This window comes from Bombina bombina, chromosome 7, assembly GCF_027579735.1.
Source record: "Bombina bombina isolate aBomBom1 chromosome 7, aBomBom1.pri, whole genome shotgun sequence".
NCBI classification, from domain to species: Eukaryota; Metazoa; Chordata; class Amphibia; order Anura; family Bombinatoridae; genus Bombina; species Bombina bombina.
Window position 1 is genome coordinate 497,762,212 of NC_069505.1, and position 144,179 is coordinate 497,906,390.

At 39.2% G+C, this 144,179-nt stretch overlaps 2 protein-coding genes across 2 annotated transcripts; one reads left to right on the forward strand and one right to left on the reverse strand.

The window, feature by feature from the left end:
- Positions 1-274: 274 nt before the first annotated feature.
- Positions 275-65,689, reverse strand: LOC128666862 (cytochrome P450 2A4). Its single transcript, XM_053721663.1, has 10 exons — positions 65,636-65,689; positions 26,639-26,958; positions 25,140-25,302; positions 24,274-24,423; positions 15,505-15,665; positions 8,295-8,471; positions 8,034-8,175; positions 7,341-7,528; positions 4,546-4,687; positions 275-1,174 (listed from the first exon to the last, which is right to left on the reverse strand). The coding sequence occupies exons 2-10, from the start codon at positions 26,816-26,818 to the stop codon at positions 993-995; spliced, it is 1,485 nt and encodes a 494-aa protein (XP_053577638.1). The 5' UTR covers positions 26,819-26,958; positions 65,636-65,689; the 3' UTR covers positions 275-992.
- A 27,327-nt stretch (positions 65,690-93,016) lies between these two features.
- Positions 93,017-136,858, forward strand: LOC128666861 (cytochrome P450 2A4). The gene is made up of 10 exons (XM_053721662.1): positions 93,017-93,054; positions 103,702-104,017; positions 105,353-105,515; positions 106,232-106,381; positions 115,066-115,226; positions 131,376-131,552; positions 131,672-131,813; positions 132,317-132,504; positions 135,380-135,521; positions 136,340-136,858. The coding sequence occupies exons 2-10, from the start codon at positions 103,838-103,840 to the stop codon at positions 136,519-136,521; spliced, it is 1,485 nt and encodes a 494-aa protein (XP_053577637.1). The 5' UTR covers positions 93,017-93,054; positions 103,702-103,837; the 3' UTR covers positions 136,522-136,858.
- The last annotated feature ends 7,321 nt before the right edge of the window (positions 136,859-144,179 follow it).

Below are 144,179 nucleotides of genomic sequence, written 5' to 3' on the forward strand. Positions count from 1 at the left end.
TCCAACAGGGATAGTTCAAGGCTCTTAGGATAGAGCCTTGTATAATTATATAGTTATCTCACCACACATATGTAAATATGCCATTAAAAAAAATTAATCCTGATTAGTGTAAGTGGAATTACTTAATGGCAGATAACTGGTATTTAAGGAAAAGCCTGACAAAGGTATAATCACCGACCTGGTATATAAGGGGCTGTTTCACATTCTTTGACAATAATACTAATATTTGTAACTGAGCTGACAATCCTGGATTAAATAGACACTCTATAATGCATTTAGGATACAAACACCCAAAAGGGGGTATTTTAATATTAATTTATTCTACTTACCATAATAAAAGTGGAACATGATTGGAATGATTATTTAAAGGTAGGTTAACAATGCAGTAATACAACAGGAAAAAGCAGCTGGATACATGGATGTATAGTAGCATATATCAGTGGCAGTAAGTGTGGTACTTATGTCATGGTATAGATCACGTCAGTTTGTCACCAAGAATATTGTGCATAGTCCCACAGACACCATGACCAAGTGGATTTACATAAAAACTGTACACAGGAGGCTTAGAAAATGGTGCATGGTCTAAACACAACAAAATAAAAGTAAACCAATATCAATATACAGACAACATTTTGGTTAATTTTACTTTTGTTTAATAAATTCAATTTACTAATTGTACAAGAAATGTTCTAACATTTTATTGTTCTTGTGGATTTTTTTTATAGATAAGAAGTCATATTCTATTTTAAGTGTTAAGCTATTTTTGTTAGCTAGAGAAATAAATGATTTCATCTTTCAAATATTAAAAAATAATGTTATATACTTGAGCTAAACTATATGTAGATATTGGTAGTAAAAAAACAATAGATAAAAACCCTAAGCACTTATATGTACATTATAATTATAGGTTGTATCAATTAATTTGTTTTCTGGGTAACATTATTAGTCCATCCATAATCCTAATGTAACGGACTACCAAATATGGTTGGACATCAACGAGGAACAACGTACATTGTGTAGTCACGAGGTCTTGTTGCGTTAGTATTAGGTTCTGGGGTGATTTCAATGTCTTCTACATTCATTGTGGTTTTCAGTGTGAACTTCTGCAAAATAGTTGTAAGGAAGAGAAAGATCTCCATACGTGCCAGGGCTTCCCCAGCACAAGCACGTTTTCCTGGAGTGAGAATGAAGCCACATCAAAACAATTTAAAATAAACATTTAGCCAATAAGAACATCCTTTTTTTCAGTGATAGTACAACATTTTTATGATATGTGTTTAAAGTCTACAGCCATCTCACCTCCCAAAACTGCTTCTTAAAGTCTATCTTTCCACCATTGCAGATGGTTGGTGCTAGACTGCATGTCCAGCCCCCCACCAGCAAGACCTTTTTAATTGATGGGTGGTAGCCATTCAATTGTAGTACTGCTCACCCCATAGGTTTAGATATAAATATCAAAGGCACATGAAAGCCAAAATTAAACTTTCATGATTCAGATAGAACATATATATATATACTATGCAAAAAAGGCAGCACTCACTGGTCATTTATAAGTAAAATTTAGCTTTTAATAATACAAAAAGTTAAAATCTTGGGAAAAACATGACGTTTCGATGCCTAACTGGCATCTTTTTCAAATGTCCCAAAAGGTAAATCCAAAGTGGTCACACCAGCTATGTGGTGTTCCCCATGAGAGCATAAAACTACTGGCTGAATGTGTTATATTTATACAAGTCATAGCTGACATTGAGGCTGTGTTCAGCTGTGGATAATCACTTGCAAATCTGATCAGCTGGTTCCGTTCCCACCCACAAGCTTTATACTTCATTGTGCTGTTAGTTGAGCAACTGCATGGCTAACTTGCATATGTGGGAGTGATCTGCACCAGAGTAGTGTACAATGATCTTGCGATGTTTTCAGGTGTCATTATACACGCCCACTTGTCTCTGCTGTGAGTGAAACTTCACCAAACAAAGGGATATTAGGTGAAGTTTCACTCACAGCAGAGACAAGTGGGCGTGTATAATGACACCTGAAAACATCGCAAGATCATTGGACACTACTCCGGTGCAGATCACTCCCACATATGCAAATTAGCCATGCAGTTGCTCAACTAACAGCACAATGAAGTATAAAGCTTGTGGGTGGGAACGGAACCAGCTGATCAGATTTGCAAGTGATTATCCACAGCTGAACACAGCCTCAATGTCAGCTATGACTTGTATAAATATAACACATTCAGCCAGTAGTTTTATGCTCTCATGGGGAACACCACATAGCTGGTGTGACCACTTTGGATTTACCTTTTGGGACATTTGAAAAAGATGCCAGTTAGGCATCGAAACATCATGTTTTTCCCAAGATTTTAACTTTTTGTATTATTAAAAGCTAAATTTTACTTATAAATGACCAGTGAGTGCTGCCTTTTTTGCATAGTACATACTGTTTTGACATTGCACCCTGGCAGCTGCTACTAAATATATGGTGTGCATTCCTACACAGGACTTTGCTTTATGTATATATATATATATATATATATATATATACAGGGAGTGCAGAATTATTAGGCAAGTTGTATTTTTGAGGATTAATTTTATTATTGAACAACAACCATGTTCTCAATGAACCCAAAAAACTCATTAATATCAAAGCTGAATAATTTTTGGAAGTAGTTTTTAGTTTGTTTTTAGTTTTAGCTATTTTAGGGGGATATCTGTGTGTGCAGGTGACTATTACTGTGCATAATTATTAGGCAACTTAACAAAAAACAAATAATTACCCATTTCAATTATTTATTTTTACCAGTGAAACCAATATAACATCTCAACATTCACAAATATACATTTCTGACATTTGAAAACAAAACAAAAACAAATCAGTGACCAATATAGCCACCTTTCTTTGCAAGGACACTCAAAAGCCTGCCATCCATGGATTCTGTCAGTGTTTTGATCTGTTCACCATCAACATTGCGTGCAGCAGCAACCACAGCCTCCCAGACACTGTTCAGAGAGGTGTACTGTTTTCCCTCCTTGTAAATCTCACATTTGATGATGGACCACAGGTTCTCAATGGGGTTCAGATCAGGTGAACAAGGAGGCCATGTCATTAGATTTTCTTCTTTTATACCCTTTCTTGCCAGCCACGCTGTGGAGTACTTGGACGCGTGTGATGGAGCATTGTCCTGCATGAAAATCATGTTTTTCTTGAAGGATGCAGACTTCTTCCTGTACCACTGCTTGAAGAAGGTGTCTTCCAGAAACTGGCAGTAGGACTGGGAGTTGAGCTTGACTCCATCCTCAACCCGAAAAGGCCCCACAAGCTCATCTTTGATGATACCAGCCCAAACCAGTACTCCACCTCCACCTTGCTGGTGTCTGAGTCGGACTGGAGCTCTCTGCCCTTTACCAATCCAGCCACGGGCCCATCCATCTGGCCCATCAAGACTCACTCTCATTTCATCAGTCCATAAAACCTTAGAAAAATCAGTCTTGAGATATTTCTTGGCCCAGTCTTGACGTTTCAGCTTGTGTGTCTTGTTCAGTGGTGGTCGTCTTTCAGCCTTTCTTACCTTGGCCATGTCTCTGAGTATTGCACACCTTGTGCTTTTGGGCACTCCAGTGATGTTGCAGCTCTGAAATATGGCCAAACTGGTGGCAAGTGACATCTTGGCAGCTGCACGCTTGACTTTTCTCAGTTCATGGGCAGTTATTTTGCACCTTGGTTTTTCCACACGCTTCTTGCGACCCTGTTGACTATTTTGAATGAAACGCTTGATTGTTTGATGATAACGCTTCAGAAGCTTTGCAATTTTAAGAGTGCTGCATCCCTCTGCAAGATATCTCACTATTTTTGACTTTTCTGAGCCTGTCAAGTCCTTCTTTTGACCCATTTTGCCAAAGGAAAGGAAGTTGCCTAATAATTATGCACACCTGATATAGGGTGTTGATGTCATTAGACCACACCCCTTCTCATTACAGAGATGCACATCACCTAATATGCTTAATTGGTAGTAGGCTTTCGAGCCTATACAGCTTGGAGTAAGACAACATGCATAAAGAGGATGATGTGGTCAAAATACTCATTTGCCTAATAATTCTGCACTCCCTGTATACACACAGTATATAACAATCTCATTTTCTGTTATCAAATCAACATCTTTGTCCTTCAAACATTTGTTTCTTTCCATGAGAGCATACTAAGATAGGCTCAGGAGCGTCCATTTGTCTAGAGCATTATATGTGCAACATTGTTATAAACATTGTTGCAAATAAATTCCTCTCCTTAAGAAAGAGCTACATTTCAACAAAGGATCACGAAGATAAAGAGGTCAGATTGATGATAAAAATAAATTGTAAAGTTTATGTCCATCATGTTCCAAATCTAACCAGATAAAACACCCACCAATGGAATTTTAACCCATATTTCTAGGGAGCACCTATAATCTTATTGTAGCTGCCTACAATTCTGTGACCAGTGTTCTATGACCATTTCTCAGAAAACAACAGCTACCAATCATCTGTGAATTTAACATAGGGTCGTTACCTAGAGAGAATGGAATGAAGGCGTCATATTTCTTAAAGCAGCCATGTTCATCAAGAAAGTGCCCAGGATCAAACTGATGAGGATTCTTGAAGTATTTGGGATCTTTCAAGACAGAGGTCAAAACAGGAAGCACAAGAGTACCCTAAAGAAAGAAAGGATTACTATACATCTTCAATTTGCTCTGCACTTCCATTGATGACTTATTTATGTGCTCAGTCCCTGCTAGGGTCAAAGTGCACTAATGACAGTGACATGTTTATGTGCTCAGTCCCTGCTAGGGTCAAAGTGCACTAATGACAGTGACATGTTTATGTGCTCAGTCCCTGCTAGGACTAAAGTGCACTAATGACAGTGACATGTTTATGTGCTCAGTCCCTGCTAGGACTAAAGCGTACTAATGACAGTGACATGTTTATGTGCTCAGTGCCTGCTAGGGCTAAAGTGCACTAATGACAGTGACATGTTTTTGTGCTCAGTCCCTGCTAGGGTCAAAGTGCACTAATGAGAATGACATGTTTATGTGCTCAGTCCCTGCTAGGACTAAAGTGTACTAATGACAGTGACATGTTTATGTGCTCCGTCTCTGCTAGGACTAAAGTGTACTAATGACAGTGACATGTTTATGGGCTCAGTCCCTGCTAGGACCACAGTGCACTAATGACACTGACATGTTTATGTGCTCAGTCTCTGCTAGGACCAAAGTGTACTAATGGCAGTGACATGTTTATGTGCTCAGTCTCTGCTAGGACCAAAGTGTACTAATGGCAGTGACATGTTTATGTGCTCAGTCCCTGCTAGGACTAAAGTGTACTAATGACAGTGACATGTTTATGGGCTCAGTCCCTGCTAGAACTAAAGTGTACTAATGACAGTGACATGTTTATGGGCTCAGTCCCTGCTAGGACTAAAGAGTACTAATGACAGTGACATGTTTATGGGCTCAGTCCCTGCTAGGACGAAAGTGTACTAATGACAGTGACATGTTTATGGGCTCAGTCCCTGCTAGGACTAAAGTGTACTAATGACAGTGACATGTCTATGTGCTCAGTGCCTGCTAGGACTAAAGTGTACTAATGACAGTGACATGTTTATGTGCTCAGTCTCTGCTAGGACTAAAGTGTATTAATGACAGTGACATGTTTATGTGCTCAGTCTCTGCTAGGACTAAAGTGTACTAATGACAGTGACATGTTTATGTGCTCAGTGTACTAATGACAGTGACATGTTTATGTGCTCAGTCTCTGCTAGGACTAAAGTGTACTAATGACAGTGACATGTTTATGTGCTCAGTGTACTAATGACAGTGACATGTTTATGTGCTCAGTCTCTGCTAGGACTAATGTGTACTAATGACAGTGACATGTTTATATGCTCAGTCTCTGCTAGGACTAAAGTGTACTAATGACAGTGACATGTTTATGTGCTCAGTCTCTGCTAGGACCAAAGTGTAATAATGACAGTGACATGTTTATGGGCTGAGTCCCTATTAGGACCACAATGTACTAATGATAGTGACATGTTTATGGGCTCAGTCCCTGCTAGGGTCAAAGTCTAATAATGATAGTTACATGTTTATGGGCTCAGTCCCTGCTAGGGTCAAAGTGTACTAATGACAGTGACATGTTTATGTGCTCAGTCTCTGCTAGGACTAAAGTGCACTAATGACAGTGACATGTTTATGTGCTCAGTCTCTGCTAGGACTAAAGTGTACTAATGACAGTGACATGTTTATGGGCTCTGTCCCTGCTAGGGTCAAAGTGTACTAATGACAGTTACATGTTTATGGGCTCAGTCCCTGCTAGGACTAAAGTGTACTAATGACAGTGACATGCTTATGGGCTCAGTCCCTGCTAGGACTAAAGTGTACTAATGACAGTGACAGGTTTATGGGCTCAGTTCCTGCTAGGACTAAAGTGCACTAATCACAGTGACATGTTTATGTGCTCAGTCTCTGCTAGGCCTAAAGTGTACTAATGACAGTGACATGTTTATGTGCTCAGTCCCTGCTAGGACTAAAGTGTACTAATTACAGTAACATGTTTATATGATCAGTCCCTGCTAGGACTAACGTGTATTAATGACAGTGACATGTTTATGGGTTTCAGTCCCTGCTAGGACTAAAGTGTATTAATGACAGTGACATGTTTATGGGCTCAGTCCCTGCTAGGACTAAAGTGTACTAATGACAGTGACATGTTTATAGGCTCAGTCCCTGCTAGGACTAAAATGCACTAATCACAGTGACATGTTTATGTGCTCAGTCCCTGATAGGACTAAAGTGTACTAATGACAGTGACATGTTTATGTGCTCAGTCCCTGCTAGGACTAAAGTGTACTAATGACAGTGACATGTTTATGGGCTCAGTCTCTGCTAGAATTAAAGTGTACTAATGACAGTGAAATGTTTATAGGCTCAGTCCCTGCTAGGACCACAGTTAACTTATGACAGTGACATGTTTTAAGGGTCAGTCCCTGCTAGGAACAAAGTGCAATAATGAAAGTGACATGTTTTGGACCAAAGTGCACTAATGACATTGAGATTTTTATGGGCTTAGTCCCTGTTAGGACTAAAGTCTAATAATGACAGTTACATGTTTATGGGCTCAATTTTTCCCTAGGAGCAAAGTGTTCTAATGACAGTTGCATTTTTATAGGCTCTGCTAGAATAAACATATTTGCCAATTTAAAGAACAACTTTGTAGTAACAGCCATTTCTTTTTCTAGTAAGACATCTCTAGGTGACGATTGTTCTCTAGACTAAACAAGGTAGCAGGTAACATGTTACTTATTCTGACCTTGGGAATATGATACCCTCTGAAGGTTGTGTCCTTGCTGGCTCCCCGAGGAAGCCCCAATGGGACAATATCAGCAAATCTCTGAAGCTCATGAGTCACAGCATCTGTGTAAGGCATTTTATTGCGATCCTCCATTGATGGGCACCGTTCCTGTCCTATAACACAATCTATCTCTTTGTGCATCTTCTCTGTTAGATAAATTAGAAAAAACAACAGCATGGTTACAATTCAAAACAAAACAAAGGGAATTAATCTAAATCAGTACTGTTTATACAATCTATTCTCATTGTGGTTAAAGGGACATGAAACCCAACAATTTTCTTTCATGATTCAGATAGAGCATTTAGTTTTAAACAACTTTCCAATTTACTTCTAATATCCCTTTTGCTTCATTTTCTTGGTGTCCTTTATTGAAGAAGCAGAAATGCACTACTGGGAGGTAGCTAAACTCATTGGTAAGCCAATAAGGCATGACATATATGTACAGCCACCAATCAGCAACTCCTTAGCCTAATTAGGTATTCTTTTCAACAAAGGATACAAAGAAAATGAAAGAATACAAGTACATTGAAAAGCTGTTTGAAATTGTATGCTCTAACTGAACAATGATAAAAAAAATGGAGTTCATGTCCCTTTAGGAAAGTCTATAATTAGACAATCACAACAGGAAAACCTTTATATGATAACGGTTACCTTGTATATCCGGGTACTTAAGCATGATCAAGAAGCCATATTTTAATGTTATACTTGAGGTCTCTGTCCCAGCAAAAAACAGATCATGAATGGTTCCAACTAGATTCTTGTTATGAAATTCTGTGTTGGGATTATTCTTCTCCTGTTAAATGTATAGAAATAGAATACAAAGATACAAACTTCCTTTCAGCCAAGTGAGCTCAATATAAAAGACCATGACAATTCTAAACACAAGAAGATCCACCTATATATTAAAATCACCTCATCCATCTTCAAGAGAAAACAGTCAATTAAGTCCCTGGGGCAGTTCTCATCCAGTGTTTCTCTATGATCTTTCACTGAATCCAACAAAAAATCCTTTATCTTTTGAAAACACTTGTAGATTTTCTGGTGAGGACCCGGCAGATACTGAGATAAACGTGGAAAGAAGTTGACAATCTGTAATCAGAGAGAGAGATAAAAAATGACCATAGAGTAACATAAAAAATTGTTGAAAGAAGTCCATCAAATTCAACCTTTACTTTTTTAGTTGCATATGTTTTGCTACTGTTTTATGAAGCTCTATTTTCCTAAGATATTGCTTGTCCCATAGCTTTCTTTGTAAGAAATCCACGTGACGAAAATGTAGTTTTGCTATCTGAAATTGTGCTGCTAGTGATGGAGTGTAGTGTAAGTAACAATGACCAATTAGATTGGTAAGAAACTATTTGGGTTTCATTTCCACATCAGTTAGCTGGCGAGCTTCAACTAGGAGCCAGGTCTCTCCTTTCATAGCTGTCTTCTGAGAGATCAGCGCCATGCGCACAATAAGATAAAGTCCGTGATAATCTGTGGGATCTTGTTCTGTCAGTGGGAAGCGGCAGGGAGTGACAAGGGAGCGTTCTGAGACCTGACCACAAACAACGGCGTGATCTAGAGGTAGCACCAGTCCATGAGTTTGTGTTTGTCTTATGTCTCTCTGTGTTTTAACCCATGGGTGTTTTCAGTGGTGGTTCTTGGTCATTAAACCACAACTGGGTGTTTTACTTGGCCGTCCAGGACACAAGGGTTGTGACCCTAACTGTCTGGATGCCCGCTGACTGATCTCTCCCAATAAGCAATGGCAAAAAGGTGATTAGGGCTAATCGTTCATGATAGGCAGGGACATTAAAGTAATCGTTAGGATTGGCTAGGGATAAGGAAAATAAGGTACCTCTTTTAAACATGGGTTTAGTACATAATAAGATACTTCCTTCCTGAGAGGATGTATTACTACACAGAGGATCTGAAGATAGCGGTGAAGCAGTTTTTGTCCACCAGGAATTTAAAATCCTCCAGGAGAGAGCTGACACTCATTCCAAACGGTAGGAGCAAAGCCGCGAGTTTGGTAAGGCTCAAGGAGGTATTCCAGCATTGGAAACATTTTAAGCAAAGTACTGTTTGTTATTTTGTTGTATTATAAACACAGACTTAATCCATTCATTGAACTCTTAGACACTACTAGCGATACTGATTTGGGATACTAGGCCTAGCCAATACAGTTTGACTTTGGACTTTTTAATTCTATATCAGTCATTATTCGAATTTTAACAGATTTATTTATACAAGGGAGACGTCCCTGTATAAATGTTTTAATATTGTCCTAGTAAATTTCATTTAACCAATTTGTGTGAAGTGTTTTTGAGATAAATTATCACTGTGTATATACTGACACTAGAGATCTATTGAAGGCTTTTGTAAAATTTTGAGATTAATCGTTTAAAGGTACACCTAACATCTATAGAGCTGTTTTTCTTATACATTTGCACTCTTCCAGCTCCACTTTGAAGCGTCTCCTTTTCTTTTGTCTTTGTGTAAACATTTAAATATCCTAACTTGGAGGTGTTAGGACTTTTTAAGGAAGGCTAGGAAGTTTTATTAATGGCGCTATCCCTTTAATAACCCCATGGTTTGTGTACTTGTACATACATAGTAAGAAACCCCTCTTAAATGAGTTTACACTAATTGGTTATATTTTATACTATTACAGTTATTGTTTTATTATTATTATTTGCTGAAAAGTTCTGTATTTTTTTCTGTCAGCCTGTTACATATTTATTTATTTATTGTACACAGAGAAGCTTTCTCATAGTTAATGGGACAGTCTAAACTTAGACATCTTAAAGTCTTATCTTAGATTAAGCTGCAAATATCCTCCTTTCTATATCATACAGCAGAACGGTAAAAAAGTAATTTTAAAATGAATATTGTTTCTGGCCTCTTTGAAATGGCTGTCAAGCTCCGCCCACTGATGACAAACCGTAACTGTTAGCTTGGATCACTGGGACTTAAAGGGACACTGAACCCAAATGTTTTCTTTTGTGGTTCAGATAGAGCATGCAATTTTAAGCAACTTTCTAATTTACTCCTATTAGCAAATATTCTTCATTCTCTTGGTATCTTTATTTGAAAAGCAAGAATGTAAGTTTAGATGCCGGACCATTTTTGGTGAACAACCTGGGTTGTTCTTGCTGATTGGTGTATAAATTCATCCACCAATAAACAAGTGCTGTCCAGGGTACTGGACTTTCTTTTTCAAATAAAGATAGCAAAAGAGCAAAGAAAAATTGATAATAGGGGTAAATTAGAAAGTTGCTTAAAATTGCATGCTCTATCTGAATCACGAAAGAAATAATGTGGGTTCAGTATCCCTTTAACAATGTTTTAAACTAATTTAATCTGCTCTTTTTTAGAGCTCCAGATTTGTGCCTCCTAGGATATTGTAAGCTTTTTTTCCCCCTACATGAGTGAAAGGCGGTAAGCTTCATGTGTGATTCAAGCTGAAAATATTCTGCTTAATAAAAAAAACCCACACATTTCTCTAATGAGAGACTGACCAGACAATCGAGAGCCACATTATGGCTGTTTTATGGTCTCCCTCTTATGACTTGTCTGACGTACCACTTGACAACTTAGACATGACTTTATATATTGATGGTAGCTTAAAAGTTATAAATGGCAGCAGAAAATCAGGATATGCATTGCTAGCTCCCTTTAAGATACTTTGAGGCTAGCACATTATCAGCTAATTACAATGCCCAGCTGTGGAATTGGTGGCCCTAATTTGTGCAAGAGGTCAAACTGTTAACATGTATCAAGACAGTAAATATGCAATTTGCGTAGTTCACTTAATAGGACAGAGGATTTCTTTTTAACTTGACCAGGCACTCAAATTGCAAGGAATTGCAAGCTTTCATTCTATTGGTTGATTTGAATTAGAACATGCTAATCAGCCAATAGGAATGCAAGGGTACCCTTATATAAAAGGCAGTGTTGGATCAGGTCCGCAAGACCTTTCTTAAATAGGGGCCCTTGTATTTATACCAATATTTGTAGCTGTATTTTCTTCTTTTTTAGAAAAACTTATCACTATAGATGTGTTATTTCATTTTAAACTACAAGTCTATATTCTTGTATTATTGTTATTATTATAGCGGTTTATTTTTGAATAATTGATACATATTTTTAACATTGCAATACGTTTTTTTTCACTAAAGTTGCAAGCGCAGTCCAATCTTTTGTCATATACTTTTGTCAATCGATTTGGATATATTTTGGGTGCTGGTGAAAGTGGGGATTAAAATAAGTCCAATCATGCCTGGGTATGGATAAGTGCTAAGAGGCTACCTGAAAAATGACAGCCACTTTAACTAAGGTATGGGGTGTTCAGTGTCTATTGATTGTTAATTCCGTCATGAAAAATAATATGACATAATTTTACATGTAGCAGGCACAATGGGCACTTGGTCTGTGTCCTTAGGACTAATATCATAAATTCAAGAGACATAACCTGTTCAGCCTGAGATAGTGTAAGCTCAACAGGGTTGTGTAAAAAATAGTATGCGATTGTAACACAATCAGACTTCATAATACTTACATCAAGAAATACACCAACTGAAAAGGATTATGGGAAATCTTCACAATATTTAATTTTAAATGGTCTGTTGTTTAATTACCCTTTTTTATATATATACCATCTACTTTTTATGTATTTCTTTGTCATTGTTTTTGCACTGTGACCCTTTTTGTCAGATAAAACTATAAGTTTAATCATATCTGTCTTTGCGCTCTAGAAACTGAATTCATGGCTTCCGTGGGCTTGGGATTAACGTTACTGAAGTGTTATTTTTATATATTTGTTTTTATTTAAGTGTTAATGCAATTGAAATTGAGTGCCAGTCCCAAAAAGCACTAAATAATAAACTTTTGGGTGGTGGCAGACACTAGAAGTTCCTGTTTGGGGAAGGTTAGGTTGTATTTGGTGGTTAATTGAGATGACTCGTAGGCCCTAAAGGAATTGGGAAATCCTGTGAGGTTAACCCTTTAGTGCCACACTCTCCCTGTTGTCACAGCTAGGCAAGTAGCATTGCTTGTGTCAAGAGATAAATATTTGTGAACTTAGAGGAATTAGGATACAGTAGCTGTAGGCCCTGTGTTGTTAACTGTTTATGCCTGCACTCTCCAGAATGCCATACTTGACAAATAGTTCTGTGTGTGACAAAATGGAGGCCGGTGCTGGCGTTTAGCCCTGAAAAGAATTGGATAGGGAAAGGGGCGCTGAATCAGCAATCTGGTTTAGGAAATCAGAACGATGTAAAATGCCAAATGGATAAAACAAATCGGAGGATGTTAAAAGATCTTATCTGTATAAATCACAATAGAAAAAACCTTAGAAGTGAAAGTTAAAAAATAGATAAAAATAAAAATTAAAAGGTGTAAAATTAAAAATGACAATATTTAACTGAAAGCTAATATGTAAATATTGTCATTTTTAATTTTACACCTTTTAATTTTTATTTTTATCTATTTTTTAACTTTCACTTCTAAGGTTTTTTCTATTGTGATTTATACAGATAAGATCTTTTAACATCCTCCGATTTGTTTTATCCATTTGGCATTTTACATCGTTCTGATTTCCTAAACCAGATTGCCCCTTTCCCTATCCAATTCTTTTCTTTTCTGAACCTTGGTGTGGTCAGTTGTGAGAAGACCACACTAGTGAAAGGAGGCTATATCTGGAGTGAGGTCAACTGTTCTATACTCCTTTTTCATTCTGGCGTTTAGTCCTGTCTGGAGTACATAGATTAGGTTTTGTTAACCTTGTGTTGTACACTAGTGCTACTGGGTAGAGGTGGTAATGGTTTTGAGGGTGACCACCCTTCTCTGTAACACTCCTGTTAACTCCCAACAGACTAAACCGACCCCAGGACTATTCTGTATATTTGGCCATAAACTTGTCTTTAATACCCCATAACATGACTGCTATTTGTTTGTAGTGCTAGGCATTTGGATCACTAATGCACCCCCAGGTGCTCTCTGTAATAAGTGGGAGGTGGATCCTACACCCGTTACCAAAATAGCATCACAATATCATGGGGATTAGTGGAAGGTATATTTCTGAGACAGGTTTAAAGCTAGAGCCTTGGACCCAACATCTGTAGGTCATCATCTTTCCCTTTGTTCTTCGCTTTAACCCCATTGGCTTTACTATGGTCCTGAGCTATCTTAAGGGGACGGGTTACAGACATCCCCTATCTTGATGGCCCATAATTCCTTTAATCGCTTTCCTTCCCTATTTCTCTAGTAACCAATAAATCACCTTCAATGGGGGGAATGTTATCTATTTTTTGTTATTAGTCTCTTGCTACTGTTTTATGAAACTCCTATTTCCTATGGTATGCTTGTCACGTAGCTTTATTTGTAGGAACCCCACTTGACATGAAATGTAGCCAAAAATGTAGTTTTGCTAGAGAGATTATTATTACTATTGTTTTTTGTTCTGCTATCTGTAATTTTGCCACCTCAGATAGTGATGCAGTGTGGTGTAACAATGACCAATTACATACATATCTCTTATCGAAAAATGTTTCTGGTATATAATTTGTGTCCTGCAGCAAGTGTGCACTTCTGTCTGTCTGTAAGGGAAATCCTGCTTGCAGTAATAAAAAAATATTTAAACACATGCAGATACAGCACTTTACCACCTTACTTTCTCATGTTCAAGCTGGGACATTGTAGCTTCAAATACCCCACAAAGCTTCAATCCAGAAACAAAACTCTCATAGCACAATTACGTTTTCAAAGTTTTATTGGAACATCCAGGTCCAAGGCATCACAGTTGATACAAATATATCCATACATCTGACATTGTGTTTAAAACACACCCAAATACCAACAAAAACAAACCATTCTCAAACCATATATTACCTAGGATATCACTATTGCATTCTTATAGCGCCACCTAGTGGCTAAACATAACAACAATTGAATAATTGAACTATTAAAAACAGAAGGATATAACTTTATTCATCAGTTTGTATCAACATTGTATCAATTAGATGAGTTGTAAAGTTGTTAGTAATTGTTTTTTTAATTAATTTACACAATTGCTATTGAGAAAAAAAACTGCCATATCTTTCTCACCGTTTAAACCTTTAGAAATCATTGTGTCTAGTTTGCATATCCAAAACACCTCTTAAACTCTTTAGTTTATTTCCACAATCTATAACCTGCCAGCAAAGCTGGCTTATTGCATGTCCAGCTTCTAGAAAGTGTGAAGAAACAGGGGGTCTCCTTATTTTTACATCTAATATTGGACCGATATTCGGTAATCCTATCACGTACCCTTCTAGTCATTTCCCCTATGTACATTTTTCAACAGGGGCATTTAATCAAATAGATGACATAGGTAGAATTACATGTATAATAATCATTTATTTGATATTTGTGACCTCTTCTTGGATGCAAAAACGCTTTACCTCTAATCACAGAGTTACAATTGCCACAGTTCAAACATGGATAACAACCATAGTCGTTAGATAAAATATAACTCTGGCTTAATTGTTTGCAACTACCTATGTAGGTGTTTAATAATCTATCTCTCAAATTTGGTACGCTTTTGTATGCCATCTTTGGAAATTCCTGGTAATCATTCTAGCGTAAATCGTGATTGCCCTCAAGCCATCACGTTTACTTTCAACTTGAAACACCAGCGTAATTTAACCTGCACATAATCTCAAAAACCTGATATCGCTTGTGTGCAAACTCCCCTAGTAATCTAACCCTATGTTAGATGTGTATTTCTACGGCATGCGTAAGGATGATCAGACCTGAAACGTCGCCTGTGTTTGCTTGGACCTGCATGTTCCAATAAAACTTTGAAAACATCATGTTTTAAGAGTTGTGTTTCCAGTAATAAAAGATCAGCCTATAAAACAGGTTTCCCATTTGTTTGCATATTTTGGTCTGGTCTCCATTATTTTCTTCACCTCTTAAGAATCTATTTGGGCTAAATTTCCGCATCATTGCTATAAATTAAATCTCCTTTTCTCGCATTTTAGCGCGCAAACAATGATAAATATTGAAAATTGATGGTTGAATGATTTACAGTAGTGTGAAAGGAAAATCACTATGTTTTCCCCCCTTCTATACATTTATCACCTTCAAGACTGACCTGTCCAGAGTTAGAGTTGAGGATTTTTGATACTTCTCTCAAGTTGAACAGAAGAGAGGTAAACTTCTTGTCTTTGTAGTCAAATCGCTCACCAAAGACAATGGAGCAGATAATGTTAGAGACAGACAACCCCAGCTGGTGAGTTGGATCAAATGAGGTATCTGTCAATAGATTCACAAAGTTAGTCCTACGAAAAACAAACGTCTGTTTAAAGAAATATGAAACCCATTTTTTTCCCCTCTTCATGAATCAAAACAAGCATAACATTTTAAACAGCTTTCCAATTTACTTTCATGATCAAATTTGCTTAATTCTCTCTGTATTCTTTGTTGACAGATCAACAATCTACAACTGGGAGCTAGCTGATCAAAAAGGGTTAGCTAATGACGAGAAATATATGTGCAGTCACCATCTAGCTCCCAGTAGTGCATTGAGAATCTAACCAACCTAGTTGTGCTTTTCAACAAAGGATACCAAGAGAACAAAGATAGATCGATAACACAAATAATTTGGAAAGTTGTTTACAATTGCATCCTTTATCTGCATCCTGAAAGAAATGTCACTTTAGTTTTAAACACTATTGTAAGTCATATTTTAGTGAGTGACAGATTCTGAATATACCATTATTATATTTCTGTTTCATTGCATGTGAGTAGGCTGCTAAGCATGTTAAAAATATCTACTTTTATCAGGATTAAGTAAACAACATTGAAAATAGCCAGGTGACCACTTTTTCTACTGTAATCACTTTATTAAATTGATATCAAAGGTATCCACATTTGAAAGAGGGTCCCATACATGCTTTTTAGGTTGTAATAGAAAAAAAAAACAAAATTTATGCTTACCTGATAAATTTATTTCTCTTGTGGTGTATCCAGTCCACGGGTTCATCCATTACTTGTGGGATATTCTCCTTCCCAACAGGAAGTTGCAAGAGGACATCCACAGCAGAGCTGTCTATATAGCTCCTCCCCTAACTGCCACCCCCAGTCATTCGACCGAAGACAAGCAAGAAAAAAGGAGAAACTATAGAGTGCAGTGGTGACTGTAGTTTAAAATTAAAAAACACCTGCCTTAAAATGACAGGGCGGGCCGTGGACTGGATACACCACAAGAGAAATAAATTTATCAGGTAAACATAAATTTTGTTTTCTCTTGTAAAGGTGTATCCAGTCCACGGGTTCATCCATTACTTGTGGGATACCAATACCAAAGCTTTAGGACACGGATGAAGGGAGGGACAAGGCAAGCACTTAAACAGAGGGCACCACTGCCTGTAAGACCTTTCTCTCAAAAATAGCCTCCGAAGAAGCAAAAGTATCGAATTTGTAGAATTTAGAAAAAGTATGAAGCGAAGACCAAGTCGCCGCCTTACAAATCTGTTCAACAGAGGCCTCATTTTTAAAAGCCCATGTGGAAGCCACCGCTCTAGTGGAATGAGCTGTAATTCTTTCAGGAGGCTGCTGGCCAGCAGTCTCATAAGCTAAGCGGATTATGCTTCTTAGCCAAAAAGAAAGAGAAGTTGCCGAAGCCTTTTGGCCTCTCCTCTGTCCAGAGTAGACAACAAACAAAGCAGATGTTTGACGAAAATCCTTAGTAGCTTGTAAATAAAACTTTAAAGCACGAACCACATCAAGATTGTGTAAAAGACGTTCCTTCTTTGAGGAAGGATTAGGACATAATGAAGGAACAACAATCTCCTGATTGATATTCTTATTAGATACTACCTTAGGAAGAAACCCAGGTTTGGTACGCAAAACTACCTTATCTGCATGGAAAATCAGATAAGGGGAATTACACTGTAAAGCAGATAACTCCGAAACTCTTCGAGCCGAGGAGATAGCTACTAAAAACAGAACTTTCCAAGATAAAAGTTTAATATCTATGGAATGCAAAGGTTCAAATGGAACCCCTTGAAGAACTTTAAGAACTAAATTTAAACTCCATGGCGGAGCAACAGGTTTAAACACAGGCCTGATTCTAACTAAAGCCTGACAAAACGCCTGAACGTCTGGAACCTCAGCCAGACGTTTGTGCAAAAGAATAGACAGAGCAGAAATCTGTCCCTTTAAGGAACTAGCAGATATCCTTTCTCCAAGAGGGATTGGAGAAAGGATTAAGATTCTAGGAATCCTGACTTTACTCCATGAGTAACCCTTGGATTCACACCAGTGAAGATATTTACACCATATCTTATGATAGATTTCCCTGGTGACAGGCTTTCGAGCCTGAATTAAGGTATCAATGATCGATTCGGAAAAACCACGCTTCGATAGAATCAAGCGTTCAATCTCCAAGCAGTCAGACGCAGAGAAAATAGATTTGGATGTTTGAAAGGATCTTGAAGTAGAAGGTCCTGCCTTAGCGGCAGAGTCCATGTTGGAAAGGATGACATTTACACCAGATCTGCATACCAAGTCCTGCGTGGCCACGCAGGAGCTATCAAAATCACTGAAGCTCTCTCCTGCTTGATCTTGGCAATCAGCCAAGGGAGCAGAGGAAACGGTGGAAACACATAAGCCAGGCTGAAGGACCAGGGCGCTGCTAGAGCATCTATCAGCGCTGCCTTGGGGTCCCTGGACCTGGACCCGTAACGAGGAAGCTTGGCGTTCTGATAAGACGCCCTGAGATCCAGTTCTGGTTTGCCCCATAGTTGAATCAACTGGGCAAATACCTCCGGATGGAGCTCCCACTCCCCCGGATGAAAAGTCTGCCGACTTAAAAAATCCGCCTGCCAGTTCTCTACTCCTGGGATATGGATAGCTGAAAGATGGCAAGAGTGAACCTCTGCCCATAGAATTATCTTTGAAACCTCCAACATTGCCAGGGGGCTTCTTGTTCCCCCCTGATGGTTGATATAGGCCACAGTCGTGATATTGTCCGACTGAAATCTGATGAACCTGACCTCCGCTAGCTGAGGCCAAGCCTGAAGAGCATTGAATATCGCTCTTAATTCCAGAATGTTTATCGGAAGGAGGGCTTCCTCATGAGACCACGAGCCCTGAGCCTTCAGGGAGTTCCAGACTGCGCCCCAGCCCAGAAGGCTGGCATCTGTCGTCACTATAGTCCATTCTGGCCTGCGGAAGCTCATTCCCCTGGACAGATGGACCCGAGATAGCCACCAGAGAAGAGAATCCCTGGTATCCTGATCCAGATTTAGCAGTGGGGACAAATCTGTGTAATCCCCATTCCACTGACTGAGCATGCAAAGTTGCAGCGTTCTGAGAAGTAGGCGGGCACACGGAACTATGTCCATTGCCGCTACCATTAAGCCGATTACTTCCATACACTGAGCCACTGACGGCTGAGAAGTAGAATAAAGAGCACGGCAGGAAGTTAGAAGCTTTGACAACCTGACTTCTGTCAGAAAAATCTTCATTTCTACTGAATCTATCAGAGTTCCTAGGAAGGAAACTCTTGTGAGAGGGGAGAGAGAACTCTTTTCTTCGTTCACCTTCCACCCGTGAGACCTCAGGAATGCCAGAACAATATACGTATGGGACTTGGCGATTTGAAAAGTCGACGCCTGTATCAGAATGTCGTCTAGGTAAGGAGCCACCGCTATGCCTCATGGCCTTAGAACTGCCAGTAGGGACCCTAGAACCTTCGTAAAGATTCTTGGTGCCGTGGCTAACCGGAAGGGAAGAGCCACAAACTGGTAATGCCTGTCTAGGAAGGCAAACCTGAGAAACCGATGATGATCTCTGTGTATCGGAATGTGGAGATAAGCATCCTTTAGATCCACGGTAGTCATATATTGACCCTCCTGGATCATAGGTAGGATGGTTCGAATAGTCTCCATCTTGAAGGATGGGACCCTGAGAAATTTGTTTAGGATCTTGAGATCCAAGATTGGTCTGAAAGTTCCCTCTTGTTTGGGAACTAAGAACAGATTTGAATAGAATCCCTGCCCCTGCTCCTCCCTTGGAACTGGGTGGATCACTCCCATGACCAGAAGGTCTTGAACACAACGTAAGAATGCCTCTCTCTTTATCTGGTTTGCAGATAATTGTGAGAGATGAAATCTCCCCTTTGGAGACGAGGCTTTGAAATCCAGAAGATATCCCTGGGAAACAATCTCCAGAGCCCAGGGATCCTGGACGTCTCTTGCCCAAGCCTGGGCGAAGAGAGAAAGTCTGCCTCCAACTAGATCCGGTCCCGGATCGGGGGCTACTCCTTCATGCTGTCTTAGAGGCAGCAGCAGGTTTTTTGGCCTGATTTCCCTTGTTCCAAGCCTGATCAGGTCTCCAGACTGGCTTGGACTGGGCAAAATTTCCTTCTTGTTTTGCAGCAGAGGAAGTTGAAGCTGCGCCACTCTTGAAGTTTCGAAAGGAACGAAAATTGGTCTGTTTGGTCCTTGATTTGTTGGACCTATCATGGGGAAGGGCGTGGCCTTTTCCTCCAGTAGTATCAGAAATGATCTCCTTCAATCCAGGCCCGAATAGCGTCTGCCCTTTGAAGGGGATGTTCAGAAGCTTAGACTTTGAAGTAACGTCAGCTGACCATGATTTAAGCCATAGCGCCCTACGCGCCTGAATGGCAAAACCTGAATTCTTAGCCGTTAGCTTTGTTAAATGAAAAACGGCGTCAGAAATAAATGAATTGGCTAACTTAAGAGTTTTAAGCCTGTCTAGGACATCATCCAACAGGGTCTCCACCTGTAGAGCCTCTTCAAGAGACTCGAACCAGAAAGCCGCTGCAGCAGTGACTGGGGCAATGCATGCAAGAGGCTGGAGAATAAAACCCTGTTGTATAAAGATTTTCTTAAGGAAACCCTCTAGTTTTTTATCCATTGGATCTAGAAAAGCACAACTGTCCTCGACGGGAATAGTTGTACGTTTAGCTAGGGTAGAGACTGCTCCCTCCACCTTAGGGACCGTCTGCCACAAGTCCCGTGTAGCGGCATCTATGGGAAACATCTTTTTAAAGGCAGGAGGGGGAGAGAACGGTACACCTGGTCTATCCCATTCCTTCGTAATAATTTCTGAAAACCTCTTAGGGATTGGAAAAACATCAGTGTAAACAAGCACAGCAAAGTATTTGTCCATTTTACACAACTTCTCTGGGACTACAATGGTGTCACAGTCATCCAGAGTCGCTAAAACCTCCCTGAGCAACACGCGGAGGTGTTCAAGTTTAAATTTAAATGCTGTCATTTCAGAGTCAGCCTGAAGTAACACCTTCCCTGAATCAGAAATGTCACCCACAGATAGAAGCTCTCCTGCTTCGGCTTCTGTACATTGTGAGGGTATATCAGACATAGCTACTAAAGCGTCAGAGAGCTCTGTATTTATTCTAGCCCCAGAGCTGTCTCGCTTTCCTTGTAACCCTGGCAGTTTGGACAATACCTCTGTGAGAGTATGATTCATAACTGCCGCCATGTCCTGTAAAGTAAACGCAGTGGACGCGCCAGATGTACTTGGCGTACTTGGCGTCACTTGAGCGGGAGTTATAGGTTCTGACACATGGGGAGAGTAAGATGGCATAATCTCCCTTTTGTCAGTCTGAGAAACCTCTGGTGATAAATCTTTAAAAGCCATAATATGGTCTTTATAACTTATAGAAAGGTCAATGCATTTGGTACACATTCTAATAGGGGGTTCCACAATGGCTTCTAAACATAATGAACAAAGAGTTTCTTCTATGTCAGACATATTTAACAGACTAGTAATGAGACCAGCAAGCTTGGAAAACACTTTAATAAATGTGAAAAGCAATTAAACAAAAACGGTAAGCTCTACAAAATTTTTACAGTGTGTACAAGAGACTAAAGCAGCATTGCACCCACTTGCAAATGGATGATTACCCCCTTAGGCCCGAAAACGGATTAGAAAAACGGTAACACCGTTAAAAAACAGTCAAACACACTGCCACAGCTCTACTGTGGCTCCTACCTTCCCTTAAACGCGATTTTTGCAGGAAAGAACCCCTCCATAGTGGTCCTAGATGCCAGAGGACTCCTTTAGAGAAGCTGGATGTCTCAGTCTGTATAACAACTGCGCATAAAGTGCGTGAAAATAGGCCCCTCCCACCATGCACTCACAGTCAGAGGGCCATAAAAAACTACTCGTAGGAGTAAAATAACAGCCATGTGGAAAACTAGGCCCCAAAATAAAGATTTATCACCCTCAGAGAAAAAACGCTTTTTTCTGTTAAGTAATGCAAACGTTTTAACACTAAGTACTATGAGGGTTAACATAAAAATTACCCTTATGTTGTAAGCATGATCCCAGTCGCTGTTAAATCACTGTATCAGGCTTACCTCAAATATATCAGGCACTGTCAGCATTTTCTAGACCTTATCTCTCTAGAAAAAAATATACTGAACATACCTCAAATCAGGTGATTTGCCAACCGTCCCCCCAACTGAAGTTTTCTTTCCATACTCTTCAGTTATGTGTGAGAACAGGAATGGATCTTAGTTACAAACCGCTAAGATCATCAACCTCCAGGCAGATTCTTCTTCCAATTTCTGCCTGAGAGTGAAACAGTACAACGCCGGTACCATTTAAAAATAACAAACTTTTGATTGAAGGTAAAACTACACTAAGTCACCACATATCTCTTGATACTTCCTTTCTTGTCGAGAGCTTGCAAGAGAATGACTGGGGGTGGCAGTTAGGGGAGGAGCTATATAGACAGCTCTGCTGTGGGTGTCCTCTTGCAACTTCCTGTTGGGAAGGAGAATATCCCACAAGTAATGGATGAACTCGTGGACTGGATACACCTTTACAAGAGAAATCTAGAGGGGCCCCTTTGTGCCAGAATAGAAATAAAAGCTCTTTTATATAGACAAAGGGCTAGATTACAAGTGGAGCGCTAAATTATTGTGCACCCGCAAACTGGCAAATTTGTCCACTTTGTGGGAGCGTGAGAATTAATCAGTCATTACAAGTGGCTGGTTATTACTACTGCGAGCTCGTGGTAGCTATTAGTGCTCCGAAAATTAGCCATTATAGATCTCTGGCTAATTTTCTAAAAGTGCTAAGCAGTTTTGGGGATTTAAAGTTGGTGGGAGTGGGGTTGCACTGAAAGTGCCTTTACATTGTCGTCTATGGGAACTGTGAGTTCCCAGTAAATATATATGTATATCCTTATATACATATATATTTATGTGTTAATATGTCTATATACACATAGTAACACATAAATATATATGTATATCAGCATATACATATATATTTAAAAATACTGCCCATTGCTGCACTGCTTATCCCCTCCGCTGCGCGATGTCATCTGTGGCAGCATCAGAACAAGGCTCCTATGGGAGTGCGCTCTTCTCAGGTTCGCATTGCAATGTACTTGTAATACCAGCGCACATTATCATGCGCTTGTATTACAAAGTGGATCGCTAATGCGGACTAAATCCCAGATTGTCTCTTCCAAATAAAGCGAATGGTGAGTGGAGTTTTGCATTGCTACTCCCGAGCCTACCTAAAAAGTTAAATAGAAGTAATTTGGAAAGTTGTTTAAAATTGCATCCTCTATCTGAATCCCGAAGGTTTTTTTTTTTTTTTTTTAACTTTACTGTCCCTTTAAAATGTAAGTCATTTAGTGAGTGACATACAGATATTATATTGTGGGGTGTTTTTTAAGCAGATTCAGAATATACAATTATTATATTTATATTTCACTGCATGTGAGAAGGCTGCAAAAATGTTGAAATATACTGTATATATACTTTTGTTAGGATTTAGTAAATAAAATAGAAAATCTTCAGGTGACCATTGCTGCTACTGTGATCACTTTACTAAGTTGATTTTTTGCCGTGTGATCACTTTACTAAGTTGATTTTTTGCTGTGTGATCACTGTCACCACAGTGATTTTTTGTAGTTGTAGTTGCTAAGGTAGTTGAGATTTGAGCGGTTTGAATAACCTCCCCAATTCAGCTACACTGGCACCGCCTCTTTGTGACGTCACCACACATTTGTAGTGACATCAGCAGCACTGAATCCTTAGGGGTGCTACCAACTAGACCTCAAGTGCCCTCCGGCTTGTAGTGTGAGAGTATTGTTGAAAACGTCTTCAATTCACTGATCCCCCTTGGTGACAAACACCAGTTATCCTACCCACACAGCCCTCAATATGCATGATGACTAGGGGACATAATATTCATCAAAGCAGTTCCCCTTCACCTCAGGATTTTTCAACCCAGTAATGTGTTCAAATATGGCAGTCCATCTTACCTAGTTCCTGTCCATAATATCACTTTCATTTATCTCATTTTAATGCTATGTTTGCTTGTAACCCATCATCTTTACTTAAAGGGACATGATACCCAAATGTTGAAGCACTTGAAAGTGATGTAGCATATCTGTAAAAAGCTGACTATAAAGTATCACCTGAACATCTCTATGTAAAAAAGGAAGATATTTTACCACAAATTCCCTAAGTATTAACACCCCACTGTAAAGAGACTTTAAGCAGCCAGTCAGGATGCTTGTCCCAGGACTTGCTAGGGAGTGTGCATCTGTCATGTGCAGGCACCGTCATGTTATTTTCCTATTCAGTTTAAGCATTACTTCAGCACTGCTATAGTTTTTTTTTCTTTCAACTTGCAGCTGGACAGCAGCTGAAGTATACCTGTTTACACAGCACTTACTCTGGTGAGCTGAAGAAATTTTGAAGTAAAATACCTTTTTACATAGAGATGCTCAGGTGATATTTTCATGTCAGCTTTTTGCAGTTATGCTGCATCACTTTCAAGTGATTTAGAATTTGAGTATTATGTCTCTTTAAAGAAGCCGATAATGACTTTATCTACCTACCTTGGGTCTTCCTAAACTCTTCTGCAAGGTACATGGCTTCTTCCTGGATTCTTTCTTCAATCCCTTTCTTTCCCATTCCAAAATTTCTTAAAGTCGTAATGGAGAATCTACGCATGGTCTTCCAAGATTCACCATTGCTAAAGATGATACCTGAAGATAACATACAAGAAATAGTGTTGATTTGGTTACTGGGGAGGATCTAACAGTTGGCTTGGTGTCAACTATGCAACAAACATGTAAATATGAAATTAGATAATCATTTGTTAATATTTTGCTTACAGTGTATGACCTAACTTAATTCTCATTAAAAAGAAAGGAAACAAAGAATGTGATGGAAAGGGAAGACAAGACATAAAGGACACTATCAAGATATAAAGGAACATGTCAAGACAAAGAAGTATACACAAATATGGAACCTTTTAAATATTTCACCCTAGAAAAACATCTTGCTGGTATAAGAGATATTTGAATATTTGGATTGTTTGTTTTTGATAGCACATACAACAACCCTAATCAAAAAGGATGACCTTCCTGGAGTCATTATGACGTAAATTGATGACTCCAGACTAGTCATTAGAAGCCATCCTGAAGTATGCCCGCAGGCCGAAATATTTAAATGAGATGACTCTGAAGTCATTCACTGGCTGTTCATGCTTGTGATGTAATCAATAAGGTAATCTGCTAATCATTCTGAAGTCATCACCCAGAGGTTTTTACCTTAGCTGATGACTTTACAAGCCTGATGATGTCTAATGACTTCTAAAGTAGTTTGCTGAACATCAAATGACTCCAGGATTATCTCTAAAGTTATACTGTTTGTCTTGGGAAGATAAAGCAGAACCTTACACTATATTTGATTTTCTTACCGTAATCTTTAAAGAATATATCTCCCATTTCCATCATTCCTCTATCACTAAACGAATCACTGTTGTCAATCAAAGCCTCCTTAACGGCTTCATAACCGATCAGCATCACTGTACGTATATTAAATATATAAAAGGTATAAACGGATCCATAGGTCTTGCTCAGCTAGAGAGTAATACATAAAGGTAGACTATATGAAACACTGATTTGGAGGAATTATATATTGATTAAAAATACAAAAAAAATAAAAGTTAGGATAAGTTAAACTAATTATTCCACTGTCTAAAAACTGATATTTCTGTCTTTTATCTTAACTTAATTTATTTATTTGACTTGTTCTTCCATTCTTGTTTTTGGAACTTAATAAAATGTTCACGTAAGCAAAAGAACGATAAACAAAAACAAACTACTGTCATGAAAATCATTATTTAAAGGGACATGAAACCCAAACCTGTCCTATGACCTCCCTAACAGGCCAGATTTTGAGGACATTTGAACTAGAGCAGAGGTGAAATAATCAGCTAATTAGTAAACATGGTTATTCTACCTGCTCTCACCCAAGGTAATCCTGAAAATGTGGCCCGTTAGGTAGGCCTGAGAACAGGTTTGAAAAACAGTGAGATAGAGCATGTAATGTTTAACAACTTTCCAATTTACTTCTTTTGTCTCATTTGTTCTCTTAGTATCCTTTGTTGAAAAGCATACATAGATAGGCTCAGGAGCAGAAATGCATTACTGGGAACTAATTGCTGGTGGGCTCATCTGATTTGTTCAGCTAGTTCATAGTAGTGCACTGCTGATCCTTCAACAAAGGATACCTAAGGATTGAAGCAAAATTAGATAATAGAAGTAAACTTGAAAGTTATTTAAAATTGCATTAATTGTATACTCTGAATCATGAAATATTTTTTTTTAATTTTTTTTATATTCAGGAAGCTTTAAACACTTGAATGGTATATTAATGTATTGCAAGTTGACAGAACAATCAATACATTATACACTAGATTTTTCTCTGCATAAATGTTTTGTAGATGATCCATTTATATAGCCCATACAGGGTTGTCATTTTTTGTAAAAATGTATAGTTTTACTTATTTTTAAAGAACATTGTGCTGATTATCAGACTCCTAACCAAGCCCTAAAGTTTTAGAAGTATACTATTGTCTACCTACTCCAGCTTGCTCCTGTTTGTGTAAAGGGTCTTTTTTTGTTTTCCAGCCCATTTCAGTGGGTATCCCAGCCTAACCTTTTCAACAGTGCTAAATTGGGAGCTTCTAAATACATTTTTAAAAGGTTTTATACTGGATTTTTAGATCAGCATCTGTGCATATTATTCTTTGTAGTAGTGTCTATTACATGCAGTTATATGCAAATTGGTGTATACTGTCCCTTTAAGGACACAAGGTTGCATATATTAGATGTGTGACAACTGTGCATAAGTGATCAAGGGAAGAATTACCTGTTTGTCAGTCTCTATTGATCTAAACTTTTAGTCCCTTACCTTCATAACGGACTGGGGAAATTCTCCAAAGTTAACGTGAAGAAAGTTTCCCAAGAGCGGCAAGGGGGCAGGTCCAGGGGGCAGGTTTTGTCTTCTTATCTTTCGCCACCATGAGACCAGATATAGGATGAAGGTGACAGCAGTGACCAACAGAAGTGTCCCAAATACTCCAAGACCCATTGTGACAGTGACAATCCAACAAACTCACTCTCACAAATGATTGTTTCGCTGTCACTTTTTCTTCAGAATTTTTTCCAGTTTAAAACCCCATATCCTTTAATAAGATGACACAAAGCAGAATTCCAGACCCAAGAATTAAGCTGCAATGAATATACAGTAATTATTTATTATACATAATATTTTTCACATTTATATGTAGAAATGACAAGGGGGGGATTACAGGACTATTCAAATACCAGAAATAAAGAAAGAAATGCTAAAGTGTGACACTAGAAAATATATTTTTATTATGTTGGAAAGATAAAAATATACGCACTTTCAAGATACTTTAAAATACAATGTAGAAAACACTTGAATAACAATTACATATAATTAAAACCCCACTTAAAGGTAGGAGTAGAAAGTTATCTAAAGTACTTAATGCAGAAGGTACGCTCCAGATTAGACATGTGCACATCATAAAAATTTGTTTCGGTTTGTTTTGGACCAATTCGGATTTTTTCGAATTTCGGTTCGAATTCGGATACATTCTAATGGATTTGAATGCATTCAGATGTATTTGTTTCGGATTGATTCGTAAATTCGGAAGTTCGGTATGTGTTATGTTGATTCAGATGGTTCCAAGTTACACAAACGGAATTATTTTACTGTTCTATCTCACTAATTCTCACTAAATTAAATTTTTATACTGAATTGGGATTAGTCCATGGCCATTCGAATGCATTCGAATACATCCAAACTAATTCAGATTTATTAGTTACAAATGCATTCAGATTAGTTTAGTTGCTAGGGTAATTTGGAAATTTGAATCGATTCGAATCTCCGAATTTTGTGAATTTGTCCGAATTTAGATTCGGAACGAAATGAATGGCACATGTCTACTCCAGATTACAAGAGACATCCTATAAATTGCAACACATAGTTCTTATATCTACTCTCTGAGCCCTTAATGCAGCCAGCCTGCTCAAAAATAGAGATTCTGCAAGCCTATGTTATGTGAAGGGGAGCAAGCAACCATCCACTTTCAGCAACTGATAAATTTACCGCACTTCCCTTGAGGGGCGCATTATTTGTTTCTGTGCTGTATAGGAATGCTCTGTGCCACACTAGGCAGGGCCAAAAGCTTCCTTCTTATTGCTGCAGAAGATTAATTTCCACTTGGGAAAGCCTCTTCATAATGCGGACTGGTTGACGGTAGCCAGGTTAAGTTCCACATCTCTCACACGGAGTGTCACACTACCAATTACCTACCAGGGCAGTAGGTTGAACGTGCTAGGATGATGACGCATTTCACCCCTCCTACACACGGCTGGCTTGGGACTTCGTCTGGCATATATATGTCAAAGCTTTTGCCAAAGCTAGATACGAAACGCACGTCAGCTGTTTCTGGTTCAATCTTTTCTCTGGGCTTAGGCTATATAATTGTATTTGTAATGTGGTAAATTTGGTATTGATTTTGATTGTTGGTTAAGAGACTAGTACGGAAACACGCAGCTTTTTTAAATAATTGAGAGCCCACCGGGAAATCTCCTGGTAGGCCAATCCGGCCCTTACTACGTGTCCTATTAGTGCAGCCGGGGCTCTGTGAAGAAGAGGACGGTTTAGCGCTGTTCTCCACGGCACTAAAGATAATTATAAAACTGCAAGTGAACTTTTCACCTGTAGCTTTGGAACATTTACATTTGTTCAACGTAAGCAAATATAAACGTTCTAAGAATGTTCAGTATTCATTTAATTTAAAATGAAACGAATACTGAATAGTGCAGCCAAAGAATATTCTGGGAATCTAATTTCCCCGAATATTTGTTCCAGAACATTTTGCCAAACCTAATTTTTCATGGCTGCACATGTCTAGTTCGAAGGTAATATACCTCACTGTTGGAGATGAGGCTTCCCTGCCAGTGGGGCGGAATGTTAAATGTAGCACTGACATGTGCAGAAAGGGTTACCGAAAGTCCTATGCAGATACCTGAAATACGCATTACATAACCTAAAGCATTGTTAGATCTGTAAGGTGATTGTCATTATGAACGAAACTGACAAACAAGATGGACACTTTTCACCATTGAAGCTTATAAATCAGTTGTTTGGTTTAAAATTTATAAGACAGTTGAAAAAATGTTAAGTTTGTTTATTTATAATTACAGTTTTGAAAACTATAGGCATATTTATAAATGTAATAGTTATTCCTTTGACATGGCTATACACGCTGTTTTTTTAGGGGTCTCATATACATTATTATACTTTAAATTTGTCAGGAATCATGTAACCACTGTACCTTTAAGACCCAGAGCAGGCTCACTCCTCTCCCTATTTAAGGCTCCTCCTCATGATATCTCATTGCTTAGTATTGCAGTAATCTTTTCTTGATCTCCTGTGAACCTATGCCATCTTGTGAACGCTGTTCACAAACCTCTGAACTCCTGAGAAACCTAGCATTGTACCTCCTGTCTGTGCTGACTTATTTACTTTAAGGCATCTTAACGTTTATCCTGTGATCCCTATCTAAAGTTGAGAGGACTCTGTTTTACCCCTCTGCCGCACTCCAGTTCCAGCAACCTCTCTCCCTGCCTGTCAGCTCTCAGCAGTGTCTACGGGAACGCGGTGACGTCATCCGCCAGCTTCGCATTACCGCTCCTAGCAGCAGCTCCTATTTTCTGCTCGCTCCTTCAGTTCGTGGCCAGATTACTTGGCGCTCCTGCTTGGTAAGCACTGCTCTAGTTAGATCCTCTGAGCTACCGCAGAACATTGTATCTTTGCCTTACTCTCTCCTAAAAAACAAATCTAAAACGTATACGAGTGCCAATATTATTTGTTCTCTTCCTCTCACCTCCGTATGTTTTTCTCACTCTGTGGCAGCCATCTCTAATTTTCTCATGCAAGTGTCTGAATGTTATAAACATCACAGAGGACACAACTCTTATCTCAGGTTTGTTTTTAACTACCCCTGCTGCTTTATTTTTTCCTTCCACAGTGTCAACCCTGACACATGTGGCAGCCATAGGGGAGATGTTGAAAACTGCACCTGTATATTAATATTGTATTGTGTGATTACTGAGTAATACATTGTTGCGCAGGTTCACCATGTGTATCCCATACTATTCACTATTACAATACACCCTATCTAACACTGTCATATCCTAGCAGTTGTGGTCCTAATGCATCTGATGTTGCATTCATATCTTAGCTCTTTGAATTTCAGTTCCCCTTGACATAATACTAAGCCTCCATCATTGACCCAGCTGGGATGAACACACATATTCAGAACCTCACTCAGAGGGTTGATCTGCTTACAGAGGCCTTGAATACCCTCAAAGTGGAGAATGACACTATGAAAACTTACATCCGGGATGTTGTGGATAAAAGGGTCCCCTTACTGGAGCCCCAGGTTAGTACTCCAGAGAAATTTAGTGGTGATCGCTCTCAATATAGGGATTTTAAGAATGCCTGTTTGCTCATGTTCTCTTTGAAACCCCATACTTATCCAAATGATAGAGCTAGAGTATTAACTGTTATTTCCTATTTGAGGGGTGAGCCACGCACCTGGGCTAACTCCTATTTTGAAAGTAACGATCAGATTCTTAATTCATTAGAAAATTTCTTTACTGCCATGGGTACCCTATACGAAGATCCATACAAACAGCTCACCGCAGAAAACGCTATGAGAAACCTAAAACAGAAGAAAAGAATAGTCGAAGACTATATTACTGAGTTTAAAAAATGGGCCAAAGACTCACAGTGGAACAACCTGTCACTGAGAAATCAGTTTAGGTTGGGGCTATCAGATGGCATAAAAGATGAGCTCTCTCGCTCTGACTTACCCCAAACCCTAGAAGAATTGATGTCTCTCAGCATTACCATCGACAGGCGCCTTAGAGAGAGACAACAGGAGCGCTCCTACCATGATAACTATCCAAAGAAACAAAACATACCTCCTGTGAGTAAATCTTCATCCGAACCTATGGATATAGGTTTCATTAAAGGCCCCCTTTCCTCCGAGGAGAAGATCAGGCGTAGGGCCAACAACTTATGTTTGTATTGTGCCTGCGAGAGTCACACTGTTAGAGATTGCCCATCCTTGCAGAAACAGAACAAGGGTAAGACTATCTTTCAACCTTTTTGTTGTACCACTCAGCTGTTACCTGATCCATACTTACACTTGTCTCTTCTCTTGCAGTGGGACTCCCATCGGGTCAACGCTACCGCGATCATTGATTCGGGAGCAACAGCTTCATATATTGATAGTGTATTTACTCAAAAAAATAAAATACCTGTAGTGAAAAAGAAGTCTCCTGTCTTATTAAGGGGTATTGACGGTACTCCTATCCCTACTGGGCCTGTCGAATATCAGACTATCCCTTTACTTATCTCCTCCACCGACCATCATAGGGAATATCTTACCTTTGATATCATTCCCTCTCCTATTGCACCTATTGTTTTAGGTATAAATTGGCTCTGTACCCATAACCCCCAAATAGATTGGAACTCACTTACACTCGATTTTAATTCAAAGTTTTGTCTGTCTACTTGTTTCCCTGCTACTGTTCTTCATACATCTGCACTTCCTGAGGATCTTCGGATTCCTGCTGTTTACCAGGACTTTGCAGATGTTTTCAGTAAGGCTGAGTCTGAAAACTTACCACCCCATAGAAAATATGATTGCCCTATAGAGATCATACCAGGGTCTGAAATCCCTACAGGGCATATCTATCCTCTATCCAATCCAGAACTCTTACATTTAAAGAGTTACTTAGACGAAAACCTTAAGAAGGGTTTTATTCGCCCCTCTACCTCTCCAGCTAGTGCAGGAATTTTCTTCGTGAAAAATAAGGATGGTACTCTTAGACCCATTATCGATTATCGTCAACTTAATAAGGTTACTATTAAAAACCGTTACCCCTTACCCCTTATTCCTGAGTTGATAGAGAGGTTAGAGGGCGCAAAATTCTTTACCAAACTGGATTTGAGGGGTGCCTATAACCTCATCCGTATAAGAGCTGGCGATGAGTGGCTGACGGCATTTCGAACCCGTTACGGTCTGTTCAAATATGTCGTCATGCCTTTTGGGCTCTGTAACGCCCCCGCAACTTTTCAGCACCTCATCAACGATATTTTTAGAGATATTTTAGATATTTTCATTGTTATATACCTTGATGATATTTTAATTTACTCCAAAACATTTGAAGAACATATCTCTCATGTTAGACAAGTACTTTCTAGACTAAGAGGTAACCACTTATATGCCAAGGCAGAAAAATGCCTTTTCAATACACAGTCTATATCCTTTCTCGGTTATGAGATTTCCCCCAAAGGTATCTGTATGGAAGACAAAAAGGTTGAAGCAGTCTTGAATTGGCCCATACCAAAAAGCGTACGTCAGGTTCAATCCTTTATGGGTTTTGCGAATTTTTATCGCAAGTTTATCAAAAACTTCTCTAAGTTATCCCTACCTCTCACTTCGCTCACAAAAGCAACTACATCGTTTAAGTGGACCCCTCAAGCACAACAAGCTTTTGATTTACTTAAACAAATGTTCTCTCCAGCTCCCATACTCCGTTTTCCTGATCCTAATTTACAGTTTGTATTGGAGGTAGACGCTTCCAACCATGCTATTGGAGCTGTTTTCTCACAGAGAGAAAGTTTGACAAAACCCCTTCATCCTGTCGCCTTTTACTCCAGAACTCTAAACTCTGCAGAACAAAATTACCCTATTGGTGATAAAGAACTTTTAGCCATAAAACTGTCTTTAGAACATTGGCGACACCTTCTTGAAGGCACTCCAGTACCAACACTCATTTATACGGATCATAGAAACCTCCAGTATTTGAAATCCACTAGAACACTCTCGGCCAGACAGGTTCGCTGGAATCTTTTTTTTTCACGCTTCAACTTTCTCATAACTTACCGACCAGCAACAAAAAACCAAAAGGCCGATGCCCTTTCGAGAATTGGAGGCCATTCTAGTTCTCCACCAACCCTTCGCTCAGTGATACCAGAAAACAATTTCATCTCTTTTACAACGGATATGTCACCCTTACTTAAAAAGGAACAAACTTTGGATTCCACAAAACCATCACAACTCTTACAAAAGAACTCTCAAGGTCTCTATATTCATAACACAAAAATGTATGTCCCTCCTACTCTGAGACCTTCATTTCTCCGATCTATTCATGACAGCTTCTTAGCTGGTCATCCAGGTCTCCCCAAATGCAGGAATTGGCAAATAGGTCCCACTGGTGGCCAACTATCTCTGCCGATGTCAGGAATTATGTAAGCTCTTGTGCAACCTGTTCTGTTTCCAAGAGGGATAAACATTCCCCTTATGGTCTCCTTTTACCTTTACCAACTCCAAAGAAAACCTTGGGCTGAAATTGCCCTAGATTTTATCGTGGATTTACCTCTATCGTCGAAAAACAATACTATATTAGTGGTTGTCGATCTATTCACGAAGATGTCTCATTTTATTGCTTTCCCCAAACTTCCTACTGCTCTGGAGACAGTTCACTTACTCATTGAACACGTTATTAAACTACATGGTTTACCCATATCTATACTCAGTGACAGAGGAACCCAATTTTCTAGTAAACTTTGGCACCAATTCTGCAAGACCTTCTCAGTTGAAAGGAAACTGACAACTGCTTATCACCCCCAATGCAACGGACAGACCGAGAGATGTAATCAATGGTTAGAACAATTCCTAAGATTATATTGTTCCAACAACCAAAATTCTTGGTCTGATTACCTCCCCTATGCAGAATTTTGTTACAACAATACTATCCATTCCACTACAGGTATCTCACCATTTTTTGCAAATTATGGCTTCCACCCAAACTTCCATTTATTTCAAGACTCTACCACATCATCACCCACTATTTCTGAGTTGTCTGACAACATATCAGCTAACTTCAAAACTATCAAATCTGCTATAAACAGCGCAAAAGAAGTATACAAACGGTATTATGACCGCCGTAGACGTCCTCCTCCTCAGTATAAGGAAGGCGACCTGGTTTGGCTCTCCACCAAACATTTGCGTCTCAATACTCCTTCAAAAAAAATGTCACCTCTATACATCGGTCCATACCCAGTATTACGTACCATAAATGCTAACGCCATACGTCTCAAATTACCAACTACCCTCAAAATTCATCCAACTTTCCACGTCTCGCTTATCAAGCCCTACAGAGAAGTTAGAGACCCCATTACTTCGGTAGTGCAACCACCAGTTACCATCGACCCTACTGTGGAGTATGAGGTACGCACTATTTTGGATTCACGAATTAGACGAGGTCACTTGGAATACCTCATTCATTGGAAAGGATACTCGCACGATGAGGATTCCTGGGAACCAGCTTGCAACATTTTGGCTCCACGTTTAATTACAATTTTTCATCAGCGACATCCAGATCGCCCGAAGCTTTGAGCCCCGGAGTGGCTCCTTGAAGGGGGGATTCTGTCAGGAATCATGTAACCACTGTACCTTTAAGACCCAGAGCAGGCTCACTCCTCTCCCTATTTAAGGCTCCTCCTCATGATATCTCATTGCTTAGTATTGCAGTAATCTTTTCTTGATCTCCTGTGAACCTATGCCATCTTGTGAACGCTGTTCACAAACCTCTGAACTCCTGAGAAACCTAGCATTGTACCTCCTGTCTGTGCTGACTTATTTACTTTAAGGCATCTTAACGTTTATCCTGTGATCCCTATCTAAAGTTGAGAGGACTCTGTTTTACCCCTCTGCCGCACTCCAGTTCCAGCAACCTCTCTCCCTGCCTGTCAGCTCTCAGCAGTGTCTACGGGAACGCGGTGACGTCATCCGCCAGCTTCGCATTACCGCTCCTAGCAGCAGCTCCTATTTTCTGCTCGCTCCTTCAGTTCGTGGCCAGATTACTTGGCGCTCCTGCTTGGTAAGCACTGCTCTAGTTAGATCCTCTGAGCTACCGCAGAACATTGTATCTTTGCCTTACTCTCTCCTAAAAAACAAATCTAAAACGTATACGAGTGCCAATATTATTTGTTCTCTTCCTCTCACCTCCGTATGTTTTTCTCACTCTGTGGCAGCCATCTCTAATTTTCTCATGCAAGTGTCTGAATGTTATAAACATCACAGAGGACACAACTCTTATCTCAGGTTTGTTTTTAACTACCCCTGCTGCTTTATTTTTTCCTTCCACAGTGTCAACCCTGACACATGTGGCAGCCATAGGGGAGATGTTGAAAACTGCACCTGTATATTAATATTGTATTGTGTGATTACTGAGTAATACATTGTTGCGCAGGTTCACCATGTGTATCCCATACTATTCACTATTACAATACACCCTATCTAACACTGTCATATCCTAGCAGTTGTGGTCCTAATGCATCTGATGTTGCATTCATATCTTAGCTCTTTGAATTTCAGTTCCCCTTGACAAAATTATTCCATCTATTGTTCCATAACTAATTAATTTATTTTCAACAAATTGATAGTTTAAATAAACCAAGTGGTTGAGGGTGACAGAAAGCATCTATTTAACACATGAGAGATGCATTGATGTATTGGATATATAAATTGGACACATCATCTCCTAAAGGTCTTAATCGGGATTTTGATTGGACAATATATATATATTTAAATCTTTCTTTTCAATTTCTTGTTTCTTTTTGTTTATCAATGTTATGTTTTGATTAATCTAATGTTAACATTTTTTACATACACAAAGTTATATAAATGTTAGAATCTTGATTTAAATTAAACTTCCTATGAGTAAAATTAAATGTATTAGTTGGATGTAATGATAAAAAATTGTCTACAAGATGGAGTGAATGAACTGCAGGAAGGAAGTGAGATTTGGCACTTTAAAGGGACATTAAACACTTTGAGGTGGTAATATAAAAACTATTCAATATACTTTTATTATTTATTTTGTCCCCTTTTCTTGTAATTTCATATTTGACATTGTGAGATTGTGAGCTTTTCAGTTCCTGTTAGAAATGGAAGTGCAGAACACTGTTATATTCCACACAGTCATTGGCCACACACTCTAGTGACCTGTTTATAACTGTCCCTAATTGGCCACAGCAGAGAAGGTAACCTAAGTTACAACATGGCAGCTCCCATTGTTTTATAGAATCTAACACCTAGATTACGAGTTTTACGTTAGAGGCTATGCGGTGCTAACGAGCAGTTTATGCTCACCGCTCACTTACAGACAGCGCTGGTATTACGGGTTTTTACAAACCTGGCGTTAACAGACAAAAAGTGAGCGTTGAGCAAAATTTTGCTCCAGACCTCACTCCAATACCAGCGCTGCTTATGTTAGTGGTGAGCTGGTTGTGCGTGCTCGTGCACAATTTTCCCATAGGAATCAACGGGGAGAGCCGGCTGAAAAAAAGTCTAACACCTGCCAAAAAGCAGCGTTTAGCTCCTAACGCAGCCCCATTGATTCCTATGAGGAAATAAAATTTATGTTTACACCTAACACCCTAACATGAACCCCAAGTCTAAACACCCCTAATCTTACACTTTTTAACCACTAATCTGCCGCCCCCGACATCGCCGACACCTACATTATATTATTAACCCCTAATCTGCTGCCCCAACATCGCCGACATTTATTAACCTCTAAACCTAAGTATAACCCTAACCCCCCCCTAACTTAAATATAATTTAAATAAATCTAAATAAAATCCGTATCAGTAACTAAATTATTACTATTTCAAACTAAATACTTACCTGTAAAATAAACCCAAAGCTAGCTACAATATAACTAATAGTTACATTGTAGCTATCTTAGGGTTTATTTTTATTTTACAGGCAAGTTTGTATTTATTTTAACTAGGTAGAATAGTTACTAAATAGTTATTAACTATTTAATAAACTACCTAGCTAAAATAAAGACAAATTGACCTGTAAAATAAAACCTAACCTAAGTTACACTAACACCTAACACTACACTATAATTAAATTAATTCCCTAAATTAAATATAATTAAATACAATTAAATAACATTAGCTAAAGTACAAAAAAAAAACAACACTAAACACTAAATTACAGAAAATAAACAACTTACAAAATTTTTAAACTAATTACACCTGATCTTATCCCCCTAACAAAATAAAAAATTCCCCAAAAATAAAAAGCCCTACCCTACACTAAATTACAAATAGCCCTTAAAAGGGCCTTTTGCGGGGCATTGCCCCAAAGTAATCAGCTCTTTTACCTGTAAAAAAAAATTCTATCAGCCAATCGGAATTAAGGTAGAAAAAAATCCTATTGGCTGATGCAATCAGCCAATAGGATTGAAGTTAAATCCTATTGGCTGATCCAATCAGCCAATAGGATTGAGCTGGCATTCTATTGGCTGTTTCAATCAGCCAATAGAATGCCAGCTCAATCCTATTGGCTGATTGGATCAGCCAATAGGATTGAAGTTCAATCCTATTGGCTGATTACATCAGCCAATAGGATTTTTTCTACCTTAATTCCGATTGGCCAATAGGATTTTTTCTACCTTAATTCCGATTGGCTGATAGAATTCTATCAGCCAATTGGAATCTAAGGGACACCATCTTGGATGACGTCACTTAAAGGTACCTTCATTCTGTGTTAGTCATCGGATGAAGAGGAAGCTCTGCGTCGGATGTCTTCAAGATGGACCCGCTCCGCGCCGGATGGATGAAGATAGAAGATGCCGTCTGGATGAAGACTTCTGCCCGTCTGGAGCACCACTTTGCCCCACTTGGATGAAGACTTCTCCAGGCTTCGTTGGGGACTTCGGCCCGGTTGGATGAAGACTTCTCCCAGTAAGGTGATCTTAAAGGGGTTAGTGTTAGTTTTTTTTAAGGGGGTATTGGGTGGGTTTTAGAGTAGGGTTGGTTGTGTGGGTGGTGGGTTTTAATGTTGGGGGGGATTTGTAATTTTTTTTACAGGTAAAAGAGCTGATTACTTTGGGGCAATGCCCCGCAAAATTTGTAATTTAGTGTAGGGTAGGGTTTTTTTAATTTTGGGGGGGCTTTTTTATTTTGTTGTTATGGGGATTAGATTAGGTGTAATTAGTTTAAAAATCTTGTAATTTGTTTATTATTTTCTGTAATTTAGTGTGTTTTTTTTTGTACTTTAGCTAATTTTATATAATTGTATTTAATTGTATTTCATTTAGAGAATTAATTTAATTATAGTGTAGTGTTAGGTGTTAGTGTAACTTTGGTTAGGTTTTATTTTACAGGTCAATTTGTCTTTATTTTAGCTAGGTAGTTAAAATTGTTGTGGGGGGACCTCGCTTTAGCGGTACATAGGTAGTTTATGGGTGTTAGTGTACTTTAGAGCACTGTAGTTAAGAGCTTTATAAACCGGCGTTAGCCCATAAAGCTCTTAACTACTGACTTTTTTTTGCGGCTGGAGTCTTGTCGGTAGAGGATCTACCGCTCACTTCAGCCAAGACTCTAAATACCGGCGTTAGGAAGATCCCATTGAAACGATAGGATATGCAATTGGCGTAAGGGGATCTGCGGTATGGAAAAGTCGTGGCTTGAAAGTGAGCGTTAGACCCTTTCCTGCCTGACTCTAAATACCAGCGGGCGGCCAAAAGCAGCGTTAGGACCCCTTAACGCTGCTTTTGACGGCTAACGCAGAACTCTAAATCTAGGCGTATGTTTGTATGTTATTTTAGATGACATAACTAAGGGCCAATAGCTGGCCTGAAACGCTGTGCTTTTAACCCATTATGTTGTGACAATAAGAGTCTTCATCATAACACCAGAGGCTGGATTCTATAAATTTATTGATTAAAATCAATATTAATATAACTATTGATTTTACTTAAAACATTGTAAACAAAAAACATACCAGAGATAGGAAGAATTCCAGTGGAAATCCAATTTATAGCTAGATTAGGAACGGCATTCTAACTGTTGCGCGCAAGCGATAAGGGGTTTATCGCGGCTCTTTGCGTGCGTCGGAAGTAGCGTGTGTATTACAAGTTAAACGTAAACGTGTTTGCTCGAGTGCAACTTAATTAAACTCTTGTCTGGATATCGCAACTTCAGAGCACTGGTTAACTGTTTTGCAAAACAAAAAAAAAAGTGTCACAAAACACATAAAAATTACTTGTAAAAGTACAGTTACACTCATGATAACACTCTTTCTTTTACCTGGAAGGTGCCCTGCCAATCCTCTGGCATCCACCCCAAGTAAACCTTGGGGAATGAGGTTTAAAAGGGGGGGCTTTGCCCCCTTGAACCCCCCACCCCCCCAAGCGGAGACAAAAAAGATAGTGAAGATGGGGGAATTACAGTGCATTGTATATATATTTGATGCAGTGACTTGATCACTCTGAGGGGATGTATGATCATACGTTGGGCTTTGCCCACAGCCACTAGGGTAATGTCCATATTACCTGGGTAATTCTAGGATTACCCAATATCTGCCTTTACCCATAACATATATATGTTTATATGTGTGTACATATGTATTTGTGTTTTACTTTATATATTTTTATTGTACATATTTCACATTTCAATGTTCTTCACTTACCAGAAAGTGTCCTTTTTATTCTTAAATATATATATATATATATATATATATATATACAGGGCTCGCCATTGGCGAGTGGAATTTAAGCAGTGGCGAGTAAGTTTCCATCCTTAGTCAGTGACTATCAGTTCCTCAGTTCCTATTGGGCAGCAAACAGGCAAGCAGGGTGGAACTCATGCGTTACTGTTTGCCTGTTTCCCAAGCAGTGGCGGCTCTGAAGCAGCCGCCTAATTAGAGGGCTGCCACTGAGTCTGATAGTCTTGTTGAATGGGGGTGGGCCGGATGCAGTGCTGAGCACGCTCAATTCAAATTGAGTAGCGAGCAGGAGGAGTCTGGACCGGACGAGAAGCTACAAAAGCTGGCGTTTCTTCAGAGGAACAACTCGCCCTAATAAAGTGTGTCACATCCTTTATTAATGCCCCATTTATCTTTAGATGGGCGGCAAGTTTAACAGCTACAGAACTTGTTGGTCTGCGATTGCAGGGAGTGGGAAATAATTACATGGAGAAACATCTAAAATTGCGAAATCTACCACACAATTTTTTTATTACTTTTCAGAATCGCAACTGACAGCTACAAGGACTGAAATCCACTTAACTGAACAGTGGAATTGACACTTTTTTCCCCCTATACTGGCTCCCATTTCTAACACAACCCAACAAATGAGATCGTCATAGATATGTAAACTTTTGCACGTTACTAAAATATTTAAACCTAGATTACTACACAGACCAGTGTTTCTCATTAAGATAGCAAAAGGCCCACAGCCGAGTGTCTAAACAGGGATTTATCAAATAGTCATAGCTTTTCTTCTGAAAAATAAGCTCAGATTTGTCACTGTATAAATATGGATCTTGCATACTTCTTTAGTACACAGTCTAGAAGCATATGCAGCTGCATGTACACAAACATTAATATGTTAAGGCTAAAAAATTACAGGTAAAACAAAATGAGATGTTTCATATAAAAAACAAAAAACAAACTTACTGCCAGAGACATATTGTGGTTATGTGTGTGCTCCTAATGTGCCAGCAGCCCCAGGTTATGTGTGTACCCCTAATGTGCCAGCAGCCCCAGGTTATGTGTGTGCTCCTAATGTGCCAGCAGCCCCAGGTTATGTGTGTACCCCTAATGTGCCAGCAGCCCCAGGTTATGTGTGTGCTCCTAATGTGCCAGCAGCCCCAGGTTATGTGTGTACCCCTAATGTGCCAGCAGCCCCAGGTTATGTGTGTGCTCCTAATGTGCCAGCAGCCCCAGGTTATGTGTGTGCTCCTAATGTGCCAGCAGCCCCAGGTTATGTGTGTACCCCTAATGTGCCAGCAGCCCCAGGTTATGTGTGTGCTCCTAATGTGCCAGCAGCCCCAGGTTATGTGTGTACCCCTAATGTGCAGCAGCCCCAGGTTATGTGTGTGCTCCTAATGTGCCAGCAGCCCCAGGTTATGTGTGTGCTCCTAATGTGCCAGCAGCCCCAGGTTATGTGTTTACCCCTAATGTGCCAGCAGCCCCAGGTTATGTGTGTGCTCCTAATGTGCCAGCAGCCCCAGGTTATGTGTGTACGCCCCTAATGTGCCAGCAGCCCCAGGTTATGTGTGTACGCCCCTAATGTGCCAGCAGCCCCAGGTTATGTGTGTGCTCCTAATGTGCCAGCAGCCCCAGGTTATGTGTGTGTGCCCCTAATGTGCCAGCAGCCCCAGGTTATGTGTGTGTGCCCCTAATGTGCCAGCAGCCCCAGGTTATGTGTGTGCCCCTAATGTGCCAGCAGCCCCAGGTTATGTGTGTGCCCCTAATGTGTCAGCAGCCCCAGGTTATGTGTGTGCCCCTAATGTGTCAGCAGCCCCAGGTTATGTGTGTGGGCCTCTAATGTGCCCTGTTTAGTCTGAGAAATTTATGTGTATGTGGTGTGTGTATGTTGTGTGTCTGCATTTATGTGGTGTGTATGTTGTGTGTCTGCATGTATGTGGTGTGTGTATGTTGTATGTTGAGGCTTGGAGTACGGCGTAAAGCCGAAACACGTCAGCTGTTATTGTACTTTGCTGGGGTAACTTCCTTGTAATTCCCTACTGATTGCTAAGAGCAATTTTGTTTTTTTAACTTTGCCAAATAAAGTATATATTTTTTATTTTTTACGCTGTTCAGGTGCTCCGTATTACTGTTCTCTTTGTTTGTTTTAATTTGGGGCCTCAATCAGTGAGCACGGAACATTGAGCATGTTACCTAGTCTGGATTGGAAGGGCCATTCACATACTCACGCACACACCCACTGGACTAACCAATGAGCACATGGACTGTCAACTGCACAGAAGATACGCTACAAACAAGACGGCCAAGCAGCTCGATGGAGGTAAAGTTTGCAAGTTGGGAGGTCCGTATTAACGGAGAATCCGGGTAAGATAGATTATACTATTTATTGAAATCGGACACTTGTTGAATTTTGTTGCTTCATTCCGATTTGCATTATGGGTTACATACAAACAACCCCCCAACAGTAAAAGCCACCACCCACACAACCAACCCCCCGCCCAAATAAAACCCTAACTAAAAAAACCTAAGCTCCCCATTGCCCTGAAAAGGGCATTTGGATGGGCATTACCCTTAAAAGAGCATTTAGCTCTTTTTCCTGCCCAAAGCCCTAACCTAAAAATAAAACCCATCCAATAAACCCTTAAAAAAATCTAACACTAACCCCTGAAGATCCACTTACAGTTTTGAAGATCTGACATCCATACTCAACGAAGCTGGGAGAAGTCCTCATCAAAGCGGCAAGAATACCTCAACGAAGCCGGGAGAAGTCTTCATCCAAGCCGGGAGAAGTGGTCCTCCAGATGGGCAGAAGTCTTCATACAGATGGCATCTTCTATCTTCATCCATCCGGTGCTGAGCGGGTCCATCTTCAAGACATCCAACGCGGAGCATCCTCTTCTTCCGATGGACTAACGACGAATGAAGTTCCTTTAAATGACGTCAACCTGGGGCTGCTGGCACATTAGGGGCACACACATAACCTGGGGCTGCTGGCACATTAGGGGCACACACATAACCTGGGGCTGCCCATCTGGAGGACCACTTCTCCCCGCTTGGATAAAGACTTCTCCTGGCTTTGTTGAGGACTTCTTGCCGCTTCGATGAGGACTTCTCCCGGCTTTGTTGAGGATGGATGTCGGATCTTGAAAACTGTAAGTGGATCTTCAGGGGTTAGTGTTTTTTAAGGGTTTATTGGGTGGGTTTTATTTTTAGGTTAGGGCTTTGGACAGGAAAAAGAGCTAAATGCCCTTTTAAGGGCAATGCCCATCCAAATGCCCTTTTCAGGCAATGGGGAGCTTAGTTTTTTTTAGTTAGGGTTTTATTTGGGGGGGGGGGTTGGTTGTGTGGGTGGTGGGTTTTACTGTTGGGGGTTGTTTGTATTTTTTTTTTTTCAGCTAAAAGAGCTGATTTATTTGGGGCAATGCCCTGCAAAAGGCCCTTTTAAGGGCTATTGGTAGTTTAGGCTAGGGTTTTTTTTTATTTTGGGGGGGCTTTTTTTATTTTGATAGGGCTATTAGATTAGGTGTAATTAGTTTAAATATCTTGTAATTTGTTTTTTATTTTGTGTAATTTAGTGGGGTTTTTTTGTAATTTAGATAATTGTATTTAATTTAGGTAATTTATTTAATTGTAGTGTAAAATAGGTGTTAGTGTAACTTAGGTTAGGTTTTATTTTACAGGTAAATTTGTATTTATTTTAGCTAGGTAGTTATTAAATAGTTAATAACTATTTAGTAACTATTCTGCCTAGTTAAAATAAATACAACCTTGCCTGTAAAATAAAAATAATCCCTAAGCTAGATACAATGTAACTATTAGTTATATTGTAGCTAGCTTAGGGTTTATTTTATAGGTATTTAGTTTTAAATAGGAATTATTTAGTTATTAATAGTAGGTTTTATTTATATTTATTATATTTAAGTTAGGGGGTGTTAGGGTTAGACTTAGGTTTAGGGGTTAATAAATTTATTATAGTGGCGGAGACGTTGGGGGCGGCAGATTAGGGGTTAATAAATGTAGGTAGGTGGCGGCGAAGTTAGGGGAGGCAGATTAGGGGTTAATAATTTTATTTTAGTGTTTGCGATGTGGGAGGGCCTCGTTTTAGGGGTTAATAGGTAGTTTATGGGTGTTAGTGTACGTTTTAGCACTTTAGTTATGAGTTTTATGTTACAGCTTTGTAGTGTAAAACTCATAACTACTGACTTTAGAATGCGTTAGGAATCTTGGCGGTATAGGGTGTACCGCTCACTTTTTGGCCTGCCAGGACAAGCTTGTAATACCCGCGCTATGCAAGTCCCATTAAAAATAGACTATACACAATTTACGTAAGTTGATTTGCAGTAAGACCAAAAAAGTGTGCGGTGCCCCTAAACCTGCAAGACTCGTAATAGCAGCGGGCGTTAAAAAGCAGCGTTATGACCTGATAATACTGCTTTTTCCCCTTAACGCAAAACTCGTAATCTAGCCGTATGAGTTTTTAAATATATATATATTTATTACACAGGATTTACAGAATTTTTTTATATTTAGATTATATGCTTTTTTATTAAGAATTTAAATTATATTACATTGGTCTCTTGGTTTTTTAGTCACTTCCCATCCCTGCTCCTGCCCACCATATTAAACTTTTGCGGTTGGGGCAATTGGCCCTCTTTTGATTTTGGAAATGTTGGGAGGTATGCAAATACACTGCATATATAATTTGAGGAAAATACGCTAATAAAAAAGTTTTTTACCATTTGACAATAATTAAAAAAAAATTGTCCCCGGATTTAATTTTAAAAATCTGTTTAAAATTACCGGTCACTGGGCAATAATAACGTAAGGGGCACATTCTAGGAATTGGTTGACTTTTTATATTTTTGGGGAAAGAACTTCCAATACTGAAAAGTAGCTAGCTCTGTCACTCTCAAACTTGCTACCAGCTATCCCACGTCATTAATGTGAAACCTCCCTTTTATATGCTATGTTTGGTTAATCTATCTATAAGTTATGAGGACTCCCATATGTTTGTGAAACAGCTCAATGGCAATATTTTTATGTTTCTTACAGGTTTGCATTTTCTATCTAAACGAGGAGGGAGGGAAGAAGAAGAAAATAGGGAAATATTCTTTCAATATAGTGCACGTTTGTCTTTTTCTCTTCTTTTATGGATTCTATGTTACAAAGATTAGCTTTACATATGGTCCTGTCTCGCTGACTCTTATCTCCTCCCCCCCCCCACTAAATTATATCTTGCAAATACTGCCAATAATGTATTATACTATATATATATATATATATATATATATATATATATATATATATATATATATATATATATATATATATATATATATATATATATATATATATGGAATTTTTTTCATACTATGACATCATTTAAACTATTTTTGATATCACTTATAATGCTATACACAATTAAGAATTTATTTATCTAGCTTTGATATATATAACACCTCTGAGTTTGATGTTTGCTGCAATTAATCGTTGTTGTTTTTTTATTTAAACATGTTATGGTCTTTATGATATAGCACAACCTTATCATTATAGCAGTTCTTTTACATTCATGGGAGTTTAGAGTTAACTATAGCTATTTATGCTGGAAGTCTGGTATTAAAGCATTGCAAACAGTTGGTACCATTTGCCTGTTGCATGGATATTTTGTATATACCTAATTTGCTTAATCCCCTTCAGATATACATCTATAAATAATACTGACCAATGCTTGTTCAGAAAGATATAATTAATAATAACTCTTTTACTCTGGTTATGTTTGTTTACAGAAGTAATCCCCAGAAAGACTGCAGATATTTTGCTAAATTTGCTTTGTTTTTGTTATTCATTGTTGAAGAGATATCTGGATAAGTTGCATGGAAATGTCTGGAGAACTACATGACAGGAAATAGTGCTGCCATCTAATGCTCTTGCTAATGTATACAATATCTTTTGTATTTTATTTATTTTTAAAACAAATCATAGCTCATTCCTGTGCTTATTGTTTAACTATATTAAAACAACTGTAGTACTGAGGGATATAATTGAACACGGACAATAATAATTCCCTATTAAGTGACGTGCGCTCCTCCCAACCTATTACTTCCATTGGCACAGACCTCTATGCCAAAGAGCAGTGATAGGTTAGAGAGGAGAGTCATCCTCCATTTTTTTTCATTGAATCCTTTTCAGGCATGAGATGTCTATGAGACCCACAGAAGGTCAAAACGATCATCTGATTTACTTCAGGAAAGTTCTCCTCTGTGAAAAAGCACAATTGGACTTAAAGTAGCAACTCACAGGTGGTAACTGGCCATAGAACAAGTCAATGAGCGGTTTCTGTATATATTAAGAAATATCAATTATTCATCAGCTATCAAAATGGGTTTTCTGTAACAAATATGGACTGGACAAGCAGTAACAAAGAAAATGCCATTTGGATAGTTCTCTTGGAAGTTGCTGTCTTCATAGGCTGACCATATTGCCGCTTTAAAAAGGGACACATATGAAAAATACATATGCCAGTTCTTATAACAGAACATTGTTCAAATCATTTCTTTAAACAGCCCTGACATATGTATTTTTTATATGTGTCCCTTTTTAAAGCGGCAATATGGTCAGCCTATGTCTTCATAGAACGTCTTTGAAAAAAAAAGAACCTAAAAATCGGTTTCACCTTATATGTCAACTTTTACGTTTATGGTCCTGTTTTTGTTTTGGATTTTACCAACAAAAAGTTTATTGATTTTCTTCTTTATCACAGACATACTCATCCTACTGAACATCATCGACTGGCCTTATCATAAAATTAATCTTTTTCTTGCAAACCAAACCAAATATGAAGCAGAGTAAATTAAGTTTTTTTGTCAAGGTGCAAGCTCAGGCCAGATGAAAAAATGCAGAGCACAAGTGCTGTTTCCAACGTGACAGCTGCTTCTTCAAGCGCACAAACGAACTTGCCTGAACAAGCAGCTAAAAGATTAAGTGATAGTGAAGCTCGTCCAAATAAAAAGAAACTAGGACTGCACGATTAATCGCGGATGCGGTTTTAAACCGTTATTAATCGCTGCAGTTTTAAAACCATAAGAGTATGCGATTTTAGCCCCGCCCCCTTTGATGTCACCTATGACATACAGGAGGGCCGCTGACTTGCCGTGCCCGCCTTGCGACACTGAGCCAACTTACCAGGGAGTGATGTGGCTGATGTGGGTTACAGGGAGGGGGGGGGTGCGTTGGGACTTATGTGGGTTGGGGGCTGATGGTGGTTACAGGTGGTGCGGTGCTTATGATGTTAAAGGGGGTGCTTATTGGGGGGTTACAGTGGGAGCTGATTTGACTTATGTAGGTTACACAGGGTGTGCTATTGGGGATTACAGTGGGAGCTGATGGTGCTGTGGCTGATGCGGGTTACAGGGAGGGGGATGTGCGCGCGCTGTGCCTGATGCGGGTTACAGGGAGGGGGTGCACTGGGACTTATGTGGGTTGGGGGCTGATGGTGGTTACAGGCGGTGCTTATGATGTTAAAGGGGGTGCTTATTGGAGGGTTACTGTGGGAGCTGATGGGACTTATGTAGGTTACACAGGGGTGCTATTGGGGGTTACAGTGGGAGCTGATGGGGCTTATGTAGGTTACAGAGGGGGGCTTATGGGGGTTACAGGGGGGGCTGACGTGAAAATCTCGTTTTTTTTCCCCCCCATAAAATAAACGCTATTTTAATCCACATTGGCATCAACAATTTATTTGGCTTGGTTATTCAAAGGACACATATATGATACATTGCACAGACTGTAGTCAGTTCTAACAAAGTTGCGATCCAAAATGGAAAGCTGGTTGTGCGCCTCCTTTTAAAAGAGAAACTTTTGTATGGCATGAAAAAAGTCAAAGGCACAGAGATAATGTTGCGAAAAGTAAGGCTAAAACTGCACCTGAACAAAGTCCCATGGCACTGTGTGTGAAGAAAATGGATTCAACTATGCTCAAACACATGACACACAGTTTTAACATTGCTCATTATGTAGCCAAATTTGAAAAGCCATTTAGGGATTTCCCTGATTTACTATCCTTGGCAACTAAGCTTGAAATTCCCATTCTCTACAAGTATGGAAGTGATGTGCAATGTAGACAATTTATTCATTTGCAAAAATAATCAGGGAAGATCTTTTAGCCAATGTTAAAAAAAATCCACATTCATAGGCATTATGATTGATGGGTCTACAGACCACACCTCCACAGAACATGCAAATATTGATGTTAGGTATGTTTTTGAAGGAGAAATAGAAGACATTTGTTTGGGGCACAATTGCACTTGGAAGTGCTGCAGCCCTGGATTATTTCAAAGGACTGACTGCATTTCTGGATGCAATGCATTTAGACTACAGAGGTACATCCTGGATTGCTGGCTTAGGAACAGATGGTGCTGCAAGCATGGTAGGAAATAAGTCTTGGTTGGCTATTCAGATGAAAGACATCGGCCCAAAGATCATTAGTATCCACTGTGTGGCTCATCGACTGCAGCTTGCAATTTTGGATGGCTGCAAAGAAGTGCCATATTTAAAAACATTTGACGAAGTTGTCCGGATAGTTTTTAAATATTACCATGGCTCCGGCAAACGCCTACACCAGCTGCAAGAAACTGTAAAAGATGTGAGCGAAGAGATTCTTAAGCTTAAAGATGTTCACACAGTTCGCTGTTAAATCTTGTTTCCTCATGCTGCCATACCAGCTCAAAGTTAAATTGTTTTTAAGTTTTGTGTTAAATCTTGTTATTTCTTCATGCTAAGTTTTGTAAATTTAATTGTGAGCAGATAAACTTCTTTTTTGAATTCTCAATTTAATAGCTACATTTTTTCATCCAGCTGTTGTCTTCCCCAGAAACCAAAGTTGACATTGCTGTTATAATTTATTTTGTTTATTTATTATTCTATGTATGTAATTATTTGCTAAGTTATCAAATAAAATAAAAATAAAGTTACTGCACTGGCTAACCATATGAAAAGAAGGATTTAAGTAGTGGGCGTTGCATGGGTACGCAGTGGGCGTGTGATGGGTGGGATCAGAAGTGTTGAGTAACATTTTTGGCCTGGCTAGTAGCTTATGACCTGAAATGTTGAGATATATATATATATTTAATAATAAAAAGTACATTATTTTCTATGTGAAGAACATAGTCTGTGTCTTTACAAAAAAAAATCAGAAAAAATCAGAAAATACTAGACAAGTATGCACTTTTTAGCACATCTATTCCCTTATATATCACTTGTATCCTTGATGCAAAGATAAGCCATAATAAAATAAAACCTTTATTAAAGTTGATTTAAAACTGAACATAAAAAAAAAAAAAAAAAAGCAAGAAAGGCTCAGTTAAAATATCCACTGACCAATATATAGCTATTTGATTGATTAGGTTAGGATGTAGCTAAGTCTGTTAATATCTATTGTCAACACTTCTGTAAAATATATCAACTGATAACTACATTCTTGACTTAGGTGTTGGCGTCACTTTAACTATAGATTCTTGCTCTTATAATATCAATGTACATTTGTATTTATGCCAACACTTGATTTAACACTGTATTTATACGTTTAGACACCAATCAGCAAGCGCTACCAAGGTGCTCAACCAAAAATGGGCCGACTCCTAAGCTTACATTAATAAGAGTAAATTAGAAAGTTGCTTACAATTATTGCTCTATCTGAATCATGAAAGAAAAAAAATATGGGGTTAGTATCCCTTTAATCTAATATACTCAGTTTGATTCTAAAATTGATCCTGTTTGCATGATTATTAATAATGCCAGGACTACACTCCCCGGCAGTTTGTTTCCCTTGTATAGACTTAGGACTCAGAATGTGTTTGTTTTAATATAGTAGCAACAACTTTATGCACAGTGATAATTATATGAAATAAGTTAGGAGGGCAATTTTTATTTCATATAATTATCACTGTGCATAAAATTGTTACTATATTAAAATAAACACATTCTGCAATTAAAATAAAAAATGGATTAGGAGATATTCCCCACCCTCCATTCAACTTTATGTCTAGTGATGATTATATGAAATAGAAATCACACTCCTAATTCTGTATAAGGGATGTATAAAAACTCAGTATATAAACCCACCCTGCACTCACTTTAATCCTATAAAAACCCTGTACATAAACCCACCCTGCACTAATTTTCTTCCTATAAACACCCTGTACATAAACCCAACATTCACTTACTTTCATCCTATAAAAACCCTGTACATAAACTCACCCTGCACTCATTTTCTTCCTATAAACACCCTGTACATAAACCCAACATTCACTTACTTTCATCCTATAAAAACCCTGTACATAAACCCACCCTGTGTTGAGAGCAGGAAGTTATGTCACTAGTTTGGGGGCGGGGCTTAGGTCCGGTAGTCTGTGTCGCAGTTAGTTAGTAAAATCAACCTGACTAGATGTATGTTTCTATGCTCTGTAATAAAATAGAGTTGTACCATCATTGCTGTGTCCTGCATATGTCCTGCATCTCATGACATGGTGTCAGAAGTTCTGGCCTGCGCTTCTGTTCCTGATCGATTACAATGTCAAAGTTTACCCCACCTGAGCCCTTTGACTTCTCTCAGCCTGCAGCTTGGCCCACATGGCGTCAGCGGTTTCAGCGCTTTAGGATTGCTTCCAAACTGAACAAGGAGAGTGGTGATGTACAAGTTAATTCTCTTTTATACTCTATGGGGAAAGATGTGGAGCCAGTGTTCAATGCTTTTACTTTCCAAGAAGGGGAAGAATTTAACTTTGATATAGTTATGGATAAACTCGGTGCCCACTTTGTGCCCAAAAGAAATGTGATTCATGAGAGAGCCTGTTTTCACAAACGTAATCAGCGTGTGGGAGAATCTGTGGAGTCATTTGTGCGCAGCCTGTATGAACTAGCTGAATTCTGTGAGTTTGGTGTTGCTAAAGAAGAGCAAATCAGAGACAGAATAGTTATTGGAATTGCAGATGCTGAAGTCTCACTGAAGCTGCAGTTAGAGCCTGATTTAACATTAGATGGGGCTATTAGAGTGAACTGGTGCTGATCTGAGGTCTGAGAGTATTGTGGATGAAGTGCAACAGTCCAGGAAAACTGCTAGTGAAAGGCACAGTGTGAGCGGTAGATCTAAAATAATGGAAAGGCCTAGAAGTGGATGGGCGCAGCATGCCCGATGCACACGGTGCTACCGTGCCCATGATCAGAGTGTTATATGCCCAGCCAGAGATAAAAGATGCAGAAAATGTAACAGAATGGGCCATTTTGAAGTGGTGTGTAAAACTGAATACATTAAGGAGATGCAGGTGGATAGTGACCAGGAGGGTCAGGAAGTGTCTTTTGTGGGGTCCGTTGTGGAACGGCCAAGCTCGGAAGATTGGAAAGTTACTTTTACTGTAATGGGAGCTAAAGTTGATTTTAAGATTGACACAGGAGCAGATATCACTGTAATGTCTTTTGCTGCATTTATGAAACTACCTCGACAGCCCCAGCTGGCGAAGGTTACTACAAACGTCCATAGTCCTGGTGGCCGCATTGATTGTGCGGGGAAATTTCTTGCCAGCTGTGAGTACAAGCAAAGAAAGTTCACTATGTGGGTGCATGTGATTCGAGGTCAGTGTGTTAGCAATTTATTGAGCAGAAAAGCAGCCTGTGACTTGGGCCTCGTGGCCAGAGTGAATGAGATTTCTGAAGAAATGTTTGGCGAGTTGGGCCTACTGAATTGCAAACCAGTCCGTATAGCACTTAAAAGTGACGCAGTCCCATACAGTATTTCTACTCCCCGTAGAATTCCGTTCCTGCTCATGCCTCAAGTGGAGAAAGAGCTTATGCGCGTGAAGTCTATGGTAGTTATTGAAGAGGTTATTGAAGCGACTGATTGGTGTGCCCCCATTGTCCCAGTTGCAAAGAAAAACGGAAAGGTGCGCATCTGTGTGGACCTGAAAAGGTTGAATGAGGCAGTGAAGAGAGAGAGATTTGTGCTGCCGACATTAGAAGATATAGCTCCAAAGTTGGCTGGGGCGAAGTTCTTTTCCACATTAGACGCTTCTAGCGACTTTTGGCAGATCCCCCTGGATCCAAAGTGCTGCAAACTGACTACCTTTATCACACCGGTAGGTCGGTTCTGCTTCTGCAGACTCCCCTTTGGGATATCCTCTGCTCCTGAAATCTTTCAAAGGAAAATGAGTTCTCTCCTGAGTGACCCCGTGGGCACAGCGGTCGTCATGGACGACATTCTAGTGTATGGGTCTACAGTGGAGGAGCATGATCAGCGTTTAAGTTGTGTGCTACAGGCTATCAAAGAGTCTGGGCTGAAGCTGAATAAAGAAAAATGCCATTTAGGAAAACAGAATTATGTTACTTTGGGCATATCATCAATGGTGATGGCATCAAGCTAGAGCCTGAGAAAATTAGTGCTATTGAACAGATAAAAAGTCCTTCTGATGTACATGAGCTGAGACAGATATTGGGCCTTGTAAATTACATGAAAGAGTAGGTTTGAATTGGCGCTTAATATCAACCCTTAGCCAAGTATATAGGGTCCCTCTCTCAGAAACCCTGAAAAATGTAGCCAAGTATATAGGGTCCCTCTCTCAGAAACCCTGAAAAATGTAGCCAAGTATATAGGGTCCCTCTCTCAGAAACCCTGAAAAATGTACCAAGTATATAAGTATTGTAAATTACGTGGGCAAGTTTCTTCCAGATTTATCAACAGTTTTACACCCTATCACAGAGTTGCTTAAGAAAGACGTTGCCTGGGTCTGGGGACCTTCACAAGAAAAAGCTTTTATGCAGGCCAAGTCCCTGCTGGGGTCTGCCCCAATGCTGGGGTTCTACGACCCTTCAAAAAAGACTGTGGTTAGTGCCGATGCAAGCAGTTATGGGTTGGGGGCTACTCTCCTGCAGTTAAATTAAAATAAACTACAGCCCATCGCCTACTGTTCCCACACACTGACGGCTGCGTAGTCGAAATACGCTCAAATTGAGAAAGAGTGCCTGGCTGCAGTTTGGGCCTGTAAGCGCTTTCAGCGTTATCTAGTGGGTTTGGAGAAATTTAGTCTGGAGACTGACCACAAACCGCTAGTCCCTCTAATCAACTCTTATGATATCGACAAAACACCCTTAAGATGCCAGAGACTTTTAATGAGATTGCTCAGGTTCAATGTTCAGGTAGTGCATGTGCCGGGGAAACAACTGGTTGTGGCGGATACACTATCCAGGCTTCCGCTGGCTGCTGCTGAAGAATCCTCCACTGAATCTGATGTGAAAGTGTATGTTGATTCAGTTCTGGCCTCTAAGTCCATTTCTTCAAGGAAACTGGAGGAAATAAAGAAAGAGACATATTTGGACACAGATCTGCAAGAGGTTATAAAGTACATAAAAGAAGGCTGGCCCGAGAGACGGGCAGCCTGGATGTCTTTAAGTGCTTACCAGCCAGAGAGGTCGCAGCTCACGGAGCTGGAGGGGTTGGTGCTGTTCCAAGACCGCATCGTAATTCCTGTCAGCATGAGGAAGGAGATGTTAAACAGGATTCACAATGGCCACTTAGGCATTACAAAGTGCAGAGAAAGGGCCGCTACAGCTGTGTGGTGGCCTGGGATCAGCTCCGACATTGCAAATCACGTGTCTAAATGTGCCTTTTGCCGGGAACGCCGGCCTACTCAGAGAAGGGAGCCCTTGATTTCTACTCCGCTGCCTGCGGGGTCATGGCAGAAAATAGCTGCTGATTTGTGTGAACTTTACGGGAAAAAGTTCCTTGTTGTGATCGACTACTATTCCAGGTATTTGGAAATTGCACCCCTGAATGATATCAAGCCGTTATCATTCGCCTGAAGAGCTTGTTCGCCCGGTGGGGCATTCCAATGGAGCTGGTGAGTGATAATGGTATGCAGTTCGCTTCTACAGAGTTCAGTGCTTTCAGCAGGGAATATGACTTTGTACATTCCACGTCAAGTCCACATTATCCGCAGGCCAACGGAATGGCTGAAAGGGCAGTTCAAACAACAAAATTCATTCTAAAGCAATCTGAGCCGTACCTAGCCCTCTTGTCATACAGGGCGACGCCCATTCAAGCCACCGGGTTTAGCCCGGCACAGCTGATGCTAGGACACCAGATTCGCACCACTTTACCCTCAGTGGGTGTCTTCAAGCCGCCTGGCCCTGTTCCTCGGGACGAAGTCCTTAGGAGGGATGAAGAGGCCAAAAAGGGTTATCGTTTCTTCTACAACAGGAGACATTCTGTCAGGCCCTTACAGGAACTGAATGCGGGGCAAACTGTCAGAATTAAACTGGATGATGAGAAGAAATGGAAGATGCCTGCTACGGTGATTGGACGCTCTCCAGAACCAAGGTCTTATGTAGTTCTTACTGATGGAGGGACGGTTACACGCCGTAACCGAAGACATCTTCAGCCTGTACCTGAGAGTCTGGAACTGGATGCCTCAGTACCACCGCCGGTGGGATCCCCTGTTCTAAAAGAGGTGCCTTCCCCTCAGCAAGATCACAGCGGGGATATGTCTTTGCCTCCAGCGGACTCTTATTCACCATCTTCTGTATCAGAGGACAGTTCATGCAAAGTTACATCAAGCGGAAGAGTGGTGAGACTTCCGGCCCGATATAGGGACTGACTTTAGCTAGAACAGTGACCGGAAGTATGGGCAGAATAATCCCATGGTCACTGTGGACTAGGGTAGTCTACCCCGATGTCCAAGTCAGGATGTAATTAATGTTGTTCATTTTTATGTAACCAATTTACTATACACTGTTCAAAAATGTTGTTGTATGCTCTTTGTATACTCTGTTATTTGTTATATTTAAATGTATGCTTCACCATTTGAAAAGGGGGAATATGTGATGAGAGCAGGAAGTGATGTCACTAGTTTGGGGGCGGGGCTTAGGTCCGGTAGTCTGTATCGCAGTTAGTTAGTGAAATCAACCTGACTAGATTTATGTTTCTATGCTCTGTAATAAAATAGAGTTGTATCATCATTGCTGTGTCCTGCATATGTCCTGCATCTCATGACATACCCTGTCCTCACTTTCTTCCCATAAAAACCCTGTACATAAACCCACCCTGCACTCACTTTCATCCTATAAGAACCCTGTACATAAACCCACCCTGCACTCACCTTCTTCCTATAAAAACCTGATACATAAACCCACCCTGCACTCTACATAAACCCACCCTGCACTCACTTTCATCCTATAAGAACCCTGTACATAAACCCATCCTGCCCTCACTTTCTCCCTATAAAAACCCTATACATAAACCCATCCTGCCCTCACTTTCTTCCTATAAAAACCTGGTACATAAACTCACCCTGCACTCTACATAAACCCACCCTGCACTCACTTTCATCCTATAAGAACCCTGTACATAAACCCATCCTGCCCTCACATTCTTCCTATAAAAACCCTATACATAAACCCACCCTGCATTTACTTTCTTCCTATAATAACCCTGCACATAAACCCACCCTGCCCTCACTTTCTTCCTATAAAAACCCTATATATAAACCCACCCTGCCCTCACTTTCTTCATATAAAAACCCAGTACATAAACCCATCCTGCCCTCACTTTCTTCCTATAAAAACCCTATACATAACCCCCCCCCCACTCACTTTCTTCCTATAAAAACCCTGCACGTAAACCCACCATGCACTCACTTTCTTCCTATAAAATTCCTGTACATAAACCCACCCTGCACTCACTTTCTTCCTATAAATTTCCTGTACATAAACCCACCCTGCCCTCTGTTTCTTCCTATAAAATTCCTGTACATAAACCCACCCTGCACTCACTGTCTTCCTCTAAAATTCCTGTACATAAACCCACCCTGCACTCACTTTTTTCCTATAAAATTCCTGTACATAAACCCACCCTGCACTCACTCTCTTTCTATCATTTGCTTTTTACCTTTTGTCAACTACTCAAATATAAAGAACCTATTTCAAACTTCTGTCTTCCCAGTTCTTGGGTTATAATAACAATTCTTTCCACTAAACCTCACTAACCTCACTGTTCTAAATAAATAGGATTCCTAATAATGAGTGAGGCTGCAGAGGTTGTTGTTAGTGAATCTAGTCCAGTTGTGTTGACTTTCTCTCTGAGTAAAAGCTATTAAGAGTGCAAAGGTCAACCATTTGTCAATAGAAAAGAAAAAGAAATACAGATCAGTTTGGCATGAAAAGAACTGGTTCTGCCCCCTGTTTTTAGCCTGACAGGTTAACCCTTTAGTAACCTTATAGGATATAGCTCAAGCAAAAATCTACTGTAATCACAAAAATGAATAGTTTATAAATACACAAAAACATTTAAAGACATAGACCTCTATTCATCATAGGTCTGGCGGACCTGATCCGACAGTGCGGATCAGGTCCGCAAGACCTCGCTAAATGCGGAGTGCAATACGCTCTCCGCATTTAACATTGCACCAGCAGCTCACAAGAGCTGCTGGTGCAACGCCGCCCCCTGCTGACTCGCGGCCAATCGGCCGCCAGCAGGGGGTGTCAATCAACCCGATCGTACTCGATCAGGTTGATTTCCGGAGATGTCTGTCTGCCTGCTCAGAACAGGCGGACAGGTTATGGAGCAGCGGTCTTTGTGACTGCTGCTTCATAACTGCTGTTTCTGGCGAGCCTGCAGGCTCGCCAGAAACACGGGAGCTTGATACATATGCCCCATAGCATGTAGGCTGCACTCACATTCTTCACACACGTATGTATACTGAACTCACCCTGTACACACACACGTATACTGAACTCACCCTGTGCGCACACACACACACGTATACTGAACTCACCCTGTACAAACACATGTATACTGAACTCACCCTGTACACACACACGTATACTGAACTCACCCTGTACACACACACACACATGTATACTGAACTCACTCTGTGCACACACATGTATACTGAACTCAAAAACCGCTAGAAACCTAAATTACTCAAATCGAGGAATCTATATAGGAGGTGCGCCAATATGTATTCTATAATGTGGTACAAATAACCAACCTAACAATAATATTAATATTCGTGACAAGTGACTAACAATGTGAATAGTTGAAATGATGTGTTAATAACAACAAATATTTATCATTGATATATAAAAAATAAAATATAAGAAATAAATAAATAATAGAAAAGAATAAATGAAAAAGTCCCAAATCACAACAAGTGAGTGTCCATATAAGTAACCAAAACAGGATCCCACGACGAATGTGGACAAAAGCAGCTCTCTCCAATAATGTGCAGAAAATCAAAACAGTCCTAAAAGACAAAAAACGAGAGGCGCTCTTGGTGCAGCAAGTTCAAAGAATAGGATATACAACAAAAGATAAAATCCAGGTACTCACAAACAGGATTGCACATTCAGTGCAATAACGAACAAACCGAAGCTTCTGAGCCGCTCGGCTGACTCTCTGTGGTTGTGACTGCTGGTGTCCAGAACGAGGCTCCACTTCCGATGCCGATCACCAATCTGGAACGCCAACAGGGAGAAACACTGCGCCGTTAATACCTGGCGAACATAGACCCAACCAGGCGGGTCTCACCAAAAAGGGGAAATAATTGAAAGTCCAGAGCGAGACTTAAAAAATCAAATACACTTTATTAAAATATATATTAAAATATAAAATACTTTTATATATTTTAATAAAGTGTATTTGATTTTTTAAGTCTCGCTCTGGACTTTCAATTATTTCCCCTTTTTGGTGAGACCCGCCTGGTTGGGTCTATTTTCGCCAGGTATTAACGGCGCAGTGTTTCTCCCTGTTGGCGTTCCTGATTGGTGATCGGCATCGGAAGTGGAGCCTCGTTCTGGACACCAGCAGTCACAACCACAGAGAGTCAGCCGAGCGGCTCAGAAGCTTCGGTTTGTTCGTTATTGCACTGAATGTGCAATCCTGTTTGTGAGTACCTGGATTTAATCTTTTGTTGTATATCCTATTCTTTGAACTTGCTGCACCAAGAGCACCTCTCGTTTTTTGTAATTTAGGACTGTTTTGATATACTGAACTCACCCTGTGCACACACATGTATACTGAAATCACCCTGTGCACACACACATGTATACTGAACTCACCCTGTGCACACACACATGTATACTGAACTCACCCTGTACACACACACACATGTATACTGAACTCACCCTGTACACACACACATGTATACTGAACTCACCCTGTACACACACACATGTATATTGAACTCACCCTGTGCACACACATGTATACTGAACTCACCCTGTGCACACACATGTATACTGAACTCACCCTGTGCACACACATGTATACTAAACTCACCCTGTACACACACACGTATACTGAACTCACCCTGTACACACACACGTATACTGAACTCACCCTGTGCACACACACGTATATTGAACTCACCCTGTGCACACACATGTATACTGAACTCACCCTGTGCACACACATGTATACTGAACTCACCCTGTGCACACGCACATGTATACTGAACTCACCCTGTGCACACACACATGTATACTGAACTCACCCTGTGCACACACACATGTATACTGAACTCACCCTGTACACACACACATGTATACTGAACTCACCCTGTACACACACACACACGTATACTGAACTCACCCTGTACACACACATGTATACTAAACTCACCCCGTGCACACACATGTATACTAAACTCACCCCGTGCACACACATGTATACTAAACCCACCCCGTGCACACACATGTATACTGAACTCACCCTGTGCACACACACATGTATACTAAACTCACCCTGTGCACACACATGTATACTAAACTCACCCCGTGCACACACATGTATACTGAACTCACCCTGTGCACACACACGTATACTGAACTCACCCTGTGCACACACATGTATACTGAACTCACCCTGTACACACACACACACGTATACTGAACTCACCTTATACACACACATGTATACTGAACTCACCCTGTACACACACATGTATACTGAACTCACCCTGTACCCACACATGTATACTGAACTCACCCTGTGCACACACACACATGTATACTGAACTCACCCTATACACACACATGTATACTGAACTCACCCTGTACACACACATGTATACTGAACTCACCCTGTGCACACACATGTATACTGAACTCACCCTGTACACACACACACACACACGTATACTGAACTCACCCTATACACACACATGTATACTGAACTCACCCTGTACACACACATGTATACTGAACTCACCCCGTGCACACACATGTATACTGAACTCACCCCGTGCACACACATGTATACTGAACTCACTCTGTGCACACACACGTATACTGAACTCACCCTGTGCACACACACATGTATACTGAACTCACCCTGTACACACAAATGTATACTGAACTCACCCTGTACACACACACACACACACATGTATACTGAACTCACCCTATACACACACATGTATACTGAACTCACCCTATACACACACATGTATACTGAACTCACCCTGTACACACACATGTATACTGAACTCACCCTATACACACACATGTATACTGAACTCACCCTGTACACACACATGTATACTGAACACACCCTGTGCACACACATGTATACTGAACTCACCCTGTGCACACACATGTATACTGAACTCACCCTGTGCACACACATGTATACTGAACTCACCCTGTGCACACACATGTATACTGAACTCACCCTGTACACACACACACACATGTATACTAAACTCACCCCGTGCACACACATGTATACTGAACTCACCCTGTGCACACACATGTATACTGAACTCACCCTGTGCACACACACATGTATACTGAACTCACCCTGTACACACACACATGTATACTGAACTCATCCTGTACACACACACATGTATACTGAACTCATCCTGTACACACACATGTATACTGAACTCACCCTGTGCACACACATGTATACTGAACTCACCCTGTACACATACATGTATACTGAACTCACCCTGTACACACACACACACATGTATACTGAACTCCCCCTGTAAACCCGGGGTGGGCAATTATCGGCCCTCAGATATTATGGACTACATCTCCCATAATGCTTTTTCAGCGATAATGCTGGCAAAGCATCATGGGAGATGTAGTCCATAACATCTGGAGGGCCGATAATTGCCCATCCCTGCTGTGCACACACATATATACTGATCTCACCCTGTACACACACACACACACATGTATACTGAACTCACCCTGTACACACACATGTATACTGAACTCACCCTGTGCACACACATGTATACTGAACTCACCCTGTACACACACACATGTATACTGAACTCACCCTGTACACACACATGTATACTCAACTCACCCTGTGCACACACACATGTATACTGAACTCACCCTGTGCACACACACATGTATACTGAACTCACCCTGTGCACACACATGTATACTGAACTCACCCTGTGCACACACATGTATACTGAACTCACCCTGTGCACACACATGTATACTGAACTCACCCTGTACACACACACACACACATGTATACTGAACTCACCTTATACACACACATGTATACTGAACTCACCCTGTACACACACATGTATACTGAACTCACCCTGTACACACACACACACACATGTATACTGAACTCACCCTGTACACACAAATGTATACTGAACTCACCCTGTACACACACACACACACACACACACACGTATACTGAACTCACCCTGTACACAAACATGTATACTGAACTCCCCCTGTACACACATGTATACTGAACTCACCCTGTACACACACACATGTATACTGAACTCCCCCTGTACACACATGTATACTGAACTCACCCTGTAAACCAGGGGTGGGCAATTATCGGCCCTCAGATATTATGGACTACATCTCCCATAATGCTTTTTCAGCGATAATGCTGGCAAAGCATCATGGGAGAAGTAGTCCATAACATCTGGAGGGCCGATAATTGCCCATCCCTGCTGTACACACACATATATACTGAACTCACCCTGTACACACACATGTATACTGAACTCACCCTGTGCACACACGTATACTGAACTCACCCTGTGCACACACGTATACTGAACTCACCCTGTGCACACACATGTATACTGAACTCACCCTGTGCACACACATGTATACTGAACTCACCCTGTGCACACACGTATACTGAACTCACCCTGTGCACACACGTATACTGAACTCACCCTGTGCACACACGTATACTGAACTCACCCTGTACACACACATGTATACTGAACTCACCCTGTGCACACACGTATACTGAACTCACCCTGTGCACACACGTATACTGAACTCACCCTGTGCACACACGTATACTGAACTCACCCTGTGAGTCACAACCACAGAGAGTCAGCCGAGCGGCTCAGAAGCTTCGGTTTGTTCGTTATTGCACTGAATGTGCAATCCTGTTTGTGAGTACCTGGATTTAATCTTTTGTTGTATATCCTATTCTTTGAACTTGCTGCACCAAGAGCACCTCTCGTTTTTTGTAATTTAGGACTGTTTTGATATACTGAACTCACCCTGTGCACACACATGTATACTGAAATCACCCTGTGCACACACACATGTATACTGAACTCACCCTGTGCACACACACATGTATACTGAACTCACCCTGTACACACACACACATGTATACTGAACTCACCCTGTACACACACACATGTATACTGAACTCACCCTGTACACACACACATGTATATTGAACTCACCCTGTGCACACACATGTATACTGAACTCACCCTGTGCACACACATGTATACTGAACTCACCCTGTGCACACACATGTATACTAAACTCACCCTGTACACACACACGTATACTGAACTCACCCTGTACACACACACGTATACTGAACTCACCCTGTGCACACACACGTATATTGAACTCACCCTGTGCACACACATGTATACTGAACTCACCCTGTGCACACACATGTATACTGAACTCACCCTGTGCACACGCACATGTATACTGAACTCACCCTGTGCACACACACATGTATACTGAACTCACCCTGTGCACACACACATGTATACTGAACTCACCCTGTACACACACACATGTATACTGAACTCACCCTGTACACACACACACACGTATACTGAACTCACCCTGTACACACACATGTATACTAAACTCACCCCGTGCACACACATGTATACTAAACTCACCCCGTGCACACACATGTATACTAAACCCACCCCGTGCACACACATGTATACTGAACTCACCCTGTGCACACACACATGTATACTAAACTCACCCTGTGCACACACATGTATACTAAACTCACCCCGTGCACACACATGTATACTGAACTCACCCTGTGCACACACACGTATACTGAACTCACCCTGTGCACACACATGTATACTGAACTCACCCTGTACACACACACACACGTATACTGAACTCACCTTATACACACACATGTATACTGAACTCACCCTGTACACACACATGTATACTGAACTCACCCTGTACCCACACATGTATACTGAACTCACCCTGTGCACACACACACATGTATACTGAACTCACCCTATACACACACATGTATACTGAACTCACCCTGTACACACACATGTATACTGAACTCACCCTGTGCACACACATGTATACTGAACTCACCCTGTACACACACACACACACACACACACGTATACTGAACTCACCCTATACACACACATGTATACTGAACTCACCCTGTACACACACATGTATACTGAACTCACCCCGTGCACACACATGTATACTGAACTCACCCCGTGCACACACATGTATACTGAACTCACTCTGTGCACACACACGTATACTGAACTCACCCTGTGCACACACACATGTATACTGAACTCACCCTGTACACACAAATGTATACTGAACTCACCCTGTACACACACACACACACACACACATGTATACTGAACTCACCCTATACACACACATGTATACTGAACTCACCCTATACACACACATGTATACTGAACTCACCCTGTACACACACATGTATACTGAACTCACCCTATACACACACATGTATACTGAACTCACCCTATACACACACATGTATACTGAACACACCCTGTGCACACACATGTATACTGAACACACCCTGTGCACACACATGTATACTGAACTCACCCTGTGCACACACATGTATACTGAACTCACCCTGTGCACACACATGTATACTGAACTCACCCTGTGCACACACATGTATACTGAACTCACCCTGTACACACACACACACATGTATACTAAACTCACCCCGTGCACACACATGTATACTGAACTCACCCTGTGCACACACATGTATACTGAACTCACCCTGTGCACACACACATGTATACTGAACTCACCCTGTACACACACACATGTATACTCACCCTGTGCACACACACATGTATACTGAACTCACCCTGTACACACACACATGTATACTGAACTCATCCTGTACACACACACATGTATACTGAACTCATCCTGTACACACACATGTATACTGAACTCACCCTGTGCACACACATGTATACTGAACTCACCCTGTACACATACATGTATACTGAACTCACCCTGTACACACACACATGTATACTGAACTCCCCCTGTAAACCCGGGGTGGGCAATTATCGGCCCTCAGATATTATGGACTACATCTCCCATAATGCTTTTTCAGCGATAATGCTGGCAAAGCATCATGGGAGATGTAGTCCATAACATCTGGAGGGCCGATAATTGCCCATCCCTGCTGTGCACACACATATATACTGATCTCACCCTGTACACACACACACACACATGTATACTGAACTCACCCTGTACACACACATGTATACTGAACTCACCCTGTGCACACACGTATACTGAACTCACCCTGTGCACACACGTATACTGAACTCACCCTGTGCACACACGTATACTGAACTCACCCTGTGCACACACATGTATACTGAACTCACCCTGTGCACACACATGTATACTGAACTCACCCTGTGCACACACGTATACTGAACTCACCCTGTGCACACACGTATACTGAACTCACCCTGTACACACACATGTATACTGAACTCACCCTGTACACACACATGTATACTGAACTCACCCTGTGCACACACGTATACTGAACTCACCCTGTGCACACACGTATACTGAACTCACCCTGTGCACACACATGTATACTGAACTCACCCTGTGCACACACATGTATACTGAACTCATCCTGTACACACACATGTATACTGAACTCATCCTGTACACACATGCATACTGAACTCACCCTGTACACACACATGTATACTGAACTCATCCTGTACACACATGTATACTGAACTTACCCTGTGCACACACATGTATACTGAACTCACCCTGTACACACACATCACACATGTATACTGAACTCACCCTGTACACACACACATGTATACTGAACTCACCCCGTACACACACATGTATACTGAACTCACCCTGTGCACACACATGTATACTGAACTCACTCTGTGCACACACACGTATACTGAACTCACCCTGTGCACACACACGTATACTGAACTCACCCTGTGCACACACATGTATACTGCACTCACCCTGTGCACACACATGTATACTGAACTCACCCTGTGCACACACATGTATACTGAACTCACCCTGTACACACACACACGTATACTGAACTCACCCTATACACACACATGTATACTGAACTCACCCTGTACACACACATGTATACTGAACTCACCCTGTGCATACACATGTATACTGAACTCACCCTGTACACACACATGTATACTGAACTCACCCTATACACACACATGTATACTGAACTCACCCTGTGCACACACATGTATACTGAACTCACCCTGTACACACACACACACACGTATACTGAACTCACCCTATACACACACATGTATACTGAACTTACCCTGTGCACCCACACACACACACACATGTATACCGAACTTACCCTGTGCACACACATGTATACTGAACTCACCCTGTGCACACACATGTATTCTGAACTCACCCTGTGCACACACATGTATACTGAACTCACCCTGTGCACACACATGTATACTGAACTCACCCTGTGCACACACATGTATACTGAACTCACCCTGTGCACACACATGTATACTGAACTCACCCTGTACACACACACACATGTATACTGAACTTACCCTGTGCACACACACGTATACTGAACTCACACTTACACACAATATTGTGTACCTTGCACTCATCCTGTGCATGCACACACATTGGGGTCGATTTATCAACCCCTTCGTCAGGCTTCATCTGCCTACAACTGCAGGTTTTCACAAGAGAACCTGCACTTCGTATTTAACAAACAGCGGTTATCAGACCGCTGCTTCCCCACCCTTTCGCCGCCTCTTAGGTGACAAATTTCAATCTTCCCGGTCTCGTCCGACTGGGGAGATCGACAGCTCCTGCCCGCGTGTGATTGGCTGTGTGCGGGCAGGGTGTGGAGTTGCACACAAGTGCAAAATAGCGCTTGTGTGCAATGCTGAATTCCAGTAGTGGAATTCAGCCCGCCAGAGGTGAGCTGCGGCGGACAGGGGCGCGTATGTGCGCCCCTGTCTGCCTCAGCTTGATAAAATCGACCCCATTATACACATGCACACAACCACCACTCACTCATGTACACACACCCACACACACACACACACATCAGAAATATACATTGTACTCACCCTGTATTCATAAACATATATACACAGATTGTACTTAGCTTGTACAAATACACACATACACAAAGATTTCACTTTTACCCTGTATACACTACATACAGCATTCACTCCTGTTCCAATGTCTGTCCCAATACAGCCCGATCTCACATACCGACTTCTAAACACTAAACTCAATTAAACTTGCATTTTATTGCTTAATACTTTGTACTACAGTTCTGTTATTAGGAATGCTGGAAAGAATACAAAACTTTCCTATCTTGAAATATCTAGGCCACTAAGCAGTTGTCTCAATTTAGTCTCAAAGATACAGAAAGCTTTCTTAACTTTAGACCAGTGTATACAATTGAATTTTCATGGGGGAAGGGGACCCCCTGCTGTGTCTGAAAAGTAAAAAAAAGTGACACTCCCACAAAGAAACTAATTGCTAGTCTGCCAATAATATATTAAAAGTGTTCAAATTCTATGTATCAGCAGGCATGCAGATATCCATAATGTAAACTTCACCCCTCCATAACAAATACACCCTACCTTGTTTCAGCAGATTCTCTGTTGTATCCTGACACGACTTATGCAGAAGAAATCTGTGAGGGGGTGGGGTAAAAGGGAGGGCAGCAATGATAATGGCCAATCAGAGCTGTTATATTCATTCTGGCCACTCCCCAAAAATGAAAGGGTTTATTGTAATCTTATTCTGATTCAGTAGAAAAATACTGCAAATGCAGCTGTATCAGTGATAACAAATTTGCATTGGAAATTAAACTTAGTTGCAGTCATTATTTATCATTTGAAGCATTTCATTTTAATGCACTCAAAGAAGTTTATTTGTTGCATCTAAAAAGGAACAGTTTAAAAACTATAACTATTTTTCATTTAATTATTTATTTAGTAAATCAGATGTTCCTTTAATGGAAAATCATAAAAAGGTGTATATGCTTGTGTGCTGTGTCCACAGATAATGTAATGAATGATCTGCCCTTAAAGGGACACTAAACACAGTGGGCTAGATTACAAGTGGTGCGCTAACTGTTGCGCACGAGTGAAAGGGGGTTTATCATGGCTCTGCGCTCATCGATTGGAAGTAGCATGGTATTACAAGTTGAAAGTAAATGGGTTCACTCAAGCGCAATTTAATTTAACACGTGTCGGGTAAGTGCTACTTAAAAGCTCTGGTTAACTGTTACACTTGAATAAAAAGTTGCACAAAACACATAAAAAATAAATCTTAATGTACATTTACAGTCATAATAACACTGTCTAATAAAAATTATTTTAAAAAATTTGCATCAAAAATGTTATAAGGGCTCTAAAATATAAGGTCTCAGGTCTTAGGAAAAAAAGGCTGCAAAGGGATTTAACACACACACATATATATATATATATATATATATATGTGTGTGTTTACATATGCATTGATGTATTTGTGTTTTACTGTGTGTGTGTGTGTATATATATATATATAGTTCAAAGTAGACGAGCACTCCAGAAATCCTGAGTCACATGCCCGGGGTGCAACAGATAGGCAAATAGAATATAAGGAAGAGTGCACTCGCCAGGACTTTTCAAAGTTTTTATTCCAAATATGTGAACGTTTTCGGGGGATTAGCCCCTTCCTCAGACATACAAAATTACAATATGAGCAAACCCACACCAGACACCCTTACTTAGGTAGGTCAGCCAATCATACGCTCTCCAGAGTAAGGTGCCACCCACAAGTTGAGACACCCCCCTGGCAATGAATGAGGCTGGCCCAAGCAAAAAATATTAAAATAAAATAAACAGCTGGAGCTAATCAAATATACATTTAGGAATACAGATAAATTACACTAAATCAGAAAAATGGAGGCATCAATGCAATAAATCTAAGCACATATCTGAAAACCACAAATCAAATCCAAAAAATGTCAAATTAGGCACATAATAAACACATAGGTAAAGCATATCCCAGTAGGAGAAACATCAGTGATCTACAAATCAGCCAACCAGCTCAAAGATGAGATGGTAAATGTATAATATCCATATGTGAATATGTGTGAAACACTGCGTCCTCAGATTTGTATGCATACAATAATAGATACATGTTGAAACTATGTGTCAGAAAAAACATGTGTGTACATAGCCCTGCAGTAGAAATTAACAGTGGTTAACAGAAAATAAATGGGCCAAGCATCAGAAGCAGAATAAACAAGTCAGCTTACCGGTATTCAAAACTAGACCTAGCATTGTGCAGAACCCGGGGGAAAAAACAGTTACAGAAAAGACCGGGAACACTGTATTATTCAAAAGTAGCGCAACCGGCCGGTTGACATGGCAACCTGGTAAACAAATACCCATGTCAGTATAGCAGAGGAGATACACATCGTAACCAATGTAGCACATCGTTACAACTATATGACACATCATTGTGAAAAATAAAGGGCAATTTAGAGACACTCATGTAGACACGAGCAGGGGAATATGATTGTGCCTGTCAGCAATAGAGATCGGGAGTGCGTGCGAGAAGTCACATTCACCTAGCAAACAAGGAATTATATGGGGGCCAACTATATATACCAAATACACTTAACTCAAGGCCAATAAGCTAGCAGAATGATATAGGTGACTAGTGATGTCGCGAACTGTTCGCCAGAGAACAGTTCACAGTGATCTTAGCTTGTTCGCCGCGGCAGGCAAACATATGCGATGTTCGATCCGCCCCCTATTCGTCATCATTGAGGAAACTTTGACCCTGTATCTCAGACACATTTGAGCCAATCAGCAGCAGACACTCCCTCACAGACCCCCACAGCTCCTGGGCAGCAGCCATTTTAGATTACTTACGATCCTGCATTGTTAGTGAGAGAAGGTTTAGTGTTGCTGCTGTTGATATTATAGGGAAATAGATAGCTAGGCTAGTGTATTCAGTGTCCACTACAGTCCTGAAGGATTCATCTAATCTCTGCTGTAAGGACAGCACCCCAAAAAGCCCTTTTTAGGGCTAGAACTTCAGCCGTTTTTTGTTTTTTTTATTTGTAATTTTATTTGCATTTGCCTGGCTGTCAGCCTGTGTGTGAGGCTCACAGCATATACTGTGACTAGTGCCACCACTGATATCTGCTTAACATTAGTGTAAATTTAAAAAAAAAAAAAAAAACTTTTACATCATTTTGCTAGTGTAATCTAATTTCATTTTCTATCAGGCCTGTGAGTCAGGCCCACATCATATACTGTGATTAATTCTTCTGTGCCACCACTAATATCTGGTTAACATTAGTGTAAATTTTAAAAAAAAACTTTTACATAATTTTGCTAGTGTAATCTAATTTCATTTTCCATCAGGCCTGTGTGTCAGATCCACATCATATACTGTGATTAATAGCTCTGTTTTCCACCACTTATATCTGGTGTAACATTAGTGTAAATTTAAAAAAAACAAAAAACTTTTACATCAGTCCTCTTCTAGTGTTATTTAATTTTAGTTGCCAGGCCAGGCTGCCACTAGTGCCAGCCTGTGTGCCAGGCAGCCAGCATATACTGTGCCTACTTCCATCCTCATTGCCACCACTCCTATCTGTTGTAACATTATTGTAACTTTTTAAAAAAAAAAACTTTTACATCAGTCTGCTAGTGTTATTTAATTGCAGTTGCCTGTCTGCCAGCGTGCGTGCCAGGCCCACTTTCCAACTAGTGCCACGAATCATATTTGTTATAACAGTAGTGTAAATATTTAAAATAAAAAAAACTTTTTTTTTTGACTGTGAAACATCAGTCTGCTTTTTTGTGTCAGGCTCACAGCGTATACTGTGCCCACTTGCCCAGTGCCACCACTCATAATTTGTTTAATAGTAGTGTAAGTGTACATTTAAAAAAAAAATGACAGGCAGAGGCAGGCCACCCCGCAGGTGCCGTCGTGTCCGTGGTGCTGTGATTCCCTTAGACCCTACAACTATGCACAGTGTTCAGAGGCCACATGCCATGGACGCGAAAAGTTCTGAGGAGGAACTAGTTGAATGGCTAACACAGGACACCCAATCTTCTACAGCTTGTGCTCCTAGTCCTAACCTTGACGCACCATCCACCTCCAGCTTAGCTTCGGGCACCTCTCAAGTGACCAGTGCCGCCCGCCTGCCGCCACCACCAACACTAGCACCACAGCCGCTTCACTTGATCTGTCAGAGGAGTTATTGACACATCAGTTGGAAGAAATGAGTGATGCGCAACCATCATTGACAGAGGATGTAGATAACAGATGAATGAATGAATGAATTCATTCATCTGTTATCTACATCCTCTATCAATGATGGTTGCGCATCACTCATTTCTTCCAACTGATGTGTCAATAACTCCTCTGACAGATCGAATGAATGAATGAATGAATATGATGATGATGATGATGATGATGATGATGAACCCGCTGCTGCTTCCTTTGTTGATTTGTCAGGTACAAGTGACGCGGTTGATGATGATGTGTCCGTGGATGTCACGTGGGTGCTCGCTAGAAGAGAAGAAGAAGAGGGGGAAAGTTCAGATGGGGAGACAGAGAGGAGGAGGAGGAGGAGGAGGAGACGAGTTGGAAGCAGGGGGAGGTCATCGAAAGGAGATAGTGGCACAGTCAGACAGCATGCATCGGCACCCGGGGTCAGCCAGACAGCACGCCAATCAACGCATGCTGTTGCCACCACCAGAATGCCGTCATCGCAGAGCTCAGCAGTGTGGCATTTTTTTTGTGTGTCTGCCTCTGACAACAGTGATGCCATTTGCAACCTGTGCCAAAAGAAACTGAGTCGTGGGAAGTCCAACACCCACCTAGGTACAACTGCTTTGCGAAGGCACATGGTCTCACATCACAAACGCCGATGGGAAGAACACATGAGTAGAAGCAGCACACAAACTCAAAGCCGCCATCCTCCTCCAGGTCCAGCATCTTCATTCACGTCAACCACTGCTGTCCTCCTTGCCCCCTCTCAACCATCCTCCACTCAGTCTCTCTTACGTAGCAGTTCCTGGTCATCTGCTCACAGTCAGGGGTCTGTCAAGGACATGTTTGAGTGTAAGAAGCCAATTTCCCAAAGTCACCCCCTTGCCCGGCGTCTGACAGCTGGCTTGTCTGAACTCTTAGCCCGCCAGCTTTTACCATACAAGCTGGTGGAGTCTGAGGCGTTCAAAAAATTTGTTGCTATGGGAACACCACAGTGGAAGGTACCCGGCCGAAATTTCTTTTCACAAAAGGCAATCCCCAACCTGTACTCGATTGTGCGAAAGGAAGTAATGGCATGTCTGGCACACAGCGTTGGGGCAAGGGTCCATCTGACCACTGATAGCTGGTCTGCAAAGCATGGTCAGGGCAGGTATATCACCTACACTGCGCATTGGGTAAACCTGCTGATGGCTGACAAGCATGGAATGCGTGGCTCTGCAGAGGAGTTGGTGACACCGCCACGACTTGCAGGCAGGCCTGCTTCTACCTCCTCTACTCCTCCTACTCCATAACCTCTTCCTCGGCTCAGTCCTCTTCTGCTGCTGCGTCTTGCTCCACATCAACGGCACCCCCCCAGCTCCCCAGGTACTATTCAACATCCCGGATACGGCAGTGTCACGCTGTCTTGGGGTTGACTTGCCTGAAAGCCGAGAGTCACACCACACCAGCACTCCTGTCCGCCCTGAACGCACAGATGGATCAGTGGCTGACTCTGCACCAATTGGAGATTGGCAAAGTTTTTTCTGACAACGGAAGTAATTTGGTGGCACATTGAAATTGGGCAAGTTGACACATGTGCCGTGCATGGCACATGTGTGTAATTTGATTGTACAACGATTTGTGCATAAGTACCCAGGCTTACAGGACGTCCTGAAGGAGGCCAGGAAGGTGTGTGGCCATTTCAGGCGTTCCTACATGGCCATGGCGCACTTGTCAGATACCCAGCGGCGAAACAACCTGCCAGTGAGGCGCTTGATTTGCGACAGCCCGACACGGTGGAATTCAACACTCCTAATGTTCGACCGCCTGCTCCAACAAGAAAAAGCTGTTAACGAGTATTTGTATGACCGGGGTGCTAGGACAGCCTCTGGGGAGCTGGGGATTTTTTTGCCACGTTACTGGACGCTCATGCGCAATGCCTGTAGGCTCATGCGTCCTTTTGAGGAGGTGACAAACCTAGTCAGTCGCACCGAAGGCACCATCAGCGACATCATACCATTTGTTTTCTTCCTGGAGCATGCCCTGCAAAGAGTGCTGGGTCAGGCCGTAGATGATGAAGAGGAAGAGTTGTGGTGTCCATCACCACCAGAAACAGCCTTATCAGCATCGCTTGCTGGACCAGCGGCAACGCAGGAAGAGGATTGTGAGGAAGAGGAGTCAGAGGAGGAATGTGGCTTTGAGGAGGAGGAAGACCAAGCACAACAGGCATCCCAGGGTGCTCGTTGTTGTCACCTATCTGGTTCCCGTGGTGTTGTACGTGGCTGGGGGGAAGAAGATAACTTCAGTGAGATCAGTGAGGACGAGGAACGGGACATGATTAGCTCGGCATCCAACCTTGTGCAAATGGGGACTTTCATGCTGTCGTGCCTGTTGAGGGACCCTCGTATAAAAAAGCTGAAGGAGAACGACCTGTACTGGGTGTCCACGTTACTAGACCCCCGGTATAAGCATAAAGTGACTGAAATGTTACCGAATTCCCGCAAGTCGGAAAGGATGGAGCAGTTCAAAAATAAATTAAAAAGTATGCTTTACACAGCGTATAAGGGTGATGTCACAGCACAACGGGAATCTAACAGGGGAAGAGATGAAAGTAATCCTCCTCCCACGACCACGCTGGCAAGGACAGTACGCTTTCCAGACGTGTTGTTGATGGAGGACATGGGGACCTTTTTAACTCCTATGCAAAGCCACAGCCCTTCGGGATCCAGCCTCAGAGAAAGACTCAACCGACAGGTAGCAGACTACCTTGCATTAACTGCGGAATATCGACACTCTTAGGAGCGATGGACCCCTTGACTACTGGATGTGCAGGCTTGACCTGTGGCCTGAGCTATCCCAATTTGCAATTGAACTTCTGGCCTGCCCCGCTTCAAGTGTCCTGTCAGAAAGGACCTTCAGTGCAGCAGGAGGTATTGTCACTGAGAAGAGAAGTCGCCTAGGTAAAAAAAGTCTTGATTATCTCACCTTTATTAAAATAAATGAGGGATGGATCCCGAAGGGACTGACATTGTGCGATACATTATAGTAAAAAAGGCATGATGAGATGACGAGCTGCCTTTGGCTACAAATGGTACACACGCTGCTGTATTTTATCTTCGAAAGCCGGATGACTTGCGTGACTTATCCGCCAACAACTAGGGTTCAAGCCGCAATGTTTTAGGTCACTTTCTAATTGACAAACAAACATCAATTTTTCTGGCCGCTGCTACAGCAGCGGCTGCAACAATACCTAATTTTTCAGGCATTTGTACATGCCTAATTTTTCTGGCCTCTGGTGCTGCACTGTGGCTACAAAACCCAAACCAAAAAAAAAAAAGGCACATAACAGTGATTAAACTGTTAATAATAGTACTACTTAACACACCACTCATATCTGGTGGCACAGTAGATTGCACGCGCAGTGCCCCAAATTTGAAGTAGGAGGACCGACCAAGCATCTTTTTCCATCTCCCGGTTTCTAAAAAATATCTCCGGGTTCCTAAAAACGATGCCATACCTGTTCTCTATTGTGCAAAAGGATGGCATATATGGTGTTTCATGCTGTTGTGCCTGTTGAGGGTCGTGGACCATCGTATAAAAAGGCTGAAGGAGAGCAACCTGTACTGGGTGTCAAAGCATCTTTTTCCATCTCCCGGTTCCTTCCTAAAAATGGTCTCCGGGTTCCTAAAATCGATGCCATACCTGTACTCAATTGTGCAAAAGGATGGCATATGTGGTGGTATTTCATGCTGTTGTGCCTGTTGATAGTCGGGGACCCAAGTATAAAAAGGCTGAAGGAGAACGACCTGTACTGGGTGTCCAAGCATGTTTTTCCATCTCCCGGTTCCTAAAAATTATCTCCGGGTTCCTAAAATCGATGCCATACCTGTACTCTATTGTGCAAAAGGAAGTAACCTTACCATGGGTCCCATGCCGCATGTTTTATTGTTATACTTTGTCAGGGTAATCAGGCAGGCCATATAGACCTCCCTCAGTAGGGGGAATAAAAGGGATTAAAGTGCTAAGAATAGTACTACTTAAGTTAACAGAACCTTAACATGGGTCCCAGACCGCATGTCTTATTGTTATATTTGTAAGGGTAATTATATATCATGCAGGCCATATAGACCTCCCCCGATAGGGTGAGTAAATGGGATTAAACTGCTAAGAATAGTACTACTTAACACAACCTAGTTACCATGGGTCACAGACCGCATGTCTTATTGTTATACTTTGTAAGGGTAAATATATATCATGCAGGCCATATAGACCTCCCCCGATAGGGGAAGTAAAAGGGATTAAAGTGCTAAGAATAGTACTACTTAACACAACCTAGTTACCATGGGTCCCAGACCGCATGTCTTGTTGTTATACTTTGTAAGGGTAATTATATATCATGCAGGCCATATAGACCTCCCCCGATAGGGGGAGTAAAAGGGATTAAAGTGCTAAGAATAGTACTACTTAACACAACCTAGTTACCATGGGTCCCAGACCGCATGTCTTGTTGTTATACTTTTTCAGGGTAATCATGCAGGCCATATAGACCTCCCCTGATAGGGGGAGTAACAGGGATTAAAGTGCTAAGAATAGTACTACTTAACACAACCTAGTTACCATGGGTCCAAGACCGCATGTTTTATTGTTATTGTCAGTATATTTATAAAAGTCTTAGTAGTGCTATCCAAATAATATATCAGTTTATGGCAGGGTTATAAACATAATCTTATAATAATTTTCCTTAAAAATAGAAACCCTAATCAACCATGCATCTACTAGACCATACAATTAATATAAATACCTGAACTCTTTTATTTAGATAATATCCATGAACATATTGAAGTATATTTGCAATAAAAGGAAATGAAATAACTTTTTATGCGCTTGAGAACTATTTAAATATGCTATGCAAAATTCATACACGCTTATCTTAAAAACCCACCTTATTTATAAATAACCTTTAACATCCAAGCAATACAATTTTAAACAGTATTCTTAAACAATAGGATAATATATATATTCTGCTATTTAACTGCAATTTATCCTAATACAATATTGACTTAAAACACCAGAACTTTCACAGATAAATCACTTAGTCTACCAGATACAAATTTAAATAATATCTAGGCTGGGATTACCAATTTAAAATACAATTTATTTATTTGACTCTGCCAGGCCCAGCAATAGTAATTGTTTACTTTAAATGCTTGCATACAAATAGGTAGGCTAAGAGCTATCTAGGACAATGACACACAGTTTAAAAGTATAATCTGCTCTTTAAATCTATTAACTGTAAAGGCTATGCATATGACTTATCTTACAAAACCCAGAAAACTGTATCTTTAAACTGCAGTGACTTTAAAATATCACATGTAATTAGCAGCCCTTTTCTTATACTCTATATATATACACGTTACCAAAATGAGATCCAACTTCAAGATTTTTCACACCTCATATAAAATAAGTGTAATTGCAATGGAATAGGAGAGGTATGGCCCACTTTGTTTTTATAGTTTGACTGTGTCCCACGCAAAACAGTTTCAGTCAGTTCAAAACTCTGCAGCCAGTGTTCCTCCTTCCTTCTGCATACAACTTATTGTCTAATCATTGGCGTGAAATATGGGTGGCCCTTCGAAACCTTGTCCCTCTATTGGATAACTGGATATCCCATTTCCAACAGCCAAAAATCTTTCTGGCTGTAGTTCTCTCGTGGCAACACCCTGTGGCATCACAAACAGACACAGCAACATTTGAAACAACTTAAATCACTATTTCTATGAAATGGTTATTCATTTTATCATAATTTACTGCAACAACTATTCACAATATTTGTTTTGGATAAGTTATATCTTAATGAATTTTCTGATCATTTTGATATGAAATATCAAATATATCTAACATTATATTAAAATAATTTATATTTCATTTAGTCTAACAGAAAATATATATCTCATAGTCATATCACATCAAAGTAACTTCCATATCTTCATCTCACTATATTTTAAAAGATGTATTTGAAACTTTATAAACATTTATTGCACATTCATATGCTATGATATTTCATTTCATGCAGGCATTCCATCTGAAATAAAGTAATAAGTGTCATTAATTATTTCTTTCCAGGTCCACAAGTATTTATTTATATTCTTAAAAACACAGAGGTTAAGTAAGATCTTTTATGTTTTCAAAACATATATATATATATATATATATATGTATATATATATATATATACATATATATATGCACATTCATTTCTATGTAGATCTGAGATTATCTGTCTGAAAAATATAAACAAAACAGAGGTTATTACACATTTTTGACTGACTAAAACAGTTACCTCCCAAGCTTAGCAAATACCCATGTAATAATAATAGAGAATTATACAATTTCTCAAATTTCTATATTTAATACATTCTGGGGCATGCATTCAAACAGAAAAAAATAAATTGATGTTTATTTGCTGCCTGCTTACGTGAGCTTCCAGAGTCACACCTCATCATCTGTCTTTTGTTTCCCAAGGCCTTTATTATCTTAATCACCACATGAACCGCTCAAATAAATCTGTGCTAATTACCAGTTCCCCTTGAAAAATGTTTTCATTTCTCACATTTCTTCAGACGGATCGGCATTTCTCTTGGAGGAAATCCATATATTTGCCTGTGTCCTGTTCTATGTATCAAAGTGCTGCCTTTTACACAGCAGGAGGGGGCTTCAAAGGTTATGCTCAAGCCTTTGGAGACATCCTGTCTGCATACTAAATGGGGGAAGAGCTGTACATGAGTGAAGTCAGTTTGTCTGAGAGGAATGAATCATTTTTTTTTTCTGATCAGTGAAATATCTGATCAAAAATACAGATTTATTAATCTTGAGATATATGATTAAAATATATATATTTATTAACCTCACATATACCATGACATAATCCCCCTTCCAATTTTAAATAGATGTAGGACACATGTATTTAAATTGGTCTAAAGTCAATGGTATTTTATGAGGATCAACCGTATACCTCATAGACAGTCTCTTATGTAGGAAGTTTGTTATTTTGAGCCTTCATGTTTATCAGCTAGGCATCTTTGAACTACAGTATGTCTTTAGTTCATTTGGGGATATGACACTTCATTCTCCCTCTATGACTTGTAGTTGGGATTTGGGATGACATGCCCGCAATTGATTGATATGGACCCATTTATCTATGAAACTTTCATTTTTGGGGATCCGTATTTTATAGGCCACTGGAGATATTTTGTCAGTAATGACGAAAGGACCTTTCCATGAGGGAAGAAATTTCTTCTCCCTAACCTGATCTCTTCCAAAGTTATAAAGATAAACGTTATCATTTATTTCATATTCCTTTTTGGACGTTTTGAGATCATAATAGGTTTTAGTGGCAGTTGCGGCTCTTTCTAAATTCCTTTGAGCAAATGCGAATGCATATTGCAGGTGTTTTCTTAGGTTTTCCACATATTGATGTGTATTGGCAGCGTTTATCAAGTTTTGGTCTGATGTACGGTATAGCAGATGCTGAGGTAGAACCATTCTTCTACCAGTCATCAGCTCAAAAGGTGACATCTTGGTAGCACTACTTGGAGTTGCTCTTAATGCCATTAAGACTAGAGGTAGTTTTACATCCCAGTCTTTACCTGTTTCACTCACAAACTTTTTGAGGATTTTAACAATGGACTGGTTGTAACGCTCTACACCACCACTTGAGGCAGCTCTATAAGCAATATGGAGCTTTCTTTTAACCCCTAGTATTTTCCACATTTTTGTCATCACTTCGCTAGTGAAGTGGGTCCCCCGATCTGACTCGATTCTTTGGGGCAGACCAAATCTGGAAAATACATGGTTGATGAGCAATGCTGCACATGTTTCAGCACTATTGTTAGGTGCACTAATGCACTCTACCCATTTAGTGAACAGGCATGTCACTGTTAACATGTACTTGTTACCTCTTGATGACCTTGTTACCGGACCAATAAAATCAATTTGTATATCTGACCATGGCATTACCATCCCCCTTTTCTGCAATGGCGCTCTATGCGTTGGTGCAGTGGGTTGGAACTGTGGGCAGATTAAACACCCTTGACAGTAGGTTTGAACATCTTTCAACATGTGTGGCCAAAAAGCATAATCACGCAATATTTCATACGTGAGTTTGGCACCACGATGACCAGATGTGGGAGCATCATGGGCATGTTGAAGCATTAGACCTCTGAACTTGGTGGGTACTACCCACTGCTGGATGCCAGTTTTGGAGGTTCTAATTAACAAACCATCCTGTAACTTGAATTGTAATCTAGATTTTATTAAGATCCTAAGATCTTCTTTGCCAATACAATCATCTTTTGAGATGGGGTTGCTTTCAGGATCTCCTATGTGTTTATAGAAGATGCCTACAATGGGGTCTTCTTTTTGACTAGTGATCAGGTCCTCACTAGGAGAATCCTGACTCCATTGTACCAAGTTAGGCTCACTCTGTTGTTTTGCCTGGTTTCTGGTAATGGCTTCTACCTGAATTGCACCCATTAAGTGGTCAATATTAAGGAGTTCTCCAGTTATGGCTCCTTGTTTGGCTAATGAATCCGCAAGATCATTGCCTTCCTTATCAGGACCTAGAACTCTGGAATGACCCTTGGTCTTTTTCCAGTGTATGGTTAAATCATTGGATACCACCAGATTATCAATCTCGCAGAACAATTTGCCATGCTTGACTGGTTTGTTATTGCTTTTCTGCATGCCATTTCTTTTCCAAGTTGGCAGGTATTTAACAAAACTGTCACGCACATAATTTGAGTCAGTTATGATCACAAATTCATGAATACCATGTTCAATAGCCATTTCAATGGTTTTGAAAACAGCAGTTAGTTCTGCAACTTGACTGGATCTTGGTCCAATGTTGAAACCTACAGATATATTTGAGAATCCATTTTCCCCAGTTATACCAATGCCAGCGACTAATCTGCGCTCATTATCAATAGTGGCATGGTAAGAACAACCATCAACATATACCCAAGGTAATGTTTGACAATTGTCCTCATTGTACATTTTATATGGGGAAAGCAATTGTTCCTCCAGAAAATCATCTTCTGATAATTCTTCCCCAGGATCTCTAGCAGTACAGTCGTGGAGTTCAGCAAGCCCTTGTGTGACTGGATTCTTTTTATTCTGCTTGTAGCGAATTTCTAGTGGCCAGCCTTGTAAGGAAAGAGTCCACGCTGTTATGCGGCTATTAGACAAATTCCCATCTCTTATTCTCTCACTTTGCAAATATAGCAAAGGCTGGTGGGCCGTTTCTACAATAATTTTCTCGCCCTGTATATAGCTGCAGAAATTTTGTAGAGCCCATACAGTAGATAAGAGGGCTTTTTCGCAATCGTTAAATTTTATTTCTACTGGGGATAGATTTTTGCTCGCATAAGCAATGGCTTTGTTCAAATTATCATGCTTTTGGTATAAAACAGCACTCATGCTTACATCTGTGTACCCTGTTTCTAAGTAGAAAGGTTTGCCACCTTCAGGGTACGCTAAGCAAGGTGCTTGAGTGAGTTTTCTCTTCAGCTCTCTGATGACTGTCTCTTGAGACTCACTCCAGTGCCATTTCACATCCTTCTTTAGAAGAAGTAGTAGTGGTTTAGCTAATTCCGCATAATTATCAATGAATTTGCGAGAATAATTTGTCATACCCAGGAATGATCTCAATTCCTTTAAGTTAGTTGGGTTTTTAGAATTCACTATAGCTTCCACCTTTTTCTTTTGGGGATTTAATCCTTCAGAGGTAACTTCATGTCCCAAGAAGTTTACACGAGTGCGGCACCATTGACCTTTTTGCAGGGATAATTTGATACCTGCCCTTTTAAGTTGGCTGAGGACGTGTTTAAGCTCTGCGACGTGTTTTTCAAAGTCTGTGCTTTTGATTAAAACATCATCAACATAAGATAAGGTCCCCCTTTCCAGTGCGTCAGGCATAGCCTTATGCATGAATACAGCAAATTCATGTCCAGAATTTATGTATCCAAATGGAAGTCTCTGGAATGCATACTGAACCTTTTGGAAGGAGAATGCTAGCTTATATTGGTCCTCTTCATGTACCTTTATGGTCCAATATCCTTGTGCACAATCAATGGCAGTGAATATTTTGGATCCTTGCATTTGTGCTAGGCACTGGTCAATGTATGGTACAGGCCAGCCAGACATGTATACTCGTTTGTTTAGCTGTCTTAAGTCAGCACACAAACGCCATTGTCCATTGGGCTTAAGGACACCTAGAATAGGATTATTATAAGAGCTGTGTTCCTGTCTGATAATACCTCTTTCTTCCAAATTCCTTATGATCTCTGCAAGAGAATCATATGAGGCTAAGGGAAGTCTGTATTGTTTGACAAATACAGGTGGCGCATTAGGATCTGTTTGTATCCTTGCAATGTGCAAGTCTGTAGTACCACAGTCATAAGAATCCTTAGCGAAAATATCCTTGTACTCCATCAGGAGTTCTCGCAGCTGTTGGCGTTCTTCATCGCTGGAACAGCCATTAGCTAAGGATATTTGCTCTTCGACTATTTGCTGAAATCCTGGAAAGATTTCAGGCTGTCCTATTTCATAGGCTTCTTCCAATCTAGAGGTGAGATCCCCTTGGTTATAGTTTACATTGCTCCCATGACTCTGGGTATTAGGGTACTCTTGCTGTTTGATTGGCTGATCAAACACTAGAGAGGCTTCTTCAATTTTACAGATGCCTTCCTCTGAGCTGAAGGGATAAATAGACTGAACATTAAATAGACCCTCTGGCATAGATGCAAAGGATTGTTCTATTAATTGTTCTTCAGTTAGGTATCCTTCAGGTATTAGCCCAATTACATTATTCTGGAATCCAAAAGTGTAATAACTTGATTCCAGTGCATATCCTATGGTAGTTCCCTTGGATAATGTTATATCCTGTGGGGTCATGTTATGCACAATAATATGTATTGGAACAGTTCCAATATTCACCATAGGAGTGTAGGTTACTGTGACACCCAGATTTTGTATTCTATGGGAGAGGCATATTAGTGTTTCAGAAGTTTTTAATTTCTGACCTCTCTTTACCTGTAAGGGTAAAAGAAATTTATCAGCCCCAGCAGGAATTATAACATCGCTAGATACCTGCATATTCACGGCATATGGCAATTGCTGGTTTGATTTCAGGGCTGCATTTTCATCCTGAAATACTTCAGGGTCCCCCTTTAACCTGCTCCAGAGGCAAGAATTAATCAAATCTATTTGTATGGCATATCTATGTAAGATATCATTGCCAATGTATATTTGATTATGGGGAGTATTTAAAACTAAAAACAGGTGCTTCACTGACTTATTACCAATAGAGATAGATAATAAGCACTTAGCTGTGATGTTATAGCTTTCAGACCTGTCATCCAGGCCGTTGACACTGTGGTCTTGGGGAGAAAGATATTTAATCACTTTAGGTTCAGCTATTTGCGTTAATAAACCTTCGCTTATATAGCTAGCTTCCTGTTTTAAGTTTATTTTAGCATACTTGGTTTTACCAAGGTCATGCACTTGTATAGGGATAAATAGATCCTCTTTAACTCTCTAAATCCCTGTGAGGTATTGAGCGTGGTCTCCCCCCTTAGGGATTTTATGATCCCCCTTGTGGAGTGATATGGTTAATACATCGCCATCTAGGGAAATATTCGCTATCTTTCCAGGCGAAATTTTAAAAGTATTACCATCAGAGCCACTAAAAGGAGTCTGCTCATCTATTTGTAGAATAGTGATTTCAGGTACAGAGTTATTTCTGAAATGAATCTCCACAGCATCTGGTTTCTCTTCCACCACGTGACAGCTATGTCGGGCGCGAGATATACCAGATTTTTCATAATTGATAGGCCGTCTAACTTGTGACCAAATTACATTATTTATGCAATCAATTATGGTGCTTAATCGCTTCAGGAGATCACTACCAAAAATTAAACGATCACTTGGCAGATCCACTATAATGACAGGGTGTCTTATGACCCTGTTCCCCAATTTAAATTTTAACCAGGCAGTACCGTAGACTTTTAGGGAGTGACCCCCAACACCTATTAGAGAACCGTCAAATTCTTTTATTTTAGGTTTGTGGGGTGTTAGCTCATTTAGCTGTGTGTAGTACCTGTGGGATAAGATAGTTGCCTGTGACCCAGTGTCAATTAATCCCCTGATAGGGTTGGAGACTGAATCTTGCAGCTCAACTAATACATAATATCTTCCTGCAGTTTCTACCATTTCACACATAAAATTGGCATTCTCACACATCTGTGGGCTTCGCCACGTGTTACCTGAATTCGCCACGTTTTCCTGTGCAGAGGAAGCTTCATACCTACCCGTTTCCTCTATGACAGGGTCGGCTGGATTCTTTTGTACTGCATCTGTGGAAATAAGGTTAAAAGAGTGCTGCAAAGGAAGAGATTTGTTAATTTTTCCTGGAGGAGGTTGCTTGTCATCATGGCTAAATCGTCCGTTTCCGGTCTGTGGGGAGATAACATGATTAGTATCATTGATATTTATTATTACATTTTGTACATCTCTCCCCTCCCCCTCAGGTGATGCTGCAGTATTTATGACTGTGCCTGTGGTCCACTGCTGACCACTGGCTGTACCCCTAAAAAAGTATTGTTCGGTTGCTGAGCCGTAGATTTTTTACTCATATTAGCGATTTGTTCGCTCAACCGATTTAACTGGGTAAACAGCATGTCTACCTGATTGTACAAGTTACCTCTACCCCTGGGTCTATCTCCTGCTGCCCCATTGTAATGATTCCTGGACCATTGGGTACCCTCAGAATCAGGGCCGCTATTTCTATTCTGGCGTGGTTGCCCCTGGGGTTCAGCTTGCTCAGTATTAGTACCTTGGGGAGCATTATATACCTGGGGTGTCTGGTTATCCTGAGAATACCTTCGCCGTCTATTGTATCTACCTTTGCGGGGGTACCACTTATTGGGTGAGTATTCTCTTTGTGGGTAATTATTCACCTGATTATGTCCCCCACTTTGGTTATAGTCTCCCTGCGCCTCAACCTGTGTAGGGGAGGGGGCAGAGTTAAACCTCTGTGGAGATGGCCTGTTTTGACTGGCCACCTCTGCATAGGTCTTCTTTTTAGACTCCAAATTGAGGGGGTTAGGTGACACCCTAGTTTCTGCCACAATTTTGGGTTTTGACTCCTTTTTCACCCCCTGTTCACTGGACTGCTGAATAGAGTATAATTTTGTACTCTCTTTGATCAGCCATTCCAATGAGCAGTCCTCATCAAAATCTCTAGCTAAGTTGATTTTGATGGGTGTAGGCAGTGCTTCAAAAAATAAATTTACAAATTCTGAGCCATCAAATTTGGGATTATCTTCAGCCATACTGTACGCATTTTTCAATCCAGAAAGGAATTCGATTGGACTCTGATTCGCACGACACTTTAAACCATATACCGCTATTTTCGCGGCAGTTTTAGTGCGATATTGCCCAAATTCTTTTCTGCATTGTCGTTTTACCCCATTCCAGGAATGAATATTCATATCCTTTAGTGAAGCAAAGAATTTGTGATGCTTACTGTCAAATACCCAGGGCAGAAATTCAATTTTCAATTTCTCGCTTGTAACATTCATTATAGCTAACGCATTTTCAAAAGCCTGTAAATGATCAATTACAGATGTTGTTCACTTATTGGAGAATATAGGTACTGCGCGTTGTACGAAGGTGATTATTTTATGGGAATCATAGACTTTATCAGACTTACTCTGGGCTTCTCTGTTAGAGTTTCCCTCCCCCGCGTCAGCTGCGCTACAGCTGTCCTCTGGATTTACATCCTGAGGGGATTGTCTATTTGGGAAATCTATTTCTGACCCGTTAGGGGACATTTGTCTATGTTGTTCTATATATTTTTGTACCTCGTCCCTGACGCGTTCGCAAAAGGAGTTAGCATTATCTGTATTATTCTCATTGTTAACCCTTAATAAGGGTTTTCATTATGGCGATATGACCTTTTTAAATCGCTTAATTCTCTCTGGCTTTGCGCAAGCTGTTTATTTAAATCTTGTATCTGCGCGATTAAGTCCATATTATGCTTATCTAAGGCTGTTAGGTTTTGGGCAAATTCATCCATTTTATTTTTGGCTATTTTTAAACCCTCTTCGCGTCTGCGCGAGGAACGAATACTATTTTCTAGCTCCTGTATTTGCAATCGTTTGTCTGTGACACAAAACGACATTTCGTCAATAATGCATATTAAAAGGGGCCAGCATTTTAGTATTAGTTCGTCTCGCTTTTTTAGAGCCTTGCATTGATTAATCATTAATAATTCCTGGAAGAATTCATTCTCTTCATTCCACATATTATTATTAACGGTAATATTTTTAGCCCTAGTTTCAAGCATATCCACAAAATCATTTAATTCACCAGCAATATTTAACTTCCCTTTAATGTACCTTAAGATATCTTTCTTAAGGACCTGACCTTTAGTAATGGGTATTGTAATGGGACCAATTTCATCGCTATGTATAGAATTAAATGAGTCACTTCTGGCTACAGACATTATTGTATTGGTTTAGTATTTAGTTAAACTAAAACGCTAATACAATTTTTGTCAATAAAAAGAGAGAAAAATTTTATATTTCAAAAAAAAAAAAATATTATTAATTTTGAAATATGAAAAATTAATATCCCGAAATATGAAAAATTAATATTTTTGATTAACTTTGAAAATATGAAAAATTAATATTTTTAATTAATTTTGAAATATGAAAAATTTATATTTTTATTAATTTTTCAAAATTAATCTTTAATAATATTTCGAAATATTAATGTCAATCTCGAAATATGAAAATTAATATTTCAACTTTTCAAAAAAATTATATCTTCAAAATATTAATATCGAAATATGATTTTTTTTTTTTTTCTCTTTTATAATAATTTCTATTTACTTACAAATATATTATATCAATTATGATGAATATTATTAAATCTCAGCAGTGCCTCCAATTATTATGTCAGTATATTTATAAAAGTCTTAGTAGTGCTATCCAAATAATATATCAGTTTATGGCAGGGTTATAAACACAATCTTATAATAATTTTCCTTAAAAATAGAAACCCTAATCAACCATGCATCTACTAGACCATACAATTAATATAAATACCTGAACTCTTTTATTTAGATAATATCCATGAACATATTGAAGTATATTTGCAATAAAAGGAAATGAAATAACTTTTTATGCGCTTGAGAACTATTTAAATATGCTATGCAAAATTCATACACGCTTATCTTAAAAACCCACCTTATTTATAAATAACCTTTAACATCCAAGGAATACAATTTTAAACAGTATTCTTAAACAATAGGATAATATATATATTCTGCTATTTAACTGCAATTTATCCTAATACAATATTGACTTAAAACACCAGAACTTTCACAGATAAATCACTTAGTCTACCAGATACAAATTTAAATAATATCTAGGCTGGGATTACCAATTTAAAATACAATTTATTTATTTGACTCTGCCAGGCCCAGCAATAGTAATTGTTTACTTTAAATGCTTGCATACAAATAGGTAGGCTAAGAGCTATCTAGGACAATGACACACAGTTTAAAAGTATAATCTGCTCTTTAAATCTATTAACTGTAAAGGCTATGCATATGACTTATCTTACAAAACCCAGAAAACTGTATCTTTAAACTGCAGTGACTTTAAAATATCACATGTAATTAGCAGCCCTTTTCTTATACTCTATATATATATACGTTACCAAAATGAGATCCAACTTCAAGATTTTTCACACCTCATATAAAATAAGTGTAATTGCAATGGAATAGGAGAGGTATGGCCCACTTTGTTTTTATAGTTTGACTGTGTCCCACGCAAAACAGTTTCAGTCAGTTCAAAACTCTGCAGCCAGTGTTCCTCCTTCCTTCTGCATACAACTTATTGTCTAATCATTGGTGTGAAATATGGGTGGCCCTTCGAAACCTTGTCCCTCTATTGGATAACTGGATATCCCATTTCCAACAGCCAAAAATCTTTCTGGCTGTAGTTCTCTCGTGGCAACACCGGGTGGCATCACAAACAGACACAGCAACATTTGAAACAACTTAAATCACTATTTCTATGAAATGGTTATTCATTTTATCATAATTTACTGCATCAACTATTCACAATATTTGTTTTGGATAAGTTAAATCTTAATGAATTTTCTGATCATTTTGATATGAAATATCAAATATATCTAACATTATATTAAAATAATTTATATTTCATTTAGTCTAACAGAAAATATATATCTCATAGTCATATCACATCAAAGTAACTTCCATATCTTCATCTCACTATATTTTAAAAGATGTATTTGAAACTTTATAAACATTTATTGCACATTCATATGATATATTTCATTTCATGCAGGCATTCCATCTGAAATAAAGTAATAAGTGTCATTAATTATTTCTTTCCAGGTCCACAAGTATTTATTTATATTCTTAAAAACACAGAGGTTAAGTAAGATCTTTTATGTTTTCAAAACATATATATATATATATATATATATATATATATATATATATATATATATATATATATACATATATATATATGCACATTAATTTCTATGTAGATCTGAGATTATCTGTCTGAAAAATATAAACAAAACAGAGGTTATTACACATTTTTGACTGACTAAAACAGTTACCTCCCAAGCTTAGCAAATACCCATGTAATAATAATAGAGAATTATACAATTTCTCAAATTTCTATATTTAATACATTCTGGGACATGCATTCAAACAGAAAAAAATAAATTGATGTTTATTTGCTGCCTGCTTACATGAGCTTCCAGAGTCACACCTCAGCATCTGTCTTTTGTTTCCCAAGGCCTTTATTATCTTAATCACCACATGAACCGCTCAAATAAATCTGTGCTAATTACCAGTTCCCCTTGAAAAATGTTTTCATTTCTCACATTTCTTCAGACGGATCGGCATTTCTCTTGGAGGAAATCCATATATTTGCCTGTGTCCTGTTCTATGTATCAAAGTGCTGCCTTTTACACAGCAGGAGGGGGCTTCAAAGGTTATGCTCAAGCCTTTGGAGACATCCTGTCTGCATACTAAATGGGGGAAGAGCTGAACATGAGTGAAGTCAGTTTGTCTGAGAGGAATGAATCATTTTTTTTTTCTGATCAGTGAAATATCTGATCAAAAATACAGATTTATTAATCTTGAGATATATGATTAAAATATATATATTTATTAACCTCACATATACCATGACATTATACTTTGTCAGGGTAATTATATATCTATCAAATCTATCTATTTATCTTCTATCGATTCTATCTAACTATCAATCTATGTATATCTATCTATCAAATCTATCTCATGGCCGGACTGTTTTGAGACAGCCACAAATTTGAAGTAGGAGGACAGACCAATCATCTTCTTCCATCTCCCTGTTCCAAAAATAGTACTACTTAAGTTAACAGAACCTTAACATGGGTCCCAGACCGCATGTCTTATTGTTATATTTGTAAGGGTAATTATATATCATGCAGGCCATATAGACCTCCCCCGATAGGGTGAGTAAAAGGGATTAAACTGCTAAGAATAGTACTACTTAACACAACCTAGTTACCATGGGTCACAGACCGCATGTCTTATTGTTATACTTTGTAAGGGTAATTATATATCATGCAGGCCATATAGACCTCCCCCAATAGGGGGAGTAAAAGGGATTAAAGTGCTAAGAATAGTACTACTTAACACAACCTAGTTACCATGGGTCCCAGACCGCATGTCTAATTGTTATACTTTGTAAGGGTAATTATATATCATGCAGGCCATATAGACCTCCCCCGATAGGGGGAGTAAAAGGGATTAAAGTGCTAAGAATAGTACTACTTAACACAACCTAGTTACCATGGGTCCCAGACCGCATGTCTTGTTGTTATACTTTTTCAGGGTAATCATGCAGGCCATATAGACCTCCCCCTATAGGGGGAGTAACAGGGATTAAAGTGCTAAGAATAGTACTACTTAACACAACCTAGTTACCATGGGTCCCAGACCGCATGTCTTGTTGTTATACTTTTTCAGGGTAATCATGCAGGCCATATAGACCTCCCCCTATAGGGGGAGTAACAGGGATTAAAGTGCTAAGAATAGTATTACTTAACACAACCTAGTTACCATGGGTCCAAGACCGCATGTTTTATTGTTATACTTTGTCAGGGTAATTATATATCTATCAAATCTATCTATTTATCTTCCATCGATTCTATCTAACTATCAATCTATGTATATCTATCTATCAAATCTATCTCATGGCCGGACTGTTTTGAGACAGCCACAAATTTGAAGTAGGAGGACAGACCAATCATCTTCTTCCATCTCCCTGTTCCAAAAATGCAGGTAGTAAACTGCTAAGAATAGTACTACTTAACACACCACGGGTCCCAGACCGCATGTCTTATTGTTATACTCTGTCAGGGAAATTATATATCTTTCAAATCTATCTATTTATCTATCAAATCTATCTATTTTTCTATCGAATCTATCTAACTATCAATCGTATCTATCAAATGTATATTGCATCTATTGATCTATGTAATTCGTATCTATCAAATGTATATTGCATCTATTGATCTATGTAATTTGTATCTATCATATGTATATTGCATCTATTGATCTATGTAATCTATCTATCAAATCTATCTATCTCGTGGTTGTGCAAATAGACTGTTTGCGGTGCGTTACACAGGGAGTTTGGTCTGTCACTGTGAAGCGGGCGTAACCCTTACACTACCTGATCGATACAACATCATACCTGATGTTTTAAAGCACGTTATTCCAAACAATTTAGGAATGTTAGGTGATTTAGGCCCTTTATGGGTTAAAACCAGACTCTGCATCAACTATGTAATTTTCCCTGGGAGTTTTGCCATGGATCCCCCTCCGGCATGCCACAGTCCAGGTGTTAGTCCCCTTGAAACAACTTTTCCATCACTATTGTGGCCAGAAAGAGTCCTTGTGGGTTTTAAAGTTCACCTGCCCATTGAAGTCAATGGCGGTTCGCCGGTTCGCGAACAGTAGCGGAAGTTCGAGTCCGCCGTTCGCAAACTGAAATTTTAAGGTTCGCAACATCACTATAGGTGACACATAGGGCAAAAAAAGTCTGTGAACATAAAAATAATGTTAAGGGATAGATCATATTATTAGAGCCCAAAAAATAGCAAAGAGTACTAGCATTCCCGTATCCCACAAAGGGATCCAAAGGCCACAAAAATACAGGTATCATATGCGAATATATGTGTGTAATAAACATGTTCATATAGAAATATAATAGATCAAATGTAATCAGAGATCAAAAAGATGTAAACACAGATCAACAAATGCAATCAGAGATCAAAGAAAGGGTAACTGGGCAACTTTCATAGACAGACCTGCCAATCTAGTTGTGTATTTAGCCCTTTAGGTATGAGGGTCTCCAAAACATAAGTCCACCGGGCTTCCTTCGTCAGCAGGAGGGTATTTAGGTCTTTGACCGTATGGTTACAGTTAGCAAAATGGCGTGCCACCGGTTGTTCAGAAGTCCCATTTTTAATCGCCATTCTAATGGCAGACCGGTGGTTAGCCATTCTTGTGCGCAAATCAGAATCCAGAAATCCAGATCCCTAAGGGACATATTGGTAAAAACTGACCCAGTTAAGAGCTACAACAAAAGGTACTTGGTTAAATTTAGAGAAAAAAAGGCGTATTTAGGTGCATTGGTTGCACTACGTGCAGCGCCCTTACTACCGGCAACTACTTTATGCATCCACATAAAAGGAAAAAGTACTACCACAAATACAAATTGACTTGTACCACCACCCACATAATCTATCTGCTACACTGCATTTGTGGTCTTTTTTATGTGGGTAAAACGACTGATGATTTGCACACAAGAATGACTAACCACCGGTCTGCCATTAGAATGGCGACAGGGGCATATTTAGGTTTTGTGCTGCCCTAGGCACTGAAAATTCTGCTGCCCCCACCCCCCACCCCACCCCAGGTTTAAGGCCTTTTTTAGAGATAATATTTTTGGGGCAGGGTGTAAAAAATTAAAAAAATAATGTCATTTTAAGTAGATGTTCACCAGGGCTTGCATTCACTCTGGTCACACACACACACACACACACACATTATATATATATATATATATATATATATATATATATATATATATATATATATATATATATACAGTATATATATATTTATATTAAGACATTATTTTGCAAGTCAGATGATTAAAGTGTTTATATCAGAAAAAAATATCCTTCACTGTATGATAGTTTGTCAGTAGGTAGTTGTTTAACCTTAAACATCTTCTTTGGTGATTGACAGTTATTTAAGCAAAATATCTGCTTGGATAAATATGTAATGAATATACAAACTGTCCTTTAAAAGTACTTAAAAAATACAACAGTAGTTATGATAGGTTTAGGAATTGTATCCTAGGGGATAAAGTCACATGATACAATCATAATAAACTATATACTTGTATTGTTTCTGAATGTATTAAATGCATACAACATATTTTCAGTTGTGTTTTAAGTCACATAGTTGTATAGATTCAGCAATAAATACTTATTCTTTGCTTGTATGACAGATAGACAAACAGTAAATGTACAAGTATTTAGTGACTAATCCGTTTAAGTATTTTAATGCCTAATGAAGATGTATTGAAGGGAGAAAGGCATATGCTGTTTCACAGTGGTCACGGTGTAGTGCACACTGCACTGTGTAGTCTATGTGAGTCTCAATCACGCGGTGGAGCCAGGAAGAATACCGCATTTCCTCTCAGTCCAGGCCAGGCTACGCAAGTGAGCTCCACCTCCACTGTCACCACATCATGCGCACCCACATACAATCCCATAGGATAGCAATAGCCGGGCCAGCCATTTAAGTCATTTTTAATTGGTTGATTTAGCCACCCGGCCCTGAGTTCAGTAGAGTGGCCCTAGGGACTCAAAATTCTGCTGCCCCTTAAGAATCTGCTGCCCTAGGCACCGGCCTCATTGGCCTATGCCTTAATACGCCCCTGAATGGCGATTAAAAATGGGACTTCTGAACAACCGGTGGCACGCCATTTTGCTAACTGTAACCATACGGTCAAAGACCTAAGGTACACTATTATTGACCACGTTCCCCCTCTAAGTAGGGGAGGGGACCGAAATACCCTCCTGCTGACGAAGGAAGCCCGGTGGACTTATGTTTTGGAGACCCTCATACCTAAAGGGCTAAATACACAACTAGATTGGCAGGTCTGTCTATGAAAGTTGCCCAGTTACCCTTTCTTTGATCTCTGATTGCATCTATTTGATCTCTGATTACATTTGTTGATCTGTGTTTACATCTTTTTGATCTCTGATTACATTTGATCTATTATATTTCTATATGAACATGTTTATTACACACATATATTCGCATATGATACCTGTATTTTTGTGGCCTTTGGATCCCTTTGTGGGATACGGGAATGAAAGTACTCTTTGCTATTTTTTGGGCTCTAATAATATGATCTATCCCTTAACATTCTTTTTATGTTCACAGACTTTTTTTGCCCTATGTGTCACCTATATCATTCTGCTAGCTTATTGGCCTTGAGTTAAGTGTATTTGGTATATATAGTTGGCCCCCATATAATTCCTTGTTTGCTAGGTGAATGTGACTTCTGACACGCACTCCCGATCTCTATTGCTGACAGGCACAATCATATTCCCCTGCTCGTGTCTACATGAGTGTCTCTAAATTGCCCTTTATTTTTCACAATGATGTGTCATATAGTTGTAACGATGTGCTACATTGGTTACGATGTGTATCTCTGCTATACTGACATGGGTATTTGTTTACCAGGTTGCCATGGCAACTGGCCGGTTGCGCTCCTTTTGAATAATACAGTGTTCCCGGTCTTTTCTGTAACTGTTTTTTCCCCCGGGTTCTGCACAATGCTAGGTCTAGTTTTGAATACCGGTAAGCTGACTTGTTTATTCTGCTTCTGATGCTTGGCCCATTTATTTTCTGTTAACCACTGTTAATTTCTACTGCAGGGCTATGTACACACATGTTTTTTCTGACACATAGTTTCAACATGTATCTATTATTGTATGCATACAAATCTGAGGACGCAGTGTTTCACACATATTCACATATGGATATTATACATTTACCATCTCATCGTTGAGCTGGTTGGCTGATTTGTAGATCACTGATGTTTCTCCTACTGGGATATGCTTTACCTATGTGTTTATTATGTGCCTAATTTGACATTTTTTGGATTTGATTTGTGGTTTTCAGATATGTGCTTAGATTTATTGCATTGATGCCTCCATTTTTCTGATTTAGTGTAATTTATCTGTATTCCTAAATGTATGTTTGATTAGCTCCAGCTGTTTATTTTATTTTAATATTTTTTGCTTGGGCCAGCCTCATTCATTGCCAGGGGGGTGTCTCAACTTGTGGGTGGCACCTTACTCTGGAGAGCGTATGATTGGCTGACCTACCTAAGTAAGGGTGTCTGGTGTGGGTTTGCTCATATTGTAATTTTGTATGACTGAGGAAGGGGCTAATCCCCCGAAAACGTTCACATATTTGGAATAAAAACTTTGAAAAGTCCTGGCGAGTGCACTCTTCCTTATATTCTATTTGCCTATCTGTTGCACCCCGGGCATGTGACTCAGGATTTCTGGAGTGCTCGTCTACTTTGAACTATATATATATACACACACACAGTAAAACACAAATACATCAATACATATGTACACACACACATATATATATATATATACACACACACACAGTAAAACACAAATACATCAATACATATGTACACACACACACATATATATATATATATATATATATATATAAATATATGTATGTATATGTATGTTTTAAAGCCCTTTGCAGCCTTTTTTTCCTAACACCTGAGACCTTATATTTTAGAGCCCTTATAACATTTTTGATGCAAATTTTTTTAAATAATTTTTATTAGACAGTGTTATTATGACTGTAAATGTACATTAAGATTTATTTTTGATGTGTTTTGTGCAACTTTTTATTCAAGTCTAACAGTTAACCAGAGCTTTTAAGTAGCACTTACCCGACACGTGTTAAATTAAATTGCGCTTGAGTGAACCCATTTACTTTCAACTTGTAATACCATGCTACTTCAAATCGATGAGCGCAGAGCCACGATAAACCCCCTTTCATTCATGCGCAACAGTTAGCGCACCACTTGTAATCTAGCCCACTGTGTTTAGTGTCCCTTTAAGGGCTGATCATTCATTACATTATCTGTGGACACAGCACACAAGCATATAAACCTTTTTATGATTTTCCATTAAAGGAACATCTGATTTACTAAATAAATAATTAAATGAAAAATAGTTATAGTTTTTAAAATGTTCCTTTTTAGATGCAACAAATAAACTTCTTTGAGTGCATTAAAATGAAATACTTCAAATGATAAATAATGACTGCAACTAAGTTTAATTTCCAATGCAAATTTGTTATCACTGATACAGCTGCATTTGCAGTACAGTATTTTTCTACTGAATCAGAATAAGATTACAATAAACCCTTTCATTTTTGAGGAGTGGCCAGAATGAATATAACAGCTCTGATTGGCCATTATCATTGCTGCCCTCCCTTTTACCCCACCCCCTCACAGATTTCTTCTGCATAAGGCGTGTCAGGATTCAACAGAGAATCTGCTGAAACAAGGTAGGGTGTATTTGTTATGGAGGGGTGAAGTTTACATTATGGATATCTGCATGCCTGCTGATACATAGAATTTGAACACTTTTAATATATTATTGGCAGACTAGCAATTAGTTTCTTTGCGGGAGTGTCACTTTTTTTACTTTTCAAACACAGCAAGGGGTCCCCTTCCCCCATGAAAATTCAATTGTAAACACTGGTCTAAAGTTAAGAAAGCTTTCTGTATCTTTGAGACTAAATTGAGACAACTGCGTAGTGGCCTAGATATTTCAAGATAGGAAAGTTTTGTATTCTTTCCAGCATTCCTAATAACAGAACTGTAGTACAAAGTATTAAGCAATAAAATGCAAGTTTAATTGAGTTTAATGTTTAGAAGTCGGTATGTGAGATCGGGCTGTATTGGGACAGACATTGGAACAGGAGTGAATGCTGTATGTAGTGTATACAGGGTAAAAGTGAAATTTTTGTGTATGTGTGTATTTGTACAAGCTAAGTGCAATCTGTGTATATATGTTTATGAATAGAGGGTGAGTACAATGTATATTTCTGATGTGTGTGTGTACATGAGTGAGTGGTGGTTGTGTGCATGTGTACAATGGGGTCGATTTATCAAGCTGAGGCAGACAGGGGCGCACATACCCGCCCCTGTCCGCCGCAGCTCACCTCTGGTGGGCTGAATTCCGCTACTGGAATTCAGCATTGCACACAAGCGCTACTTTGCACTTGTGTGCAACTCCGCACACAGCCAATCACACGCGGGCAGGAGCTGTCAATCTCCCCAGTCGGACGAGACCGAGAAGATTGAAATTTGTCACCTAAGAAGCGGCGAAAGGGTAGGGAAGCAGCGGTCTGATAACCGCTGTTTGTTAAATACGAAGTGCAGGTTCTCTTGTGAAAACCTGCAGTTGTAGGCAGATGAAGCCTGACGAAGGGGTTGATAAATTGACCCCAATGTGTGTGCATGCACAGGATGAGTGCAAGGTACACAATATTGTGTGTAAGTGTGAGTTCAGTATACATGTGTGTGCACAGGGTGAGTTCAGTATACATGTGTGTGTGTACAGGGTGAGTTCAGTATACATGTGTGTGTGTACAGGGTGAGTTCAGTATACATGTGTGTGTACAGGGTGAGTTCAGTATACATGTGTGTGTACAGGGTGAGTTTAGTATACATGTGTGTGCACAGGGTAGGTTCAGTATACATGTGTGTACAGGGTAGGTTCAGTATACATGTGTGTGTACAGGATGAGTTCAGTATACATGTGTGTGTGTACAGGGTGAGTTCAGTATACATGTGTGTGTACAGGGTGAGTTCAGTATACATGTGTGTGTACAGGGTGAGTTCAGTATACATGTGTGTGCACAGGGTAGGTTCAGTATACATGTGTGTGTACAGGGTGAGTTCAGTATACATGTGTGTGTACAGGGTAGGTTCAGTATACATGTGTGTACAGGGTAGGTTCAGTATACATGTGTGTGTACAGGATGAGTTCAGTATACATGTGTGTGTACAGGGTGAGTTCAGTATACATGTGTGTGTGTACAGGGTGAGTTCAGTATACATGTGTGTGCACAGGATGAGTTCAGTATACATGTGTGTGTACAGGGTGAGTTCAGAATACATGTGTGTGCACAGGGTGAGTTCAGTATACATGTGTGTGCACAGCAGGGATGGGCAATTATCGGCCCTCCAGATGTTATGGACGACATCTCCCATGATGCTTTGTCAGCATTATCACTGAAAAAGCATTATGGGAGATGTAGTCCATAATATCAGAGGGCCGATAATTGCCCTCCCCTGGTTTACAGGGTGAGTTCAGTATACATGTGTGTGTGTACAGGGGGAGTTCAGTATACATGTGTGTGTACAGGGTGAGTTCAGTATACATGTGTGTGTACAGGGGGAGTTCAGTATACATGTTTGTGTACAGGGTGAGTTCAGTATACATGTGTGTGTGTGTGTGTACAGGGTGAGTTCAGTATACATGTGTGTGCACAGGGTAAGTTCAGTATACATGTGTGTGCACAGGGTAAGTTCAGTATACATGTGTGCACAGGATGAGTTCAGTAAACATGTGTGTGCACAGGATGAGTTCAGTATACATGTGTGTGCACAGCGTGAGTTCAGTATACATGTGTGTGCACAGGGTGAGTTCAGTATACGTGTGTGTGTGCACAGGGTGAGTTCAGTATACGTGTGTGTGTGTACAGGGTGAGTTCAGTATACATCCGTGTGTACAGGGTGAGCTCAGTATACGTGTGTGTACAGGGTGAGTTCAGTATACATGTGTGTGTGTGTACAGGGTGAGTTCAGTATACATTTGTGTGTACAGGGGGAGTTCAGTATACATCCGTGTGTACAGGGTGAGCTCAGTATACGTGTGTGTGTACAGGGTGAGTTCAGTATACATTTGTGTGTACAGGGTGAGTTCAGTATACGTGTGTGTGTGTGTACAGGGTGAGTTCAGTATACATTTGTGTGTACAGGGTGAGTTCAGTATACATTTGTGTGTACAGGGTGAGTTCAGTATACATTTTTGTGTATAGGGTGAGTTCAGTATACATTTGTGTGTATAGGGTGAGTTCAGTATACATGTGTGTACAGGGTGAGTTCAGTATACATGTGTGTACAGGGTGAGTTCAGTATACATTTGTGTGCACAGCAGGGATGGGCAATTATCGGCCCTCCAGATGTTATGGACTACATCTCCCATGATGCTTTCCCAGCATTATCGCTGAAAAAGCATTATGGGAGATGTAGTCCATAATATCCGAGGGCCGATAATTGCCCACCCCGGGTTTACAGGGGGAGTTCAGTATACATGTGTGTGTGTGTGTGTGTGCGTACAGGGTGAGTCCAGTATACATGTGTGTGTACAGGGTGAGTTCATTATACATGTGTGTGTGTACAGGGTGAGTTCAGTATACATGTGTGTGCACAGGGTGAGTTCAGTATACATGTGTGCGCACAGGGTGAGTTCAGTATACATGTGTGTGTACAGGGTGAGATCAGTATACCTGTGTGTGTACAGGGTGAGTTCAGTATACATGTGTGTGTGCACAGGATGAGTTCAGTATACATGTGTGTGCACAGGGTAAGTTCAGTATACATGTGTGTGCACAGGATGAGTTCAGTATACATGTGTGTGTACAGGATGAGTTCAGTATACATGTTTGTGTACAGGGTGAGTTCAGTATACATGTGTGTGTGTGCACATGATTAGTTCAGTATACATGTGTGTGCACAGGGTGAGTTCAGTATACATGTGTGCACAGGGTAAGTTCAGTATACATGTGTGTGCACAGGGTGAGTTCAGTATACATGTGTGTGTGTACCACCTGTGAGTTGCTTCTTTAAGTCCAATTGTGCTTTTTCACAGCTTTCCTGAAGTAAATCAGCCTGATTCCTCCTAACAAGGTCAGTCCAGCCCCAAAATAAGTCAATTCTCTTCTGTACAAGGGGAATGGCAACTCCAGATGATCATTTTGACCTTCTGTGGGTCTCATAGACATTGCATGCCTGAAAAGGATTCAATGAAAAAAAATGGAGGATGACTCTCCTCTCTAACCTATCACTGCTCTTTGGCATAGAGGTCTGTGCCAATGGAAGTAATAGGTTGGGAGGAGTGCACGTCACTTAATAGGGAATTATTATTGTCCGTGTTCAATTATATCCCTCAGTACTACAGTTGTTTTAATATAGTTAAACATTAAGCACAGGAATTAGCTATGATTTTTTTAAAAATAAATAAAATAAAAAAGATACAAAAGATATTGTATACATTAGCAAGAGCATTAGATGGCAGCACTATTTCCTGTCACGTAGTTTTCCAGACACTTCCATGCAACCTATCCAGATATCTCTTCAACAAAGAATAACAAAAACAAAGTAAATTTAACAAAATATCTGCAGTCTTTATGGGTATTACTTCTGTAAACAAACATAACCAGCGTAAAATAGTTATTATTAATTATGTCTTTCTGAACAAGTCAGTATTATGTATATATATTTAAGAATAAAAAGGACACTTTCTGGTAAGTGAAGAACATTGAAATGTGAAATATGTACAGTAAAAATATATAAAGTAAAACACAAATACATATGTACACACATATAAACATATACAGTGGGACCTCGGTTAACGAACGACTCGGTAAACGAAATTTCGGTTTACGAATGAAAATTCTGGGAAAAAAATGCCTCGGTTTACGAATTTTTTCGCAATACGAACAAATTAATTGGTTTTCAATGCATTCCTATGGGAAACCGTGTTTCGGTTTACGACTTTTTTTCGCAATACGAAACAAGTGTCCCGGTTTTGGAGCCATTTGCAGCAAGTTGCTGAGCCTTTTGGAGCCATTTGCAGCAAGTTGTGGAGCCTTTTGGAGCCATTTGGAGCCTTTTGGAGCCTTTTGCAGCAGGTTTTGGAGCCTTTTTTCTCACCTCCGGAACGCATTAATTGGTTTTCAATGCATTCCTATGGGAAACCGTGTTTCGGTTTACGAATTTTTCGCAATACGAAACGTCCCGGAGAACGCATTAAATTCGTAAACCGAGGTCCCACTGTATATGTTATGGGTAAAGGCAGATATTGGGTAATCCTAGAATTACCCAGGTAAAATGGACATTACCCTAGTGGCTGTGGGCAAAGCCCAACGTATGATCATACATCCCCTCAGAGTGATCAAGTCACTGCATCAAATATATATACAATGCACTGTAATTCCCCCATCTTCACTATCTTTTTTGTCTCCGCTTGGGGGGGTGGGGGGTTCAAGGGGGCAAAGCCCCCCCTTGTAAACCTTATTCCCCAAGGTTTACTTGGGGTGGATGCCAGAGGATTGGCAGGGCACCTTCCAGGTAAAAGAAAGAGTGTTATCATGAGTGTAACTGTACTTTTACAAGTAATTTTTATGTGTTTTGTGACACTTTTTTTTGTTTTGCAAAACAGTTAACCAGTGCTCTGAAGTTGCGCTATCCAGACGAGAGTTTAATTAAGTTGCACTCGAGCAAACACGTTTACGTTTAACTTGTAATACACACGCTACTTCCGACGCACGCAAAGAGCCACGATAAACCCCTTATCGCTTGCGCGCAACAGTTAGAATGCCGTTCCTAATCTAGCTATAAATTCGATTCCCACTGGAATTCTTCATATCTCTGGTATGTTTTTTGTTTACAATGTTTTAAGTAAAATCAACAGTTATATTAATATTGATTTTAATCAATAAATTTATAGAATCCAGCCTCTGGTGTTATGATGAAGACTCTTATTGTCACAACATAATGGGTTAAAAGCACAGCGTTTCAGGCCAGCTATTGGCCCTTAGTTATGTCATCTAAAATAACATACAAACATACGCCTAGATTTAGAGTTCTGCGTTAGCAGTCAAAAGCAGCGTTAAGGGGTCCTAACGCTGCTTTTGGCCGCCCACTGGTATTTAGAGTCAGGCAGGAAAGGGTCTAACGCTCACTTTCAAGCCACGACTTTTCCATACCGCAGATCCCCTTACGCCAATTGCATATCCTATCGTTTCAATGGGATCTTCCTAACGCCGGTATTTAGAGACTTGGCTGAAGTGAGCGGTAGATCCTCTACCGACAAGACTCCAGCCGCAAAAAAAAGTCAGTAGTTAAGAGCTTTATGGGCTAACGCCGGTTTATAAAGCTCTTAACTACAGTGCTCTAAAGTACACTAACACCCATAAACTACCTATGTACCCCTAAACCGAGGTCCCCCCACAACAATTTTAACTACCTAGCTAAAATAAAGACAAACTGACCTGTAAAATAAAACCTAACCAAAGTTACACTAACACCTAACACTACACTATAATTAAATTAATTCTCTAAATGAAATACAATTAAATACAATTATATAAAATTAGCTAAAGTACAAAAAAACACACTAAATTACAAAAAATAATAAACAAATTACAAGATTTTTAAACTAATTACAACTTATCTAATCCCCATAACAACAAAATAAAAAAGCCCCCCCAAAATTAAAAGAAACCCTACCCTACACTAAATTACAAATTTTGCGGGGCATTGCCCCAAAGTAATCAGCTCTTTTACCTGTAAAAAAAATTAAAAATCCCCCCCCAACATTAAAACCCACCACCCACACAACCAACCCTACTCTAAAACCCACCCAATACCCCCTTAAAAAAAACTAACACTAACCCCTTGAAGATCACCTTACTGGGAGAAGTCTTCATCCAACCGGGCCGAAGTCCCCAACGAAGCTGGGAGAAGTCTTCATCCAAGTGGGGCAAAGTGGTGCTCCAGACGGGCAGAAGTCTTCATCCAGACGGCAGCTTCTATCTTCATCCATCTGGCGCGGAGCGGGTCCATCTTCAAGACATCCGACGCGGAGCTTCCTCTTCATCTGATGACTAACACAGAATGAAGGTACCTTTAAGTGACGTCATCCAAGATGGTGTCCCTTAGATTCCAATTGGCTGATAGAATTCTATCAGCCAATCGGAATTAAGGTAGAAAAAATTCTATTGGCCAATCGGAATTAAGGTAGAAAAAATCCTATTGGCTGATGTAATCAGCCAATAGGATTGAACTTCAATCCTATTGGCTGATCCAATCAGCCAATAGGATTGAGCTGGCATTCTATTGGCTGATTGAAACAGCCAATAGAATGCCAGCTCAATCCTATTGGCTGATTGGATCAGCCAATAGGATTTAACTTCAATCCTATTGGCTGATTGCATCAGCCAATAGGATTTTTTCTACCTTAATTCCGATTGGCTGATAGAATTTTTTTACAGGTAAAAGAGCTGATTACTTTGGGGCAATGCCCCGCAAAAGGCCCTTTTAAGGGCTATTTGTAATTTAATGTAGCGTAGGGCTTTTTATTTTTGGGGATTTTTTTATTTTGTTAGGGGGATAAGATTAGGTGTAATTAGTTTAAAAATTTTTGTAAATTGTTTATTTTCTGCAATTTAGTGTTTAGTGTTGTTGGTTTTTTTTTTGTACTTTAGCTAATGTTATTTAATTGTATTTAATTATATTTAATTTAGGGAATTAATTTAATTATAGTGTAGTGTTAGGTGTTAGTGTAACTTAGGTTAGGTTTTATTTTACAGGTCAATTTGTCTTTATTTTAGCTAGGTAGTTTATTAAATAGTTAATAACTATTTAGTAACTATTCTACCTAGTTAAAATAAATACAAACTTGCCTGTAAAATAAAAAAATAACCCTAAGATAGCTACAATGTAACTATTAGTTATATTGTAGCTAGCTTTGGGTTTATTTTACAGGTAAGTATTTAGTTTGAAATAGTAATAATTTAGTTACTGATACAGATTTTATTTAGATTTATTTAAATTATATTTAAGTTGGGGGGGTTAGGGTTATACTTAGGTTTAGAGGTTAATAAATGTCGGCGATGTTGGGGCAGCAGATTAGGGGTTAAAAAGTGTAAGATTAGGGGTGTTTAGACTTGGGGTTCATGTTAGGGTGTTAGGTGTAAACATAAATTTTATTTCCTCATAGGAATCAATGGGGCTGCGTTAGGAGCTAAACGCTGCTTTTTGGCAGGTGTTAGACTTTTTTTCAGCCGGCTCTCCTCGTTGATTCCTATGGGAAAATTGTGTACGAGCACGCACAACCAGCTCACCACTAACATAAGCAACGCTGGTATTGGAGTGAGGTCTGGAGCAAAATTTTGCTCAACGCTCACTTTTTGTCTGTTAACGCCAGGTTTGTAAAAACCCGTAATACCAGCGCTGTCTGTAAGTGAGCGGTGAGCATAAACTGCTCGTTAGCACCGCATAGCCTCTAACGTGAAACTCGTAATCTAGGTGTTAGATTCTATTAAACAATGGGAGCTGCCATGTTGTAACTTAGGTTACCTTCTCTGCTGTGGCCAATTAGGGACAGTTATAAACAGGTCACTAGAGTGTGTGGCCAATGACTGTGTGGAATATAACAGTGTTATGCACTTCCATTTCTAACAGGAACTGAAAAGCTCACAATCTCACAATGTCAAATATGAAATTACAAGAAAAGGGGACAAAATAAATAATAAAAGTATATTGAATAGTTTTTATATTACCACCTCAAAGTGTTTAATGTCCCTTTTAAAGTGCCAAATCTCACTTCCTTCCTGCAGTTCATTCACTCCATCTTGTAGACAATTTTTTATCATTACATCCAACTAATACATTTAATTTTACTCATAGGAAGTTTAATTTAAATCAAGATTCTAACATTTATATAACTTTGTGTATGTAAAAAATGTTAACATTAGATTAATCAAAACATAACATTGATAAACAAAAAGAAACAAGAAATTGAAAAGAAAGATTTAAATATATATATATTGTCCAATCAAAATCCCGATTAAGACCTTTAGGAGATGATGTGTCCAATTTATATATCCAATACATCAATGCATCTCTCATGTGTTAAATAGATGCTTTCTGTCACCCTCAACCACTTGGTTTATTTAAACTCTCAATTTGTTGAAAATAAATTAATTAGTTATGGAACAATAGATGGAATAATTTAAAGTATAATAATGTATATGAGACCCCTAAAAAAACAGCGTGTATAGCCATGTCAAAGGAATAACTATTACATTTATAAATATGCCTATAGTTTTCAAAACTGTAATTATAAATAAACAAACTTAACATTTTTTCAATTGTCTTATAAATTTTAATCCAAACAACTGATTTATAAGCTTCAATGGTGAAAAGTGTCCATCTTGTTTGTCAGTTTCGTTCATAATGACAATCACCTTACAGATCTAACAATGCTTTAGGTTATGTAATGCGTATTTCAGGTATCTGCATAGGACTTTCGGTAACCCTTTCTGCACATGTCAGTGCTACATTTAACATTCCGCCCCACTGGTAGGGAAGCCTCATCTCCAACAGTGAGGTATATTACCTTCTAACTAGACATGTGCAGCCATGAAAAATTAGGTTTGGCAAAATGTTCTGGAACAAATATTCGGGGAAATTAGATTCCCAGAATATTCTTTGGCTGCACTATTCAGTATTCGTTTCATTTTAAATTAAATGAATACTGAACATTCTTAGAACGTTTATATTTGCTTACGTTGAACAAATGTAAATGTTCCAAAGCTACAGGTGAAAAAGTTCACTTGCAGTTTTATAATTATCTTTAGTGCCGTGGAGAAAAGCGCTAAACCGTCCTCTTCTTCACAGAGCCCCGGCTGCACTAATAGGACACGTAGTAAGGGCCGGATTGGCCTACCAGGAGATTTCCCGATGGGCTCTCAATTATTTAAAAAAGCTGGGTGTTTCCGTACTAGTCTCTTAACCAACAATCAAAATCAATACCAAATTTACCACATTACAAATACAATGATATAGCCTAAGCCCAGAGAAAAGATTGAACCAGAAACAGCTGACGTGCGTTTCGTATCTAGCTTTGGCAAAAGCTTTGACATATATATGCCAGACGAAGTCCCAAGCCAGCCGTGTGTAGGAGTGGTGAAATGCGTCATCATCCTAGCACGTTCAACCTACTGCCCTGGTAGGTAATTGGTAGTGTGACACTCCGTGTGAGAGATGTGGAACTTAACCTGGCTACCGTCAACCAGTCCGCATTATGAAGAGGCTTTCCCAAGTGGAAATTAATCTTCTGCAGCAATAAGAAGGAAGCTTTTGGCCCTGCCTGGTGTGGCACAGAGCATTCCTATACAGCACAGAAACAAATAATGTGCCCCTCAAGGGAAGTGCGGTAAATTTATCAGTTGCTGAAAGTGGATGGTTGCTTGCTCCCCTTCACATAACATAGGCTTGCAGAATCTCTATTTTTGGGCAGGCTGGCTGCATTAAGGGCTCAGAGAGTAGATATAAGAACTATGTGCTGCAATTTATAGGATGTCTCTTGTAATCTGGAGTAGACATGTGCGATTCATTTCGTTCCGAATCTAAATTCGGACAAATTCACAAAATTCGGAGATTCGAATCGATTCGAATTTCCAAATTACCCTAGCAACTAAACTAATCTGAATGCATTTGTAACTAATAAATCTGAATTAGTTTGGATGTATTCGAATGCATTCGAATGGCCATGGACTAATCCCAATTCAGTATAAAAATTTAATTTAGTGAGAATTAGTGAGATAGAACAGTAAAATAATTCCGTTTGTGTAACTTGGAACCATCTGAATCAACATAACAAATTCTGAACTTCCGAATTTACAAATCAATCCGAAACAAATACATCTGAATGCATTCAAATCCATTAGAATGTATCCGAATTCGAACCGAAATTCGAAAAAATCCGAATTGGTCCAAAACAAACCGAAACAATTTTTTATGATGTGCACATGTCTAATCTGGAGCATACCTTCTGCATTAAGTACCCAGAAGCTTTAGAGAACTTTCTACTCCTACCTTTAAGTGGGGTTTTAATTATGTGTAATTGTTATTCAAGTGTTTTTTACATTGTGTTTTAAAGTATCTTGAAAGTGCGTATATTTTTATCTTTCCAACATAATAAAAAAATATTTTCTAGTGTCACACTTTAGCATTTCTTTCTTTCTTTCTTTCTGGTATTTGAATAGCCCTGTAATCCCCCCCTTGTCATTTCTACATATAAATGTGAAAAATATTATGTATAATAAATAATTACTGTATATTCATTGCAGCTTAATTCTTGGCTCTGGAGTTCTGCTTTGCGTCATCTTATTAAATGGGGTTTTAAACTGGAAAAAAAGTCTGAAGAAAAAGTGACAGCCAAACAATCATTTGCGAGAGTGAGTTTGTTGGATTGTCACTGTCACAATGGGTCTTGGAGTGTTTGGGACACTTCTGTTGGTCACTGCCGTCACCTTCATCCTATATCTGGTCTCATGGTGGCGAAAGACAAGAATACAAAACCTGCCCCCTGGACCTGCCCCCTTGCCGCTCTTGGGAAACTTTCTTCACGTTAACTTTGGAGAATTTCCCCAGTCCGTTATGAAGGTAAGGGACTAAAAGTTTAGATCAATAGAGACTGACAAACAGGTAATTCTTCCCTTGATCACTTATGCACAGTTGTCACACATCTAATATATGCAACCTTGTGTCCTTAAAGGGACAGTATACACCAATTTGCATATAACTGCATGTAATAGACACTACTACAAAGAATAATATGCACAGATGCTGATCTAAAAATCCAGTATAAAACCTTTTAAAAATGTATTTAGAAGCTCCCAATTTAGCACTGTTGAAAAGGTTAGGCTGGGATACCCACTGAAATGGGCTGGAAAACAAAAAAAGACCCTTTACACAAACAGGAGCAAGCTGGAGTAGGTAGACAATAGTATACTTCTAAAACTTTAGGGCTTGGTTAGGAGTCTGATAATCAGCACAATGTTCTTTAAAAATAAGTAAAACTATACATTTTTACAAAAAATGACAACCCTGTATGGGCTATATAAATGGATCATCTACAAAACATTTATGCAGAGAAAAATCTAGTGTATAATGTATTGATTGTTCTGTCAACTTGCAATACATTAATATACCATTCAAGTGTTTAAAGCTTCCTGAATATAAAAAAAAATTAAAAAAATATTTCATGATTCAGAGTATACAATTAATGCAATTTTAAACAACTTTCAAGTTTACTTCTATTATCTAATTTTGCTTCAATCCTTAGGTATCCTTTGTTTAAGGATCAGCAGTGCACTACTATGAACTAGCTGAACAAATCAGATGAGCCCACCAGCAATTAGTTCCCAGTAATGCATTTCTGCTCCTGAGCCTATCTATGTATGCTTTTCAACAAAGGATACTAAGAGAACAAATGAGACAAAAGAAGTAAATTGGAAAGTTGTTAAACATTACATGCTCTATCTCACTGTTTTTCAAACCTGTTCTCAGGCCTCCCTAACGGGACACATTTTCAGGATTACCTTGGGGGAGAGCAGGTAGAATAACCATGTTTACTAATTAGCTGATTATTTCACCTCTGCTCTAGTTCAAATGTCCTCAAAATCTGGCCTGTTAGGGAGGTCATAGGACAGGTTTGGGTTTCATGTCCCTTTAAATAATGATTTTCATGACAGTAGTTTGTTTTTGTTTATCGTTCTTTTGCTTACGTGAACATTTTATTAAGTTCCAAAAACAAGAAAGGAAGAACAAGTAAAATAAATAATTTAAGTTAAGATAAAAGACAGAAATATCAGTTTTTAGACAGTGGAATAATTAGTTTAACTTAACCTAACTTATATTTTTTTTGTATTTTTAATCAATATATAATTCCTCCAAATCAGTGTTTCATATAGTCTACCTTTATGTATTACTCTCTAGCTGAGCAAGACCTATGGATCCGTTTATACCTTTTATATATTTAATATACGTACAGTGATGCTGATCGGTTATGAAGCCGTTAAGGAGGCTTTGATTGACAACAGTGATTCGTTTAGTGATAGAGGAATGATGGAAATGGGAGATATATTCTTTAAAGATTACGGTAAGAGAATTAAATATAATGTAAGGTTCTGCTTTATGTTCCCAAGACAAACAGTATAACTTTAGAGATAATCCTGGAGTCATTTCATGTTCAGCAAACTACTTTAGAAGTCATTAGACATCATCAGGCTTGTAAAGTCATCAGCTAAGGTAAAAACCTCTGGGTGATGACTTCAGAATGATTAGCAGATTACCTTGTTGATTACATCACAAGCATGAACAGCCAGTGAATGACTTCAGAGTCATCTCATTTAAATATTTCGGCCTGTGGGCATACTTCAGGATGGCTTCTAATGACTAGTCTGGAGTCATCAATTTACGTCATAATGACTCCAGGAAGGTCATCCTTTTTGATTAGGGTTGTTGTATGTTCTATCAAAAACAAACAATCCAAATATTCAAATATCTCTTATACCAGCAAGATGTTTTTCTAGGGTGAAATATTTAAAAGGTTCCATATTTGTGTATACGTCTTTGTCTCGACATTTTCCTTTTTATCTTGATAGTGTCCTTTATGTCTTGTCTTCCCTTTCCATCACATTCTTTGTTTCCTTTCTTTTTAATGAGAATTAAGTTAGGTCATACACTGTAAGCAAAATATTAACAAATGATTATCTAATTTCATATTTACATGTTTGTTGCATAGTTGACACCAAGCCAACTGTTAGATCCACCCCAGTAACCAAATCAATGCTATTTCTTGTATGTTATCTTCAGGTATCATCTTTAGCAATGGTGAATGTTGGAAGACCATGCGTAGATTCTCCATTACGACTTTAAGAAATTTTGGAATGGGAAAGAAAGGCATTGAAGAGAGAATCCAGGAAGAAGCCATGTACCTTGCAGAAGAGTTTAGGAAGACCCAAGGTAGGTAGATAAAGTCAGTATCGGCTTCTTTAAAGAGACATAATACTCAAATTCTAAATCACTTGAAAGTGATGCAGCATAACTGCAAAAAGCTGACATGAAAATATCACATGAGCATCTCTATGTAAAAAGGTATTTTACTTCAAAATTTCTTCAACTCACCAGAGTAAGTGCTGTGTAAACAGGTATACTTCAGCTGCTGTCCAGCTGCAACTTGAAAGAAAAAAAAAACTATAGCAGTGCTGAAGTAATGCTTAAACTGAATAGGAAAATAACATGACTGTGCCTGCACATGACAGATGCACACTCCCTAGCAAGTCCTGGGACAAGCATCCTGACTGGCTGCTTAAAGTCTCTTTACAGTGGGGTGTTAATACTTAGGGAATTTGTGGTAAAATATCTTCCTTTTTTACATAGAGATGTTCAGGTGATACTTTATAGTCAGCTTTTTACAGATATGCTGCATCACTTTCAAGTGCTTCAACATTTGGGTATCATGTCCCTTTAAGTGAAGATGATGGGTTACAAGCAAACATAGCATTAAAATGAGATAAATGAAAGTGATATTATGGACAAGAACTAGGTAAGATGGACTGCCATATTTGAACACATTACTGGGTTGAAAAATCCTGAGGTGAAGGGGAACTGCTTTGATGAATATTATGTCCCCTAGTCATCATGCATATTGAGGCCTGTGTGGGTAGGATAACTGGTGTTTGTCACCAAGGGGGATCAGTGAATTGAAGACGTTTTCAACAATACTCTCACACTACAAGCCGGAGGGCACTTGAGGCCTAGTTGGTAGCACCCCTAATGATTCAGTGCTGCTGATGTCACTACAAATGTGTGGTGACGTCACAAAGAGGCGGTGCCAGTGTAGCTGAATTGGGGAGGTTATTCAAACCGCTCAAATCTCAACTAACTTAGCAACTACACCTACAAAAAATCACTGTGGTGACAGTGATCACACAGCAAAAAATCAACTTAGTAAAGTGATCACACGGCAAAAAATCAACTTAGTAAAGTGATCACACGGCAAAAAATCAACTTAGTAAAGTGATCACAGTAGCAGCAATGGTCACCTGAAGATTTTCTATTTTATTTACTAAATCCTAACAAAAGTATATATACAGTGTATTTCAACATTTTTGCAGCCTTCTCACATGCAGTGAAATATAAATATAATAATTGTATATTCTGAATCTGCTTAAAAAACACCCAACAATATAATATCTGTATGTCACTCACTAAATGACTTACATTTTAAAGGGACAGTAAAGTTAAAAAAAAAAAAAAAAATCTTCGGGATTCAGATAGAGGATGCAATTTTAAACAACTTTCCAAATTACTTCTATTTAACTTTTTAGGTAGGCTCGGGAGTAGCAATGCAAAACTCCACTCACCATTCCCTTTATTTGGAAGAGACAATCTGGGATTTAGTCCGCATTAGCGCTCCACTTTGTAATACCAGCGCATGATAATGTGCGCTGGTATTACAAGTACATTGCAATGCGAACCTGAGAAGAGCGCACTCCCATAGGAGCCTTGTTCTGATGCTGCCACAGATGACATCGCGCAGCGGAGGGGATAAGCAGTGCAGCAATGGGCAGTATTTTTAAATATATATGAATATGCTGATATACATATATATTTATGTGTTAATATGTGTATATAGACATATTAACACATAAATATATATGTATATAAGGATATACATATATATTTACTGGGAACTCACAGTTCCCATAGACGACAATGTAAAGGCACTTTCAGTGCAACCCCACTCCCACCAACTTTAAATCCCCAAAACTGCCTAGCACTTTTAGAAAATTAGCCAGAGATCTAAAATGGCTAATTTTCGGAGCACTTATAGCTACCACGAGCTTGCAGTAGTAATAACCAGCCACTTGTAATGGCTGATTAATTCTCACGCGCCCACAAAGTGGACAAATTTGCCAGTTTGCGGGTGCATAATAATTTAGCGCTCCACTTGTAATCTAGCCCTTTGTCTGTATAAAAGAGCTTTTATTTCTACTCTGGCACAAAGGGGCCCCTCTAGATTTCTCTTGTAAAGGTGTATCCAGTGCACGAGTTCATCCATTACTTGTGGGATATTCTCCTTCCCAACAGGAAGTTGCAAGAGGACACCCACAGCAGAGCTGTCTATATAGCTCCTCCCCTAACTGCCACCCCCAGTCATTCTCTTGCAAGCTCTCGACAAGAAAGGAAGTATCAAGAGATATGTGGTGACTTAGTGTAGTTTTACCTTCAATCAAAAGTTTGTTATTTTTAAATGGTACCGGCGATGTACTGTTTCACTCTCAGGCAGAAATTGGAAGAAGAATCTGCCTGGAGGTTGATGATCTTAGCGGTTTGTAACTAAGATCCATTCCTGTTCTCACACATAACTGAAGAGTATGGAAAGAAAACTTCAGTTGGGGGGACGGTTGGCAAATCACCTGATTTGAGGCATGTTCAGTATATTTTTTTCTAGAGAGATAAGGTCTAGAAAATGCTGACAGTGCCTGATATATTTGAGGTAACCTGATACAGTGATTTAACAGCGACTGGGATCATGCTTACAACATAAGGGTAATTTTTATGTTAACCCTCATAGTACTTAGTGTTAAAACGTTTGCATTACTTAACAGAAAAAAAGTTTTTTCTCTGAGGGTGATAAATCTTTATTTTGGGGCCTAGTTTTCCACATGGCTGTTATTTTACTCCTAGGAGTAGTTTTTTATGGCCCTCTGACTGTGAGTGCATGGTGGGAGGGGCCTATTTTCGCGCACTTTATGTGCAGTTGTTATACAGACTGAGACATCCAGCTTCTCTAAAGGAGTCCTCTGGCATCTAGGACCACTATGGAGGGGTTCTTTCCTGCAAAAATCGCGTTTAAGGGAAGGTAGGAGCCACAGTAGAGCTGTGGCAGTGTGTTTGACTGTTTTTTAACGGTGTTACCGTTTTTCTAATCCGTTTTGGGGCCTAAGGGGGTAATCATCCATTTGCAAGTGGGTGCAATGCTGCTTTAGTCTCTTGTACACACTGTAAAAATTTTGTAGAGTTTACTGCTTTTTAACACTGATTTGCAGTTTATATGGTAGTTTTTTTCTCTTAAAGGTACAGTACCGTTTTTGTTTAATTGCTTTTCACATTTATTAAAGTGTTTTCCAAGCTTGCTGGTCTCATTACTAGTCTGTTAAACATGTCTGACATAGAAGAAACTCCTTGTTCATTATGTTTAGAAGCCATTGTGGAACCCCCTATTAGAATGTGTACCAAATGCATTGACCTTTCTATAAGTTATAAAGACCATATTATGGCTTTTAAAGATTTATCACCAGAGGTTTCTCAGACTGACAAAGGGAGATTATGCCATCTAACTCTCCCCATGTGTCAGAACCTATAACTCCCGCTCAAGTGACGCCAAGTACGCCAAGTACATCTGGCGCGTCCACTGCGTTTACTTTACAGGACATGGCGGCAGTTATGAATCATACTCTCACAGAGGTATTGTCCAAACTGCCAGGGTTACAAGGAGAGCGAGACAGCTCTGGGGCTAGAATAAATACAGAGCTCTCTGACGCTTTAGTAGCTATGTCTGATATACCCTCACAATGTACAGAAGTCGAAGCAGGAGAGCTTCTATCTGTGGGTGACATTTCTGATTCAGGGAAGGCGTTACTTCAGGCTGACTCTGAAATGACAGCATTTAAATTTAAACTTGAACACCTCCGCGTGTTGCTCAGGGAGGTTTTAGCGACTCTGGATGACTGTGACACCATTGTAGTCCCAGAGAAGTTGTGTAAAATGGACAAATACTTTGCTGTGCTTGTTTACACTGATGTTTTTCCAATCCCTAAGAGGTTTTCAGAAATTATTACGAAGGAATGGGATAGACCAGGTGTACCGTTCTCTCCCCCTCCTGCCTTTAAAAAGATGTTTCCCATAGATGCCGCTACACAGGACTTGTGGCAGACGGTCCCTAAGGTGGAGGGAGCAGTCTCTACCCTAGCTTAACGTACAACTATTCCCGTCGAGGACAGTTGTGCTTTCCTAGATCCAATGGATAAAAAACTAGAGGGTTTCCTTAAGAAAATCTTTATACAACAAGGTTTTATTCTCCAGCCTCTTGCATGCATTGCCCCAGTCACTGCTGCAGCGGCTTTCTGGTTCGAGTCTCTTGAAGAGGCTCTACAGGTGGAGACCCTGTTGGATGATGTCCTAGACAGGCTTAAAACTCTTAAGTTAGCCAATTCATTTATTTCTGACGCCGTTTTTCATTTAACAAAGCTAACGGCTAAGAATTCAGGTTTTGCCATTCAGGCGCGTAGGGCGCTATGGCTTAAATCATGGTCAGCTGACGTTACTTCAAAGTCTAAGCTTCTTAACATCCCCTTCAAAGGGCAGACGCTATTCGGGCCTGGATTGAAGGAGATCATTTCTGATATTACTGGAGGAAAAGGCCACGCCCTTCCCCAGGATAGGTCCAACAAATCAAGGACCAAACAGACCAATTTTCGTTCCTTTCGAAACTTCAAGAGTGGCGCAGCTTCAACTTCCTCTGCTGCAAAACAAGAAGGAAATTTTGCCCAGTCCAAGCCAGTCTGGAGACCTGATCAGGCTTGGAACAAGGGAAATCAGGCCAAAAAACCTGCTGCTGCCTCTAAGACAGCATGAAGGAGTAGCCCCCGATCCGGGACCGGATCTAGTTGGAAGCAGACTTTCTCTCTTCGCCCAGGCTTGGGCAAGAGACGTCCAGGATCCCTGGGCTCTGGAGATTGTTTCCCAGGGATATCTTCTGGATTTCAAAGCCTCGACTCCAAAGGGGAGATTTCATCTCTCACAATTATCTGCAAACCAGATAAAGAGAGAGGCATTCTTACGTTGTGTTCAAGACCTTCTGGTCATGGGAGTGATCCACCCAGTTCCAAGGGAGGAACAGGGGCAGGGATTCTATTCAAATCTGTTCTTAGTTCCCAAAAAAGAGGGAACTTTCAGACCAATCTTGGATCTCAAGATCCTAAACAAATTTCTCAGGGTCCCATCCTTCAAGATGGAGACTATTCGAACCATCCTACCTATGATCCAGGAGGGTCAATATATGACTACCATGGATCTAAAGGATGCTTATCTCCACATTCCGATACACAGAGATCATCATCGGTTTCTCAGGTTTGCCTTCCTAGACAGGCATTACCAGTTTGTGGCTCTTCCCTTCGGGTTAGCCACGGCACCAAGAATCTTTACGAAGGTTCTAGGGTCCCTACTGGCAGTTCTAAGGCCATGAGGCATAGCGGTGGCTCCTTACCTAGACAACATTCTGATACAGGCGTCGACTTTTAAAATCGCCAAGTCCCATACGGATATTGTTCTGGCATTCCTGAGGTCTCACGGGTGGAAGGTGAACGAAGAAAAGAGTTCTCTCTCCCCTCTCACAAGAGTTTCCTTCCTAGGAACTCTGATAGGTTCAGTAGAAATGAAGATTTTTCTGACAGAAGTCAGGTTGTCAAAGCTTCTAACTTCCTGCCATGCTCTTTATTCCACTTCTCAGCCGTCAGTGGCTCAGTGTATGGAAGTAATCGGCTTAATGGTAGCGGCAATGGACATAGTTCCGTTTGCCCGCCTACATCTCAGACCGCTGCAACTTTGCATGCTCAGTCAGTGGAATGGGGATTGTCCCCACTGCTAAATCTGGATCAGGATACCAGGGATTCTCTTCTCTGGTGGCTATCTCGGGTCCATCTGTCCAGGGGAATGAGCTTCCGCAGGCCAGAATGGACTATAGTGACGACAGATGCCAGCCTTCTGGGCTGGGGCACAGTCTGGAACTCCCTGAAGGCTCAGGGCTCGTGGTCTCATGAGGAAGCCCTCCTTCTGATAAACATTCTGGAACTAAGAGCGATATTCAATGCTCTTCAGGCTTGGCCTCAGCTAGCGGAGGTCAGGTTCATCAGATTTCAGTCGGACAATATCACGACTGTGGCCTATATCAACCATCAGGGGGGAACAAGAAGCCCCCTGGCAATGTTGGAGGTTTCAAAGATAATTCTATGGGCAGAGGTTCACTCTTGCCATCTTTCAGCTATCCATATCCCAGGAGTAGAGAACTGGCAGGCGGATTTTTTAAGTCGGCAGACTTTTCATCCGGGGGAGTGGGAGCTCCATCCGGAGGTATTTGCCCAGTTGATTCAACTATGGGGCAAACCAGAACTGGATCTCATGGCGTCTCGTCAGAACGCCAAGCTTCCTCGTTACGGGTCCAGGTCCAGGGACCCCAAGGCAGCGCTGATCGATGCTCTAGCAGCGCCCTGGTCCTTCAGCCTGGCTTATGTGTTTCCACCATTTCCTCTGCTCCCTCGGCTGATTGCCAAGATCAAGCAGGAGAGAGCTTCAGTGATTTTGATAGCTCCTGCGTGGCCACGCAGGACTTGATATGCAGATCTGGTGTAAATGTCATCCTTTCCACCATGGACTCTGCCGCTAAGGCAGGACCTTCTACTTCAAGGTCCTTTCAAACATCCAAATCTATTTTCTCTGCGTCTGACTGCTTGGAGATTGAACGCTTGATTCTATCGAAGCGTGGTTTTTCCGAATCGGTCATTGATACCTTAATTCAGGCTCGAAAGCCTGTCACCAGGGAAATCTATCATAAGATATGGTGTAAATATCTTCACTGGTGTGAATCCAAGGGTTACTCATGGAGTAAAGTCAGGATTCCTAGAATCTTATCCTTTCTCCAAGAGGGTTTGGAGAAAGGATTATCTGCTAGTTCCTTAAAGGGACAGATTTCTGCTCTGTCTATTCTTTTGCACAAACGTCTGGCTGAGGTTCCAGACGTTCAGGCGTTTTGTCAGGCTTTAGTTAGAATCAAGCCTGTGTTTAAACCTGTTGCTTCGCCATGGAGTTTAAATTTTGTTCTTAAAGTTCTTCAAGGGGTTCCATTTGAACCTTTGCATTCCATAGATATTAAACTTTTATCTTGGAAAGTTCTGTTTTTAGTAGCTATCTCCTCGGCTCGAAGAGTTTCGGAGTTATCTGCTTTACAGTGTGATTCCCCTTATCTGATTTTCCATGCAGATAAGGTAGTTTTGCGTACCAAACCTGGGTTTCTTCCTAAGGTAGTATCTAATAAGAATATCAATCAGGAGATTGTTGTTCCTTCATTATGTCCTAATCCTTCCTCAAAGAAGGAACGTCTTTTACACAATCTTGATGTGGTTCGTGCTTTAAAGTTTTATTTACAAGCTACTAAGGATTTTCGTCAAACATCTGCTTTGTTTGTTGTCTACTCTGGACAGAGGAGAGGCCAAAAGGCTTCGGCAACTTCTCTTTCTTTTTGGCTAAGAAGCATAATCCGCTTAGCTTATGAGACTGCTGGCCAGCAGCCTCCTGAAAGAATTACAGCTCATTCCACTAGAGCGGTGGCTTCCACATGGGCTTTTAAAAAGGAGGCCTCTGTTGAACAGATTTGTAAGGCGGCGACTTGGTCTTCGCTTCATACTTTTTCTAAATTCTACAAATTCGATACTTTTGCTTCTTCGGAGGCTATTTTTGGGAGAAAGGTCTTACAGGCAGTGGTGCCCTCTGTTTAAGTGCCTGCCTTGTCCCTCCCTTCATCCGTGTCCTAAAGCTTTGGTATTGGTATCCCACAAGTAATGGATGAACCCGTGGACTGGATACACCTTTACAAGAGAAAACAAAATTTATGCTTACCTGATAAATTTATTTCTCTTGTGGTGTATCCAGTCCACGGCCCGCCCTGTCATTTTAAGGCAGGTGTTTTTTAATTTTAAACTACAGTCACCACTGCACCCTATAGTTTCTCCTTTTTTCTTGCTTGTCTTCGGTCGAATGACTGGGGGTGGCAGTTAGGGGAGGAGCTATATAGACAGCTCTGCTGTGGGTGTCCTCTTGCAACTTCCTGTTGGGAAGGAGAATATCCCACAAGTAATGGATGAACCCGTGGACTGGATACACCACAAGAGAAATAAATTTATCAGGTAAGCATAAATTTAGTTTTTTTTCTATTACAACCTAAAAAGCATGTATGGGACCCTCTTTCAAATGTGGATACCTTTGATATCAATTTAATAAAGTGATTACAGTAGAAAAAGTGGTCACCTGGCTATTTCCAATGTTGTTTACTTAATCCTGATAAAAGTAGATATTTTTAACATGCTTAGCAGCCTACTCACATGCAATGAAACAGAAATATAATAATGGTATATTCAGAATCTGTCACTCACTAAAATATGACTTACAATAGTGTTTAAAACTAAAGGGACATTTCTTTCAGGATGCAGATAAAGGATGCAATTGTAAACAACTTTCCAAATTATTTGTGTTATCGATCTGTCTTTGTTCTCTTGGTATCCTTTGTTGAAAAGCACAACTAGGTTGGTTAGATTCCCAATGCACTACTGGGAGCTAGATGGTGACTGCACATATATTTTTCGTCATTAGCTAACCCTTTTTGATCTGCTAGCTCCCAGTTTTAGATTGTTGATCTGTCAACAAAGAATACAGAGAGAATTAAGCAAATTTGATTTGAAAGTAAATTGGAAAGCTGTTTAAAATGTTATGCTTGTTTTGATTCATGAAGAGGGGAAAAAAATGGGTTTCATATTTCTTTAAACAGACGTTTGTTTTTCTAACAACTAACTTTGTGAATCTATTGACAGATACCTCATTTGATCCAACTCACCAGCTGGGGTTGTCTGTCTCCAACATCATCTGCTCCATTGTCTTTGGTGAGCGATTTGACTACAAAGACAAGAAGTTTACCTCTCTTCTGTTCAACTTGAGAGAAGTATCAAAAATCCTCAACTCTAACTCTGGACAGGTCAGTCTTGAAGGTGATAAATGTATAGAAGCGGGGAAAACATAGTGATTTTCCTTTCACACTACTGTAAATCATTCAACCATCAATTTTCAATATTTATCATTGTTTGCGCGCTAAAATGCGAGAAAAGGAGATTTAATTTATAGCAATGATGCGGAAATTTAGCCCAAATAGATTCTTAGGAGGTGAAGAAAATAATGGAGACCAGACCAAAATATGCAAACAAATGGGAAACCTGTTTTATAGGCTGATCTTTTATTACTGGAAACACAACTCTTAAAACATAATGATGTTTTCAAAGTTTTATTGGAACATGCAGGTCCAAGCAAACACAGGCGACGTTTCAGGTCCGATCATCCTTACGCATGCCGTAGAAATACACATCTAACATAGGGTTAGATTACGAGGGGAGTTTGCACACAAGCGATATCAGGTTTTTTAGATTATGTGCAGGTTAAATTACGCTGGTGTTTCAAGTTGAAAGTAAACGTGATGGCTTGAGGGCAATCACGATTTACGCTAGAATGATTACCAGGAATTTCCAATGATGGCATACAAAAGCGTACCAAATTTGAGAGATAGATTATTAAAGACCAACATAGGTAGTTGCAAACAATTAAGCCAGAGTTATATTTTATCTAACGACTATGGTTGTTATCCATGTTTGAACTGTGGCAATTGTAACTCTGTGATTAGAGGTAAAGCGTTTTTGCATCCAAGAAGAGGTCACAAATATCAAATAAATGATTATTATACATGTAATTCTACCTATGTCATCTATTTGATTAAATGCCCCTGTTGAAAAATGTACATAGGGGAAATGACTAGTAGGGTACGTGATAGGATTAACGAACATCGGTCCAATATTAGATGTAAAAATAAGGAGACCCCTGTTTCTTCACACTTTCTAGAAGCTGGACATGCAATAAGCCAGCTTTGCTGGCAGGTTATAGATTGTGGAAATAAACTAAAGAGTTTAGGAGGTGTTTTGGATATGCAAACTAGACACAATGATTTCTAAAGGTTTAAACGGTGAGAAAGATATGGCAGTTTTTTTCTCAATAGCAATTGTGTAAATTAATTAAAAAAACAATTACTAACTACTTTACAACTCATCTAATTGATACAATGTTGGTACAAACTGATGAATAAAGTTATGTCCTTCTGTTTTTAATAGTTTAATTATTCAATTGTTGTAATGTTTAGCCACTAGGTGGCGCTATAAGAATGCAATAGTGATATCCTAGGTAATACTGTATATGGTTTGAGAATGGTTTGTTTTTGTTGGTATTTGGGTGTGTTTTAAACACAATGTCAGATGTAGTGTATATTTGTATCACCTGTGATGCCTTGGACCTGGATGTTCCAATAAATCTTTGAAAACGTAATTGTGCTATGAGAGTTTTGTTTCTGGATTGAAGCTTTGTGGGGTATTTGAAGCTACAATGTCCCAGCTTGAACATGAGAAAGTAAGGTGGTAAAGTGCTGTAGCTACCTGTGTTTAAATATTTTGTATTACTGCAAGCAGGATTTCCCTTACAGACAGACAGAAGTGCGCACTTGCTGCAGGACACAAATTATATACCAGAAACATTTTTCGATAAGAGATATGTATGTAATTGGTCATTGTTACACCACACTGCATCACTATCTGAGGTGGCAAAATTACAGATAGCAGAACAAAAAACAATAGTAATAATAATCTCTCTAGCAAAACTACATTTTTGGCTACATTTCATGTCAAGTGGGGTTCCTACAAATAAAACTACGTGACAAGCATACCATAGGAAATAGGAGTTTCATAAAACAGTAGCAAGAGACTAATAACAAAAAATAGATAACATTCCCCCCATTGAAGGTGATTTATTGGTTACTAGAGAAATAGGGAAGGAAAGCGATTCAAGGAATTATGGGCCATCAAGATAGGAGATGTCTGTAACCCGTCCCCTTAAGATAGCTCAGGACCGTAGTAAAGCCAATGGGGTTAAAGCGAAGAACAAAGGGAAAGATGATGACCTACAGATGGTGGGTCCAAGGCAGCCTCTAGCTTTAAACCTGTCTCAGAAAGATACCTTCCACTAATCCCCATGATATTGTGATGCTATTTTGGTAACGGGTGTAGGATCCACCTCCAACTTATTACAGAGAGCACCTGGGGGTGCATTAGTGATCCAAATGCCTAGCACTACAAACAAATAGCAGTCATGTTATGGGGTATTACAGACAAGTTTATGGCCAAATACACAGAATAGTCCTGGGGTCGGTTTAGTCTGTTGGGAGTTAACAGGAGTGTTACAGAGAAGGGTGGTCACCCTCAAAACCATTACCACCTCTACCCAGTAGCACTAGTGTACAACACAAGGTTAACAAAACCTAATCTATGTACTCCAGACAGGGCTAAACGCCAGAATAAAAAAGGAGTATAGAACAGTTGACCTCACTCCAGATATAGCCTCCTTTCACTAGTGTGGTCTTCTCACAACTGACCACACCAAGGTTCAGAAAAGAAAAGAATTGGATAGGGAAAGGGGCGCTGAATCGGCAATCTGGTTTAGGAAATCAGAACGATGTAAAATGCCAAATGGATAAAACAAATCGGAGGATGTTAAAAGATCTTATCTGTATAAATCACAATAGAAGTGAAAGTTAAAAAATAGATAAAAATAAAAATAAAAATTAAAAGGTGTAAAATTAAAAATGACAATATTTACATATTAGCTTTCAGTTAAATATTGTCATTTTTAATTTTACACCTTTTAATTTGTATTTTTATTTTTATCTATTTTTTTAACTTTCACTTCTACGATTTTTTCTATTGTGATTTATACAGATAAGATCTTTTAACATCCTCCGATTTGTTTTATCCATTTGGCATTTTACATCGTTCTGATTTCCTAAACCAGATTGCTGATTCAGCGCCCCTTTCCCTATCCAATTCTTTTCAGGGCTAAACACCAGCACCGGCCTCCAATTTGTCACACACAGAACTATTTGTCAAGTATGACATTCTGGAGAGTGCAGGCATAAACAGTTAACAACACAGGGCCTACAGCTACTGTATCCTAATTCCTCTAAGTTCACAAATATTTATCTCTTGACACAAGCAATGCTACTTGCCTAGCTGTGACAACAGGGAGAGTGTGGCACTAAAGGGTTAACCTCACAGGATTTCCCAATTCCTTTAGGGCCTACGAGTCATCCCAATTAACCACCAAATACAACCTAACCTTCCCCAAACATGAACTTCTAGTGTCTGCCACCACCCAAAAGCTTATTATTTAGTGCTTTTTGGGACTGGCACTCAATTTCAATTGCATTAACACTTAAATAAAAACAAATATATAAAAATAACACTTCAGTAACGTTAATCCCAAGCCCACGGAAGCCATGAATTCAGTTTCTAGAGCGCAAAGACAGATCTGATTAAACTTATAGTTTTATCTGACAAAGGGTCACAGTGCAAAAACAATGACAAAGAAATACATGAAAGTAGATGGTATATGTATAAAAAAGGGTAATTAAACAACAGACCATTTAAAATGAAATATTGTGAAGATTTCCCATAATCCTTTGCAGTTGGTGTATTTCTTGATGTAAGTATTATGAAGTCTAATTGTGTTACAATCGCATACTATTTTTTACACAACCCTGCTCAGCTTACACTATCTCAGGCTGAACAGGTTATGTCTGTTGAATTTATGATATTAGTCCTAAGGACACAGACCAAGTGCCCATTGTGCCTGCTACATGTAAAATTATGTCATATTATTTTTCATGACGGAATTAACAATCAATAGACACTGAACACCCCATACCTCAGTTAAAGTGGCTGTAATTTTTCAGGTAGCCTCTTAGCGCTTATCCATACCCAGGCATGATTGGACTTATTTTAATCCCCACTTATACAAATACACAATAAAAATATCTTATATATTTTATAAATATTTTAAATATATAAGGCCGATATGGCTTATAAATGAGCAGTAGTTTTGATAAGTGGTTCTGATAAGTTTTCTATTTAGTTCTCTTTATAAGGTAAGTTCTCAATAGCTATTTCAGTCAATGTGGTAAATAGGGTTTAGACAGCAATACTGGCAGCGTCAACAATATATAGCAATTGATGAATCCAATAAATTGCACTTTCTGGTAGAGTGAATAAAGTTCCAGGCTTTACCTCAATTATCCAGACCAATCTTCCGGACGGACTTACTCTCTCTAAGCCCCGACCGGGAACGTGAATCACCTTGTTTAGGCGTCCGGGTCTTTCTAACACTGCTGACAGCGATACTTTCCTCCTTCAGCGTGTGACGTTAGTGTAGGTTGTCACGTGGACACGAACCATCCAATCAGATGAGGAGTTTCCCCTCTGTCAGTCCCAATGCGGGAAATTCAAAAAACTCAGAGCGCTCTGGTTTGCTTACGGGTGAATGAAGAATCCACAGGTTCACAAGAAAACATCTACCCGTTTCAGCCCGTTACAGGCCTTTATCAAGATGTGGAACCTGGTTATGCGTTGCCTTTATATAGTCTTCTCAATTACCTTGCTTCTTTAGCTAATTAAATATTTAGCGTAATGCCAGTATATCTCTTGTTCATTTAAAGGAACACTGCTCATAAAGACCATGCTTCATTTTTAAGTATCAAAAGATATATATATTCTCTGATGATTAAATTAATACAAAAAGACTCATAAAAGTTTAAAAATGTCATAGTAAATACTGTACATAAAAGCAGGTAAACTTAATCATTCAAAATCAACTTTATCCTAAAAGATGTATATATAAAAAATAAAAAAATAAAAAATATATATGTGATAACTTGTGTTTGTATTCATTAAAATCTAAAACAGGTTTTATAAATTTATCTGTCTATTATTTTTCGTACATACAAATAATAAAATAATTCAGCCTATTATATATTAGCTCAAATTGTTCATTATAAGAGAACATTGGTCATATTAAAAACGGGAGGAGGGGACAGATATTTCATTTACTAAATCATATATATCCTAAAAAAACTATTAATAAATAGGGTAAATGTAATCTAAAATTAATGTGAAAACATATATAAAAGATACATATAAAACCTAAATAGTTTTTTGGATAAAAACCTCATAACCCATTCTAATAATATATTAGTTATATCCATTTCATATTAGCACAGATAGTTCATTATACCAGGTCAAAAGACTGTAATTAAAAACCATATTAAAAATCATATTAAAAATCATATTTAAAAGATGTGGGGTCCATAATTCATTTTAATTTAATTTCAAGACATTTTTATCTTTAAAAAATATATATATATGTGTAAAATCGGGTAAAAAAATATATAAAGCTAATTTGAAAACCAGTATAATTCGTAAAAATCTGGTTACTATACTTAATTGTTAATGTAGAAATGGATTGAGGTCTAATTCCATATTTAGCCCTTCTGGTACCAGTGAACCGAAGTAGTAAATTAATTCTGCCTCTTTATATAGAATCTGTTTTTCATAGTCTCCACCTCTACCATCTCTTTTAACTTTTTTTATACCCCACCACCGGAGATCTTTAACATTCTTCGCATGGCATTCTTTAAAATGTTTGGATACAAAATGACCCTCAAATCCATTCTTAATGTTGTTAACATGGTCTCTAATTCGGTCTCTCAATTTTCTCTGGGTCTGACCTAAATATTGCCTATTACACGAACACTGAAGAAGATAAATCACCCCTTTATCGCTACATCTAATAAGATCATGAATTATATTTGTGTGTTCCCTTGTGCTAGATTTAACTTCCTTAATTTTTGTACTATATTTACATGCCACACAACTATAGCATGGAAAAAATCCTTTTAATTTAGACCCAGTAAGATCTAAATCAGTCTGATTAGTATTTTTCCTATACATACTAGGTGCTAAATTGTTTTTTAAATTTTTAGCTTTGGTATAAATAATCTCTGGGTGTTTTTTCACGTGGTCTCCTAGGATATGGTCATTCTTTATAAGATGCCAGTGTCTATTTAATATAGTCTTCATGTATCCATGTTGAGCATTAAATCTGGTGACAAAAGGTATGTTTAATTTTTTCATCTGTTTTCAATGAACAGATGAAAAAATTAAACATACCTTTTGTCACCAGATTTAATGCTCAACATGGATACATGAAGACTATATTAAATAGACACTGGCATCTTATAAAGAATGACCATATCCTAGGAGACCACGTGAAAAAACACCCAGAGATTATTTATACCAAAGCTAAAAATTTAAAAAACAATTTAGCACCTAGTATGTATAGGAAAAATACTAATCAGACTGATTTAGATCTTACTGGGTCTAAATTAAAAGGATTTTTTCCATGCTATAGTTGTGTGGCATGTAAATATAGTACAAAAATTAAGGAAGTTAAATCTAGCACAAGGGAACACACACATATAATTCATGATCTTATTAGATGTAGCGATAAAGGGGTGATTTATCTTCTTCAGTGTTCGTGTAATAGGCAATATTTAGGTCAGACCCAGAGAAAATTGAGAGACCGAATTAGAGACCATGTTAACAACATTAAGAATGGATTTGAGGGTCATTTTGTATCCAAACATTTTAAAGAATGCCATGCGAAGAATGTTAAAGATCTCCGGTGGTGGGGTATAAAAAAAGTTAAAAGAGATGGTAGAGGTGGAGACTATGAAAAACAGATTCTATATAAAGAGGCAGAATTAATTTACTACTTCGGTTCACTGGTACCAGAAGGGCTAAATATGGAATTAGACCTCAATCCATTTCTACATTAACAATTAAGTATAGTAACCAGATTTTTACGAATTATACTGGTTTTCAAATTAGCTTTATATATTTTTTTACCCGATTTTACACATATATATATATTTTTTAAAGATAAAAATGTCTTGAAATTAAATTAAAATGAATTATGGACCCCACATCTTTTAAATATGATTTTTAATATGATTTTTAATATGGTTTTTAATTACAGTCTTTTTTTTTTTTTTTTTTTTTTTAACAAATTTTTTTATTGAGGTTCTTTACCAAACAAACAAGTATTGCTTTTCCATACATAGTAAAAAGGTAAATAGGTTATTACAGAGTAAGCTGCCAAAACAAGGTCACATAGGTACATGGTATAATTAAATGACAGATTACCCATTAGATATAAACAATAAACTCTGTTCAAACAATAAACCTGCTGCAAGATATAAGCAGCCACATAGGGACCGCCAAGAAATTGTAGTACAATATAGGGCAGGAAAGCAGCAATGTGATAGGGCCACTCATGGACCCCTAATGAAGAACCTCTATTTTATGTTTTTAAAGCTATAACTGTAAATAACCAAGTAAATATCAAATATAGATTAAATAAAGGTAATACAGTAAGACAATTTTTACGGTGTATGAATAGGATGAACTTTAAATTGAGTAGGTTTAAGGCTGGGAGAGTTGTTAGATTTAAAACTTTTAACTCAATTTGTAAGCGAAGCTGATCATTTTGATTATGCTAAAAAAAAGAGGGATAAAGTCAACACTGTGGGGAAATGAAAAGCTGCAAGTAAAAAAGTAGAGATGGTTGCGGTACTAGTTAGAGAGACCGCATAGATAGTCCTCCTGAATTAGGAGGCATATTATGGTGGGGGGAGGGGAGGTGATATTATGGGGAGAAGGTGGTCATTATAGCGTACTAAGTTGTTGGTATAGTAATTAGATAATAGATTAAGATTACTCCTAGGTCAAGGGAGCCATGGATTCTGTATTAACAAAATTGGCGAAGTGCATGGGATTTATTCGAAATGTAGTACATAGGGAGGGCATAAGTGGTAATTATAGAAATGCAGGACCTGCCTGCACTAGAAGCACTATGTTTAATAAGGATTAGGTGATGCAGTATATGAGAAGGGAGGGGAAGAGGGCCTGTAGGTATAGTAAGTAATATGGATTCATAGCTTACATTGTTACAATATTTGCAGGTAATCAGAAAGAATAAAGACATGGCTCTGCGTGTAATAGAACTAAGTCAGCGGGGGATCTTTACAGTAAAAAAGAAAAAAAAAAAAAGACACACTAACTTGCTGAACCGTGGGAGACTGTCCCTATATTAATATGGGACCTCTAATTGGGGATAGAGCTAGCGACACACTCTGAGTGACTTAGATAAATATATAGCAGACCCCAGATCAAAGTCATGGTGTACTGCACCTTCCTATATAAGCGTTTCTGTACATAGAAATGCACAAAGGTTATATAGACGTGTCTCCTCGGCCGCTGGGGACACGCCACTTGATATAAGGCACATATTTAAATGTAAATGTGAGGGGGCAGATAAAGGCACGCTAGAAACATGATCCATGGTGAGCACTGATAGTAAGAGCATTCTTGTTCAGTCAGACTAGTAACACATCTATACATAAGTAACTCCACTCCACATGAATACTAATAACAATAATATATAACAAACAAGGGTATCAAGCTTGGGAAAGGTACAAATATGACAGGAGTATTTATGCAGATCTAACAGTGGTCTCATTTCTAAATGTATTACTACAGTATAACATAATGTACGCTCAGATATATGGGAATTAGAGCCTTATTTTCTAGTTAGCAGATATGTAATACAAAAGCAAAATTAAGCTAGAAATAGGGCAGAATCTGGGAGAATAAACCTATATCTGACGATTATCATTCTGTTTGAGAGGCTACACATATTTGGTTTGTGATAGCTTATAAACATACACACTTTTATGCTACCTCTGGTTAATATGGGCAGCAGTAGGGAGAGGCTTGCTCCTCAGGTGCAGGAAAGTGGAGCATTGCTTAGTTCAAAAACTATAGGAACAGTAACATTTCTATTACCAGGCATGCTGTTGCTAGGCTGCACTGCAATAAAGTTTTGAAAACATTTTACATATCTATGGTAGTGTATCTAGGGTCACATGCGGTCTCCCTGGTTGGTTCTGCGTAAACGGCTATAAGTATATTATAGCTATAGGGTTTAGTTGGTACAGGTGTCTGAACATGTTAAGTGCAATCTCTAAACAGACATTGTAAAACAGTACAGTTGTAACTCTGTAGAGGGAAATACTAGAAATTTAAACACATAGACAGTACAGGAAATGTCCCAATGTCTCTTGAGTAAATTACCATGGGAAGAGCCAACAGTGCAAACATTAAAGCATTAGGTAGATTGAATGCACATCTGCAATATTCCGTGCCATTTGTAAGAAACATATATTAAAGCCAGGGACCTAATAAAAAAAAAAAAAAAGAAAGATACAAGCATAAAGATGTATGTCCCCAGATAGAGCCAGTATTAGCATAATGAAAAAGAGTGTCACTTTATTCTCTGTCGCTACAAGTGTCTCTTATGGGACATAGATGGAAAGATGATTAGCAAAAACTGTGTCTTGCCCTTAGAGTCCAGTGTGATGGCAGGATCCACTGTATTCTGGGCTATTTGCGCTATGTCTCTTACCCCTCTCCAGTAGTCGTGAGCTCATACATAGTTAGTGTTCTCTACTGCAAGCATGTATTCACAAGTATGGACATCTGCAAGTGTATATGTAAACCCTCACAGCTTGTGGCTTACCACCAGGATCCCAATGTCTCAGCAGGGCAAATATGCAAACCCTCACAGCTTGTGGCCTACCATCTGGGTCCCAGTGACACAGCAGGGAGTGGATTATGCTGAGCGTTGCGCCATCCTGTAATGGAGTCGGTGGGTGTTGCCCCAAGGCATGGGGGAGAGCATGCAGGGATGCTAGAGCTGTATCTAAAGTTGCGCTGTGTAGCTTCAGAGACCCGCTGCCATGGTCGGATGTCGAGACCGGTGCAAGAGCTTCAGGTGGGGTTGTACTAGTATGTGGGGGGATTTCCATAGCCGCGGCAAGATTTACCTCCCTTCTAGCCTCTGGATAGCCAAGATGACCTGGATCTTTTGCTACACCGCCGTCTTGATCCATTGTAGCTGTGTTACAGGCTGGGGGTGAGCGCCGGGGCCCCTTAGCGCCACCCCCACCGCATTCAGGCAGGACGGGCTCAGTGAAGTCGGGCTGCCGAAGTTGGTTACCGCCATCTTTGCTATGCGCAGCATATAGCTTGTCAGCCAAGGAAGCGTGGTGGTGTTCAAGTAAGAGCCGCAGCTCCTCCAAAAAGCAGGCCGAGATACTCATTTTGCGAGTTGGGGTGGAAACAGTGGGAAATATAGATTCAATTGCCATGCTAGATAAATGATCAGAGGGCCAAAGGATAGTGTTCTCAATATGGCGGCTCCCTCTCATAGCACCTCGGTGTAGGCCAGCCACAGTGATTCGGTGCAGTCTCACCGGACCCTTAAAAAGTAGATAGGAGCAATATAACAGTTCCTGGGTCTATCTACGTAGGTTTAGGTAATAAAGGGATGCTGTGATACATGAATAGACCCCTGAATTAGGATCTTGGGCCCGGGAGCTACACCAAGACACGTCCGGCCAGCACTGCAGTTGGCTCCGCCCCCCTTAATTACAGTCTTTTGACCTGGTATAATGAACTATCTGTGCTAATATGAAATGTATTTAACTAATATATTATTATAATGGGTTATGAGGTTTTTATCCAAAAAACTATTTAGCTTTTATATGTATCTTTTATATATGTTTTCACATTAATTTTAGATTACATTTACCCTATTTATTAATAGTTTTTTTAGGATATATATGATTTAGTAAATGAAATATCTGTCCCCTCCTCCCGTTTTTAATATGACCAATGTTCTCTTATAATGAACAATTTGAGCTAATATATAATAGGCTGAATTATTTTATTATTTGTATGTACGAAAAATAATAGACAGATAAATTTATAAAACCTGTTTTAGATTTTAATGAATACAAACACAAGTTATCACATATATATTTTTTATTTTTTTATTTTTTATATATACATCTTTTAGGATAAAGTTGATTTTGAATGATTAAGTTTACCTGCTTTTATGTACAGTATTTACTATGACATTTTTAAACTTTTATGAGTCTTTTTGTATTAATTTAATCATCAGAGAATATATATATCTTTTGATACTTAAAAATGAAGCATGGTCTTTATGAGCAGTGTTCCTTTAAATGAACAAGAGATATACTGGCATTACGCTAAATATTTAATTAGCTAAAGAAGCAAGGTAATTGAGAAGACTATATAAAGGCAACGCATAACCAGGTTCCACATCTTGATAAAGGCCTGTAACGGCTGAAAACGCGTAGATGTTTTCTTGTGAACCTGTGGATTCTTCATTCACCCGTAAGCAAACCAGAGCGCTCTGAGTTTTTTGAATTTCCCGCATTGGGACTGACAGAGGGGAAACTCCTCATCTGATTGGATGGTTCGTGTCCACGTGACAACCTACACTAACGTCACACGCTGAAGGAGGAAAGTATCGCTGTCAGCAGTGTTAGAAAGACCCGGACGCCTAAACAAGGTGATTCACGTTCCCGGTCGGGGCTTAGAGAGAGTAAGTCCGTCCGGAAGATTGGTCTGGATAATTGAGGTAAAGCCTGGAACTTTATTCACTCTACCAGAAAGTGCAATTTATTGGATTCATCAATTGCTATATATTGTTGACGCTGCCAGTATTGCTGTCTAAACCCTATTTACCACATTGACTGAAATAGCTATTGAGAACTTACCTTATAAAGAGAACTAAATAGAAAACTTATCAGAACCACTTATCAAAACTACTGCTCATTTATAAGCCATATCGGCCTTATATATTTAAAATATTTATAAAATATATAAGATATTTTTATTGTGTATTTGTATAATTGTGTTTTTATACCACCGGTGGTTAATTGTTGAAATTAATTGTTTATGTATTATTATATGTGATTTATGGATATTATCTCCTTTTTATTAAATTGATCCCTCTTTATATCATAGTAATTTTTAATAAATTTCCCTTTAACCTACCTATATATTTATATAGGCTCTTTTTTATTATTATCATTTTAGGACCTGGGCACTAGAACAGTGGTATATATACATAGTGCCGCTTAAAATACACCCAGCTGTATAGCGTCACACTTATTTGCCTTATATCTTTTAACCCTCGGAATTGCTTTCAGAGTGCAATTCTTTTTTGTGTGTGCAGGTGTATATATTTTAGAGTATTTTAGAGGTTTATTTATTATCTGTCTTATTTTAATCCCCACTTTCACCAGCACCCAAAATATATCTAAATGGATTGACAAAAGTATATGACAAAAGATTGGACTGCACTTGCAACTTTAGTGAAAAAAAACGTATTGCAATGTTTAAAATATGTATCAATTATTCAAAAATAAACCGCTATAATAATAACAATAATACAAGAATATAGACTTGTAGTTTAAAATGAAATAACACACCTATAGTGATAAGTTTTTCTAAAAAAGAAGAAAATACAGCTACAAATATTGGTATAAATACAAGGGCCCCTATTTAAGAAAGGTCTTGCGGACCTGATCCGACACTGCGGATCAGGTCCGCAAGACCTCTCTGAATGCGGAGAGCAATACGCTCTCCGTATTTAGCATTGCACCAGCAGCTCACAAGAGCTGCTGGTGCAACGCCGCCCCTGCAGACTCGCGGCCACCAGCAGGAAGGTGTCAATCAACCCGATCGTACTCGATCCGGTTGATTTCTGGCGATTCCTGTGTGCCTGCTCAGAGCAGGAGGACAGGGTTATGGAGCAGCGGTCTTTGTGACCGCTGCTTCATAACTGCTGTTTCTGGCGAGTCTGAAGACTCGCCAGAAACACGGGTCGTTAAGCTCCTTTCGGAGCTTGATAGATAGGCCCCAAGATGTCAAATTTCAAATATCAAACATAAACCCCAAAGGTTTACTCACAACCAAAATGAACAAGAAACCAATTGCTGCTGATTTACCGGAGGTGTCCTTCGAGCCGCCCGGAGCAGGGTAGAATCCAAAAGAATCTGTGGGAAAATAAAGCGCAACCAGAATCAAGTGTAGGGTATTAAAAATGAAACACGCAACACTACTATATTACACTTAAAAAGTTCACAATCTTTATTGCACGTCAGCTGATTTCAACAGATCTTGGTAAAAGTTCAGGTGAAAGGAAAATTAAGAACAAAGTTAAAAATCCTCCATAAATCCGTAGGTCATAAAACCGTAGTTCATAAAAAAAAAAAAAACACCACTAGCATGGCAGCAGTGGGGGTCTTCTTATTCAGAGCTTGAACACAGAGTTCCTCTTCATGCCGTCACCAGTTGCACACTGAATTTGGAATGCCATGTACCCCTTTCATATAAGGGTACCCTTGCATTCCTATTGGCTGATTAGCATGTTCTAATTCAAATCAACCAATAGAATGAAAGCTTGCAATTCCTTGCAATTTGAGTGCCTGGTCAAGTTAAAAAGAAATCCTCTGTCCTATTAAGTGAACTACGCAAATTGCATATTTACTGTCTTGATACATGTTAACAGTTTGACCTCTTCTGAGGGGGCATGCACAAATTAGGGCCACCAATTCCACAGCTGGGCATTGTAATTAGCTGATAATGTGCTAGCCTCAAAGTATCTTAAAGGGAGCTAGCAATGTTTATCCTGATTTTCTGCTGCCATTTATAACTTTTAAGCTACCATCAAAAATATATAAAGTCATGTCTAAGTTGTCAAGTGGTACGTCAGACAAGTCATAAGAGGGAGACCATAAAACAGCCATAATGTGACTCCCTATTGTCTGGTCAGTCTCTCATTAGAGAAATGTGTTTTTTTTTATTAAGCAGAATATTTTCAGCATGAATCACACATGAAGCTTACCGCCTTTCACTCATGTAGGGGGGAAAAAAGCTTACAATAGCCTAGGAGGCACAAATCTGGAGCTCTAAAAAAGAGCAGATTAAATTAGTTTAAAACATTGTTAAAGGGATACTGAACCCACATTATTTCTTTCGTGATTCAGATAGAGCATGCAATTTTAAGCAACTTTTTAATTTACCCCTATTATCAATTTTTCTTTGCTCTTTTGCTATCTTTATTTGAAAAAGAAAGTCCAGTACCCTGGACAGCACTTGTTTATTGGTGGATGAATTTATACACCAATCAGCAAGAACAACCCAGGTTGTTCACCAAAAATGGTCCGGCATCTAAACTTACATTCTTGCTTTTCAAATAAAGATACCAAGAGAATGAAGAATATTTGCTAATAGGTGTAAATTAGAAAGTTGCTTAAAATTGCATGCTCTATCTGAACCACAAAAGAAAACATTTGGGTTCAGTGTCCCTTTAAGTCCCAGTGATCCAAGCTAACAGTTCCGGTTTGTCATCAGTGGGCGGAGCTTGACAGCCATTTTAAAGAGGCCAGAAACAATATTCATTTTAAAATTACTTTTTTACAGTTCTACTGTATGATATAGAAAGGAGGATATTTGCAGCTTAATCTAAGATAAGACTTTAAGATGTCTAAGTTTAGACTGTCCCATTAACTATGAGAAAGCTTCTCTGTGTACAATAAATAAATAAATATGTAACAGGCTGACAGAAAAAAATACCGAACTTTTCAGCAAATAATAATAATAAAACAATAACTGTAATAGTATAAAATGTAACCAATTAGTGTAAACACATTTAAGAGGGGTTTCTTACTATGTATGTACAAGTACACAAACCATGGGGTTATTAAAGGGATAGCGCCATTAATAAAACTTCCTAGCCTTCCTTAAAAAGTTCTAACACCTCCAAGTTAGGATATTTAAATGTTTACACAAAGACAAAAGAAAAGGAGACGCTTCAAAGTGGAGCTGGAAGAGTGCAAATGTATAAGAAAAACAGCTCTATAGATGTTAGGTGTACCTTTAAACGATTAATCTCAAAATTTTACAAAAGCCTTCAATAGATCTCTAGTGTCAGTATATACACAGTGATAATTTATCTCAAAAACACTTCACACAAATTGGTTAAATGAAATTTACTAGGACAATATTAAAACATTTATACAGGGACGTCTCCCTTGTATAAATAAATCTGTTAAAATTCAAATCATGACATGATATAAAATTAAAAAGTCCAAAGTCAAACTGTATTGGCTAGTATCCCAAATCAGTATCGCTAGTAGTGTCTAAGAGTTCAATGAATGGATTTGGTCCGTGTTGATAATACAACAAAATGACAGAAACAGTACTTTGCTTACAATGTTTCCAAATGCTGGAATACCTCCTTGAGCCTTACCAAACTCGCGGCTTTGCTCCTACCATTTGGAATGAGTGTCAGCTCTCTCCTGGAGGATTTTAAATTCCTGGTGGACAAAAACTGCTTCACCGCTATCTTCAGATCCTCTGTGTAGTAATACATCCTCTCAGGAAGGAAGTATCTTATTATGTACTAAACCCATGTTTAAAAGAGGTACCTTATTTTCTTTATCCCTAGCCAATCCTAACGATTACTTTAATGTCCCTGCTTATCATGAACGATTAGCCCTAATCAAGTCCCTGCAGTACCAGACATCACCTTTTTGCCATTGCTTATTGGGAGAGATTAGTCAGTGGGCATCCAGACAGCTTAGGGTCACAACCTTTGTGTTCTGGACAGCCAAGTAGAACACCCAGTGGTGGTTTAATGAGCAAGAACCACCACTGAAAACAACCATGGGTTAAAACACAGAGAGACAAAAGACAAACACAAACTCATGGACTGGTGCTACCTCTAGACCACGCTGTTGTTTGTGGTCAGGTCTCAGAACACTCCCTTGTCACTCCCTGCTGCTTCCCACTGACAGAACAAGATCCCACAGATTATCACGGACCTTATCTTATGGTGCGCATGGCGCTGATCTCTCAGAAGACAGCTATGAAAGGAGAGACCTGGCTCCTAGTTGAAGCTCGCCAGCTAACTGATGTGGAAATGAAACCCAAATAGTTTCTTACCAATCTAATTGGTCATTGTTACTTACACTACACTCCATCACTAGCAGCACAATTTCAGATAGCAAAACTACATTTTCGTCACGTGGATTTCTTACAAAGAAAGCTATGTGACAAGCAATATCTTAGGAAAATAGAGCTTCATAAAACAGTAGCAAAACACATGCAACTAAAAAAAGTAAAGGTTGAATTTGATGGACTTCTTTCAACAATTATTTTATGTTACTCTATGGTCATTTTTTTATCTCTCTCTCTGATTACAGATTGTCAACTTCTTTCCACGTTTATCTCAGTATCTGCCGGGTCCTCACCAGAAAATCTACAAGTGTTTTCAAAAGATAAAGGATTTTTTGTTGGATTCAGTGAAAGATCATAGAGAAACACTGGATGAGAACTGCCCCAGGGACTTAATTGACTGTTTTCTCTTGAAGATGGATGAGGTGATTTTAATATATAGGTGGATCTTCTTGTGTCTAGAATTGTCATGGTCTTTTATATTGAGCTCACTTGGCTGAAAGGAAGTTTGTATCATTGTATTCTATTTCTATACATTTAACAGGAGAAGAATAGTCCCAACACAGAATTTCATAACAAGAATCTAATTGGAACCATTCATGATCTGTTTTTTGCTGGGACAGAGACTTCAAGTATAACATTAAAATATGGCTTCTTGATCATGCTTAAGTACCCGGATATACAAGGTAATCGTTATTATCTGAAGGTTTTCCTGTTGTGATTGTCTAATTATAGACTTTCTTAAAGGGGCATGAAATCCATTTTTTTTATCATGGTTCAGATAGAGCATACGATTTCAAACAGCATTTCAATTTACTTGTATTGTTTCATTTGCTTTGTATCCTTTGTTGAAAATAATACCTAACTAGGCTCAGGAGTTGCTGATTGGTGGCTGTACATATATGTCATGCCTTATTGGCTTACTAATGAGTTTAGCTACCTCCCAGTAGTGCATTTCTGCTTCTTCAATAAAGGACACCAAGAAAATGAAGCAAAATGGATATTAGAAGTAAATTGGAAAGGTGTTTAAAACTGAATGCTCTATCTGAATCATGAAAGGAAATTGTTGGGTTTCATGTCCCTTTAACCACAATCAGAATAGATGTATAAACAGTACTGATTTAGATTCATCCCCTTTGTTTTGTTTTGCATTGTAAGCATGCTGTTGTTTTTTCTAATTTGTCTTTAGAGAAGCTGCACAAAGAGATAGATTGTGTTATAGGACAGGAACGGTGCCCATCAATGGAGGATCGCAACAAAATGCCTTACACAGATGCTGTGACTCATGAGCTTCAGAGATTTGCTGATATTGCCCCAATGGGGCTTCCTCGGGGAACCAGCAAGGACACAACCTTCAGAGGGTATCATATTCCCAAGGTCAGAATAAGTGTAACATGTTACCTGCTACCTTGTTTAGTCTACACAATAATTACATAGAGTTGTCTTACTAGAAAAAGAAATGGCTGTTACTACAAAGTTGTTCTTCAAATTGGCAAATATGTTTATTCTAGCAGAGCCTATAAAAATGCAACTGTCATTAGAGCACTTTGCTCCTAAGGAAAAATTGAGCCCATAAACCTGTAACTGTCATTATTAGACTTTAGTCCTAACAGGGACTAAGCCCATAAAAATCTCAATGTCATTAGTGCACTGTGGTCCAAAACATGTCACTTTCATTATTGCACCTTTGTTCCTAGCAGGGACTGACCCTTAAAACATGTCACTGTCATTAGTACACTGTGGTCCTAGCAGGGACTGAGCCTATAAACATTTCACTGTCATTAGTACACTTTAGTTCTAGCAGAGACTGAGCCCATAAACATGTCACTGTCATTAGTACACTTTGGTCCTAGCAGGGACTGAGCACATAAACATGTCACTGTCATTAGTACACTTTGGTCCTAGCAGGGACTGAGCCCATAAACATGTCACTGTCATTAGTACACTTTAGTCTAGCAAGAACTATGCACATAAACATGTCACTGTAATTAGTACACTTTAGTCCTAGCAGGGACTAAGCACATAAACATGTCACTGTCATTATTACACTTTAGTCCTAGCAGGGACTAAGCACATAAACATGTCACTGTCATTAGTACACATTAGTCTAGCAGGAACTGAGCACATAAATATGTCACTGTCATTAGTACACTTTAGTCCTAGCAGGGACTGAGCACATAAACATGTCACTGTCATTAATACCCGTTAGTCCTAGCAGGGACTGAGCATATAAACATGTTACTGTAATTAGTACACTTTAGTCCTAGCAGGGACTGAGCCCATAAACATGTCACTGTCATTAATACCTGTTAGTCCTAGCAGGGACTGAGCATATAAACATGTTACTGTAATTAGTACACTTTAGTCCTAGCAGGGACTGAGCACATAAACATGTCACTGTCATTAGTACACTTTAGTCCTAGCAGGGACTGAGCACATAAACATGTCACTGTGATTAGTGCACTTTAGTCCTAGCAGGAACTGAGCCCATAAACATGTCACTGTCATTAGTACACTTTAGTCCTAACAGGGACTGAGCACATAAACATGTCACTGTCATTAGTACACTTTGGTCCTAGCAGGGACTGAGCACATAAACATGTCACTGTCATTAGTACACTTTAATCCTAGCAGGGACTGAGCCCATAAACATGTCACTGTCATTAGTACACTTTAGTCCTAGCAGGGACTAAGCACATAAACATGTCACTGTCATTATTACACTTTAGTCCTAGCAGGGACTAAGCACATAAACATGTCACTGTCATTAGTACACTTTAGTCTAGCAGGAACTGAGCACATAAATATGTCACTGTCATTAGTGCACTTTAGTCCTAGCAGGGACTGAGATCATAAACATGTCACTGTCATTAGTACACTTTAGTCCTAGCAGGGACTGAGCTCATAAACATGTCACTGTCATTAGTACACTTTAGTCCTAGCAGGGACTGAGCACATAAACATGTCACTGTCATTAGAACACTTTAGTCCTAGCAAAGACTGAGCACATAAACATGTCACTGTCATTAGTATACTGAGCACATAAACATGTCACTGTCATTAGTACACTTTGACCCTAGCAGGAACTGAGCCCATAAACATGTAACTATCAATAGTACACTTTCACCCTAGCAGGGACTGAGCCCATAAGCATGTAACTGTAATTATTATATTTTGACCCTAGCAGGGACTGAGCACATAAGCATGTAACTGTCATTAGTACTTTTTGACCATAGCAGGGACTGAGCCCATAAACATGCCACTGTCATTAATACACTTTGGCCCTAGCAGGGATTAAGACCATAAACATGTCACTGTCATTAGTACATTGTGGTCCTAATAGGGACTCAGCCCATAAACATGTCACTGTCATTATTACACTTTGGTCCTAGCAGAGACTGAGCACATAAACATGTCAGTGTCATTAGTGCACTGTGGTCCTAGCAGGGACTGAGCACATAAACATGTCACTGTCATTAGTACACTTTAGTCCTAGCAGAGACTAAGCACATAAACATGTCACTGTCATTAGTACACTTTAGTCCTAGCAGGGACTGAGCACATAAACATGTCACTGTCATTAGTACACTTTAGTCCTAGCAGAGGCTGAGCACATAGACATATCACTGTCATTAGTACACTTTAGTCCTAGCAGGGACTGAGCACATAAACATGTCACTGTCATTAGTACACTTTAGTCCTAGCAGAGACTGAGCACATAAACATGTCACTGTCATTTGTACACTCTAGTCATAGCAGGGACTGAGCACATAAACATGTTACTGTCATTAGTACACTTTAGTCCTAGCAGGGACTGAGCACATAAACATGTCACTGTCATTAGTACACTTTAGTCCTAGCAGGGACTGAGCACATAAACATGTCACTGTCATTAGTACACTTTAGTCCTAGCAGGGACTGAGCACATAAACATGTCACTGTCATTAGTACACTTTAGTCCTAGCAGGGACTGAGCACATAAACATGTCACTGTCATTAGTACTCTTTAGTCCTAGCAGGGACTGAGCACATAAACATGTCATTGTCATTAGTGCACTTTGACCCTAGCAGGGACTGAGCACATAAACATGTCACTGTCATTAGTGCACTTTAGCCCTAGCAGGCACTGAGCACATAAACATGTCACTGTCATTAGTGCACTTTGATCCTAGCAGGGACTGAGCACATAAATAAGTCATCAATGGAATTGCAGAGCAAATTGAAGATGTATAGTAATCCTTTCTTTCTTTAGGGTACTCTTGTGCTTCCTGTTTTGACCTCTGTCTTGAAAGATCCCAAATACTTCAAGAATCCTTATCAGTTTGATCCTGGGCACTTTCTTGATGAAAATGGCTGCTTTAAGAAAAATGACGCCTTCATTCCATTCTCTCTAGGTAACAACCCTATGTTAAATTCACAGATGATTGGTAGCTGTTGTTTTCTGAGAAATGGTCATAGAACACTGGTCACAGAATTGTAGGCAGCTACAATAAGATTATAGGTGCTCCCTAGAAATAGGGGTTAAAATTCCATTGGTGGGTGTTTTATCTGGTTAGATTTGGAACATGGACATAAACTTTACAGTTTATTTTTTATTATCAAACTGACCTCTTTATCTTTGTGATCCTTTGTTGAAATGTAGCTCTTTGTTACGGAGAGGAATTGTTTGCAACAATGTTTATAACAATGTTGCACATATAATGCTCAAGACAAATGGACGCTCCTGAGCCTATCTTAGTATGCTCTCATGGAAAGAAACAAATGATTGAAGGACAAAGATGTTGATTTGATAACAGAAAATTAGATAGTTATATAATGTATCTGTGTATATATATATATATATATATATATATATATATATATATATATATATATATATGTTCTACCTGAATCATGCAAGTTTAATTTAGGCTTTCATGTGCCTTTGATTGATATTTATATCTAAACCTATGGGGTGAGCAGTACAGCAATTGAATGGCTACCACCCATCAATTAAAAAGGTCTTGCTGGTGGGGGGCTGGCCATGCAGTCTAGCACCAACCATCTGCACTGGTGGAAAGATAGATTTTAAGAAGCAGTTTTTGGAGGTGAGATGGCTGTAGACTTTAAACACATATCATAAAAATTTTGTACTATGACTGAAAAAACGGATGTTCTTATTGGCTAAATATTTATTTTAAATTGTTTTGGTGTGGCTTTATTCTCACTCCAGGAAAACGTGCTTGTGCTGGGGAAGCCCTGGCACGTATGGAGATCTTTCTCTTCCTTACAACTATTCTGCAGAAGTTCACACTGAAAACCACAATGAATGTAGAAGACATTGAAATCACCCCAGAACCTAATACTAACGCATCAAGACCCCGTAACTACACAATGTACGTTGTTCCTCGTTGATGTCTAACCATATTTGGTAGTCCGTTACATTAGGATTATGGATGGACTAATAATGTTACCCAGAAAACAAATTAATTGATACAACCTATAATTATAATGTACATATAAGTGCTTAGGGTTTTTATCTATTGTTTTTTTACTAGCAATATCTACATATAGTTTAGCCCAAGTAGATAACATTATTTTTTAATATTTGAAAGATGAAATCATTTATTTCTCTAGCTAACACAAATAGCTTAACACTTAAAATAGAATATGACTTCTTATGTATAAAAAAAATCCACAAGAACAATAAAATGTTAGAAAATTTCTTGTACAAAAGTAAAATTAACCAAAATGTTGTCTGTATATTGATATCGGTTTACTTTTATTTTGTTGTGTTTAGACCATGTACCATTTTCTAAGCCTCCTGTGTACAGTTTTTATGACTTGGTCATGTTGTCTGTGGGACTATGCACAATATTCTTGGTGACAAACTGACGTGATCTATACCATGACATAAGTACCACACTTACTGCCACTGATATATGCTACTATACATCCATGTATCCAGCTGCTTTTTCCTGTTGTATTACTGCATTGTTAACCTACCTTTAAATAATCATTCCAATCATGTTCCACTTTTACATGTAGAATAAATTAATATTAAAATACCCCCTTTTGGGTGTTTGTATCCTAAATGCATTATAGAGTGTCTATTTAATCCAAGATTGTCAGCTCAGTTACAAATATTAGTATTATTGTCAAAGAATGTGAAACAGCCCCTTATATACCAGGTCAGTGATTATACCTTTGTCAGGCTCTTCCTTAAATACCAGTTATCTGCCATTAAATAATTCCACTTACACTAATCAGGTTGAATTTTTTTTAATGGCATATTTACATATGTGTGGTGAGATAACTATATAATTATACAAGGCTCTATCCTAAGAGCCTTGAACTATTCCTGTTGGACTATCCCTGTTACCTGATATAGGTTACTTTAATATATATATTTTCTTCTTAAGTTGCTTCTCATGACATTTATATACAAAAAGCCATACCCTGATGATAGTTCCAACCAATCAAATTCTAAATTTGTGTTCCGTCATCATCTGGTTTAACACAATCCCCTTAATGTGTGTGTAGATGTTGTTGTTCTTCAAGAAATTTATTTTCCCAAATCCATCTGACTTCTGTGGCCCCTTTCTTTTTTTCTAAAATTTTACATCTCATAACTTTGCGCCGTTATAACTTTTTAAAGCAACATTTCAATCAGACAGAGCTAATATGAGTGTTACTGTACTGTGACATGTATTTTTTATGTTTATTCCACTTTTTATTTGAGCGCAACAGTTAACCAGAGCTCTGAAGCCGTCCTAACGCGACAAGAGAAAATTCTGATTGCACTCACGCATTTGCGTTTGCATTCTCTCTCTCTCTCAAACTGTGCACTTTCTGAGGAACCTGCTAATACAGAGCATGTGCTAAACTCAGTGTATACGTATACGAGTCTGTGATTGGATGATGGCTGTCACATGATACAGAGGCCAGGCAAATTGAAGTGCTGCTCCTTTAGAATTCAGAGTAAGGGGCCGATTCATTAAGCTCCGTATGGAGCTTGATGCAGATGATTCCGCGCGAGCCTTTGGGCTCGCAGGAAACAGGAGTTAAGAAGTAGCGGTCTTAAGACTGCTGCTCTTTAACTCGTTCGCCACCTCTGAGGTGGTGGACAGGAATCCGCCCGATCAAATGCTGTCGGCATTTATCGATGTGTGGCGGACATGATCCGCAGGATAATAAATCGGCCCCTTTGTGCTATTGCATTGTGTCTTTATTAAAAAGCAAATTCTGTTACCTGCAACTGCTGCAAATCTAATAGCTGGTTTAGGCAGTTTGCAGCATTTGGAAAATCCAGGTTACAAATGTCGCTTTTATGCCTCTCTAGGCAGGGACGGTGCTAGGATTTTTTGCTACACAGGCAAAGCCATGTTTTGCCCCCCCCAATAAATGATATACCCTGCCATTTCTATTTTGTAACAAAATGGAATGTTCTAGTGATGTGTTAAGCAGCTATAAATAACTCTTTTATCCATAATGATAGAGAAAATAGATTTTCATTATCAAATCAAATTCTTTACTGTTACTCTTCATTATTATAACTATAGTTGTTTATTTCTGCATGCTATAACATACCAATGTGGTGGCTCTGCACAAAAGAGTAAATCAGTGGTGGCTCTGCATAATCAATCAAACAGTTGTGAAAAAATATAAAAACACACAAACCTGGAGGCAGGATGACCTCTTTTCTTTTTCACCATTATACCAAGACTCATACTACCATGTCTAAGAGGTATCAAGCTGCAAGCAGACAAGTTCTCAGAGAACCTATCCACCTGAAATTGCCACTTGACAAAAATTATAACGCAGAAAAGTTCTGTTCAAATTTGAAACACTAAAAACACAAAGTAGTGAACCCCTTCCTTAAAGGGACAGTCAAGTCTAAAAAAACTTTCATGATTTAAATAGGGCATGTAATTTTAAACAAGTTTCCAAATTACTTTTATCACCAATTTTGCTCTGTTCTCTTGGTATTCTTAGTTCAAAGCTAAACCTAGGAGGTTCATATGCTAATTTCTTAGACCTTGAAGGCCGCCTCTAATCGAAATACATTTTGACAGTTTTTCACCACTAGAGAGCATTAGTTAATGTGTTTCATATAGATAACATTGAGCTCATGCACGTGAGGAATGAGCACTGATTGGCTAAAATGCAAGTCTGTCAAAAGAAATGAAATAAGGGGGCAGTCTGCAGAGGTTTAGATAAAAGGTGTATTATTATAACTGTTTTGGTTATGCAAAACTGAGGAATGGGTAATTAAGGGATTATCTATCTTTTAAAACAACAAAAATTCTGGTGTTTACTGTCCCTTTAAGTGTAATTAAAAAATACATGCACATATAGATAAAAACACATAAGAGTGTATCAAATGAATAAAATAAAAATGAAATAGCAAAGGGTCCAATAGTGGTCCATACAGTGAAGATCCCCAAGTGCTACAAATGCAAAATGTCCCATAAACAGAAGTGATCCCAATCCATGAGTGAATAAAATCAATAGTACTCAGGCAATATCGCCAAAAATCCAAGGTGCCATATAAGCATGTAGAGGATGCAGGAAATTTCAGCACCTTTAGAAAAGTGACCGAAAAGCTTCTAGATACTGAAAGGAAAAGAGAAAAGGCGCACCTGCGACTCACGTTAAAAGTACAATGTATTTAGTATAAAAACCCCTGTGTAAGACAGACACTCACAGGATATAAATAAAGGAGCAAGCTCCTATCTACCATCTCTGCTCGTCTGATCCTGCACACTCGAGTGGTTCAAAATCCTTGCTGCTGATCTGCCCGTGGTGTTCGACTTGACAGCACGGCCATACTCTGGTAACTAGTGTCCACAGATAAGCAAATCAGCCCAGTAGAAAGACCCGCCCGGCCACCAAGCCGATATAGATAACGGAAGACGGGAAGGGCCACAGGACCTCAACGCGTTTCTCTTTGACCCAGCAGAGCTTTTTCAAGAGAATAATATAACCAATGAGTTACTCCATTATATCTGTGTGATTGGTTGCACCTTCTCTATCACATGATCCAGGCACGGCCAATCACATAACATAGAAATCATATCATTTACCGGCAAAGTATGAAAAACAAATACAAAACTGTTTAAAAACCCTGACCGTTCTGATTGTTAAAACCATCATATTAGCATATTATTAGTACAAGCAAGCTTATTAAAACTCAGACTGTTTTAAAAAAACAAATACAGAATAACATATAACGGAATCTGACATAAGAAACCAAACTATAATGTATAGTCTCTGCTGTTAATAATATAAGGCACAATACAATATACAAGGATAATGGAGCCTGGAAGTGGAATGGAGCTACAGCTTTCAGATCAAATGGGAAACAGGAAACCTTTATGAAAGCATAATATATATAAAGTTGGGGGAAAGCTAAATATGCGTTATACAGTGGATATAAAAAGTCTACACACCCCTGTTAAAATGTCAGGTTTCTGTGATGTAAAGAAATGAGACAAAGGTAAATCATTTCAGAACTTTTTCCACCTTTAATGTGACCTATAAACTGTACAACTCAATTGAAAAACAAACTGAAATCTTTTAGGTAAAGGGAAATAAAAATAAAAAACTAAAATAATATGGTTGCATAAGTGTGAACACCCTCAAACTAATACTTTATTGAAGCACCTTTTGATTTTATTACAGCACTTGGGTATGAGTCTATCAGCATGGCACATCTTGACTTGGCAAGATTTGCCCACTCTTCTTTCCAAAAACACTCTAAATCTGTCAGAATGCGAGGGCATCTCCTGTGCACAGCCCTCTTCAGATCACCCCACAGATTTTAAATTGGATTCAGGTCTGGGCTCTGGCTGGGCCATCCCAAAACTTTAATCTTCTTCTGGGGAAGCCATTCCTTTGTTGATTTGGATGTATGCTTTGGGTCGTTGTCATGCTGAATGATGAAGTTCCTCTTCATGTTCAGCTTTCTAGCAGAAGCCTGAAGGTTTTGTGCCAGTATTGTATGGTATTTGGAGCTGTTCATTATTCCTTGACTAAGGCTCCAGTTCCAACTGAAGAAAAACAGCCCCAAAGCATGATGCTGACACCACCATGCTTCACTGTGGGTATGGTGTTCTTTTGGTGATATGCAGTGTTGTTTTTGTGCCAAACATATCTTTTGGAATTATGGCCAAAAAGTTCAACTTTGGTTTCATCAGACCATAACACCTTTTGCAACATGCTTTTGGGAAACTTCATATGTGTTTTTGCAAAATTTAGCCGGGCTTGGATGTTTTTTTTTGTAAGAAAAGGCTTCCGTCTTGCCACTCTACCCCATAGCCCAGACAAATGAAGAATACGGGCGATTGTTGTCACATGTACCACACAGCCAGTACTTGCCAGATATTCCTGCAGCTCCTTTAATGTTGCTGTAGGCCTCTTGGCAGCCTCCCAGACCAGTTTTCTTCTCATCTTTTCATCAATTTTGGTGGGACATCCAGTTCTTGGTAATGTCACTGTTGCACCATATTTTCTTCACTTGATGATGACTGTCTTCACTGTGTTCCATGGTATATCTAATGCCTTGGAAATTATTTTGTACCCTTCTCCTGACTGATACCTTTTAACAATGAGATCCCTCTGATGCTTTAGAAGCTCTCTGCGGACCATGGCTTTTGCTGTAAGATGCGACTAACAAAATGGCAGGAAAGACCAACTAGAGCAGCTGAACTTTATTTGGGGTTAATCAGAGGCACTTTAAATGATGACAGGTGTGTACTGACTCCTATTTAACATGATTTGGAATGTGATTGCTTAATTCTGAACACAGCTACATCCCTAGTTATAAAAGGGTGTTCACACTTATTCAACCATATTATTTTAGTTTTTTATTTTTATTTCCCTTTACCTAAAAGATTTCAGTTTGTTTTTCAATTGAATTGTACAGTTTATAGGTCACATTAAAGGTGGAGAAAGTTCTGAAATTATTTATCTTTGTCTCATTTTTTTACATCACAAAAACCTGACATTTTAACAGGGGTGTGTAGACTTTTTATATCCACTGTATGTACATTTATCTTTGGCATAACCAGTACCAGACCCCGTATACTGTATGCTAAATACTAATCACACTTCTACATATAAATATATTTATCTACAACTCAATTCCATTACTAGTGTTTAATGCAAGAAATTTAGCAAAATATGATTAAATAATGAATGCCTAAATACCTAGAACAATATTTACCCCTTTTGGACGTAAACTATCCAACTCTTGAATCCAAAAGGTTTCTCTACGTCCAAGCAATTTATTAGTATCCCAAACATTGGGAACTACCCATTCCACTATTTTGACTTCTAAGCATTCTGGGTTGCTTTGATGTATATTCTTAAAATGATCAGAGACACTGTGACCACTATAGGATGCGTCTATATTTCTTAGATGTTTGTAAATTCTATATTTGATTTTATGTTTTGTTCTTCCAATATAAATAAGGTCACAGCAACACTTAATCTGGTATACCACATAAGAGCTGTCACAAGTACATCTGTTTCTGAAATAAAATATTTTGGCTCCATCATAGGTAATACATTTATAATTATCTTTCTTGATAAAATGTCATAAACAACAATTTATTTATGTTTTACATTTGTACATAGTAACATAGATGAGGCTGAAAAAAAAAGACCTAAATCCATCGAGTTCAACCTATACAAATCTAATATACAAAAAAGCTACAGTTGAGCTTAAATTAATCCCATCAAAGGGTGACCCATTTAACACAAGCAATCATATCCATGAATTCTGTTTCTAGCCAGAAATGTATCCAAACAATTTTTTAATGTATCTAAGGTACTGGCATTCACTACCTCCTTTGGTAATGAGTTCCACAATTTATTGCTCTTACAAACCTTGACATCCCCCCCACCAACTGGTTTAGTCATTTTATTTCCTAATTTAGTTGGTGCTAGGGATTTTTTGAGATCTCTATTTTTCCTACAAATGAACTCAGGCTTGTCCGCAATTTGATCTTTAAGGAAAAGGTCTAGTTGTAGAATATTCCAGTGTTTCTAGAAGATCAGTTGTATTTGGTGGTGTTTAACATTGAAGGTGGATATAAAAATAGGGTCAGTGATTTTATTGGAATCTAAATTATTTATTTAGTTTCACTCTCAATAAATCGTTAAGATTCATCTGACTCCCCTTATTCATAGTGTCATTTAAAGCTTCCTCCTTATTACCTTTAGTTATAAATCTATTTTGTAGGACTGCCGCTTCTCTTTGGTAGTCTTCCTCTCTGGTACAATTGTGTTTTATACACTGAAACTGGCCCAAGGGGACATTTTTCTTCCATCTATTTAGATGTCCACTAACGGCTCTGATATAACTATTCCTATCTGTGTCCTTCCTATAGTTTCTAACTGCACCGATCTATATAAAAGGACAAGATAATATAAATTCTATTGATGTCATGGAAGAGTTTGAAGTGAATTTCAAGTTATAACTATTATTATTGATATATTCCAAATAATTATTTGCATTATTAAATTCTCCCTGCGAGATGATAATGATATCGTCTATATATCGCTAATATCTAAATAAGGATTTTTGCTATAGATTGTTCTGCCAAATAAACTCCCTTTCAAAAGAGGCCATATACAAAATTTGCATAGGATGGGGCAAAAGTCAACCCCATCGCTGTGCCAATAATTTGTCTATAGAACCTCTTCTCAAAAAGTAAGTAATTGTTTTCCAAAATGAATTGCGTACCATTTAATATAAATCTAACTTGATTCTCATTAAGATCTTACAACTCACATGCTTGTTGTACTGCAGCTATTCCACCTGAATGTGGGATACTGGTATATAAAGCAGTTACATTGCAAGTGATCCAAGGGAAGTAATTTTTCCAATCTAACCCTTCAAATGTATTTATTACTGTCAGCCGTAAGAAATCAATCCAGAATTAAACCCAACTGCTAGAGTGATAAGATAAACACACGCTAGCACACTGAGAGGAAACCAGGATGTGACCCACTCAGGAAAGAATAAAAGACAATTATTATGCAGAAAACTGAGTACTCACTGGTGT

Bases quoted from the DNA above. Each gene is read 5' to 3' on its own strand.
- LOC128666862 (XM_053721663.1), bottom strand. From the start codon at position 26,818: ATGGGTCTTGGAGTATTTGGGACACTTCTGTTGGTCACTGCTGTCACC. The intron at 8,176-8,294 runs GTGATTTTAATA...TACATTTAACAG, and splicing joins TTCTCTTGAAGATGGATGAG to GAGAAGAATAATCCCAACAC. The intron at 4,688-7,340 runs GTCAGAATAAGT...TTCTTTCTTTAG, and splicing joins GAGGGTATCATATTCCCAAG to GGTACTCTTGTGCTTCCTGT.
- LOC128666861 (XM_053721662.1), top strand. From the start codon at position 103,838: ATGGGTCTTGGAGTGTTTGGGACACTTCTGTTGGTCACTGCCGTCACC. The intron at 105,516-106,231 runs GTAAGAGAATTA...TGTTATCTTCAG, and splicing joins TATATTCTTTAAAGATTACG to GTATCATCTTTAGCAATGGT. The intron at 115,227-131,375 runs GTCAGTCTTGAA...CTCTGATTACAG, and splicing joins TCAACTCTAACTCTGGACAG to ATTGTCAACTTCTTTCCACG.